General features: G+C 35.1%; 10 protein-coding genes across 17 annotated transcripts; 6 read left to right on the top strand and 4 right to left on the bottom strand.

Moving 5' to 3' along the window:
* Positions 1-49,110: 49,110 nt before the first annotated feature.
* Positions 49,111-50,897, bottom strand: LOC140875254 (transcription initiation factor TFIID subunit 9). Its single transcript, XM_073278907.1, has 3 exons — positions 50,679-50,897; positions 50,002-50,283; positions 49,111-49,653 (listed from the first exon to the last, which is right to left on the bottom strand). Exons 2-3 carry the CDS (start codon positions 50,260-50,262, stop codon positions 49,360-49,362), a joined length of 555 nt encoding a protein of 184 aa, XP_073135008.1. The 5' UTR covers positions 50,263-50,283; positions 50,679-50,897; the 3' UTR covers positions 49,111-49,359.
* A 6,708-nt stretch (positions 50,898-57,605) lies between these two features.
* Positions 57,606-60,352, bottom strand: LOC140876482 (two-component response regulator ORR26-like). The gene is made up of 6 exons (XM_073280457.1): positions 60,221-60,352; positions 59,641-59,790; positions 58,987-59,388; positions 58,734-58,810; positions 58,006-58,419; positions 57,606-57,870 (listed from the first exon to the last, which is right to left on the bottom strand). The coding sequence occupies exons 1-6, from the start codon at positions 60,258-60,260 to the stop codon at positions 57,754-57,756; spliced, it is 1,200 nt and encodes a 399-aa protein (XP_073136558.1). The 5' UTR covers positions 60,261-60,352; the 3' UTR covers positions 57,606-57,753.
* Positions 60,353-62,764: 2,412 nt separating this feature from the next.
* LOC140875629 (uncharacterized) lies at positions 62,765-65,139 on the top strand. The gene is made up of 5 exons (XM_073279360.1): positions 62,765-63,116; positions 63,205-63,621; positions 64,442-64,534; positions 64,694-64,761; positions 64,837-65,139. Exons 1-5 carry the CDS (start codon positions 62,820-62,822, stop codon positions 64,973-64,975), a joined length of 1,014 nt encoding a protein of 337 aa, XP_073135461.1. The 5' UTR covers positions 62,765-62,819; the 3' UTR covers positions 64,976-65,139.
* Positions 65,140-69,919: 4,780 nt separating this feature from the next.
* Positions 69,920-75,324, top strand: LOC140883896 (uncharacterized). Of its 3 annotated transcripts, none has more exons than XM_073290533.1 (9): positions 69,920-70,093; positions 70,255-70,402; positions 70,833-71,001; positions 71,949-72,040; positions 72,313-73,086; positions 73,342-73,467; positions 73,979-74,266; positions 74,378-74,434; positions 75,013-75,324. In XM_073290533.1, the coding sequence occupies exons 2-9, from the start codon at positions 70,289-70,291 to the stop codon at positions 75,163-75,165; spliced, it is 1,773 nt and encodes a 590-aa protein (XP_073146634.1). In that variant the 5' UTR covers positions 69,920-70,093; positions 70,255-70,288; the 3' UTR covers positions 75,166-75,324. The 3 variants fall into 3 exon arrangements, with proteins under 3 accessions (XP_073146634.1, XP_073146627.1, XP_073146619.1); XM_073290526.1 differs by having other exon boundaries at positions 73,333-73,467; positions 75,016-75,324; XM_073290518.1 differs by having other exon boundaries at positions 73,333-73,467.
* Positions 75,325-78,584: 3,260 nt separating this feature from the next.
* Positions 78,585-84,171, top strand: LOC140877317 (probable methyltransferase PMT26). 3 transcript variants are annotated; one of them, XR_012149268.1, is made up of 10 exons: positions 78,585-78,952; positions 79,897-80,929; positions 81,015-81,164; positions 81,615-81,885; positions 82,099-82,209; positions 82,278-82,452; positions 82,532-82,804; positions 83,012-83,206; positions 83,287-83,568; positions 83,951-84,171. XR_012149268.1 is itself a non-coding variant. In XM_073280860.1 (10 exons), the coding sequence occupies exons 2-9, from the start codon at positions 79,901-79,903 to the stop codon at positions 83,513-83,515; spliced, it is 2,433 nt and encodes an 810-aa protein (XP_073136961.1). In that variant the 5' UTR covers positions 78,585-78,952; positions 79,853-79,900; the 3' UTR covers positions 83,516-83,544; positions 83,951-84,171. The 3 variants fall into 3 exon arrangements, 1 of the variants encoding a protein (XP_073136961.1); XR_012149267.1 differs by having other exon boundaries at positions 79,853-80,929; XM_073280860.1 differs by having other exon boundaries at positions 79,853-80,929; positions 83,287-83,544.
* Positions 84,172-87,031: 2,860 nt separating this feature from the next.
* On the bottom strand, positions 87,032-88,592 carry LOC140875454 (protein BIG GRAIN 1-like B). The gene has a single exon (XM_073279139.1). The coding sequence runs from the start codon at positions 88,325-88,327 to the stop codon at positions 87,128-87,130; it is 1,200 nt and encodes a 399-aa protein (XP_073135240.1). The 5' UTR covers positions 88,328-88,592; the 3' UTR covers positions 87,032-87,127.
* A 14,674-nt stretch (positions 88,593-103,266) lies between these two features.
* LOC140869031 (uncharacterized) lies at positions 103,267-106,711 on the top strand. The gene is made up of 3 exons (XM_073272946.1): positions 103,267-105,791; positions 105,883-105,988; positions 106,079-106,711. The coding sequence occupies exons 1-3, from the start codon at positions 103,267-103,269 to the stop codon at positions 106,709-106,711; spliced, it is 3,264 nt and encodes a 1,087-aa protein (XP_073129047.1).
* Positions 106,712-106,971: 260 nt separating this feature from the next.
* LOC140869015 (uncharacterized) lies at positions 106,972-111,751 on the top strand. The gene is made up of 12 exons (XM_073272945.1): positions 106,972-107,325; positions 107,483-107,692; positions 107,767-107,859; positions 107,962-108,084; positions 108,170-108,583; positions 108,887-109,144; positions 109,248-109,510; positions 109,762-109,794; positions 109,896-110,003; positions 110,076-110,139; positions 110,233-110,331; positions 111,440-111,751. The coding sequence occupies exons 1-12, from the start codon at positions 106,972-106,974 to the stop codon at positions 111,536-111,538; spliced, it is 2,118 nt and encodes a 705-aa protein (XP_073129046.1). The 3' UTR covers positions 111,539-111,751.
* Positions 111,752-121,213: 9,462 nt separating this feature from the next.
* On the bottom strand, positions 121,214-124,979 carry LOC140887153 (protein Brevis radix-like 2). Its single transcript, XM_073294224.1, has 5 exons — positions 124,142-124,979; positions 123,645-124,021; positions 122,217-122,352; positions 121,687-122,081; positions 121,214-121,601 (listed from the first exon to the last, which is right to left on the bottom strand). The coding sequence occupies exons 1-5, from the start codon at positions 124,262-124,264 to the stop codon at positions 121,523-121,525; spliced, it is 1,110 nt and encodes a 369-aa protein (XP_073150325.1). The 5' UTR covers positions 124,265-124,979; the 3' UTR covers positions 121,214-121,522.
* A 12,157-nt stretch (positions 124,980-137,136) lies between these two features.
* LOC140878077 (polyadenylate-binding protein-interacting protein 4-like) lies at positions 137,137-143,630 on the top strand. 4 transcript variants are annotated; one of them, XM_073281690.1, is made up of 16 exons: positions 137,144-137,283; positions 137,824-137,871; positions 138,066-138,257; positions 138,326-138,469; positions 138,599-138,732; positions 138,952-139,142; positions 139,459-139,636; positions 139,732-139,962; positions 140,375-140,505; positions 140,638-140,692; positions 140,775-140,808; positions 141,291-141,610; positions 141,796-141,942; positions 142,256-142,348; positions 142,437-142,499; positions 142,856-143,630. In XM_073281690.1, exons 3-16 carry the CDS (start codon positions 138,122-138,124, stop codon positions 142,883-142,885), a joined length of 1,887 nt encoding a protein of 628 aa, XP_073137791.1. In that variant the 5' UTR covers positions 137,144-137,283; positions 137,824-137,871; positions 138,066-138,121; the 3' UTR covers positions 142,886-143,630. The 4 variants fall into 4 exon arrangements, with proteins under 4 accessions (XP_073137797.1, XP_073137782.1, XP_073137791.1 ...); XM_073281686.1 differs by having other exon boundaries at positions 137,824-137,906; XM_073281696.1 differs by lacking the exon at positions 137,824-137,871 and having other exon boundaries at positions 137,137-137,283; positions 140,375-140,502.
* Positions 143,631-144,179: the final 549 nt, after the last annotated feature.

Here is a 144,179-nt window from a genome sequence, read left to right as displayed (position 1 = left end):
AGAGTTCTGATCGTTTATTATCTGTCGGTTTTGAATTAGAGCGACGTTCGGATTTGTTATGATTTTTGGAAGCCATTTTTGAAAATGTGGATTTTTAGATTGATGGGTTTGCTTTGTTATTGTTGTTTTGGGCATTGATATGAGTTGATATCGGTATTGAACTGCTGTCTGCATTTCCGGTTTGTTCAGTTTATAGCCGTTATGCCGTCGGTTTGAGTTTTGGGTTTTCGAATCGTTTTTGTATTGATTGAAGTCTTGGCGTGTGAGTGATCGTGGTTGTTGATCAACTCTTGAATTCTTACAGATTCGTTGGAGTTTGTCGAGCCCTGTGTTAGCAGCATTGTTCGTCGAGAGTTGGACGAAGAACGGTATAAAGAGTTTTCCTTGAACCGTTGCCTTGTTGTTGTTAGATTGTGTAGTTGTTTATACAATCTCTTTTGTAGCTTATCCAGAGTTGGAGCTATTGCATTGAAAGGTAAAAGCAGTCATCGCAGCGGGATAGCATACTCGGGACTGTGGTTCTCGAGTTTTCCCTTTTGAAATCACGTACTTGCATCTACACTTGTTCTAGCATGAGGAACTTGTGTTTTGTTTGATTGTTTTGGCTTATGTTTTATGTTTTTGTTATGCATTCATCTTGAGCCAATCTTGTTTTCAGCGGGCAAAACCGCCCTTTTTGTTTAGACGTTTGGGAACTATGATTGAGTGGCCCAGGTCGTAGTCGTTTCGTCTGGTGCTAGCATACTCATTATAGTTGCTCAAAGTCTAGAGGAGTGAGATACGTGGCACCACCTCGATTGGGAGAGTCGGTGAGTTGTTACGTGATCTTACCCTCGGGATCCCAAAGGCACAGCTGCAATCCCTCGTTATCAGATTTAATATCCCTGTTTAAAGACATGCATTCATTACGATGTTATTGATTTTGTTATCGTATTGAAAGCATGTTTGTTACTTGTATTACTTGTTATGTTGCTTTTACTGGGAATGTCGTTCTCACCGGTTATCCGGCTGTTGCTTTATTTTGTATGTGTACTTGGCAACAGGTGGGGCAGGAACAAGTCAGAAGAGGCATGGTTAGCTTCGAGGGCAAGTAGTAGAAGTGAGACTCGGTTTAGAAGTCGAATTAGCATGTTTATCTAGTTTAAGATTGGAGCATGTTAGAACTCGAACTTGATATGTTTTGTATTCAAACTCGATTTGTATTTTGGATTTTGAAACTTAGAATTGATGCATGTTCTACTCTTTCTTGTAATTGAATACTTCGTTGTTGAAAAAGTGTTAGTTGGATCATGTCGGAGCCTTTCCGGGTGTTGGATTGCACTTTTGGAGCCTTATTTTGAGCTAAAACAGCAGGCCATGCGCGCCCGCGCCTGGTGAGGAGGGCCCGCGCGTTCTGCTCCCTTTCTCGGAGGCCCGGGCAGGGCTGTATGCGCGCCCGCGCGTTACCCTGTGTAAAAAAAAAAAAAAACTTTGCTTTTAATCTTAGATCTTGTATGCGTAATTATTGTTTATTCTGAGATTAGATGATTAGAATCGAGGCCTCACATTAAGTGGTATCAGAGCGTTAAGATTCTTGGTCGAACTAGAGTGAGCGGGGTAGATTGAGTCTGTGTGCAATGATTCCTCGCATGTGTTTGAATTATTTAATTGTGTACTTAATTCCATGCGAGCATGCTTTATTATTTGAGCATTATTTGAATTACATGGTTGTGTGATTTAAATTAATAAAGCATGATCTACTTGAGATATAACTGTTTCTGTTCTCGACTGGTATTCGGTATTCCAAGCGGTTGTAAGGGCACTGACGGTAGCAATTGAGATATCTCGTGTGCTAACCTTTGATTATCAGATGGGTCCTCGTCGAGTGATAAACAGAAACACACCACCAGTTATCCCTGCGACTGAGCAAGCTAGCACTGAGGTTGATCAGTTGGATGCTTCAGCGACTCCTATGGAAACCTTGCTGAAGAGGTTTCAGTCGTTCAATCCGCCATTGTTGATGGGTTCAGAAAATCCAGTTGACTGTGAGAGTTGGTTGGATGATATGGATCAGTTGTTTGATTCCATTGACTACACAGATGACCACCGAATCAGGTTAGTAATTCATCAGCTGCGTGGTGGTGCTAAGAGCTGGTGGATCATGACAAAGAAAGCAATTGAGAGTAGAGGTACAGAGGTTACTTGGACTCTTTTTAAATCTGAGTTTTATAGGCGGTTTTTCCTTATCTCATATCGTAAGGATAAGGGAGCAGAGTTTGCAAATCTGAGGCAAGGGAATCTGAACATTGAAGAGTACGTGGCTAAGTTCGATAGTCTGTTGCGTTTTGCACCGCTAATTGCCGAAGATGAAGAAGCTAAGGCAGATCAGTTCATCAACGGGTTGAACCCCGATGTCTTCACGTTGGTTAACACCAACAGGCCTAGCAACTTTGCGGATGCCATGAATTACGCAAAGGGAGCAGAAGCAGGCTTGTGGAGGCAAAGAGGTAATCAGGGGGCACCTCAGCAGCAGAGGCAGTATCAGAACCAACCATCTCAGTACCAGAATCAGCCACCTCAACATCAGAACCAGCAGCAGAGGTATGAAGGTGGAAACAGTGGGGGAAACAGAAAGGATCAGTACAAGGCAAGAGGTAAACAGTTCAAGAGACAGGGGAACAGTTCGTCCAGTTCCAGTGGTTCGAAGCAATTCGGTTCAGGACCGAGTTCTGGGTCATCATCCTTGTACTGCAGCAAGTGTGGAGGAAGACACTCACCGGATCAGTGTGTGGGAGTCTTCGGCAATTGTAACACATGTCAGCAACCGGGACACTTCTCTAAAGTGTGCCCTCAACGTAATAGAGATAGAGCTCAGAGTGGGAGTTCGTCTAGACCTGCAGCTCAGCCGGAGAGGCAGTCGTCTGCAGTGCACTCTTTCCAACCCCAGCAACAGCAGAACAGACAGGGAGGTAGCTCTAGTGCAAATCAGCCTCCGAGACAGCAAGCACGAGTCTTTGCATTGACAGAGGATCAGGCTCAGGCAGCACCTGACGATGTCATAGCAGGTAAATGTTTGATTTTCGGTCATTCTGCTCATGTCTTGATAGATACAGGTGCTTCCCATTCCTTTATCTCTGAGAAATATGTGTTATTGAATGCTTTGCCAACTGAATTGTTGCCTACTGTAGTAGCTGTTACTTCACCTTTGGGTGGAGGAATTGTTTCTGTCCGACTAGTCAGGAACTGTGAACTTTGTTTTGAGGGAAATTTGTTAGAATTCGACTGTATTGTACTTGGACTGTCAGATTTTAATTGTATTGTCGGGATAGATGCTTTAACCAAGTACAGGGCGACAATTGATTGTTTTCTGAAGGTTGTCAGGTTCAGACCTGAAATGGCAGACGAGTGGAAATTCTTTGGTAAGGGTTCTCGATCTAGAATTCCTTTGATTTCAGTGTTATCTATGACTCGTTTGTTACAGAGAGGTGCAGAAGGATTTTTGGTTTATGCGGTTGATGTACTGAAATCTAGCCCAGCTTTGGTTGACTTACCAGTGGTTAGAGATTTTGCTGATGTGTTTTCGGAAGATGTTCCTGGATTGCCACCCATTCGAGAAGTCGAATTCAGCATTGACTTAGTGCCAGGTACTCAACCTATTTCAAAAGCTCCTTATCGTATGGCACTTGTTGAATTGTGAGAGTTGAAGGAGCAGCTTGAGGATTTGATTGCCAAGGGATACATCAGACCTAGTGTATCGCCTTGGGGTGCTCCTGTTCTATTCGTTCGGAAGAAGGATGGTTCTATGCGGCTCTGTATCGACTACCGCCAATTGAATCAGGCTACAGTTAAGAACAGATATCCTTTACTCCGAATAGATGACTTGTTTGATCAACTGCAGGGTTCTTCTGTCTACTCTAAGATTGATCTGAGGTCAGGCTACCATCAGCTGAGAGTGCGAGAGGAAGATGTTCCTAAGACCGCATTCAGAACGAGGTATGGTCACTTTGAGTTTATAGTCATGCCGTTCGGTTTGACTAACGCTCCAGCTGTTTTTATGGGTTTGATGAACCGTATCTTTCAGCGTTATTTAGATGAGTTCGTCATTATTTTCATCGATGATATTCTTATCTACTCGAAGAACCGTACTGACCATGCAGAGCACTTGAGAATCGTCTTGCAGATTTTGCGAGTTGAGCAGTTGTTTGCCAAGCTATCGAAATGCGAATTCTGGTTAGATCGAGTTGTCTTTCTCGGTCATATTATTTCTGAAGATGGGATTTCTGTCGATCCCAGCAAAATCGAAGCGGTTATGAATTGGCCTAGACCGACATCAGTACCTGAGATCCGAAGCTTCATGGGTTTAGCTGGTTATTACCGTCGTTTCATCGAGGGTTTCTCGTCTATTGCCAAGCCTATTACCCAGCTGACTCAGAAGAATGCGCCTTTTGTCTGGACTCCAGATTGTGAGGCTAGCTTTGTTGATCTAAAGAGGAGACTGACCAGTGCTCCAATTCTTTCTATTCCGAAGGGTACTGGAGGGTTCACAGTCTATTGTGATGCTTCTAACCGAGGCTTGGGTTGTGTTCTTATGCAGCATAAGCATGTGGTGGCGTATGCATCAAGACAGCTGAAACCGCATGAGACTCGTTATCCGGTCCATGATCTTGAACTAGCTGCGATCGTCTTTGCTCTGAAGATCTGGCGTCACTATCTTTATGGTGAGTCTTTCGAGATCTTTTCTGACCATAAGAGTCTTAAGTACTTGTTTTCTCAAGCAGAGCTGAATATGAGATAGAGGAGATGGTTAGATCTATTGAAGGATTTCGACTGTGAAATCAAGTACTATCCGGGGAAGTGTAATGCAGTTGCAGATGCCTTGAGCCGAAAGCTTTGTTCTTTATCTCATTCTACTATGGGTGTTTCCCAGTTGATCGATGATTGTTGCACTTCTGGTTTAGAGTTTGAAACAGATAGGGAGACTATCAGAGTGCTTGCTATTCAAGCCGAGCCAGAGTTGTTTGTTGCAATCAGAGAAGCACAGAAGTATGAGCCGAGCATCCAGATTTCAGTAGAGAAAGTCAAATCGGGCCATCAGTCTGAATTCCAGGTTAGAGATGATGTTTTGTTCGTGAATAATCGTATTGTTGTGCCTGATATTTCGGAGTTGAGACAGCGTATTCTCCGAGAGGCTCATTGCAGTCGGTTTAGCATTCATCCTAGAGGTCGTAAGATGTACAACGATCTGAAGAGTCAGTTCTGGTGGAAGAGAATGAAGGACGATGTTGCGAGATTTGTATCTCGGTGTTTGAATTGTCAGCAAGTGAAAGCAGAGCGGAAGCGACCAGGTGGTCTTTTGCACAGCCTATCTGTTTCTGAATGGAAATGGGATCACATTTCTATGAATTTTATCACGAAGCTACCACGATCCGTTCGAGGATGCGATGCTATTTGGGTAGTGATCGACCGATTGACGAAGTCTGCGTGTTTTATTCCTTACAGGATGACGTATCGTCATGATCAGATGGTTGAGTTGTATGTTAGCAATGTTGTGAGATTGCATGGTGTGCCGAAGTCGATCGTTTCAGACAGAGATCCTAGATTCACTTCTCACTTCTGGCACAGTCTTCAGGGGGCACTTGGTACTCGATTGCATCTGAGTACAGCTTATCATCCTCAGACAGATGGACAGTCAGAGCGGACTATCCAGACGTTGGAGGATATGCTGCGAGCGGTAGTGCTAGACTTTGGCACTAGTTGGCAGGATTCTTTGCCTCTTGTCGAGTTTTCTTACAACAACAGCTTCCAAGCAAGTATCGGTATGGCGCCTTTTGAGGCTTTTTATGGTAGAAAGTGCCGATCTCCGTTGTTTTGGGATGAATTGTCCGAGTCACCAGATTTGGGACCGGAGATGCTTAGAGATATGGCAGAGCAGGTTAAGATCATTCAGACCAGAATGAAGTCAGCTCAAGATAGACAGGCGAAGTATGCGAATGTCAGACGTCGACCTCTGAGTTTTGAGCAGGGAGACCGTGTATTCCTTAAGATTTCTCCGTTCAGAGGCACCGTCAGATTCGGTAAGAGAGGAAAGTTATCTCCGAGATTCATCGGTCCGTACGAAATTCTCGAGAAAATAGGCGATCTTGCCTACAGACTTGCACTTCCTCCGTCTTTATCTGGTATTCACGACATTTTTCACGTCTCTATGCTGCGAAAGTATCAACCAGATATTTCTCATATCCTTCAGCCTGACGAAGCCGAGTTAGACGAGACCCTGAGCTATTTTGAGCGACCGATTCAGATCCTTGATCGGAAAGAAAAGCAACTCAGAACCAAGTTGATTCCATTGGTGAAAGTGCAGTGGAGCCGTCACGGTGTCGAGGAAGCGACTTGGGAGACAGAATCTGACATGAGACAGCGATTTCCGGAGTTATTCGGATGACGTGAGTTCTTCTTACTGTCTTTAGTTCTTTATTCTATCTTATGAGTTATGGTTCTTGTGGATTTGAGGACGAAATCTCTTCTTAGTGGGGGAGAATTGTAACGCCCCGTTTTTATCTTAATTGAATTTATTTGAGTTAATCAGAGATTACAGAGTTCTCGAGCCGGTTTGATTTTGATCAGGGTCTTTTTTGCAAAAATTGGATTTTTTAGGGACTAAAACGCAATTATCGGTTTTTATAGATATTTATAAGGCTTTTGGACCCATTCTCTTCTCCATCACCTTCCTCTTCACGCCTCCCTCCTCCATTGTTGAAGAAATCGATTCTTCAAGCTTCCAGATTTCATCCCGAGCTCGATCCGGCCGTTGGAATTTATTTCTGAAGGCAGATTATCGATCACTGCAGTGAGAGCTCTGTTATATTGTAAGTTCTTCTACGATCGGATACATTCTAGTTTTTGGATGTTGTTAGAATCATTCGAGATTCGAGTATGTTGTTCTAGACAGAGTTCTGATCGTTTATTATCTGTCGGTTTTGAATTAGAGCGACGTTTGGATTTGTTATGATTTTTGGAAGCCATTTTCGAAAATGTGGATTTTTAGATTGATGGGTTTGCTTTGTTATTGTTGTTTTGGGCATTGATATGAGTTGATATCGGTATTGAACTGCTGTCTGCATTTTCGGTTTGTTCAGTTTATAGCCGTTATGCCGTCGGTTTGAGTTTTGGGTTTTCGAATCGTTTTTGTATTGATTGAAGTCTTGGCGTGTGAGTGATCGTGGTTGTTGATCAACTCTTGAATTCTTACAGATTCGTTGGAGTTTGTCGAGCCCTGTGTTAGCAGCATTGTTCGTCGAGAGTTGGACGAAGAACGGTTTAAAGAGTTTTCCTTGAACCGTTGCCTTGTTGTTGTTAGATTGTGTAGTTGTTTATACAATCTCTTTTGTAGCTTATCCAGAGTTGGAGCTACTGCATTGAAAGGTAAAAGCAGTCATCGCAGCGGGATAGCATACTCGGGACTGTGGTTCTCGAGTTTTTCCTTTTGAAATCACGTACTTGCATCTACACTTGTTCTAGCATGAGGAACTTGTGTTTTGTTTGATTGTTTTGGCTTATGTTTTATGTTTCTGTTATGCATTCATTTTGAGCCAATCTTGTTTTCAGCGGGCAGAACCGCCCTTTTTGTTTAGACGTTTGTGAACTATGATTGAGTGGCCCAGGTCGTAGTCGTTTCGTCTGGTGCTAGCATACTCATTATAGTTGCTCAAAGTCTAGAGGAGTGAGATACGTGGCACCACCTCGATTGGGAGAGTCGGTGAGTTGTTACGTGATCTTACCCTCGGGATCCCAAAGGCACAGCTGCAATCCCTCGTTATCAGATTTAATATCCCTGTTTAAAGACATGCATTCATTACGTTGTTATTGATTTCGTTATCGTATTGAAAGCATGTTTGTTACTTGTATTACTTGTTATGTTGCTTTTACTGGGAATGTCGTTCTCACCGGTTATCCGGCTGTTGCTTTGTTTTGTATGTGTACTTGGCAACAGGTGGGGCAGGAACAAGTCAGAAGAGGCATGGTTAGCTTCGAGGGCAAGTAGTAGAAGTGAGACTCGGTTTAGAAGTCGAATTAGCATGTTTATCTAGTTTAAGATTGGAGCATGTTAGAACTCGAACTTGATATATTTTGTATTCGAACTCGATTTGTATTTTGGATTTTGAAACTTAGAATTGATGCATGTTCTACTCTTTCTTGTAATTGAATACTTCGTTGTTGAAAAAGTGTTAGTTGGATCATGTCGGAGCCTTTCCGGGTGTTGGATTGCACTTTTGGAGCCTTATTTTGATCTAAAACAGCAGGCCATGCGCGCTCGCGCCTGGTGAGGAGCGCCCGCGCGTTCTGCTCCCTTTCTTGGAGGCCCGGGCAGGGCTGTATGCGCGCCCGCGCCTCGGGTGGCGTGCCCGCGCGTTACCCTGTGTAAAAAAAAAAAAAACTTTGCTTTTAATCTTAGATCTTGTATGCGTAATTATTGTTTATTCTGAGATTAGATGATTAGAATCGAGGCCTCACAGTCATGGTTATTGATCAAGCTATGTAGGTTGGATGATCAGTGGTGGTCTGATCTGATAAGTGCGAGCTTAAGTAGATCGACAAATTCGATTGGTTGAGCCAATCAGGGTTGATCAGGATGTAGCAATTAATAAATACTTGGAATAGTATTTTGTCAAGTAATGCTTATGGGATGAGTACTGAATACCATCTCAGAGAAATCAAAGATTTGAGTTATTTAGTCTTAATGATCGCCAGAGATGAATCTTCTGGGATTGCTGTAATCGGGAACGATTGCAAGTGGACTTGTATGATCAAGTTAGGTGCTAACTTGACAGTGAAGACAAGCAAGGGAGTTGGTAGTTTCCAGAATAGTACATTCTTGTTAAGAAGGAAGCTGATATTGATTCAATCAATTGCTTAGTAATAGCAATAGGTCCGAAAAGGATCATGTTGTTGTTTCATGTGAGAGTTTTCCATTGAACAACAATAGTGAAGACTGTTGACCGGACATTTCGGTTAAGTGAGGGCATCTATGTGTACCGTGGTGGTTGAATCCAACGAGTAGTTGGAAATGCTAATGGACATTAGTAAGGAAACACCAGTTGTCTGATATATGTGACATTAGCTAGGGTCTGATCCTCGAGATCCAGCAGGTTGTGTCACTAATCTTACAGCGAGTGATGTGCGATATGTGACTGAGATAGTCAAGGATCGACTTAGTAGCCAACGAGGTTTGCCTTTGGGATCGAAGATTTCGCAAGATTGTGACGGATCGAAATTGTTCTTTCGAGTCAGTGAGTCACATCTATGCGGATTGTTTTTGCGCGTTAGCAATGACCGATATCTGGATGTTCGGGTCGCAAGTTATTTTGAGCACAAGTATTTCCCAGGATTGACTAGGGAATCGACGAATTAGATCGTTCAGTGCTGAGACAGATGCGTTCAGCAAGGAAGCGATTTGACTATTGAGAATCCGTTGGGATTTAGTTCCAGGATCAGTATGTTCAACCTTGGGAGGTTGGTATGAGCTGATGGTATTATCTGAGACTTTGAGTTGAGTTATACCAGGTGCAATGACTTTCGAGTTTCGAGACAGAATAGGAAGTGTTTCCATATGTCTGTGCACTGTGGAATGTCTTAGTCGAGCATATTGGTGGGAGCTTGCCTTAGTCTTGATGTGTGTACAGTGATTGCGAGTATGTATAACTAACCAGAGGATGTCTATCGATTGAAATTCATGAGGTGAATAACCTATGATCGAGATGATGTAGATCATCAGAGGTGTAATGACTTCTATTGCAAAGTCTGTGTGATTTCGCAGGCCAATGGCTAGGAGATGACGTAGCGTCATGAATTGCAAGTGATGATAGTTATCATCAGGGCACAGTGTTGAGGTTATACTAAGAAACGTGGACAACAGAATGTACTAGACATGATGGTTTAAGTTCCCAGTATTCCTTGGAAAGCCGGTTGTGCTTCAGGGAGAGTGGGGAGGGTAACCAGTCTAGGGAACATTGCGAACAGTTACTTTGAAGTATAGACTTGAGTCCACTGGATTATCTTAAAGTGAGATTCATGTTAGAATGTGTCAGCACAATGTTGGGATTAGTGTTTTCCTGACTAGAGGTGTTGAGCACCGAGAACTTTTGGAACCATTAGGTGGTTAATCTACTTAGTGATTCGACGAATGTCATAAGCCAGTCAAGTTATGACTTGGTCTTCGTTAGTCTAAAATTACTTTGGGACGATGATATTGATCAAGCGGGTATTGTATCCTTCGTGGTCAGGAAGATCGTGGTCCGAGTGAAAGGTGTATCAGTGTTACGATACGCTAGCGTTAAGGAAGTTCGATTGTCGACCAGTAGCGCAGAAATTTTCAGCTGGGAAAATGTTAATGCGGTTCAGCATTAATGAAGCTTGCAGAGAATTCGACGGGAGTCTGAGTGTGTCGAAGGATATTTCGACCAGACACTCGAGCAAGGGTTTCTTGTACATTCTCGAGGTTTTAACTTAAATTTCGAGGACGAAATCTTTTAAGGGGGGGAGAATGTAGTAACCCGTATCCAGAATTAGCAATTAATGAGTATATTAATCGTGTAATCATGTTTAGATTAAGTAAAACATGATTAAGGAAATTCCAAATAGGTTAACGGAGTCCAGAAATGGATTCAGGACACTCGAAAATAGCCGGGAAGGGCCCGAGGATCCGGAGGGTTCGGAAGCTCCGAACCAAGTCAGGAGGCTCCGAACTGGATCGGAGGATCCGAACTCAGGATCGGAGGCTCCGAAGTGGATCGGAAGCTCCGTCGGTAAGATCGGACGTTCCGATCGGGACCAGGGCACACGTCATCGCTTATGTCAGCAAGGTGACGTCATGGCTGACGTAATATTGGGGCGATCAGACGCTCCAAAGATGGGATCGGAGGATCCGATCATGTTCGGACGTTCCGAACCGGATTCGGAGGCTCCGAACTCCGTCTATAAATAGGGGGCCGAGATTTCATTTCAAAGTGCACCTTTCCCTCTCTTCTCTCTGATTCCTAGGCCTTCTAACTCAGATCTAGGGAGTTCTAGGCATCCTATTGGGAATCCGGAAGTGGCATAGCGATCCAGGCGTCGTAGCGGAGCTGTGGCCTAGTTTTGAGGCAATTGTCATCAGCGGGCTGACGATGGACGCAGGTATAGCTATGGTCTCCTTAAATTATTTAGGAGTATGCAATAGCTTAATTAAGGTTTTTAGAGCTTAATTATTGATGCATGGGTATTTGCATTGTAGAACTGATATAGGCTTGGAACCTAGAGCAGGACAGCTAGGAACTGCCTGTAGTAAGGTACGTAAGTACAGACTGAGATAGCCAGCGGGTTTTGCATGCTTATATGTTGCATTTGTGTGTCATATTATTATGCAGCATGTGCATATCATATTGTGTCTGTCCATCTTGTGAGATGAGCCATGTAGGGCCGCTCAGCCCTGTTAGGACGGTTGATGTCTAGGGCCTAGTGACTGACGGGTCATGGGTGATTAGCATCTGGGGACACAGTCCACGTCCTGTAGGAATGAGCAGTGTACGCAGGGTTTGCTCCCCGGGTTGTACCACTCATGTCCTAGGCGCCATTACTGAGCAGTTATATACAGTTATCCCAGATATGGATACCCTATCATTTGCATGCATCATATTTGTATGTTTTACCCAGTGCTTTCGTATTGAGCTTAGAGCTCACGTCCAGTCTTTTCTGTGTATCTGGACACCCCATTCAACGGGCAGGTGTAGGTGCAGGACTGAGCACCAGGAGCTTGGAGTAGCCAGTGACCAGTAAAGACAACAGGATTAGCTGTAGGTTTTGCCTTTAGGCTATTTATTCGATTTGGTTGTATAAATCGAATTGGTTTAACCGGTTGTATTCTGCCGGTCTGTTTTTATTTAAGTCTTCCGCAGCGATTTATTTAATGCATGTTTAATTATGCTCTTAACTCTGATTAGCTAGCAGATCCGGGTAGGGTCGCTACACATACAATGCCTTTTTCAACTTATACACATAGTCAAGATGATTTGGATCCTCAAAACCCTTAGGTTGTTTCACAAAGACTTCTTCATTTCGGATCCCATTCAAAAAGGCACTTTTTACATCCATTTGATAAAGCTTCATTCCCATGTTACATGAAATAGCAAGCAAAAGTCGGACTGACTCAATGCGGGCTACAGGAGCGAAGGTTTCATTAAAATCCACCCCTTCAACCTGTGTATACCCTTGAGCTACCAACCTAGCTTTATTTCTAATGATGTTTCCCGACTCATCAGTTTTATTTTTAAAAATCCATTTAGTTCCTATGACATTACCATGAGCAGGACACAGTACCAAGTACCAAACATCATTCCTAACAAATTGTTCTAACTCTTCATGCATAGCATTGACCCAAAACTCATCTTTTAAAGCCTTTTCAACCTTTTTGGGTTCAATGTTTGACACGAAACAAGAGAATCTTACTTGAGAATATGTAGAACTCATGCACAACAAACCTGCCATCTTTCGATAATCCACTTTCTCTTTCCTCAGAGTTTGCAAGTCTCCATGCACATCTCCAATGACCTGTGAGGTTGGGTGATTCTTCTGAATTTTTCTTGGAACATTTTTTCCAGCTTCATTTACCTCACTGTTCTCATCAATGTTCTCATCAGTAGGTTTTTCAACTTTTGATTCTGGATTTTCTGTAGGAGGTGTTGTCGAAGGTGTTGGCAACACTCCTTTGACAACATCTAAATTTCCAGAATTATCCAGCAGATCATTAACTTCATCCTCAACTGTTTTCTTCTTTAGATCTGCAAAGTCATCAAAAACAACATTAATTGACTCAAAAATAGTCCTTGTTCTCAAGTTATACATCCTATAGGCTCGGCTATTTGATGAATATCCCAAGAACATACACTTATCACTTTTTGCATCAAATTTAGCAAGATGATCCCTATCATTCAAAACGTGATATACACATCCAAAAACATGAAAATATTTAAGGTTTGGCCTCTTTCCCATGAGAATTTCGTAGGATTTCATAGTAGTACCATTCCTCAAATAAACTCTATTTGAAATATGACATGCAGTATTCAAGGCTTCAGCCCAAAAATGTTTTGATATATTTTTCGAACTCAACATTACTCTTGCCATTTCTTGCAAAGTCCTATTTTTCCTTTCAGCAATTCCATTTTGTTGTGAAGTTTTAGGAGCAGAAAATTCATGAGAAATATCTTTCTTATCACACAAACTAGCAAAAGAAGAGTTTTCGAACTCCTTATCATGATCAGTGCGAATACGGATTGCCTTCAGATTATGTAGATTCGTAATCTTAGTGAGCAGTTTCTTGAAAGCATCAAATGTGTCCGATTTTTCTCTCAGAAAATTTACCCAAGTATATCGTGAGAAATCATCCACACAAACAAAAGAATATTTCTTACCTCCAAATCTTTCAACATCCATTGGACCCATCAAGTCCATATGTAAAAGCTCAAGGCAGCGTGTTATCACAGATGTTGGCAACACCTCGTGTGACACCCTAGTCTGCTTCCCTTTCTGACACGCTTCACACACAAATGGAATACCAGATTTTAAGTTAGGCATACCTCTGACAGCATCTAACTTACTTAAGTTCTTTAAAGTCTTGAAGTTCGCATGACCCAATTTTTTATGACATAGATCAAACTCATTCAATTTTGTGTGCCTACAAGCCATCTCTTCTCCGAGTTGATAGCAGTTATCCGATGACCTTGTACCTGTCATGACACACAAATTTGAATCATCAAAAACTTTGCATAATTTCTTATCAAATTTCACATGCAAATTATCATCACAAAGTTGGCTTATGCTTATTAGATTTGCGGTTAATCCTTCAACATGAAGCACATTGCGAAGCTTGGGCAGACCAGAAACATCCAGAGTTCCTTTTCCAACAATGTTTCCCTTTGAACCTCCACCATAGGTTACTTTTCCACTTTTCTGTTCAACATAGTCAGTGAGAAACTTTTTGGAACATGTCATGTGACGAGAGCTACCGCTATCAAAGTACCATGCACCTGAAACATTAGTTCTCAAAGCAGTATAAATCATATGACATTGAATATCAGCTTTTGGTACCCAAATCTTTCTTACATAAGATCTGTTTCTAGGGATGTTGTGGGGAGGTGTTGGAAACACCTTAGGCAACACCTTCGATGCAGATCTATACCTGTAGTCTTCCTGCAGCTTAAAACAGTATGGTTTGATATGACCTGGTCTATGACAGTAATGACAGATGTACTTACGTTTCCTTCTAGATTTTGAAGGGGCAGAAGGTTGTGGCTTTGGTTTTGGAGGATCACTTGGTGAGGCCTTTTTGCTTGAGCTTTTTGCACTGATACTTTCCTTCACAAACACAGGGTCTTTCGAACTTTCACCAACCTCAAATATGCTGTTTTCAAAACCTAAACCAGCCGTACCATATCTTCCCATCATGAGTAACGAGTCAAGCTTGGAAGTGCTTGAATTAAACTTTGCCAATGTAGCATTTGCTTTTCCGAGTTCTTTCTTCACTTGGCTTAGTTCCATGTCTTTCTTACTCAGCATGACTTCCAGTCTTGACACATCAGCCTTTAGATCAGAATTTTCCTTCGAAAGAATAGTATTCATTTTATTACTTTCAACCCAATCAGTATGAAGTTCTTCAAACATCATCCGAGCTTCTTCCATGGACATTGTCTCTTCACCTGTATCATTATCACACATGTTATCAATAATGGAGGAATTCAAACAAACTGACCTTTGGAAGATGTTGCGGCCAGGTGTGGCAACACCTGCGGCAACACCTAAAGGATTGACTTGAAACTTTTTCTTGCTCTTCAGTAGGGCAGATAAGGCAGTATGGCTTTCTTCATCTTCCTATTCTTCTTCTTCAGACTCTCCATCACTCAAGGACGTGTTCATATCTTTCCTAAGCGTGTTGGCACACTCATTTGCATAGTGTCCAAAACCTTGACAAGCATGACATTGAACAGTGTCCAACTTCTTTGAGACAAACTTCTTCTTCCCTTCCAACATCAGTCGAGGCTTAGGAGTATCAACAGGTTTCCTTGGTGGTTGTTCTGGTCCAGTAATCCTTAAAGGCTTGTTAGAGAACATTGGAGCCTTGAGTTTTTGATCCATCTTTCTTGACTCTTTCATCTTCTTCAGATAATCATTGAATTTCTTAGTCATAAGAGAGATCGAATCATCTTCCAAGTCAGATTGATGAACTTCTTGATGAAATTGAACATACTCCTCGTATGAGGGTTTTGAGGCTTGAAGGGCTATTGATTTTCCTTTATCCTTCTCTTGTTCTGAATTGTTCATCTCAAAAACTTGAAGGATGCTAATCAGTTCAGTCATCTTCATCTTTGAAGTGTCCTTAATTTCTTCAAGCGCCCAAATCTTCCCATTAAATCTTTTAGGAAAGGATCGAAGAACCTTGTTCATCATAGTTTCACTAGCAATAGGTCCTCCAAGAGCATGCGCCTCTGTAGCTATCTCCCTAAGTTTCTTATCATAATCAGCAATAGTTTCATTCTCATCCATCCTGATATTCTCAAATCTTGCGTTTAACAATCTCAATCTTGTTCTTCTCACGCTATCAGTTCCTTCACAGTGTTCTTGAAGAGCATCCCATGCATCCTTAGCAATAGTGCAGTCGGCTATGATTCCATACATCCTCATATCCACAGTTTCAAAAATTGCATTGAGTGCTTTAGCATTGTAGCTTGAACTTTGTGTTTCCTCGGCAGTCCAAGTTTCTTCTTGCTTGATGATGTAGTCTCCATCTTCATCTAGCGTCTTTGGAGGAGTCCAACCAGTCAGAATACTTTGCCAAGCACGCACATCTATAGCCTTAATAGTATATCGCATACTATTCTTCCATAGTGCGTAATTCGTGCCATCAAGGACCGGAGGTTTCAGGAACGAGTTCGCAACAGACGATGAGTCCATCTTATTCCCTGTAATAAAATAAAAAAACCAAGATCAGTTCTTAGTGTATCAAGAATATGGCTCTGATGCCACTTGTAAGGGAATGAGGGTTGCACAAAAACAGTTTGAGGTGTTGTCACAAGGTGTTGACAACACCTACTATAACACCTTGAGTAATTTGCAGCGGAATATAATTAAAGCGTAAATAAAATAAACAAGCAACCAATTAAATAGACTCAAATGATTTAAGCAAGAGTATAAAATACTCTTGCAGCGCTTCAGGGCAAAACTTTACTAGAAAAACTTTCAAAGAGTTTTACAAACTCTAAAACTAGTGATTATTGTAAAAATCAATTTCTCAATACAAGTGAGAAATAAAGAATAAAAGTTCTCCTAAAAATTCTATATGGAATAGAATAAAGAAAACATAGTAAGGAGAAAAACTTGAAGCCAAAAACACGTGAGATGTAAACACTCTTCGATCAACAATCTTTGAGTGTTCTTCACGGCTTCAAGCAACCACGATCGTGAAAAGCTTCAGAAGTTCTTCAGTTCTCACGTACGTATGTGAAGCTCTCTATTCAATCTCCTTTTGTCGATCTCTAATCTCATATATATGCAAAGAATCATTATTCAATATGTTTCCTTGTAGGCGTATGATTCCTTTTATTTGATCATATCAAATCTACATAAAATAAGGAAAGATAAGTATTAGATATGATATGATAAATATTCTAATCAGCTTATCAATATGAAATAAAACACTTAAATAAAGATTACTTCATGTCCAAGAAAGGCAAAAAATATTAAATAAAATCTTTTTATATTAGGGTGTTTTTAAGGAATAAAATATTCTTTTCACACGTAGTTTCATGTAAAACTCATAGATATCAACTCATTGTTTCATGATTTTCTCTAGTCGATGGCTATGAGATAATTTAAGCTTCACCTTTTGCACTAGCTAGATACGCCTTCAGTTGTATGCTCATCTGACAAGAAGTCTTATGTGAAACAAGGTAATGTGCAACGATAACAGGAGAGGGAAACAAGAGCTAGTGGAGCATTTGATAGAAAATAAAGCAGAATGCAATGTTCGATCCTTAACACAAGTAAGTTTATAATATATCACCCTTACAAATATAAGTGATTCTTATATAGACTATTCCAAAGCAATTTCTGCTGTATCATGTATTATTCTATCTAGGAATTGTCGTCTATATTATTAATTAATTCTCTTGTTGTTAAAGATAATGCCCATTCTCGATTGGATCAGTCTCAACTCCTAATCTTGGACTGAGGCCCATGGATCAATATATTAATCATCGGGCTTATATTGGGCTGGACTTATGGTAATTAGAGGCCTAACAACCACAACCGTTTGACTGGAAGAGTTGGTTGCAAGAGTTCAAGAATATGAGCGTATCACCGGCTGATGGATGAAGGGATGATTGGAAGATATATATAACGAGAACTGTTTCTAGTCGAGGTAGAAAAAAAAGAGATAATCAGAGCAATAATCGTTGAGAGTTACACAAGAGGAAAAACAGAAGAGTTTATTTCAAGATTCGTGAAGTTGAGAGTGTGATTTCTCAATTGTAAAATCTTGAGAGAAAATTCATTGTATTTTGAGTGCTTTTGTAATTCTGAATTGCTGATTATCTTCACGGTAAAGTGGAATAAAGAGATTGATGATTCCTCACGTGGATGTAGGCTAGATAATAGCTGAACCACGTATTTTTTCTTGTTCTTTGATGTTTGATCTGCTTACTAAATATATTGGTTAATGTCAGTGATCTTGAGTCTGTGTTTGTGTTAATTTCTGAGAGAATATAACTGGTGTTGTGATTGTCAAACTTAGTTATTGTCTTACAACTGGCGCCGTCTGTGGGAATCAATTCGAAGATGGGAACAATGAAGTTTGATATAGAAAAATTCACAGGCAAGAACGACTTCTCTCTGTGGAGGATTAAAATGAGAGTTATCTTGATTCAACAGGGATTAATGGATGCTCTCAAGAATAAGGAGGAATTGTCTTCTGATGCAAAGGATAAAACTGATATCTTTGAAAAGGCACACAGTGCTATTATCTTGTGTCTTGGTGATAAGCCCCTCCGTGAAGTTGCAAGAGAAACATCTGCTGCAGGTGTTTGGTCCAAACTCGAAAGCTTATACATGACAAAATCGCTAGCCAACAGACTGTATATGAAGCAAAGATTATATTCATTCGTGATAAAGGATGAAAAAACTCTTGAAGATCAAATTGAAGAATACACTAAGATTCTTGATGATTTAGAGAATATAGAGATCAAACTTGAGGAAGAAGACAAGACGCTGATTCTTTTGAATGCACTACCAAGGAAGTATGAGAACTTTAGAGATGCTCTTTTATATGGCAGAGAACAAACCATTACCTTGGAGGAGGTAATGTCAGCCATACAGTCAAAAGAGCTTCAAAGAAAAACAAATACAAGTTTTGAATCACAAGGTGAAAGCCTTATGGCTCGTGGTAGGCCTGAGAAAAGGAATCATACAGGGAGAAAGTTCAAGTCTCGATCTAGGAGTCAAGGAAAGTTTCCAAGAAAGTATACAGGCAGTTTCAGATGCTATACGTGTCATAAGGAAGGACATATCAGAAGGAATTGTCCAGAAAGAACTGGAAAAGGAACTGATACACCAAAGGAAGAAGTATCTGCTTCTATTGCATCTGATGGATATGATTTAGCTGAGGTACTTGTAATATCGAATCAGGAAACTACAAATGAATGGATATTGGATTCTGGATGTTCATTTCATATGTGCCCTCAACAGACATGGTTTGAAAATCTGGAAGAAATAAGTCAGGGAATTGTGCTACTCGGGAACAATAAAGCTTGTGTTATTAAAGGGGTAGGCAATGTGAGAATAAGGATGTTTGATGGAGTTGATAGGCTGTTGACAAAAGTGAGATATGTGTCTGAGCTTAAAAGAAATTTAAGCTCACTTGGAAGTCTTGACTCAGATGGTTTCTCATTCAGATCAGACAAAGGACAACTAAGGGTGACTAAGGGTTCTCTTATAGTAATGAAGGCAACTAAATCAAATGCCCTTTATGTGCTACAAGGAGAAACAGTGGTTGGTGCTTCTGCCAATGTCCAAATACATCAGGATAAAACCAAGTTGTGGCACCTAAGGTTAGGACATGTCAGTGAACGAGGACTACAAGAGTTATCAAAGCAGGGTTTATTATGCGGAGATAAGATACAAGCCCTGGAACTCTGTGACAGCTGCATGCTAGGGAAGTCTAAGAGAGTGTCCTTTAGTCAAGGAAGACACACCTCTCAACATCCTCTAGCATATGTACACTCAGACCTTTGGGGTCCATCCAAGACTGATACACATGGAGGAGGAAAGTACTTCATGTCAATAATAGATGACTATTCCAGAAAACTATGGACTTTTGTATTAAAATAAAAGGATGAGGCATATGAAAGATTCAGAGACTGGTTATTGATGATTGAAAACAGAACTGAGAATAAAGTGAAACATCTCAGAACTGATAATGGTCTTGAATATCTATCAGATAGGTTCAATCAACTCTGTAAGAGTAAAGGGATCACAAGGCATAGAACTGTCCCAGGAACTCCCCAACAAAATGGTTTGGCAGAGAGGATGAATCGTACTCTATTAGAAAGAGTTAGATGCATGTTAATTAATGCATCATTGCCTAAGACATTTTGGGGAGAAGCTCTGGCTACAGCAACTTACTTGATTAACAGATGTCCATCAAGTGTCATCAACTTCAAAACTCCTATGGAACTATGGAATGGGAAACCTGCAAATTATTCCAACCTAAGGGTGTTTGGATGTCTGGCCTATGCACACCTCAGACAAGATAAACTAGAGGCTAGAGCAGTGAGATGTATTTTCATAGGCTATCCAGATGGAGTGAAAGGATACAAGGTATGGAACTTGGAATCTAAAGGTCCAAGATGCTTTAATTCCAGAGACATAAAGTTTGATGAGTCCAAGATGGGATATTCAATAAAAGATCATGGAAGGGTCGATAAACAAATAGAGTCAGAGAAACATCCTTTGGAGGTGGAACTTCAAAGTGAATCTTATAATTCAGAAACAAGTTCCTGGGAAGACAAGATTCCAGAGGAGCCTAAGGAAGATCTTAGCTCTTATATGTTAGCAAGCGACAGAAGTAGAAGAGACATAAGACCTCCTAAGAAATATGATGAAGCAGACCTTGCTTGGTATGCTTTGGCAGTGGCTGAGGAACTTAACACAGCAGAACCTAACTCATATGAAGAAGCCATGATCAGTAAACAGAGAAACAGGTGGAGTGAAGCCATGAAGGAAGAAATGAACTCCCTGATCAAGAACAAGACATGGGAATTGGTGAACAGGCCGCAAGGACAGAGAACTTTGGGTTATAAGTGGATATATAAGTTGAAGGAAGTGACACCAAATAAGGAAGGGCCGAGATACAAAGCAAGACTGGTAGCAAAAGGTTTTGCACAATTTGAAGGAGTGGACTTCAATGAAATTTATTCTCCTGTAGTGAGACACTGTTCCATTAGGGTGATAATTTCATTAGTCACTCAATATGATCTAGAACTTGAACAACTAGATTTTAAGACAGCCTTCCTTCATGGTGACCTTGAGGAAACAATTTATATGGATCAACCAAAGGGTTTCATTCAGCAAAACAGCAAGAACAAAGTCTGCTTACTCAAGAAATCTCTTTATGGACTTAAGCAAAGCCCACGACAATGGAATAAGAGATTTGACCAGTTCATTACAAGTGTTGGATATAAAAGAAGCAACTTTGACAGCTGTATATATGTGAAAAGCCAAAATGATCAGGTTCTTGTGTACCTATTAATCTATGTTGATGATATTTTGCTTGCTAGCAGGTGCAAGGAGGAAATCAGGATTGTTAAAGATCAACTAAAGTCTGAATTCGAAATGAAGGATTTAGGAGATGCCAGCAAGATTCTTGGGATGAAAATTAAAAGAGACAGTGATGCGATCATGGATGGCTCGCATGCTGATCGAGTGACTAAGGATCCATTGGAGATACCACGATGACCGGTTATGAGAAGCCGAGCTCAGAAGTTTAAGGAAGCACTTCAATCTTTGTTGTTGAAGACACAAGAGGGCGTTGGATTTCTTGATATTCAATTTGGAGGACGTTGTAATCTTATTGAGGTCAAAAGAGGTTAAGAAAGTGAAGACATTGAAGACCCTGCTCGAAGCCAAGGCGCGCCCGCGCCCCAGACTTGCGAGCCCGCACCATTATTTTGCAAAGAAGAAGCGCGCCCGCGCATCATGAACGCGCGCCCGCGCTTACGGATGCCAAATTGACGATGTTTTGAGAGCTCTCGGCGCGCCCGCGCTACCTTATCGACGCACGTGCCATTGTCTGCGCAACTTCGGTGCGCCCGCGCCATGTCCTTTTTGAAAGAGTTGATGCCCCGCTAGCCAACTTGTGGCTAAGGGCTTTGAGAGTCTCTTTTTGTAAACAATCTTTGTTTAATATAATATACGTTCTTTAAATGACGTTCACTTTATCTTATTATTATATAATGATATACTATTGTTATTTTGATAAAGACCTTGAATATACTAAAGTAAGATGAGATAGTGAATATAGAGATATCACTGTCATGAAACACATCTTATGTTCACTGTATATTCTAAACAGTTCCTAGTCAATTGAGCCATCCACAAATAAGGATAAGGATCGCTCGAGATTGAGACTAGCATTTGCGATGCCGAGTACCACGTTTCATTGGTATGGAACATAGAGATGTTCGAAGCATGCAAATGGATATTCATAAGATGAATGATCGAATTACCCTATTCGGACTTTCCAAGTGGTTATCACTTATCGAGTGGATATAGTTCGCGGTTTTGGTTGTACACCATTAGTCCTTATTACTTGAAATATCATTGAGACTCTATATGCTAGTACTGTGCTTTGACTCGTTTATCGACTCTATTAGGGTCATCAGGTGTCGGGATTGGGTACAGTTACGACATATATAGGAGTCGATGCTTTGTTGTCAAGGATTCACCGCACACTTGCGAGTGTGGATATCCTATGCAATCTGAGAAGATATTAGTGTGACGAATCTCTGGCCAGAGTACATGATGTGTTTTAGGTTAATTGGTTTCCTAGTAGCACATGCGATGTCACTATTTGATCTTCAAGATGCATTGCATAGTTATCGAATCTCAAACGACTCTTGATGTACCAATGGTTGTTGATTCGATCGGGATATATGGATGAAGGGACCGTACTGTACGCTAACCAAAATCTACTGGTTCTTGCAGGCACTATCAGTGATACCTAGGGAATCATGGGGCGATGTTGCTAGACGCTCTTACCATGATTTGATGGGCAAGTCGGAAATTGTTGTTCACAAGGAGTTGTGAGCCCACGGCTAGCTGTATCCCTGAACCATTGAGGGTCACACAAGTAATGGATTTCTAATCTCCGTTGAGATAATTAAATTTAAAGAGTTAAATTTAATGGATAAAGAAGTAGGACTTCTTATTTAAAAGTAGAGGGAGTAAGATTTCCTAAAATGACATATTGATGGACATTTTTGGAAACCACTGAATTTGGATTCAGAAAATTTGTGTTGACTTTAAAAGATGCAGAAATGGTTTCTGTGCACATTGGTGAAATTGGTTTATCAATCTGAGTCACGATGATTTTTATATTAATTTCTGAACATGCGGGCTTTGCTTGTCAGGCTTGAACTTATGACTAATGGGCCCTAAGCTGTTAGCAGTCCACATTATAAATAAGTTATTGCAGTATAAAAATTGACACAAGAAGGCAAAAAATTTTCGAAAACCCTAGGGTTCTCTCTCTAGGTGGCCGCCGCCCCTCTCCCTCTCTGTCATCGAAAATCCAGCCTGTAATTTTCGAAATTGCAGTCTGGTTTAACAGATCAAATCTGTTAATTTTTCTTCGTAGAAACTTCTGATAGACTTTCTAGTGCAGTCTATCAGAGGGATTAAATCTCCGTTCGTGGACCTGATTGAAGAAACGTTCGTTCATCAGTTCCTGGGATATACAACAAGAGCAGATTAATCTGTTGGTGTCCATAATCTCGCTTCGAGATTTTAAGGTAAAATTTACATTGTTTAAATTTTATGTTATCAATTTTAATCATAGGAATTTGATACCCATGATATGGAATTGTTCCATATAAAATTTTAAAACTTCCGCTGCAACGGGTATCATTTTTCGATCCGAAGAACGACCGTGTTCCAACAGTGGTATCAGAGCCAGGTTGCTCTCGGATCATACGATTAAAATTTTATCAAAATTGTACCATGCCTCAATTTTCAAAACTGAAGAAAAAAAAATTTGGGGGGGCGGGGGGCTGCCGGCTGCCCGAATGGGCAGCGGGCAGCCGCCGCCCGCCGTGCTGCGCGCCGCTGGGCTGCACTCGGCAGCCCAGCATGATGGGCTAGGGCAACCGTTGCCCTAGCCAATCACCCAGCTGGGCCGCGTAAGGCGGCCCAGTAGCCTGGCGGCTGGGCCAGGGCAAATGTTACCCTAGCCCAGCGCGCAACTGGGCTGCAGGTGGCGGCCCAGTGGCCCAGCAGCTGGGCTAGGGCAACTGTTGCCCTAGCCCAGCGCTCGGCTGGGCCGAAAGCTAGGCTGGGCTATGGCCCAGCCTAGCAGGGCAGGGCGGGCTGCCCGGGATTGTCCCGGGCAGCCCCAAAATTATATTTAAATTTTTTTTTATTTTATAATTTTAGAAATTATAATTTTTAGACCAATTGAAAATTGTTTGGATTAGTCCATGAGGCAATGGGTCAAAATTGTTTGAGCCCAAAATTTTAAGAAAATTAATTTTTGGATAAATTTTGAATTTTGAAAATTTATAAATTTAATCCAATAAATTAAATCTTTAGATTAATTATTTTGGTACAATTGATAATAAAATATGATTTTATATATGAAATAAGATTTTATATATAAAATATGATTTTATGAATAAATTAGATAAAATATGATTTTATATATAAAATAAGATTTTATGTATGAAATATGATTTTATCTATTTAAATTTATTGTCATTGCATGTTATCCAATGAATTAATTTTGAATTAAATATTGGATAAGGATGATCGATTGCCATGACCAATGTTATAAGTGTATGTTAGGTTGTTTACATTTGGCTTTATTATTGATTGTTGGGTTTTATTAATGGGTCTGGTTTATGGCCCAATTTGATTTTATCATTTGTAATAAAAGTGGGCCTGGTTTATGGCCCGTTCCCATCCCTATAATGTATCCCTTTATTTGTCATAGTAATTTATTGTAAATTCACTAGAAATAGTGGGAGATTTTGACGATGAAGGTGGGCCCAGCAAGCAATGATAAAAACTGAAGAAATGTAAATTGGAAACACAATGTAATAGGATTGCATTGCATACTTTCATATCACCTAGGATTGGACTTAGACTCGTGATTGGCAACCACGGGTCGACTAGTAATGGAATCGATCATCCTAAAATATAATATATGATATTATTGTTGTATGCATGTTTAGACTAAATTGTATGAATCCCGCAAGCATACAAAATTTTGAATGATGAGACAAACCTTTTCAAAATTAAAATCCCTCATTTTAAATTTTATTTAAAATTGATATCAAGATTAACAAAAGGGAATTTAAATATTGTTTAAATGTTCCTACCTTCCATCAATGATCAATGTATGAGATGCTACCCCCGGGCATGGTCCGGCTCATATTATTGGGGGGGCTCGTTCGTCGGAAAGCTGTACATTGGATCGACACATGTTGTAAGTTGGGTGGAAATCCCATGGGATTGGCTCATATTATTGGGGATCCACATGGCGACCGTCCATCACAACTTAATATTGATGGGTCATCTTGACATGTCACAATAAACGGCGTCATATTATTGGGCCCTTACTGGACATGAGGTAAATAACATGGGGATTGTTTTGGAAACAATTGGGCTCTACCTTTTGAAGAGAATGGTTGGCTGATATTATTCGGGACCATGTTTTGTCAATTGGGCTCCATGTTCCCACTAAAGAAAATAATTCTCTCGTTTTCACTAGAGGGTGGTGGAATCGTTAAAATAGTGGGAGTTTAATTCATAAAATTAAACTCGCCTTATTTTATGTCTTAGTAAATTAATTAAACAATCACTGATTATTGTCTGTTTCTTTTCAGTATTTCATTAAGATGAATTCGTGCAATCCACTATTCTCTATTTTTGAACAAAACAAACTGACTGGCGCAAACTATACGGAATGGTTCCGCAAGTTGAATATTGTCTTGACCTCGGAGAAGATGTTCTACGTGTTAGAAAAATCTCCTTCGAAGGAAGCACCAGCTGATATAAGTCCGGAAGAGTTGGCCAAACTTGATAAATGGTGGGACCATGATATCAAGGTCAAATGCTATATGCAAGCTTCGATGTCTGATGAACTCCAGAGGCGATTTGAGGATACCGTGAATGCTGCTGACATTTACGTACAACTCAAGGAACTTTTTGGGGCTCAATCGAGAGCTGAAAGGTTCGCTACTGTAAAAGAGTTAATGACGTGTCGCATGCGTGAAGGAACTTCGGTCCGTGATCATGAGGTACGCGTGATTTGGCTCATTCAGAAGTTGGTAACGCTTGAATTGGTATTGGAGCATGAACTCAATGTGGACTTATTACTTCTCTCTCTTCCTTCATCGTTTGACGGTTTTGTGGTGAATTTCAATATGAACAAGATAGAGGCCTCCCTTGAAGAGATGGTCAATATGCTTGTAACTTATGAAGCCACTTTAAAGAAGGATAAACCGGTTCTCTTGGTGGGCTCCTCTTCTTCTGCTAAGAAGGGGCCAAGTACAAAGGGTAAGAAACGTTCTGCCCCATCCAAGAAAATTGGACCCGAGAATAAGAACAAGACAAAGGCTTCAAACGTGGAAAAATCCAAGGATGTTTGCCATCACTGCAAGAAACCCGGTCATTGAAAACGTAACTGCAAGGAATATCTCGAGCAGTTGCGAACTGCGAAGGGTATGTTTTATATTTAAATAAATGTTTCACTTAATACTACTTCTTGGGTATTGGATACCGGATGTGGATCTCACATTTGCAATCATTTGCAGGTGATGACAAGAAGTCGCAAGCTTAGGATGGGTAAGACCCAGCTGAGGCTCGGAAATGGTTCTCGAGTTGAAGCAAAAGCTGTGGGAGACATTTGTTTAATTTTGCAGAATGATTTTAAGTTATTTTTGAGAGATGTTTTATATGTGCCAGATTTGGTTAAAAACATTATTTTTATTTCTATGCTTGATAGAGATAGTTTTTCTTGCAATTTTGTGAATGGAATTTGCAATATTTACAAGAATGAATGTTTAATTGGATGTGGACAACTTGAAAACGATCTATATAACTTAAAATTAAAAGACGTTCCAATTAATTATGTTGATAAACCGGCAACAAAAAATAAAAGGAAAATTGATAATCAAAACCCGGCAAACCTTTGGCATGCTAGGCTAGGTCATGTTTCCTCAAGGAGGATGAACAAGCTAGTGGGAGAGGGCATGTTTGATATGTCTGATATTAACTCTCTACCTACTTGCGAATCCTGCCTGAAATGAAAAATGACTAAATCTCCTTTCAAAGGAAAACCTGAGCGTAGTCAAAATCTATTGGATTTGATCCATACAGATGTTTGCGGACCATTTAGTATTGGTACAAAATTTGGTCACACCTACTTCATTAACTTTACTGATGATTATTCTAGGTATGGGTACTTATATTTGATGAAATATAAGTCTGAATCATTTGAAAAGTTCAAAGAATTCAAGGCTGAAGTAGAAAACAAACTAGGTAAGAGTATTAAAGCACTTCGATCAGATCGAGGTGGAGAATACTTAAGTACCAAGTTCTTGGATTATCTAAAAGAGAATGGGATTCTCTCTCAGTGGACTCCTCCTATGACACCTCAGCTGAATGGTGTTTCGGAGCGTCGCAATCGAACCTTGTTGGACATGGTTCGATCTATGATGAGCTTCACTGAGCTCCCACCTTCGTTTTGGGGCTATGCTCTTGAAACGGCGGTATTATTGTTGAACAACGTCCACACTAAAGCAGTGGACAAAACACCATATGAGTTATGGAATGGCAAAGCTCCTAAGTATTCGTACTTGAGGATTTGGGGATGTCCTGCTTACGTGAAGCAGACAGTGGGAGATAAGTTGGATAGTCAATCCACCTTATGTTATTTTGTAGAGTATCCAAAGAATTCAATCGGATATTATTTCTATCATCTTACTGAAACAAAAGTGTTTGTTTCAAAGAATGCCACCTTCTTGGAGAAGGAGTTCTTATTGGATAAGAAAGGCAAGATGATGGAACTCGAAGAAATTCGAGAAGAACCCGAGATACAAAATAACGATCCTATACCTCAAGAATCATCACAAGACACGCCTATTACTAGAAGATCCGAGAGGACTTCTAGGCCTCCTATTAGATATGGTCTTCTTATTGAAGGGGATCAAAGTGAACCCGACATTGGATGTGATGGTAAGGTACTGACCTACAAGGCACGATTGGTTGCAAAAGGTTACACTCAAAGACAAGGTGTTGACTATGATGAAACTTTTTCACCAGTCGCAATGTTCAAGTCCATAAGAATCCTTATTGCCATTGCTGCATGGTATGACTATGAGATATAGCAAATGGATGTGAAGACTGCATTCCTTAATGGAAACATTAAGGAAGAGATCTATATGATGCAGCCCGAGGGATTTACATCCATGGGAAGCGAGCATAAGGTATGTAAGCTTCAGAGATCGATCTATGGTCTCAAACAGGCATCAAGAAGTTGGAACCAGAAATTTGATGAAACAATAAAGGACTTTGATTTCATCAAGAACCCGGAGGAACCGTGCGTGTACAAGAAAGTAGTTAAGGATGTTGTGACATTCTTAGTACTTTATGTTGATGACATCTTACTCATTGGGAATGATGTAGGGATGTTGCATTCAACAAAGATATGGTTGTTAGGTAGATTCTCGATGAAGGATTTGGGTAAGGCGTCCTATATTCTAGGGATACAGATCTATAGAGATAGATCTAAGAGAATGATAGGACTTACTCAAGCTACCTACATCGACACTATATTGAAAAGGTTTTCAATGGATAAGTCCAAGAGAAGACATCTACCTATGTGTCATGGAGTCTCTCTATCCAAGTCTATGTGTCTCAAGACTGACGAAGAGATAGAGAAAATGACACACATACCATATGCGTCAGCCATAGGGAGTATCATGTATGGGATGATATCTACCAGACCGGATGTGGCATTTGCTCTGAGTGTCACGAGCAGATATCAAGCCAATCTCGGTCAAATGCATTGGAAAGCCGTGAAGGATATTCTTAAGTACTTGAGAAGAACTAAGAATGTATTCATGGTTTATGGAGGAAGAGATCTAAAATTGGAAGGCTATACCGACTCTAGCTTCCAAAGTGACGTGGATGACTCGAAGTCAACCTCTAGATTTGTGTTTATGCTCAATGGCGGTGCTGTCTCTTGGAAGAGTTCCAAGCAGGACACCACAGCGGATTCCACCACTGAGGCAGAATACATTGCGGCATCAGCTGCTGCTAAAGAGGCCGTTTGGATGAGGAATTTCGTCCAAGAGTTGGGCGTTATTCCTGAAGCTGTTGGTCCAGTCCCGGTGTACTGTGACAACACGGGTGTCGTTGCTCAGGCAAAGGAACCAAGGTCTCATCAAAGATCCAAACACGTACTGAGGAAATACCACATCATCCGGGAGATCGTGGAAAGAGGAGACATCACTGTCGATAGAGTGGCCTCTGCAGACAATATCGCTGATCCACTTACTAAGCCCTTGTCAGGACCATTATTTGACAAACATCGCGAAGCAATGGGACTACGTAGTATGACTAGTTGGCTTTAGGGCAAGTGAAAGATTGAAAGAGTTGATTCCCTGCTAGCCAACTTGTGGCTAAGGGCTTTGAAAGTCTCTTTTTGTAAACAATCTTTGTTTAATATAATATACGTTCTTTAAATGGCGTTCATTTTATCTTATTATTATATAATGATATACTATTGTTATTTTGATAAAGACCTTGAATATATTAAAGTAAGATGAGATAGTGAATATAGAGAGATCACTGTTATGAAACACATCTTATGTTCACTGTATATTCTAAACAGTTCCTAGTCAATTGAGCCGTCCACAAATAAGGATAAGGATCGCTCGAGATTGAGACTAGCATTTGCGATGCCGAGTATCACGTTTCATTGGTATGGAACATAGAGATGTTCGAAGCATGCAAATGGATATTCATATGATGAATGATCGAACTACCCTATTCAGACTTTCCAAGTGGTTATCACTTATCGAGTGGATATAGTCCGCGGTTTTGGTTGTACATCATTAGTCCTTATTACTTGAAACATCATTGAGACTCTATATGCTAGTACTGTGCTTTGACTCGTTTACCGACTCTATTAGGGTCATCAGATATCGGGATTGGGTACAGTTACGACACATATAGGAGTCGATGCTTTGTTGTCAAGGATTCACCGCACACTTGCGAGTGTGGATATCCTATGCAATCTGAGGAGATATTAGTGTGACGAATCTCTGGCCAGAGTACATGATGTGTTTTAGGTTAATTGGTTTCCTAGTAGCACATGCGATGTCACTATTTGATCTTCAAGATGCATTGCATAGTTATCGAATCTCGAATGACTCTCGATGTACCAATGGTTGTTGATTCGATCGGGATATATGGATGAAGGGACCGTACTGTATGCTAACCAAAATCTACTGGTTTTTGCAGGCACTATCTGAAAGAGTGGGTGCCCAGTGAGCCAACTTGTGGCTAAGGGCTTTGATGACTCTTTGTATAAACAATCTTTTGTTTAATATAATTTACAATTTTATTAATGGCAATGACTTTATCTTTCTTCATATTGTTATATTGTGATATACTATTGTTGTTTTGATAAAGACCTTGAATATACTATAGTGTATGTAAGATGTGGTAGAACATGGGGATGTCTATCATGAAACACATCTTATAGTCACTGTATATTCTAAATTGTTCCTAGTCGATTGAGCCGTCCGATAATAAGGATAAGGATCTCTCGAGTTTGAGACTAGCATTTGCGATGCAGAGTACCACGTTTCATTGGTAAGGAACATAGAGATGTTTGAAGCATGCAAATGGATATTCATACGATGAATGATCGAACTACCCTATCCGGACTTTCCAAGTGGTTATCACTTATCGAGTGGATATAGTCCGCGGTTTTGGTTGTACACCATTAGTCCTTACTACTTGAAACATCATTGAGACTCTATATGCTAGTACTGTGCTTTGACTCATTTACCGACTCTATTGGGGTCATCAGGTGTCGGGATTGGGTACAGTTACAACACATATAGGAGTCGATGCTTTGTTGTCAAGGATTCACCACATACTTGCGAGTGTGGATATCCTATGCGATCTGAGGAGATATTAGTGTGACGAATCTCTGGCCAGAGTACATGATGTGATTTAAGAAATGGTTTCTTAGTAGCACATGCGATGTCACTATTTGATCTTCAAGATGTATTGCATAGTTATCGAATCTCGAGCGACTCTCGATATACCAATGGTTGTTGATTCGATCGGGATATATGGATGAAGGGACCGTACTGTACGCTAACCAAAATCTACTGGTTCTTGTAGGCACTATCAGTGATACCTAGGGAATCATGGGGCGATGTTGCTAGGCGCTCATACCATGATTCGATGGGCAAGTCGGAAATTGTTGTTCCGAGTCACAAGGAGTTGTGAGCCCACGGCTAGCTGTATCCCTGAACCATTGAGGGTCACACAGTGTAATGGATTTTTAATCCCCGTTGAGATAGTTAAATTTAAAGAGTTAAATTTAATGAACGAAGAAGTTGGACTTCTTATTTAAGAGTAGAGGAGTAAGATTTCCTAAAATGACATAGGGATGGCCATTTTTGGAAATCACTGAATTCGGATTCAGAAAAATTTATCTTGACTTTAAAAGGTGCAGAAATGGTTTCTGTGCACATTGGTGAAATCGGTTTATCAATCGGAGTCACGATGAATTTTATATTAATTTCTGAACATGCGGGCTTTGCTTGTCGGCTTGAACTTATGACTAATGGGCCCTAAGTTGTTAGTGGCCTACATTATAAATAAGTTATTGCAGTACAGAAATTACACACAACAGGTCACAAGGATTTTTCGAAAACCCTAGTTAATTTTCAAAAGGTGGTCGTCCCCCCTCTCTCCCTCTACTCGAGAAAAATCCAGCCTGTGATTTTGAATTACATTCTGGTTTAACGGATCAAATTCGTTAATTCTCTTCGTAGAAACTTCTGATAGATTTTCTAGTGCAATCTATCAGAGGGATTAAATATCCGTTCGTGGACCTGATTGAAGAACAGTTCGTCCATCAGTTCCAGGGATATACAACAAGAGCAGAGAAATCTGTTGGTGTCCAAAATCTCGATTCGAGATTAAAGGTAAAAATTTTATAATTGTTATTTAATTTTTACACACACAATTTAATCGTAAGGTTGATACCTATTATGGAATCGTTCCATACAAAATTTTTAAACTTCCGCTGCACCGGGTATCAATCCTAATTGATCTGATCGCCGCGTTCTCCAACAGTGGTATCAAAGCCAGGTTGCTCAGATCAAGCGATTAAATTAATCGATTGTACAAAAAAAAATTTTAGGCCTCGGTTTTTGAAACAAAATAAATATTTTAAAAATAAAAATATTTTTCGGGCAAAAACCCGGGCAGCGATTGGATCGCTGCCCGGGGCAGCGCTCGGCGCTGCCCATGGGCAGCGATGTGATCGCTGCCCAGGGCAGCGATCGTCGCTGCCCTAGGGGTAGCCGGGCTGCCCGGCCCGAGCCCTACGGGGCGCGGGCAGCCCGGGAATGTCCCGGGCGGCCCGCGGAAAAATTAATTTTTAATTTTTAAATTAAATTTTAATATGTTAAAATTCTATTTTTGGTCCGATCGAAAATTGTTTTGATTGGTCCACGAGGCGTCGGATCGAATTGTTCGAGTCCGAAAATTTTAAAATTGATTTTTGGATAAATTTGAATTTTTGGAAAATTTTAATATTTTATCCTTAAATTGAATTTTGAAATTAATTATTTTTGGTACAATTGATGATAAGATATGATCTTATGGATATATTGATAAAATATGATTTTATGTATAAAATTGGATTTTATAGATAAAATATGATTTTATTTGATAAAAGATAAAATATGATTTTGTATGTAAAATAAGATTTTATGTATGAAATATGATTTTATCCTTTTAAATTTAAATTGCCATTGCATGTTATCCAATAAATTAATTTTGAATTAAATGTTATTGGATAAGGATGATCGATTGCCATGACCAATTTTGTAGGTGTATGTTAGGAATTTACATTTGTTTTTATTGTTGTTGGTTTTATTAATGGGCCTGGTTTATGGCCCAATATGAATGTCATATGTAATAAAAGTGGGCTTGGTTTATGGCCCGTTCCCACCCCTTAAAAATGTATCCCCTACTTGTCATTGTTATTTATTGTAAATACATTAGATTTAGTGGGAGATCAAGATTTGAAGATGGAGGTGGGCCCAGCAGACAATAAAGACAGAAGAAATGTAAATTGGAAGCAAATGTAATAGGATTGCATTGCATACTGCATATTACCTAGGATTGGACTAAGACTCGTGATTGGCAACCACGGCTCGATTAGAAATGGAATCGATCATCCTATATAATATGTGATATTATAGTTGTATGCATGTTTTATACAAAATTGTGTGAATCCGACAAGCATACAAAATTTTAAAAATGATGAGACAAATTTTTATAATTAAAATCCCTCATTTTAAATATGATTTAAAATTGATATCAAGATAAATAAAGGAAATTTAAATTTGTTTAAATGTTCCTACCTTCCATCAACGATCAATGTATGAGATGCTACCCGCGGATACGGTCCGGCTCATATTATTGGGGGGGCCCGTTCGTCGGAAAGCTGTACATTGGATCGACACATGTTGTAAGTTGGGTGGAACTCCCATGGGATCGGCTCATATTATTGGGGGATCCACATGGCGACCGTCCATCACAACTTAATATTGATGGGTCATCTTGACATGTCACAATAAACGGCGTCATATTATTGGGCCCTTATTGGACATGAGGTAAAAACGTGGAGGTTGCTTTGGAAGCAATTGGGCTCTACCTTTTGAAAATTATGGTTGGCTGATATTATTCGGGACCATAAGTTTGTCAATTGGACTCCATGTTCTCACTAAGGAAAACAGTTTCCCGTTTTCACTAGAGGGTAGTGAAATCGTTAAAATAGTGGGAGTGAGATTCATAAAATAAATTTCGCCTATTTTATGTCTTAGTAAATTGCTTAAACAATCACTGATATTTGTCTGTTTCTTTTCAGTATTTCATAAGATGAATTCGCGTAATCCACTTTTCTCGATCCTCGAACAAAATAAGTTGACTGGCGCAAACTATACGGAATGGTTCCGTAAGTTGAAGATTGTCTTGACTTCGGAGAAGATGCTCTACGTGTTAGAAAAATCTCCTCCGAAGGAAGCACCAGCTGACGTAAGTCCGGAGGAGTTAGCCAAGCTTGATACATGGTGGGACCATGATATCAAGACCAAATGCTATATGCAAGCCTCGATGTCTGATGAACTCCAGAGGCGATTTGAGGACACCGTGAATGCTGCTGACATTCACGTACAACTCAAGGAACTTTTTGGGGCTCAATCGAGGGCCGAAAGGTTCGCTACTGTAAAGGAGCTAATGACGTGTCGCATGCGTGAAGGGACTTCGGTCCGTGATCATGGGGTACGAGTGATTTGGCTCATACAGAAGTTGGTAACCCTTGATTTGGTGTTGGAGCATGAACTCAACGTGGACTTACTACTTCTGTCTCTTCCTTCTTCGTTTGACGGATTTGTAGTAAATTTCAATATGAACAAGATAGAGGCCTCCCTTGAAGAGATGGTCAATATGCTTGTGACATATGAATCCACATTAAAGAAGGATAAACCGGCTTTCTTGGTGGGCTCCTCTTCTTCTGCTAAGAAGGGGCCAAGTACAAAGGGTAAGAAACGTTCTGCCCCACCCAAGAAAATCGAACCCGAGAAGAAGTACAAGACAAAGGCTTCAAACATGGAAAAATCCAAGGATGTTTGCCATTACTGCAAGAAGCCCGGTCATTGGAAGCGTAACTGCAAGGAATATCTAGAGCAGTTGCGAACTGCGAAGGGTATGTTCTATATTGAAATAAATGTTTCACTTAATACTACTTCTTGGGTATTGGATACCGGATGTGGATCTCACATTTGCAATGATTTGCAGGTGATGACAAGAAGTCGCAGGCTTAGAATGGGTGAGACCCAGCTGAGGCTCGGAAATGGTTCCAGAGTTGAAGCTAAAGCCGTGGGAGATGTTTATTTAATTTTGCAGAACGGTTTTAAGTTACTTTTAAGAGATGTTTTATTTGTTCCGGATTTGATTAAAAACATTATTTCTGTTTCTATGCTTGATAGAGATGGTTATTCTTGCAATTTTGTGAATGGAATTTGCAATATTTACAAGAATGAATGTTTAATTGGAAATGGACAACTTGAAAACGATCTATACAACTTAAAACTAAAAGACGTTCCAATAAATTATGTTGATAAACCGGCAACAACAAACAAAAGGAAAATCGATAGCCAAAACCCGGCAAACCTTTGGCACGCTAGGCTAGGTCATATTTCCTCAAGGAGGATGAACAAGCTAGTGGGAGGGCATGTTTGATATGTCTGATATTAACTCTCTACCTACTTGTGAATCCTGCCTAAAAGGAAAAATGACTAAATCTCCTTTTAAGGGGAAACCTGAGCGTAGTCAAAATCTGTTGGATTTGATCCATACAGATGTTTGTGGTCCATTTAGAGTTGGGACTCAATATGGCCACACCTACTTCATTACCTTTACTGATGATTATTCAAGGTATGGGTATTTATATTTAATGAAATATAAGTCTGAAGCATTTGAAAAGTTCAAAGAATTCAAGGCTGAAGTAGAAAACAAGCTAGGTAAAAGTATTAAAGCACTTCGATCGGATCGAGGTGGAGAATACTTGAGTACCGAGTTTTTGGACTATCTAAAAGAGAATGGGATTCTCTCTCAGTGGACTCCTCCTATGACACCACAGCTTAATTGTGTATCGGAGCGTCGTAATCGAACTTTTTTGGACATGGTTCGGTCCATGATGAGCTTCACTGAGCTTCCACCTTCGTTTTGGGGCTATGCGCTTGAAACGGCGGTATTGTTGTTGAACAACGTCCACACTAAAGCAGTGGACAAAACACCATACGAGTTATGGAATGGCAAAGCTCCTAAGTATTCGTACTTGAGGATTTGGGGATGTCCTGCTTACGTGAAGCGGACAGTGGGAGATAAGTTGGATAGTCGATCCAGCTTATGTTATTTTGTAGGGTATCCGAAGAATTCAATCGGATATTATTTCTATTATCCTGCTGAAACAAAGGTGTTTGTTTCAAGGAATGCCACCTTCTTGGAGAAGGAGTTCTTATTGGATAAGAAAGGCGAGATGATGGAACTCGAAGAAATTCGAGAAGAACCCGAAATACAAAATAACGATCCTACACCTCAGGAACCATTGATAGACACGCCTGTACCAAGAAGATCCGAGAGGACTTCTAGACCTCCTATTCGATATGGTCTTCTTCTTGAAGGGGATCACGATGAACCCGATGTTGGATGTGATCCAAGAAACTTCAAGGAAGCAATTTCTGATGCGGATTCAAATTTATAGCTTGAAGCTATGCAGTCGGAAATAGATTCGATGCATACAAACCAAGTTTGGTCTTTAGTAGATCCTCCCGATGGAATTGTTCCAATAGGGTGTAAATGGATCTACAAGAGAAAGCTTGGGCCTGATGGTAAGGTATTGACCTACAAGGCGCGATTGGTGGCAAAAGGTTATACTCAAAGACAAGGAGTTGACTATGATGAAACCTTTTCACCAGTTGCAATGTTCAAGTCCATAAGAATCCTTATTGCCATAGCTGCATGGTATGACTATGAGATATGGCAAATGGATGTGAAGACTGCTTTTCTTAATGGAGACATTAAGGAAGAAATATATATGAAGCAGCCTGAGGGGTTCACATCCATGGGAAGCGAGCATAAGGTATGCAAGCTTCAGAGATCAATTTATGGTCTAAAACAAGCATCAAGAAGTTGGAACCAGAAATTTGATGAAACAATAAAAGATTTTGGTTTCATCAAGAACCCGGAGGAACCATGCGTGTACAAGAAAGTAGTTAAGGATGCTGTGACATTCTTAGTACTTTATGTTGATGACATCCTACTCATTGGGAATGATGTAGGGATGTTGCAGTCAACAAAGATATGGTTATCTGGTAGATTCTCGATGAAGGATTTGGGTGAGGCATCCTATATTCTAGGGATACAGATCTATAGAGATAGATCTAAGAGAATGATAGGACTCACTCAATCAACCTACATCGACACCATATTGAAACGGTTTTCAATGGATGGGTCCAAGAGAGGACATCTACCCATGTGTCATGGAGTTTCTTTATCCAAGTCTATGTGTCCCAAGACTGATGAAGAGATAGAGAAAATGACACATGTACCATATGCCTCAGCCATAGGTAGTATCATGTATGGGATGATATCTACCAGACCGGATGTAGCATTTGCTCTGAGTGTCACGAGTAGATATCAAGCTAATCCCGGTCAAATGCATTGGAAAGCCGTGAAGGACATTCTTAAGTACTTACAAAGGACTAAGAATATGTTCATGGTATATGGAGGAAGAGAACTAAAATTGGAAGGCTATACCGACTCTAGCTTCCAAAGTGACGTGGATGACTCGAAGTCAACCTCTGGATTTGTGTTCATGCTCAATGGCGGTGCTGTCTCTTGGAAGAGTTCCAAGCAGGACACCACAGCGGATTCCACCACTGAGGCTGAATACATTGCAGCATCAGCTGCTGCTAAAGAGGCCGTTTGGATGAGGAATTTCGTCCAAGAGTTGGGCGTCATTCCTGAAGTTGTTGGTCCAGTCCCGGTGTACTGTGACAACACGGGTGCCGTTGCTCAGGCAAAGGAACCAAGGTCTCATCAAAGATCCAAACACGTACTGAGGAAATACCACATCATCCGGGAGATTGTGGAAAGAGGAGACATCACTGTCGAAAGAGTGGCCTCTGCAGACAATATCGCTGATCCACTTACTAAGCCCTTGCAAGGACCATTATTTGACAAACATCGCGAAGCAATGGGTCTACGTAGTATGACTAGTTGGCTATAGGGCAAGTGGGAGATTGAAAGAGTGGGTGCCCGGTGAGCCAACTTGTGGCTAAGGGCTTTGATGACTCTTTGTATAAACAATCTTTTGTTTAATATAATTTACAATTTTATTAATGGCAATGACTTTATCTTTCTTCATATTGTTATATTGTGATATACTATTGTTGTTTTGATAAAGACCTTGAATATACTATAGTGTATGTAAGATGTGATAGAACATGGGGATGTCTATCATGAAACACATCTTATAGTCACTGTATATTCTAAACTGTTCCTAGTCGATTGAGCCGTCCGATAATAAGGATAAGGATCGCTCGAGTTTGAGACTAGCATTTGCGATGCAGAGTACCACGTTTCATTGTTAAGGAACATAGAGATGTTCGAAGCATGCAAATGGATATTCATACGATGAATGATCGAACTACCCTATCCGGACTTTCCAAGTGGTTATCACTTATCGAGTGGATATAGTCCGCGGTTTTGGTTGTACACCATTAGTCCTTACTACTTGAAACATCATTGAGACTCTATATGCTAGTACTGTGCTTTGACTCGTTTACCGACTCTATTGGGGTCATCAGATGTCGGGATTGGGTACAGTTACAACACATATAGGAGTCGATGCTTTGTTGTCAAGGATTCACCACATACTTGCGAGTGTGGATATCCTATGCGATCTGAGGAGATATTAGTGTGACGAATCTCTGGCCAGAGTACATGATGTGATTTAAGAAATGGTTTCTTAGTAGCACATGCGATGTCACTATTTGATCTTCAAGATGTATTGCATAGTTATCGAATCTCGAGCGACTCTCGATATACCAATGGTTGTTGATTCGATCGGGATATATGGATGAAGGGACCGTACTGTACGCTAACCAAAATCTACTGGTTCTTGTAGGCACTATCAGTGATACCTAGGGAATCATGGGGCGATGTTGCTAGGCGCTCATACCATGATTCGATGGGCAAGTCGGAAATTGTTGTTCCGAGTCACAAGGAGTTGTGAGCCCACGGCTAGCTGTATCCCTGAACCATTGAGGGTCACACAGTGTAATGGATTTTTAATCCCCGTTGAGATAGTTAAATTTAAAGAGTTAAATTTAATGAACGAAGAAGTTGGACTTATTTAAGAGTAGAGGAGTAAGATTTCCTAAAATGACATAGGGATGGCCATTTTTGGAAATCACTGAATTCGGATTTAGAAAAATTTATCTTGACTTTAAAAGGTGCAGAAATGGTTTCTGTGCACATTGGTGAAATCGGTTTATCAATCGGAGTCACGATGAATTTTATATTAATTTCTGAACATGCGGGCTTTGCTTGTCGAGCTTGAACTTATGACTAATGGGCCCTAAGCTGTTAGTGGCCTACATTATAAATAAGTTATTGCAGTACAAAAATTACACACAACAGGTCACAAGGATTTTTCGAAAACCCTAGTTAATTTTCAAAAGGTGGCCGTCCCCCCTCTCTCCCTCTACTCGAGAAAAATCCAGCCTGTGATTTTGAATTACATTCTGGTTTAACGGATCAAATTCGTTAATTCTCTTCGTAGAAACTTCTGATAGATTTTCTAATGCAATCTATCAGAGGGATTAAATATCCGTTCGTGGACCTGATTGAAGAACAGTTCGTCCATCAGTTCCAGGGATATACAACAAGAGCAGAGAAATCTGTTGGTGTCCAAAATCTCGATTCGAGATTAAAGGTAAAAATTTTATAATTGTTATTTAATTTTTACACACACAATTTAATCGTAAGGTTGATACCTATTATGGAATCGTTCCATACAAAATTTTTAAACTTCCGCTGCACCGGGTATCAATCCTAATTGATCTGATCGCCGCGTTCTCCAACACTATCAGTGATACCTAGAGAATCATGGGGCGATGTTGCTAGACGCTCTTACCATGATTCGATGGGCAAGTCGGAAATTGTTGTTCCGAGTCACAAGGAGTTGTGAGCCCACGGCTAGCTGTATCCCTGAACCATTGAGGGTCACACAAGTAATGGATTTCTAATCCCCGTTGAGATAATTAAATTTAAAGAGTTAAATTTAATGGATAAAGAAGTAGGACTTCTTATTTAAAAGTAGAGGGAGTAAGATTTCCTAAAATGACATATTGATGGACATTTTTGGAAACCACTGAATTCGGATTCAGAAAATTTTTCTTGACTTTAAAAGATGCAGAAATGATTTCTGTGCACATTGGTGAAATTGGTTTATCAATCTGAGTCACGATGATTTTTATATTAATTTCTGAACATGCGGGCTTTGCTTGTCAGGCTTGAACTTATGACTAATGGGCTCTAAGCTGTTAGCAGCCCACATTATAAATAAGTTATTACAGAACAGAAATTGACACAAGAAGGCAAAAAAATTTCGAAAACCCTAGGGTTCTCTCTCTAGGTGGTCGCCGCCCCTCTCCCTCTCTGTCATCGAAAATCCAGCCTGCAATTTTTGAAATTGCAGTCTGGTTTAACAGATCAAATCTGTTAATTTCTCTTCATAGAAACTTCTGATAGACTTTCTAGTGCAGTCTATCAAAGGGATTAAATTTCCGTTCATGGACCTGATTGAAGAAACGTTCGTTCATCAGTTCCTGGGATATACAACAAGAGCAGATTAATCTGTTAGTGTCCATAATCTCGCTTCGAAATTTTAAGGTAAAATTTACATTGTTTAAATTTTATGTTATCAATTTTAATCGTAGGAATTTGATACCCATGATTTGGAATTGTTCCATATAAAATTTTAAAACTTCCGCTGCAACGGGTATCATTTTTCGATCCGGAGAACGACCGTGTTCCAACACTTTTACATGCACCGAAGGTGTTTGTGTGTGTGTTCGGGATTTTTAATATTTTGGATTTACTTTGTTTATTTTAGGTCTTTTATTCCTACTAGGAAACTTTAGGAGATATCTTTGATATCTTTTTGATTTATTTTGCGTTATCTTTCAATATTTTGGGTTGTAATATAAATACTACAACATTTATTATTTTAATGATAACTAAGATTTTCAGATTATTGATTATTCAATACAAAATTCTCTTTAGAATTTTATCAAAGCTTTTGCTTTACCCAAAATCAAACTTATCAAAGTTTCATAGCTTTGTGGCGTTTGTCAATCGATTTTCAATTGGGTTGTCAAAGACAAGTTCCTTTGAAGGTCTAATTGAATTTTTGATTGTTTTCTATCGTGAATTCTCTGTTGCTAGTTACAGGTTCAACTAGAGGTGGAGATTCCAAAATCTGTTACTTGTTTCAAAGTTGGGACAACATTATTGAATTCTTTTGTTATCGAATTGAGGTGCGATTCGTTGAAATCGTGTTGCCTTTCATACATAAGATTCATATCATTTGGTATCAAAGCAAAGGTTTGAAACAAGTAAGTTTTCACATCTTTGTGACTATCTGTTCTTCGTGTTCTTCGCGTTCTTCGTCCTTCTTCAAGTTATCTCGAAAAATTCAAAAAAAAAAAAAAAATAATAATAATAATAATAATAATAGAAGAAGCAAGATAACTTGTGGACAATTTTCGCTCTTGTTCATCCTTGGATGCAAGTCAAAATTCGAGCATCCCTAAATTTCTTCTTCTTGTTTTTGTCAATCTTCGAGAGTCGATCTTCAAGCGTCTAAAAGTTGTGAACTTGAGAGTTTGATTCACTTTTACACAAAGCAAAAGCCTACATAAATTGAGTGGAAAGAAAAAGAGTGTTGGAGTGATTCGTTTGGAGTGATCTGTGAGAACTTGTGTGAGAAATTTTACTACTAACTTTTTTCTTGCAGGTACCATGAATCCTAATAAAGATGCTAGTGAAAGTGTGAACCAAGGAATTTCCAAGGTTCAAATGGATGCGTTGATGGGTCAATTTACTAGGGTGATGAGGTCGGAGTTGGAACCTCTTCATGAGCGGATGAGTAGATTGGAGGAGAGTAGTGGTAGTGGAAAAAAAATAAAGATAGGAAGGGAAATAATTTTGAAGGAGATGAGGAGAGTTTTGATGAGAATTGGGATGGAGGGAGAATAGTACATGAGGTTAGACATAGGCGAGAAGCAGTACGAAGAAAACATACGGAGTGCAGTAAGGAGGATGGAAATATTAGTAGTATTAAGATGAAAATTCCAGCGTTTCATGGGGAGTCTGACCCGGAGGCGTATTTGGAATGGGAGAAGCATGTGGAGTTTGTGTTTGATTGCCATCACTATTCTGACCTTAAGAAAGTAAGGTTGGCAGTGGTTGAGTTTGTAGACTATGCGTTAATCTGGTGGGATCAATTAGTGACCACTGGAAGAAGGTATGGAGAGCCGCCTATTGAGACGTGGGAGGAGATGAAGCGTGTCATGAAGAAGCGGTTTGTGCCTAACTATTATTATCGTGATATGTACAGGCGATTACAAACTCTGAAGCAAGGTCCAAGAAGCGTGGAGGATTACTACAAGGAGTTGGAAACCACGATGATCCGGGCCAATATTGAGGAGGATAATGAAGCTACAATGGCCAGATTTTTGTGCGGTTTGAATAGAGAAATCCAAGATCAAGTGGAGCTTTGCCACTATTTTGATTTGGATGAGATAGTGCAGACAGCCATGAAGGTGGAGCAGCAGCTCAAGAGGAGAGGAGCTGGTCGACTTCGTACCGGTGGAGGATCGTCAACTCCTTGGCGTCCAAGCGTTGCAAAACGGGAGGACAACAAGTCGGTGTCTAAGCCAAAATTTGACACCAAATTGGAGGCACCAAAACAAGTGGGTAAAGGTACACCTGAAACTACTAATACTCATTCTAGGGATATTAAATGTTTTAGATGACAAGGACTTGGTCATATTGTCAGTCAGTGTCCTAATAAAAAAATTATGATTATGAATGCTGATGGTGAGATTGAGTCGGAGAGTGAGGATGAGAAATATGATAGTATGCCTGCGTTGGAGGATCCTGATGAAGAGGGATATGATGCGGTGGTTGGAGAATTGCTAGTGACCAGGAGAGTGTTGAATGTACAACAAAAGGAGGAGGAAGAAACTCAAAGGGAGAATTTATTCAATACTAGATGCTTTGTGAATAACAAAGTATGTAGTGTTATTATTGATAGTGGGAGTTGCACTAATGTAGCGAGTTATGAGCTGGTGGAAAAGTTGAGTTTGCCTGTTATAAAGCATCCTCAACCTTATAAATTGCAGTGGTTTAATGATAGCTCGGAGGTGAGAGTGCATAAGCAGGTGGTAGTACCGTTTTCCATTGGTAAATATGTAGATGAAGTGTTGTGTGATGTGGTGCCTATGCAAGCTTGTCATATTTTGTTGGGTAGGCCGTGGCAATTTGATAGAAAGGTGATACATAACGGTTTTAAAAATCGTTATTCTTTTACCTTGAAAAAGGAGCCTATTGTATTGTTACCGATGAATCCAAAGCAAGTGTTGGAGGACCATTTGAAAAAGAAAAAGAAAGAAGAGGCCGAAAAAAAGAGTGAACAAAAAAGTGAGATGGCCTTAGGAAAAAATATTGAGAGAAAAAAAGATGAAAAAAAAATTGAGAGGAAAGAGGCAGATAAAAAAATATTTATGGCCCAAAAGAGTGAGTTGCGAGAGATTTTACATGAGCATACTCCACTTGTGTTGATTTTCTATAAGGAGTTTCTCCTTAACACAAGTGATATAGCCGGAAATCTTCCGAGCAATGTTGTTTCTCTTTTGCAGGAATTTGAAGATTTATTTCCGGAGAATTTGCCTCAAGGATTACCACCTTTGAGAGGGATTGAACATCAAATTGATTTTGTGCCCGGAAGTGCGTTGCCAAACCGTCCAGCGTATAGGAGCAACCCGGAGGAAACAAAAGAGATGCAAAGACAGGTAAGTGAACTTTTATATAAAGGCTTTGTGCGTGAGTCCATGTCACCGTGTGTTGTGCCTGTTTTGTTAGTTCCTAAGAAAGACGGTTCATGGAGAATGTGTGTGGATTGTAGAGCCATTAATAACATTACCATCAAGTATAGGCATCCTATTCCTAGACTAGATGATATGTTGGATGAGTTTCATGGTTCTAGCATCTTTAGTAAAATTAATTTAAAAAGTGGTTACCATCAAATTAGGATGAGAGAAGGTGATGAGTGAAAAACTGCTTTTAAAACCAAATACGGCTTGTATGAGTGGTTGGTTATGCCCTTTGGACTAACTAATGCACCTAGCACTTTTATGAGATTGATGAACCATGTGTTGCGTGCTTATATTGGAAAATTTGTTGTGGTATATTTTGATGATATCTTGGTATATAGCAAAAATTTGGATGAGCATGTCGAACATTTGAGAATTGTGCTAATCATACTAAAAGCTGAACAATTGTATGCTAACTTGAAGAAGTGTGTGTTTTGTACAAAAGAACTTGTGTTTCTTGGTTTTGTTGTGAGTTCCCAAGGTGTCAGAGTTGATGAGGACAAGGTAAGTGCAATTCGAGATTGGCCAACGCCTACTTCTATTGGTCAAGTTCGAAGTTTTCATGGTCTTGCAAGTTTCTATAGGAGATTTGTGAAAGATTTCAGTACTTTGGCGGCACCAGTGACTGCAGTGATCAAGAAGAACGTTCCATTCCATTGGGGCGAGGAGCAAGAGAAGTCTTTTAATATTATCAAGAATAAATTAATTAATGCTCCTTTACTTGTTTTACCTGATTTTACTAACACTTTTGAAATTGAATGTGATGCGTCAGGTGTAGAAATTGGATATGTTTTGATGCAAGGTGGGCGACCGATTGCTTACTTCAGTGAGAAGCTTAGTGGGGCGTCCTTGAATTATCCTACCTACGACAAGGAGTTTTATGCATTGGTCAGGGTACTTGAGACATGGCAACACTATTTGAGGCCAAAGGAATTTGTGATTCATACGGATCATGAATCATTGAAGCATCTCAAAGGACAACACAAGCTAAACAAGAGGCATGCTAAGTGGGTGGCGTTTGTGGAAACTTTTCCCTACGTTATCAAATACAAGCAAGGGAAGAAAAATGTGGTAGCGGATGCTCTATCACGAAGGTATGTACTTTTATCTACTCTAGATTCTAAATTCTTAGGATTTGAGTATGTGAAAGAGTTATATACTAGTGATCTTGATTTTGGTGAGATATATGCGTCATGTTTGCATGGTCCAAAAGATAAATTCTTCACGCATGATGGGTATTTGTTTAAGGAGGATAAGTTATGTATTCCTAAGTCATCTATTCGTGAATTAATTGTTAAGGAATCACATGGGGGTGGTTTAATGGGGCATTTTGGAGTGTCTAAAACTTATGAAACTTTGCATGAACATTTTTATTGGCCACATATGAAGCATGATGTTGAGAAAATTTGCGAAAGATGTGTGACTTGTAGGAAAGCAAAGTCTAGACAACAACCACATGGTTTGTATACTCCACTTCCCGTTCCTAGTGAACCGTGGGTAGATATTTCTATGGATTTTGTTTTAGGACTACCGAGGTCTAAGAAGAGGATGGATTCAATTTTTGTTGTGGTTGATAGATTTTCTAAGATGGCTCATTTTATTGCTTGTCATAAATCTGATGATGCTTCTCATGTTGCTGAATTGTTCTTTAATGAAGTTGTTAGATTGCATGGCATGCCTAGGAGTATTGTGTCTGATAGAGATACTCGTTTCTTGAGCTACTTTTGGAAAACATTATGGTGCAAACTTGGTACTAAACTACTGTTTTCGACTACATGTCATCCTCAAACGGATGGTCAAACTAAATTTGTTAATAGAACGTTAGGAACTTTGTTGCGTGCTATAATTAAAAAGAATTTGAAGAGTTGGGAAGAATGTTTGTCATTTGTTGAGTTTGCATATAATTGTAGTGTGCATTCTACTACAAATTTTTCACCATTTGAAATTGTGTATGGTTTTAATCCTTTAACCCCGTTGGATTTGATGTCTTTGCCTATGAGTGAAAGAGTTAACATGGATGGTAAGAAAAAGGCGGAATTTGTGAGAAATTTGCATGAAAAAATGAAGGCGAACATTGAGAAAAAGAATTTGCAGTATACAAAGCAAGCAAATAAGGGAAAGAAGAGAGTTGTGTTTGAACCAGGAGATTGGGTGTGGTTGCATTTGAGGAAAGAGCGGTTTCCTGAAAAACGGCGCTCAAAGCTTCTACCTAGAGGCGATGGACCGTTTCAAGTATTGGAGCGCATCAACGACAACGCTTACAAATTAGATTTGCCAGATGAGTATAATGTCAGTGCTACTTTTAATGTTTCTGATTTATCTCCATTTGATGTAGGTGATGATCAAGATTTGAGGACAAATCCTTTTCAAGAAGGGAAGGATGATGCGATCATGGATGGCTCGCATGCTGATCAAGTGACTAAAGATCCGTTGGAGATACCATGAGGACCGGTTACGAGAAGCCGAGCTCAGAAGTTTAAGGAAGCACTTCAATCTTTATTGTTGAAGACACAAGAGGGTGTTGGATTTCTTGATATTCAATTTGGAGGATGTTATAATCTTATTGAGGTCAAAAGAGGTCAAGAAAGTGAAGACATTGAAGACCCTGCTCGAAGCCAAGGCGCGCCCGCGCCCCAGACTTGCGCGCCCGCGCCATTATTTTGCGAAGAAGAAGCGTGCCCGCGCCTCATGATCGCACGCCCGCGCTTACGGATGCCAAATTGACAATGTTTTGCGAGCTCTCGGCGCGCCCGCGCTACCTTATCGCGCGCCCGCGCCATTGTCTGTGCAACTTCGGCACGCCCGCGCCTCTCTCTAGCGCGCCCGCGCCATGTCCTTTTACACGCACCAAAGGTGTTTGTGTGTGTGTTCGGGATTTTTAATATTTTGAATTTACTTTGTTTATTTTAGGTCTTTTATTCCTACTAGAAAACTTTAGGAGATATCTTTGATATCTTTTTGATTTATTTTGCGTTATCTTTCAATATTTTGGGTTGTAATATAAATACTACAACATTCATTATTTTAATGATAACTAATATTTTCAGATTATTGATTATTCAATTCAAAATTATCTTTAGAATTTTATCAAAGCTTTTTCTTTACCCAAAATCAAACTTATCAAAGTTTCATAGCTTTGTGGCGTTTGACAATCGATTTTCAATTGGGTTGTCAAAGACAGGTTCCTTTGAAGGTCTAATTGAATTTTTGATTGTTTTCTATCGTGAATTCTCTGTTGCTAGTTACAGGTTCAACTAGAGGTGGAGATTCCAAAATCTGTTACTTGTTTCAAAGTTGGGACAACATTATTGAATTCTTTTATTATCGAATTGAGGTGCGATTCGTTGAAATCGTGTTGCCTTTCATACATAAGATTCATATCAGACAGAGAAAAAGGACTCTTATGGCTTAACCAAGATTCTTACTTGAAGAAGGTAATCTTGAGATATAACATGAATGAAGCAAAGTCAGTTCTAACACCTTTAGGACAACATATAAAGGTGTCAGCAAGGCAGAGTCCAGAAACTGAAGAGGATAAGGAAAGGATGCAAAATATACCATTTGCTAGTGGAGTTGGCAGCCTAATGTATGGTATGGTTTGCTGTAGACCAGACTTAGCTTATTCAATGAGTGTAGTCTCAAGGTACATGGCCAATCCTGGGATTCCTCACTGGGAGGCTCTAAAATGGATCATGAGATATGTAAAAGGCACCACAGAACAAGGACTGAAATTTGAAAAGCAAAGCAAGGAATTGAATCATTTGATTGGCTATGTTGACTCCGATTATGCGGGGAACTTGGATACAAGAAAGTCATTGACTGGTTACATTTTTACTTTATTTGGTACATCTATATCCTGGAAATCAAGTCTTCAATCTGTGGTGGCATTATCAACCACAGAGGCTGAGTACATAGCTGCTACAGAAGCTATTAAGGAAGCTATGTGGTTGAAGGGGTTGATCAGTGAACTTGGAGTTAGACAAGATCAGCTAAGAGTATATTGTGATAATCAGAGTGCGCTTCATCTGTCAAAACATCAAGTATATCATGAGAGAACCAAACATATTGACGTGAAGTTGCATTTCATAAGAGACACAATAGCCAAAGGTGAAGTGGTGCTTGAGAAGATAGCCACTGAAGATAATCCCGCAGATGCAATGACTAAGCCTCTGCCCCTTGCTAAGTTCAGATTTTGTATGGATTTGGTAAGGGCTGGGACAGTCAACTAGTCTGTTCAAGACTAGGTGGAGGACATCAAATCTCAAATGGTCAAGGTGGAGATTGTTAAAGATAATGCCCATTCTCGATTGGATCAGTCTCAACTCCTAATCTTGGACTGAGGCCCATGGATCAATATATTAATCATCGGGCTTATATTGGGCTGGACTTATGGTAGTTAGAGGCCTAACAACCACAACCGTTTGACTGAAAGAGTTGGTTGCAAGAGTTCAAGAATATGAGCGTATCACCGGCTGATGGATGAAGGGATGATTGGAAGATATATATAACGAGAACTGTTTCCAGTCGAGATAGAAAAAAGAGAGATAATCAGAGCAATAATCGTTGAGAGTTACACAAGAGGAAAAACAGAAGAGTTTATTTCAAGATTCGTGAAGTTGAGAGTGTGATTTCTCAATTGTAAAATCTTGAGAGAAAATTCATTGTATTTTGAGTGCTTTTGTAATTCTGAATTGCTGATTATCTTCACGGTAAAGTGGAATAAAGAGATTGATGATTCCTTCCGTGGATGTAGGCTAGATAATAGCTGAACCACGTATTTCTTCTTGTTCTTTGATGTTTGATCTGCTTACTAAATATATTGGTTAATGTCAGTGATCTTGAGTCTGTGTTGCTCATATTATTTGGTGAATGATTCAAGAACAACAGAGAAGAGCTGAGTCTGTGTTTGTGTTAATTTCTGAGAAAATATAACTGGTGTTGTGATTGTCAAACTTAGTTCTTGTCTTACACTTGTTAACCGCCTATATAATTCGGGGTCGAAGGAAACATTGCTTGTTTGGGGTGACAAGGACAAAATTTTCCCGATAAGTTTTGCCCATGAGTTACAAAGGTAAATATTTTTCGCGGTTTTGTGCTTCATTTCAAGTTGATACGACATAATATGTATGTAATTGTTTTGAATGCAGAAACTTGGGTGGGTAATGCAAAGTTGGAAATAATCTCGGATTCAGGGCATGCAGTGAATTTCGATTCTCCTTATACTCTGAATGCTTTGATAAAAGGGTTTGTTTTGCCTTTCTCAAACAATGAAAATATTGTATCATAACTCATTAAAAAATGAAAAATGTGTGTAAAATAGCTTGTTTTCGTACGCATAGTGAGTCGTTCATGCACTTTGTTTACCGCAGTTTAGAGCACATCTCATCGAACTATCAATTGCCTCTCCTGTATATATACTGCTTTACAATTTGGGTCCGCTATAAAATCATAATTGAGTTTTAGTTTGTGTTTTTCTTTTTCTTTTCTTTTTTTTTGTCAATTTTGGCAATATGTTCTGAAATTCTCTTTATTTTTACAAGAAAGTACTCATATGCTGCATTTACTAAGTGAGATGAGATTACATGTGGATAAATCATACTAGAATTATTAAAATAATTTTGAAGGATGTAGAATAATGATGTATAAACAATTGTATAAGGGAAACTATCTGCAATGAAGAATAATGTCTTTAAGCATCCGCTTTTAATTTTAATCTCTTGTTTGTCACGTGCTGTCTTGTTTGATATTCCACAAATATGAAGAAAAGAAGCGCACCCATTAAGCAAACATATAGCACAAGATTTAAATTTTTAACTGAGAAGGTATCTGTTTCAAGGGGCAAGGATAAAGATCAAGGCATTGCCGTTTAGAATACATAAGGCAAGGATAAAGATCAAGGCATTGCCGTTTAGAATACATGATATAGGTACTGCACCGCACCTTGAGGATTGGCCTTGAATCCACTTCAGCGACATAGGAGAATTGGTTCATGTAATAAGGCTCCTGCTTAGATCTCAAAGCAGTGGCGGATACGAAAAAGTTATCTTGGATGTTTAGTTCCAAAAGGAAACGATACTCGTTGGGTCGTCCCTTGGGTCAAAGAACTGCGGTCTTGAGAAAGATTGGAAGCAGGCAAGGCGTTGGGATTAGGATCCATACCTTCTTCCTCTTCTTCTGTTTCTTCAACAGATTGACCACCCTGCATCTTTGGGATAGCAAATTGATAATTTGGGCTGATTAAAGTATCATGTTCTGGAGGGAGAGGGATGCCATACTGCGTGATTGACTTTGGCAACGGAATCTTGTTTCTGCTCCTGGCCAACTCCAGTAGCATCTGCCAACGAGTTTGTAGTCAGAAGGATCATGTTTGAACATTGGTAAATTCACATACCCGCAAATATTTGGCGAACACAGCATTCATAATCAAGTAAGAGGAAGAATTCGAAAAAGTACATATCCATCTGAATTCAGAAAATAATATTTTTCCAGAAGTCAACTAACTAAATCACATTTATGAATAAAGGAGTAAAAAGGATTGGAAGTCCAAGACGAACCAAAAGTATAAACCAAATGTTACTGGAGGTATGGAAGCAAAACATAAATATGTATGGCCATGTGACTTCACCCACGATTTCCAATCAATAGAACAATAAACACACGAGTACAATATAGTTCAGATTACCTGTCTTGGTGGAGGTTGTGAGAAACTAAAATTCACTTTCGACTGAATTGCAAGCTTTACATCATCAGAATCGATTGTAGACTTTCCAGAATGCTCTGAGTATACCTGTGCATCAGTCAGCACATCGACAACATACCGATACCACAGTTCTAAAAACTGATGCACAACTCGGGGCTCATAATCATCAACGTTCATAGACTTTAATAAAGTCTTAACTATCTTTGCATCCCTTGGTATGTCTTCTTCTCTCCCCTCTGCCATTTTTCACACTCAAGCTTCCCACTGACACAAATCAAAACATTACCAAGCATAATCTTTCACAAAATGACACAAAAATTTAATATTTACACAATAAAACGCATAAGTTCAATCCCAATCACTCATAGAAAAGATCAAAGTTCAGTTAAAAGATAACCAATTTTCAATTCTACTTCACACAAACTAACAAGCCCAGGAATTTTTCCTCACAGGGAAGCCTCCAAGGCTTGAAAAAAACTGGAAATCAAGCTCAATAATTCACCAAAAACTGAAGTAAAGTAATGGCGGTCGCACGGCGGCAGCTCAATGAAATCGCCGGAGAAGCTGCACTTTTTAACTCCTAAATTCGAAGCAGCTTCTTAAAAAGCTCACATTCTAACTCAAAAACCGAGAGGAAATCGGAATCGAAAGAAAATCACCTGAGAAGACAACCCGCAACCGAAATCGCGACTAGGGCTGCGGGCTTGGCTTAAAGTGGCGAAATATGCTTCAATGTTGGTATCAAAACGAATCTTGAATCACTAGGAACAAAACCCCATATCAATTCTGGATTCCGGCGGTTGAAGGCGGCGAAGATGGCGGTAGGTTTGGGAGAAGGGGAGAGAAAAATCGAAGAGAGAAGTCGCGCCGAAGAGAGATTTATATTAATAATAATAGTGTCAAAATATATGTGCATTCTCTTATTATTATTATTATTATTATTATTATTATTTTAAATTAAAATCGATTCCATCTTTAGTTTTCATATTTTATCATCAAAATCAAATATATATTTTAATTTTGTCCGAAATTTATTAATTTATATATATTTATAATATAATTATAATTATAATGTATAATTAACTCATTTGATTTAATGATTTTAATCTAATGTTTTAAAATAATATACCTTAGTTCTTATACATATGATATAGCTAAAAATTTATATTATCCGATTGGAGAAAATTTGGATAATACGTGGAGATTTGTTGGCCGGATTAGTATTCGAATAAGTCCAGAGAACAAACTGCGTGAGTTGTTACATGCATCACAAAGTAAAGTGAGTGACGTTGAGGTTGCCCGACGAAGAAATTCCGACATTCAAGTCATTATTTGTTCAATAAAAGTTTTAGAAAACTAGAACATTTGACTGTAGATGACGTACCTTAAAAATAAGAGAACTAGAGCTATTTGTAGATATTTGAAGAGTTTAATGGGCTTGCGCTTCTTATGAACTTTTAAAAATTTATGAGCCTTAATAAAATGTCAAAATAGATAGATAAATAAATAATATGAGACTCAAAATAGAAAGTCAAATGCCCATCAATATATCTATTTTATTTTACATATATAAATATGTGAGTTTATTTGTAAATTTACATGGTTATCCTTTTTCATTACTACCTAATTAATGTTTCTTTTTTTTCTCAATTATTTATTTATGTAACTCTTCAATTAACTAATTTATTTTAAAAATTATATCATGCACTCTTTCAAATAAAAATTTAAAATTTATTTTAAAATTAATGTGTTTTATTGTTTTCTCTTTTACTTATTTGATTTAATTTTTTTTATTCAAGTTTATTCTCAAAAAACTATTTTTATAAATTACAGATTAGATATTTCCTTCCGTATATACTTTTAGAAAATTTCATGGTTAAGTGTCAAAACTTTACAATATTAAGCAGTTTAGAATTATATTAAACGTGAAGAAATATTTGTATGTATTACTATAATTTTTTGGGGAAATTGCATATATCACCCTTGTGAAATTCCGAGTTTGCTAATAACACCCTATGAAATTTTTTAAGCTAATAACCCCCCGTGATTCAAAATTTGTAGCATACACACCCTTTTCAGTTAAAAATTGACAAAAATACCCTTACATAAATAAATAATTAAATTAATTTTATTTTATAATTCTATATTTAATTGAGTAAAATAATCAAATTTTATTTAAATAACTATGAAAATTATATATAATTATTTTATCATAATATTTGTCATACACGAAATATATTTTAATATTAAATTGTATTATAACATTAAGGGCATTTAGTCATTTTTTAGCCAAAAGGGGGTGTATGCTACAGATTTAGAATCATAAGGGGCTTCTAGCTCAAAAACTTTTCATAGGGGGTTATCAGCAAACACTCGATTTCATAGGGGTGATATATGCAATTTTCTCTAATTTTAATTATATCAAATCAAATCAATAAATATAATTTTAATTATATTTTAATTATAATTTTACTATAATTTTAATTATAATTTTACTACAAATTTCATTTGTAAAAAAAATTTATATCAAATCAATCAATAAAATAATTAATCTATTTATATTACATATATAAATATGTGAGTTTATTTGTGAATTTATATGGTTACCCTTTTCCATTACTACCTAATTAATGTTTTTTTCCCAATTATTTATTTATGTGACTCTTCAATTAAATAGTTTATTTTAAAAATTATATCATGCACTCTTTCAAATAAAAATTTAAAATTTATTTTAAAATTAATGTGTTTTATTGTTTTCTCTTTTTCTTATTTAATTTAATTTTTTTATTCAAGTTTATTCTCAAAAAACAATTTTTATAAATTACAGATTAGATATTGCCTTCCGTATATATTTTTAGAAAATTTCATGGTTAAGTGTCAAAACTTTACAAGATTAAGCAGTTTAGAATTATATTGAATGTGAAGAAATGTTTGTATGTTTTACTATAATTTTAATTATATCAAATCAATCAATAAAATACTTAACACATAAATATACAAAGAGGCGATAGCAACGTGATGCTTCTTGTCAGAAAAGCGATTTTTATAAATTACAAATTAGATATTGCATTCCATATATATTTTTATATAGTTTAATATTACTCCAAACTCACCCATGTGAAATATTGAAAGTATACATTTATTTCATGTGAAATTTTAATAAGCACCCTAGCCCTAAACTTTTTGTAATAGTTGCACGTTTAACACTTGTCACGATGAGTTATTGAGCACGCGTTGTTACCGAGTCTACTCAACCATTTTTTTTGATAATATTATGTCTATGATACAATATTAGGTATATAGTACGAAAATGTCAGAAATTCTATTTTTATAAATTACAAAAGATATTGCATTCCATATATATTTTTATAGAGTTTAATATTGCTCCAAACTCGCCTCTGTTAAATATTGAAAATACACATTTTCTCATGTGAAATTTTAATAGTCACCCTAGCCCTTAACATTTTCTGATAGTTTCACGTACGTTTAACACTTGTCACGACGATTTATTGAGCACGCGTTGTTACCGAGTCTACTCAACCATTTTTTTTATAATATTAGGTCTATGATACAATATTAGGTCTATAGTACGAAAATGTACTTGAATTTTTATGGTTACCCTTTTCCATTACTACCTAATTAATGTTTCTTTTTTTTCCAATTATTTATTTATGTGACTCTTCAATTAACTAATTTATTTTAAAAATTATATCATGCACTTTTTCAAATAAAAATTTAAAATTTATTTTAAAATTAAAATGTTTTATTGTTTTCTCTTTCTCTTATTTGATTTAATTTTTTTATTCAAGTTTATTCTCAAAAAAACTATTTTTATAAATTACAGATTAGATATTGACTTTCGTATATACTTTTAGAAAATTTCATGGTTAAGTGTCAAAACTTTACAAGATTAAGCAATTTATAATTATATTAAACGTGAATAAATATTTGTATGTTTTACTATAATTTTAATTATATCAAATCAATCAATAAAATAATTAATCTATTACATTACATATATAAATATGTGAGTTTATTTGTGAAATTTACATGGTTACCCTTTTTCATTACTAGCTACCTAATTAATGTTTCTTTTTTTTTTCCAATTATTTATTCACGTGACTCTTCAATTAACTAATTTATTTTAAAAATTACATCATGCACTCCTTCAAATAAAAATTTAAAATTTATTTTAAAATTAATGTGTTTTATTGTTTTCTATTTTTCTTATTTGATTTAATTTTTTTATTCAAGTTTATTCTCAAAAAAATTAATGTTTTTATAAATTACAGATTAGATATTGCCTTCCATATATACTTTTAGAAAATTTCATGGTTAAGTGTCAAAACTGGTTAGATTAAGCATTTTAGAATTATATTAAATGTGAAAAAATGTTTGTATGTTTTACTATAATTTTAATTATATCAAATCAATCAATAAAATAATTAACACATAAATATACAAAGAGGCGATAGCAACGCGATGCTTCTTGTCAGAAATGCTATTTTTATAAACTACAAATTAGATATTGCATTCCACATATATTTTTATATAGTTTAATATTGCTTCAAACTCGCCCATGTGAAATATTGAAAATACATATTTCTTCCATGTGAAATTTTAATAGGCACCCCAGCCCTCAACCTTTTGTAATATTTGCACGTTTAACACTTGTCACGGTGAGTTATTGAGCACGTGTTGTTACCGAGTCTACTCAACCATTTTTTTTATAATATTAGGTCTATGATACAATATTAGGTCTATAGTAAGAAAATGTCAGAAATGCTATTTTTATAAATTACAAATTAGATATTGCATTCCATATATATTTTTATAGAGTTTAATATTGCTCCAAACTCGTCCCGGTGAAATATTGAAAATACACATTTCTTCCATGTGAATTTTAATAGGAACTCTAGCCCTTAACTTTTTGTTATAGTTGCACATTTAACACTTGTCACAGCGAGTTATTGAGCGCACATTGTTACCGAGTCTACTCAACCATTTTTTTTATAATATTAGGTCTATGATACAATATTAGGTTTATAGTACGAAAATGTCATTTTATTGTAATATTTTCATATTTACTCAAATACATCACGTGTATTTTGTTAAAAAAAATTATGTATTCTGATGTGGATGATATATTTGAGTGGATATCAAAATTATTACATTAATTCTGGCGCAAAAAACAGCGTGTGTTTAACAAAATTGTCGTGACAAGAGTTAAACGTGCAACTATTACAAAAGGTTAAGAACTAGGATGCCTATTAAAATTTCACATGGTGAAGTGTGTATTTTCAATATTTTACATGGAGGTTTGGTGCAATAAATTCTATTTTTATACAAGATTTAAAAAACATGAAACATGACAAAGCTCATGATTAAATGTCAAAACTTCATGACTTTAAGCAATTTAGAGTGACATTAAACGTGAAAATATGTTTTTATGTTTTGCTATAATTTTAATTATATCAAATCAATCAAAATGTTAATTAACGCATAAATATACAAATTTAAGAATAAAAGCATAAATCTTACAAATTTCTGAATATGTGTTGTAATTTGTTTCAATGCTTTTAGTGTTTTTGGTTAAAATTTTTGAAAATAAATATTTTTGGTCGTGTGTTTTGACTCTTTGTGATTTTAGTCCTCTATATTGTTTAATTTTAGTCTTGGCGTGCTATTTTTGTGTGTTTGAAAATTTTATTCATTTTTTGGATATGACATCAATATGTTCTTGACATGTGTGTGTTGTCACATCAGCACTTGCAATGAAAATTATTAAAATTATAAAAAAAAAAAAAAAGATAGAAAATTAACACTAGTGGTATTGGTAACATAACTCAAAATCATAAAGAATCACATACACTGGACCAACAATGCATGCATTTTCCAAAAAAATTATATACGTTAAATATTTATTATTTAAAATTTAAAAGTTAAATAATATTAAAATAAAATAAAATTTAACTTAAAACTAAATAAAAAAATAAAAGTTAACTTGAAATTTAATCATAAACTCACAATTTTTCATATTTTTTACGCTTCTTCCCGAAATGAAATCAAAAACAAAAACCGCAAATGTCTTAAAACAGCATATATATTATATAAAAAAATAAGTAAGTTAAAGCTAATCTAAAGAGAAAAAAATAGGAAAAGAATGAATTTTTTCAAAGTTAATGACGTACGAGTGATTAATATGAATTAAAAATTATATACTTGTTATTTTTAATATTATTTGAATTATCTAATTTTGGTGCAAATAGAACTATGTCCACGTGTAACGAACGTGTCTTCTTCTATGATTGATCAATTTCACTGAAATTATATTTTATTCTACACGACTTTTTGTCAAACTCATTGAATATGAGTTTCATATTTATTAATTTAGCAAACTAACAAACATGTTACTAATCGAATAACCAAATATTCTTGAATTTTTTTATTAGTTTTAATTTTGATAATTTGTTTAATTTGATATTTAAATCACAAAACATTATTATTAGAATTTAAGGTAGAAAAAAAACATGCTCATAAGGACTCAATCACACTAACTCATACGAAAAAACAATTATCAACATATTATAATAAAAACTTTATCATTAATTAAGCACATATATTGAAAAATTTCTAATTTATTAGACAAAAAGTTGTTCACAATTAATTACCATACTTAGTCTTTTGTACTTACACTATTTGTTTATTAAGATTTTCATCACAATTCTTATCTTAATCTTTAGATCTTAATTATGATATATATATTAGTTTCAACATAATTCTTAAATAATGATTCTATACATTTACTTTGACACTTAAATATAAATATTTTGAAATATATTGATTTTTTTTATCTATATTGTATGCTTGCAACACATATAATCATGAGTATAAAAGTTCAAGAAAAACTTGGATGAAATAAAAAACTATTCTTTATAAACCATCAAGGAACTACGCGAGTTTCTATTCAATTTTTTTAAAAAAATTAGTTATAGAAAAAAATTGATATGTTGTCAATGGTGGCGAAAAATGTGGAAGGACCAAATAACTTTTAAAATAAGGAGGAAGTAAAAAAGAGGAAGACATGATGCTTGAACAACGATCATATAAACAAAAGAAGAAGACAACGTGAAAAAAAAAAACTCAAATAAAGTTAATAATCAATATTAAATTCAACAATGAGAAAGAAACCACGATGTATGATAAAAGCATGGTTGAATTTGATCGAAGGAAGAAGAAACAAACCAATGAAAAGAAATGAATCCGGTGAAAATCAAGCATAAAAACATTGAAAATCATGGTTATTTGTGGTCATAGATAAATTATGTAAAATATTGTTATTGAATGAGAAATGAAATAAATTATATGTATGTATTCATTTGCAATATAGCAAAAATTATTTCTTTTAAAAAATCACGGTTATTCTTATTCTACCACGTTCGTTAACTAAATCAAAGTCGGTGGAATTCACACAAAAAATAAGAAATTAGATCGAGCAAAAAATCAACAAAACCCGCCGGATAAATGGACAATTACAAAGCCAACCGACGAAATCCAGCTGAATACTTGGGAAGAATTAAATCGGCTTCTACTGAACTAAGAACAACATAAGCAGTAATCATGTATAATTCTAGCTGGCTACGTATTTGCACTCAACAAGATAATAACATCAAATCAAGCAAGCCAATACCAATTCAATTGTTTGTTTGTTTGTTTCTTAGCTCGCATATAAATTCATTCACTCTTTATATTCTTGTCTTTGGTCTCGGAGCGATCATCACTCTCCACGTTGGATGTCTCCGAACTCCACTGGCCCTTGCTACTGCTATCCACACTCGCCACTGCTGAATTCTGCATACAACAACAATATATACGTGGTTGAAAATTCAATTTCCCCTGTTCGATATGTTTTTCTAATATATATAATTTTCAAAAAATTTTATTTGGGTCTACAAATAACAAGTTTGTAAATGACATATAATTTACCTGCGGGATGAAGGTTTGCCTAGGAGCCCTGGATCCTTGTGGCACGGTACTGGAAAAGTTGCGGATGGGGCGGACCGGATCTTGAAAACGGAAGACAAAGTTGCGGATGGGGCGGACCGGATCTTGAAAACGGAAGAAATCATCCGATGAGTGAATGTTGCTCGGTCCGGGCTCAAATTGCACATGGGTCGTCATGGTTGATGGTGCGAAATGTCCTACGTTTTCGCGATTATTTTGGGTCTCGTTTTCGGGTTGTATCCCGGAGATTTGAGCCGATTGGGGAGATGTGTCGGTTCGACCTAATTGAGGCATTGACCCGAATTTCCTTGGCTTGTGCTGTGACTTATTGAGGTCACCAAGCACATGAGGCGATCTCCTTTCCTCTGGAGTTTGCCAATTATTGTTTCGACATTTCTGCTCAAAATGAAAATTTTACAAGAAGATGTCAAGTCATCTAATATATATTGGAGAAATATTAATATACGTGAGTAGTTCATGCGTGCGCATATAAACTACTATGATGCTAGATTCAAATATCCAAAATTGATTTAAACATGTGATGTCTATACATGATACTACCCTTATGCTAATATCTCATCAATCAATCAATCAGTGCATAGATTAATGTATGCCGTATATTAGTATTACAGAATGTAGACATATATGTACAAGTACTAGTATATACAAAGAATTTAGCCCCCAAATATCAACAAATTAAGAGCGAGCACCTGGAGATGGCTTGCCACTTGCATTCTTGTGAGACCCGGCACATCCATAAGCTCGAGAATCTCCTTTGGAAAACATCCTATACACATTAACATATCAATTGAAACGAAAAGTTTGATACAACAATAAAGTTACTCGAATTAAATCCGACTACAGTACTTTCCATGTAAAAACACATGAAAACTTCAAATCTCAGCCTATGAATTCTTTCTTTTTTTTTAAAGTAAAAACGAAGAACGTCCAAAAAAAACTTACTCCCTTCACCAAGTTGTGCCACTGCATCCACAAACTTGGCGTGAAGCTCTTCCGTCCAGTCCGTGCAAACTTTCCTCTTGACCCCTTTGTTGCTATCATCATCTACATTAACCAAGTTATAAGTACCCTTACGATATCGTTGATCTTCATCGCCCGTTTGTCCTTTGATTTTTTCTTTGGCTTGACCTTGGCATCCGGGGTTATTATCATCCATCCCCGACCTTTTGTTGCGCTTATTCGCTGCTATTTCTTGAAATCTCTCTTCGTTTCTCCGTTTTTCTCTGTAAACATGTTGCCACAAACAACGTAGGATTTCCATTGTCGCAGGTTTCTTGATGAACATGAATGCCCCGTTCTCGAGTGCCCTCGTGGCCAGGTATGTATCGTCAACGGCCGACATGACTTCATGATCATGCATGTATTCATATGAACGTATATATATAAGATAACATCTCGTGCAAAATGCTAATTCAGTGCAATTTCTGTGCTAAAATATCACAATTTTAGCACCGAGTATATACAATGGCTATATTCAACTCATCTCATTCATAAAAGGAATATTATTAAATTATTATTATATTATTATATACTAATGTTATATTATTAAGTAAAATGATCAGAGAAATTATATATATAATATAAGAACTCACGTACAGATGAGAGGTAAATCCATGTTGACAGCATGATAGAGAAGCTCAAATGCTCGGAGGTCAGGTGAGTTCACATCCGCCATCAAAATGTCGAACTTGGCCTTTCCACTCCACAGCGCCGATATAGCACCAAATGCCAATCCCACTGCCGTTACTGAAACCCCACAAAATTATATATATATAGAAATTATTAGGGATGCTTATCGATTATATTGGTTTTGGACTGATCAGTTAGTGTTTTGAATAGCTTCTAGGAATCAATTCTCGTCGTTAACAAAATTTTACAAAATTTCAAATTTTTGTTAAGAAAAAGTTCCAAAAACTCTCCCAAACACCACTAGTATTCAATCGGATTGGGTTGACTGAAAATGGATCCGCAATTATTTTAATTCGGTCCGATTGAATCGATCTGATATATAGAAAAATATTCTTATATATATATATATTATATTTTTTTTATGTATATATGATGGGTTGAAAAAATAAACATTTGTTTTGCACAAATCCAATGAAAAACCATGCACATTTTTCTATATTTAAAATTTATATAAATAATGTTCAAATTATAATAATTAATTATTTACCTCTGCAGGAACACATTTCTAGCATATTTGTTGTGTTCATTAAGGACTGGGTATCATGATCCACAAGCAACACATGAATCTCTTGGCATGAACTCGATGGGATATTGTTCTTATATGCATCTGTGAACTGACTCTCCATCCCCTCTCGTCCTTTTGATGATTAATTAATTCTATATACAAATAAGAAAATTAAATGTAACATTGAATATATATTTAGTCACCAGTCATTAAATATATGGCCGCAACCATGCACATAAAAAAGAACAACAAAAATTAATACAACGAAGAAGAAATGACAAAGTACCAAATAAATTCAGATGCGGAAGGCAACTTTGGAACAATTCGCCAAGGATACAGTGATTTTTAAAAAGAAGACGACTGAAGTAGTGAAGGATCGTATTTATATTATGTTTCACACCGTTGTATATATTTACTTTTAATTTTAAATGCTCTAAATTCAAATATTTATATATATATATATATATATATATATATATATATATATATATATATATATAGAGTTTTGCTATCCTGCCCACCCACCGTGCCCATCTAATGTGCCCACCATGAGGTGGCACTCAACTATTGGACGCACAATTCATCACATCCAATAGTTGAGTGCCACCTCATGGTGGACACATTAGGTGGGCACGGTGAGTGGGCAGGATAGCAAAATTGTATATATATATATATATATATATATATATATATATATATATATATATATGTGTGTGTGTGTGTGTGTGTGTGTGTGTTTGGACCATTTTTAACATTCTAAAAATTATTGCAAATTTTATTTTAGATTGGTGATTTATCATATATATATGGCGGATTAATTAATGTTTTGTCTAATATTTTGTTATGAGAAATGCCTCACAAATACAATTTTTATGCATGTCATGACATGGGACGGGAAATCGATATTTACTAGATCGGTGTGTTAGAAAATATTAGACAAAATATTATAACAATATAAAACAAATTATTATAATATTAACATGAAAATAGGATTGATATTATTTGAATATTTCCAAAATAAAAAGAAATAAAAGGAAATATTACAATACATAGGAAGTTCTTGATTGCATTTATATAATATGATTTTTGAGTTATTGTTATATGATTACGTCAATTATTACAAAATCTATGACATTTGTCTCTCCAGATGTGAAATCATTAGTCTACAGTCAAATATCACAAGAGATTAGATCTATCAGAAATGATTTTATATTAAATGGAGTTTGAATCATCCAATGACTCAAAAATATTAATTTTGGATTCGAAATTTATTGTCGACTAGATGTATTCAAACAAACAACTAGTGTATTCGTTTCAAATTCATTGGTCCAAATACAACATGTTTTCCGTCTCAATTATATAGATTAATTTTTTAATCCCAAATATATAGTCTAATTTTTATATATAATAGCATTTTTTCCTTATTGTTACTAATAATATATCCACATAAACTAAATATTGAAAAATGTTCCATCATTTTTTTTGTGAACGTTGTTTCCAATGATTTTCCAAGAAAAACAATCTAACATATATATTTGAGACACGAGTAGTGATTAAAAATACATGTCAAAGTATTTATATTTTCTAGGGAAAAAAACAAACAAACAAACATATATAATTTCTTGACTTGCAAATAAAAAAATCGGCACTCATCAAATAATTATAATACTTACCAATTTTTTTGGGTAATAAATTTGCATTTCCATGCTAGATATATTACGTACATGTTATTGTCATCCAAATTTGGTTATCTCGGTTTATATTGTGCTAAATATGCTACTGATGAGTGATGATGGCTTCACCATAAACATTTTACTTTGGTTTGATAATAATAACTAAAAAAAATCGATACTGATCTGCAATATTATTACATATTTATCACATTAATGTGCATGAATATTGTTAAAATACAATAGATTAAACACTAAATTTCATCGATATTATGGCAATGCTTCCATATGCTTACAAAATGATTACTGATTTTTATCGACAAAGTTTTTAGTATACATAAAAAAAAAAAAATAGTTCTTTATCAACACAAGATGAACTTGTAAATGCATGCTCGGAGAAAAGTGATTAATAATTGACTTTTCTTTAAACTATTTTTAAAAAAATTAAAAATACCTTGAAAACCTTTTTGATTTTTCAAGCATTGATATGCATGCATGTAACATTTTTTTGAAAAAAATAAAATAAAACATAAACAATATTCAACATAAAATAAGCATTTTAAAAACATTTATAATCGATATTATCACCCATGTGACGTTGATTGATAAATAAATAACTAAATAAGAAATCAATAAAAATATATATTTAAATTAAAAAATTATTATAATTAAATCTCGAACAAGCTCGACCCGTTTTCAAAATTTTTAATCATGAGTATGATTACCCACTTAGCTATAATAGTAGGCTTCTTGGACCCACGTGAAGCTAAAGAAATTGGAAATATATTCCAAAACCAAATGCATAAAACAATTTAATTTAGAAATATATTCCAAAACCAAATGCATAAAACAATTTAATCTACTACTCCATTCTTCTCCCCTGTTTCTTCCTCGAGCTTCCCACCTGAAAAATGGAAGCTCTCCGCCAATATCTCCGCCACCTCCTTTCCTTCCACGTCTCTCTCGCCGCCACGATTTCCAAACACATCCTTCCCAAGATTCCGCGCTTCCCATTTGTCATCCCTGTAGTGGAAGCTATCATGTCCCTATATTTCCGATTCTTCTGCAACCTGGAGCAGTGCACCATCGACCTAGACGATCGCACCACCATGCATTTCTGGGCACCGGCGCACCGTAAATTCAACAAGCCCAACCTTCTGATGATCCACGGATACGGAGGAAACTCCAAATTTCAATTCGCTTATCAGGTACCCCATGCATTATACTTCTTTTTTTTTGGTTCAGATAGCTAGCTAGTAGATTTAATTAATTTGTTGGGTTTTGGTTTTCTTAAAGGTGGGTTCGCTGGCGGAATCATTCAATCTCTACATTCCAGACCTTCTGTTCTTCGGGAGATCCCACACGAACCGCGCGAATCGTACGGAGATTTTCCAGGCGGAGTGCGTGTGGGAGGGGCTGAGAGGAATGGGGGTGAACAAGTGCTCCATATACGCCATAAGCTACGGCGGGTATGTGGGATATCGAGTGGCTGAGATTCATCCGGAGATGGTGGAGAAGATGGTGATTGTGAGCAGTGGGGTCGGGTGTAACGAGGATCGGAAGTGGGAACAGCTGAAGAGCATTGGGCGAGATGTGGTGGATATGCTCTTACCGGGTGACCCGGATGGGGTCCGGTTGTTGATGGATCTTTCTATTCACAAGTTCAATCATTGCAAGTGGGCCCCGGATTTCGTGCTGCAGGAGTTTGTTGATGTGGGTGAGATTACTGCTTTGCATATATATTTTTCATTTGAATTGTCAATTGCACGCATTTGTTGTGTGACCTAAAAAGGCTTGCTTTTAAGGCACCATTGCCTTCTTGCCCTAGCTACTTATTGTCTTGCTTGGTACTAAATGAATTAAGTTGTCCATACATACCAAGAAATGCGGGAATATATGGGAATGAGGTTGATATATATGGTTGGGAAAGTAGATGGATATTTTGTTCGGCATGGTGTCGAACACAGTGGATACGAGTTGGGTTCGGGGTGGATAAGAGGTGGAAACTAAAACACCACTGGGTTTTTAGTCAAGGGATCACACATTGACGAATATTGAAGTATGTATATGATTGAATCTTGATGCACAGAAAAAATTCTACAATTGCTAGTGTCTAGAGTTCATATTATCCGAATTAGCTGACCAAACAGACTATGGCAGTGTTTGAGAGAGCTTTTTAAAAGCACTTCTCAGCTTTTCTGTTAACAAAAATTTGAAATTTTGTGAAATTTTGTTAACGAAAAGCTGAGAAGTGCTTCCTAGAAGAGCTCCCAAACACTATCTATATATAGAAACTTGGTAGTGACCGCCCTCCGAGCAAGAGTTGCGTGTACAACTTACAGATATCAACTCTTTGTTTCATTTTCTCTAGTTGATGGCTATGAGATAATTTAAGCTTAATTCACCTTTTGCACGTGCTCATTAAGAATTCCTAGCTCTGGTTGTACGTACGAGTTTGCGGAGAAGAAATTAAACTAGATATCGCCTTCATTTGCATGCTCATCTGACAAGATCAAGTCTTATGTGAAACAAGGTAATGTGCAACGAAAACAGGAGAGGGAAACAAGAGCTGGTGGAGCATTTGATAGAAAATAAAGCAGAATGCAATGTTCGATCCTTAACACAAGTAAGTAATTTATATTTCACCCTTACAAATACAAGTGATCACTCTGATATATATAGACGATATATCCCAAGCAATTTCTGCCGTAACATGTAATCTATTTAGGCATCGCCGCCTATATAATTCTCTTCTTGCTAACCGCCTATATAATTCGGATCGAAGGAAACATTGCTTGTTTGGGGTGACAAGGACAAAATTTTCCCGATAAGTTTTGCCCATGAGTTACAAAGGTAAATATTTTTCGCGGTTTGTGCTTCATTTGAAGTTGATAGGACATAATATGTATGCAATTGTTTTGAATGCAGAAACTTGGGTCCAAATGCAAAGTTGGAAATAATCCCGGATACAGGACATGCAGTGAATATCGATTCTCCTTATACTCTGAATGCTTTGATAAAAGGGTTTGTTTTGCCTTCCTCAAACAACAGAAATATTGTATCATAACTCATCAAGAAATGGAAAATGTCGTGTAAAATAGCTTGTTTTTGTACTCACAGTGAGCCACCCATGCACGTTTGTTTGCCGCAGTTTAGTGCACATCTCATCAAACTATCAATTGCCTCTCATGTATATTCATTATTCATCTTTTTACAATTTTGGTCCGCTATAAAATCATAATTGAGTTTTACAGTATATTCAATCCAGAGTTTTAATGACTTTTTAAAATGATAAAACTTTTGTGGAGTTATGGATTTTTTAGTTTGTGTTTTTTCTTTTTTCTTTTTTCTTTTTTGCAATTTTGGCAATATGTTTTGAAATTTTACTTATTTTTACATGAAAGTACTCATACTTAACACATTAACACTCAGCGTCGGTGTTATGTAAAAAAACTAATAATTTTTTTTAAAAAAAAATCAAATATAAATAAATAAAATTTTAAATCCGATTATATAACATGAAGATAAAATTTCAAAATCAAAAAAAAAAAAAAAAAAACTTAAATGACCAAATTTGTAATTTTTCCAAAATGTTATCCACAAAACCAGAACATGGCCCACGTTGGGTTAGGGTGGGCTCGAGTCCCACCTATTTTTATTTTTTACTTTTTGAAACAAATTAAATAGCTTTGAGTTTTTGTTCACAACCTCACCTTATTATAATTTTCTAATTTAGCCCCAATGGCTTCGACACCCTTTACACTAGGAGTGGAATAGGGTTGGGATCCGTCCCGTAAACCCCCTACCCAACTTCCGTCCCGAAAAAAATTGGAAATTTTTTTTCTCCCGATCCCGTACCCGAAACATTTCGGGACCCGACTATTCGGGATCCCGTCGGATAGGAAGAAAAAATCTCGATTTTTTTTTTCATATTCAAGATTTCATTCAAAAAATTAAAAAAAATGTGATTATTTTATTAAATATACTATATTTAGAAACTTATATTTATAAATAAAAATAAATATTCAACTTAAAACATATATTATTAAAATATTCCGGATAATGTTTCAAGATTTTGTTAAGGAAAAAAATGTATCGGATAATTATTAATAAAATGTTCGGATACAATTATTAAATAAATTTTGTTAAACAGATTGTCAAATTAATCTATTGAGTCTGGTTCTACATATTTGTTCTAATGAGATTATTATAAATGTGAATTAATTAAATTATTAATTTAATTTTTTAAAAAAATACACAAAAATAAAATGGAATTTCGTGATTTTAAAATTTGATCATTCCAACAATAAAAATTATTCGAATTAAGTTCACAATTAACTGTTATATGAGTTGAAACCTAAAAATATTTAGCTTATTATATTAATAAAGTTATTAATAAAATATATTATTATTTTATTTCGGAACGGGTCGAAAATCCCGTCGGGATAAGGTTTTATTCCCGATCCATCTTTCGATATTAATCGGGATGGAAAAAATCCCAAAAGTTCGGGTCGGAAAAATTTTGAGTTGGGATTTTTTCGGGACTGGAATGGGATGGGATTTGGGAAGGATCGGGATTTCGGAAATTTTCGTCACCCCTACTCTACACCCTTATATTTCTTGATATTTCTCCATTATTCTTTTGGTAAAGTTCCGAAATTAATTATCCAATAATTTTATGTTATTTAGAATAATTATTGAATTATTAGAATGAAATATGTTGACATCAATTAGTCAACCGTAATTAATTTTTTATCCTTCACTATCCCGGAAAATTGTACCCCACCTGTACGTACATCATCTTAATAGTATATCTAAAAGTGTAAAATTTATCAATATACTTAAGATCTATTAAAAAACCAATACACTCTACATCTATTTTCTTGGAGCAATGTTTATACAAGTAGTATCTAATTTTCCTTTATTCACGTCTTTGGTGAACCTCAACTAATTTTGAATCTTTTTACGCCTGATTTACAGAGTACAACCATTTTCATTTAATTTATTTTAAAAATTTTGCAAGGCAACGGTAGTGTATGAAAAATATTATTAAACTCTTCCTTGGTAATTATGGGAGAAATTTGTAAAATGAACTCGATCAATTTTTATTTTAAAAAATGGTGATGTGAATCTGAAAAGCCTACGAATTGATCACATTGCTAAGGAAGCTAAAGATCCATTAGAGATGCTGCGAGGATCAATGATGAGAGGGCGGAGGCGGATCCACTATAGGACCCCCCCAAAAAATTAAAAAAAATTTAATACTATATAATTAATATTTTTGAAAACTAAGTACATATAACAACGGTCCCATTAATTTTAAGAAGAGTTTCACGTAGTTAATGGCAAAAAGCTCCATCATGTATTAGTCTGTCAGCATTCGATTCTACCGGCTCCCATTTCTAATTTTCTTTTGCTTTTTTCCCTCTTATTCTCTCTTATGTTTTCCGTTTTCCTCCTCTCTCACACAAACTCTTGTTTGAATTTTATTTTATTTTTTCCTTCTTATTCTATTTTTAATTTTCCATTTTTCTTCTCTCTCACTCATCCGTAATTTATTTTTCTATCATTTCCCTCTTCTTCTTTATCTAAATTATTATTATTTTTAAATTAATGATAAATTTTTTTTATTGAAATTTTTAAAATTTATTCTCTAAAATTATATAAAATAAAATGACATTATAATAACAAATAAAATGGAAGAAGATATCATATTAATCGAAAAAACAACTCCAAATATCTTAAATATTTGTATATTTATTGATATATTTAAAATTTATCCTCTAAAATTACACACTCTATTTGTTTCATATATAATCACTTTTTCATTTTTTTTTTCCAAAATATATAAACTTCTACAATAATTAATAATATTTTCTACTTTTTTTTATGAAATACACTCATATTTAATTGAGATTTTCATTAAATATATAGATTACTTTCAATATTTTTTTACACTATATAAATATTCATTAAATAAGAATAAACTTTAAAATTTATTTACCAATTTACATTTCCAAAATAATTGTTAATATGTGTGAAAAATAAGTAAGTATATATATATATATATATATATATATATATATATATATATATATATGTGTGTGTGTGTGTGTGTGTGTGTGTGTGTGAGAGAGAGAGAGAAAAATTGAGTATAAAATAAAATTATATATATATATATTTGAAGATAGACATATATATATATTTTGAAAGTAATACAATAACATATTTCAAATAAATTAAAGAGAATGAGAAACAATATAGATCTAGGATCTTGGTTTTAGAGAGTCATTCTCAGACATGTATATTAACAAATTAAACTAGGTTTCATAGCAAAATGAAGAACGATTTTCTCTTTGATGCTTTGATAATATGTATTGAAAGAAAAATTGCTAAAATTTTTTGTATTGATATTATAATCGAAAACTTTAAAAAATTCTAATGAACGTCGAATTTCTTTAACGTACAAATATTTTGTTTGAAACATGCAGTTGATGCTTAATTAGCTGAATATAACTGATACTGTAATTTTTATTTTATTTTTTATTCTTATGCCTAGCTTGTAGGTGGCCCCCCCAAAACCGAAATCCTAGATCCGCCCCTGTGAGAGGGCGTAGCAAGAAGTTCAAGGATGCACTTCAATTTTTGATGATAAATTATCAAGAAAATGTTGGAATGCTTGGAGATCAATTTGGAGGATGTTATAATATTATTGAAGTCCAAAAAAAAAAATCAAAAAAGTGAAGAAAACATCGAAGAAAATACAAAATTTGAAGCTCATGTGCAACGCACGGGCGCCCCCGCGCCTAAGGAGCAGCGCTCCCACGCTCAATTCCTAGCGCCCCCGCGTTGTCGCCGAGATTTCAACAATTGAGAATGCGAACTTCATGCGCCCCCGCGCTGCACTCTCTCTCACACAGTTCGCGCGTGTACAATGTGTGCGGGGATTTTTGAGTATTTTTATTTTTTTTCTATTTTTGAGTATTCTAAGTCTACTATGAAATTTTTATGTGATATTTTTTGCATTATTTTGCGTTATCTTTTATTATTCGGAGTTGTAATGTAAATACAACATATACATTCATTATTGAATAATAACAATTCATATTATTGATTGATTTTGATCAAATAAAATTCTATCTATAATTTTGTCAAAGTTTTGCTTTGTTTTCAAATCAAACTTATCAAAGTTTAACAACTTTATGGTGTTTGTCGATTGTTCTTCTTCGTGGATTCTCAGAAACAAGCTTTCTGAAGGTTCCTTTGAGATCAATTGTTTATCTCGTGATTATCTGTTGTTAGTTTCATTGTAAGCTAGAGGTGGATATCCAAACTTACTTCTATCAAAAGATTGAGAAAACACTTTTGATTCTTTATGTTATTGAATTGAGAACACGCTTAATCTATAATCGTGTTTGAGTTAAGAGTTTTTATTTTATTTTGTTTTTTGAAATTTATAATTTGTAATTTATAATTTACTAACGACTCGAAACACGCGTTGCGTGCTCGTACAATCATAATTTTATTTTTAATTTATTTTTGTTTTCTAAATATTTGTAATTAAATTATAAAATAAAAAATTGTAAAAAAAAGGTAAATAAAAATTTAGAAAACAAAAAATACTAATTAAGGGTATTATTGACATATTAAAAAAACCTCACCAAAAGTTAGTTACTATCAACCAATCTCCCTTAATTAATAGTATCTATACTATATATAAAGAAAGAGCACCTTAGTGGTATTGGTCTCTTGGTATGCTCACTTTTAATTAATTTATTTTTTTAAAAAAACCCCCCAAAATTATCAAATTGAAAAAAAAATTAAAATCAAATACTTAAAAAATATAAATTTATATTATATACACATATAACATAATATTTGTATATAACATTACATACATAATGCGTGTACGATACGGCTAGTAGATTACTATTCACTCGTCTCCCTTAATTAATAGTAAATATAATTCTTATTGTTTTAAATTTGACAAAATGAAAAATGTACAGTTAAATCGAGTTGATTCACGCCTCTTGGTTTCGGCTCAGGTTGCTCGAACCAAAATTGGAAACCCTAATCCCCCCTTTGATTTTGGTTCACTTTCCTAACGCTAGGCACTGGATTATTCCCTTGCGTATTATTCTTCGATGATTCTCAGTGCAGTTACCTGAATTCATTGGATAGAGTGGTGAGTTCAGTTACGGTTATTCCTTCTAGAATTATGATGTTTTCTGCACAGTCGCATCAATTTGTGAAGTATATCATGCATGAGCTGTATGATTCTGCGTCGCCCAGTTTTGAAGATTAAAATCGAGTTTCTTTGAGGAAATTTTGTGTTTTCTTCCATAGTTTGCTTGCGGAAGTGGCATGTGAGTAATTTTCAATGGAGACTGTGGTCGATGAGGAAGCTAAAGTTAAAGATAACTTCACCGAGATAAATGGAATCACTATATCGCCGCCAAAGACTGATGATCCTGTCGTTTACCACCTTGTCCGGGTATGTCAATTTGTGAAAAGACTATTGTTATTGATAATTTAACTAACCTAATAGAGGATCAAAATTGTGTTGCATCTTGGCGGTAAAATTAATCCTTCAAGGATGATTGTATAGCAAGGGAATTCCTTTTTTCAGAGTTTTTTGAGCTCTTTATCGACGATGCCATGATTTGCGTTCTTAGTTTGTTGGTTCCCGGTGAATATACCTGCCGAGTTCAGTCCAACTCTTGATTAATGTGATGTGTATAGTGAGTCGATTGGTAGTGTCATAAATGCAGTTTTTTTCTGTTAGAAGTCCACATGTTAGAAGTGCATCTTTGATCCACTTAATTTTCCGTTTTATCTTCCTTTTATTGTTCTCTCGAGGCAGAAATTTGTTGGAGAACTGTTTCGTTCGGATATTAAATTTTGATTAACAATTTCAAATTTAGGTTGTTGAAGATGGGACATTAGTTCCTGCAACAGATGACCAAGTTATGACAGTAAAGGACTTGCTTGATGATGACAAAATTGAAGGCGGAATAATTTCAGACTCTGCGCAAACTCTGAAATGTGCACACTTTGGATCTGATTTTAACAAACAGTTTAAAATATCAGAAGGTTCACGAATATAAATTTTGATTCATTTCCTCATTTTTGTGTTTTGGGCTTTCTAAGCGGCGCTATAACCATAATCACTGTTCCACAGGAGGTGCATGTCCCATGGATATAGTTCAGTTCAAAGACAAAATATATTAATCTTGCGCGCGAATGTTCTGTATCCCAGTTTACCTTCATAAATTTTTCCATTTCTGAGTTCATGTTCAGACAAGCAATATCCTTTTCCATACTTGTTTAAAATTTTAGTTGCTCTTAATATCATGGGTTTATTCCACTTTGTTTTGCTCTGTTGAGGGAGATTACTTCTAGAAATAGGTGCCTTGAAAGGTTTAAGCTTTTAGGGTTCGAGACTTGTGAGTCTTTTTTCGACAGCATGTAAACTGGCCACACTTCTTTACATGGACAAATTGGTGTTTACAAATTGAAGTGTCAGATCTGTGTTCAATTCTTGCATCTTTTCCTGAGCTGATCTCACGGGAATGGAGACAGGACATCGGTTGGAGAGTATGATATTTTACCTTACTGCTCGAAAAAGAGGCTTCCACGCACGCACTAAGGTGTTAAACTATGATATTACTAACAACTCTTAGATTCCCACAAGGTTTCGTGGCTATCACCCTTGTACCATCTGTCTAATCCCAGGCCCATGATCTTTCCCGTATGAAAGTTGCTTCGAGAACTACTCAAGCAATATAATTTGGTCTATGTCAATATTGCTTTAAAAGTTCTAGCGGCTAGAACTTTCTAGTTTTTTCAGCAATCACAAGTCGATTAGTGATCCTCTTAAACCCATGCAACCCATGTTAAGACGATAAAAAAATACGGAACTTTTTTTGACCGTTCTCTGCTCGTTTCTGTGAAAGAAGCTGGGGGTTCACATGTTACCCCCATCATATCTTATCTGACAGCTGCCTTCTTTGAGTTGCTGAACCTTGTTTATTTTTTAGGCTTGCTACAACATGAGAACCTAGAAGTTGATGCAGAAAAACTGCCCCCTGACCTTGAAGTGGATTCTGAGAAAATGGATATTCGAGATGAGGTATTAGAGATAGTGTTTCCTGACACGTTTTTATTACTGCTACTCCTACTTTGTTATTTGTGCAGTTAGTGGATATTAAAGATTTCGTGGTCAAATTGGGATATATTCGAGGCCCAAATATTTGTCTGTTTTCAGCTTTATGTGATCTTATTCTTTCTTCTATTACCATGAATTGTCATTGACATAATTATGATCTTCTTGAATTGTTTTTGGTTTCATGTCAAAGATGGCTACACTATGATGACGACTTCTTGTTTATTTTTATTCTACAGGAAAAAATCCATCGATTTACTAATGATGATGTTGTTGACCAGTCTAGACCTTCAGAGGGATGTTCAAAACTTTCTGGTTCGGCTGAAGATGGTACCTCAACTTCTGCTATTGGTATTAGTATGATGCCTAATTTCTCTCTCTTGAAGGGGGAGATACACCTGGACAATCTGACAATGAAAGAACTCCAGGAGACATTCAAAGCAACTTTTGGAAGGGAAACTTCTGTGAAGGACAAGCGATGGCTTAAAAGGAGAATCATCATGGGATTGACTAATTCTTGTGATTTCTCGGCTACCACTCTTGTTATCACAGACAATAGGGTGGTAAAAAAAGGGAAAGGAGTTGATTGTGTTGTTCAATCTTCACGGGAGGACTCTGAAAATTCAACTTGCTTTGATGACCACAAGGGAATTCACTCGAATAGTAACAGAACAAAAGTACAAAGTTTTACAACAGAAGAAAATTGTGGGAGTAAAGATGGTAGTGCAGAAGAAAGACCAACAAAAAGAGTTCGAAAGCCCACACGACGATATATTGAAGAGCTTTCGGAAGAAGAATCCCGGGATTCTGGTGCCAAAATAATTTCCTCCGGGAGCCAACCCTCTGCATGTTACGAACCATCAGCAAAGGTTCACGTAATACCTGTTCAGACTGTTGTACAAGATGGAAAATGTCTCATGAGACAGGATTCACTTGGTGGTTCTGGAGTTCAGGTCCCATATGTCTCTCGAGTTCGACGTAGTCGTCCAAGGGAAAGCTTCATGACCCTCATGGTAGTGAAACAATACCTCTTATTTCATATAGGTTATGAGTATGATTTTGTTGATGTCTATACTACTGAATTGTTGTCTAGTATTGTAATGGAGGATATTATGGTGTAATGTTTTGTTTTCACTTTCAAAAAATAAAATTTGTTATATTCTATCTGTTTAGTTTTTCAAAAATTGCATCCACTTGTACCAGCCAAATTTCTGTTCAACTTGTGAGATGGTACCATTTACGTGCTTTCTCCTGTGTAGAAACTACAGTTAAGTGACAAGGGGTTGCCGACCAGTCTGGTAAAGAACAATGTTTCATGCAGTGAAAAACTTCGGAGTGAAAGTTTGGACAAGGTTTTTGAAGCCAGCTTATCTCCCAGATTGATTGAAGTGCCTGTAAGATAATTTTCTTAGCTTTCTAAATGTGATGTTGGTCTACTTTCTTTTCACTGATATTAAAAAGCTGAAGAGGTGATATAGTTAACTTGATTGGGCCTTATCAACCATAGCCGTTTGCTCAAGTATTTAAATATTGATAACTGTGTTGCATGGTGCAAATTGTTAGTGGTGAACAAAATTAATGTGAACAGGTTTCAGGCAGTTCTGGTTGTAATTGGGTATATCAAAGGTTATCACTGTAATCTGGTATATTAAAGGTTATCAGTGTAATCTGGTATATCAAAGGTTATCATAGTAATGTGGTATATCTAAGGTTATCATTGCTTCTTCATATCGATTTTTTTGACCTCTTGTTGTTTTCTGTTTGTTCCATTGATAAAATGTTTGTGTACTGCGGGTCTATATTACACTGCAAAATACCGACTCTCCATGTGATATATATACCATGGAGAAATTTGTGCTGATGTTACATATATTTTAGTGCATCTTCTGTGAATGTTCCTGGCAGGTTTCTTTTCCAGAGGAAGGCATGCCACAATCTGAAAACGAGGCAGTTCCGCTGGAGAAGGAAGTGGTATCGCAAAATGTGAGACCACATAGCAATGCTTCAGATGACGAGGTGGTCACAGTTGCCAAAGAAAATGGAGGAACAAGGAGGAAACATCATCGACCTTGGACTCTAAGTGAGGTTGTTAAGCTGGTTGAAGGAGTTGCTAAATATGGTGCCGGTAGATGGTCTGAGATTAAGCGTTCTGCCTTTGTATCATGTTCTTACAGAACTTCGGTTGATCTCAAGGTTGGTATATAAAGGTTTAGTAAATGAACTGCAGCAGAATTTGGTATTCTTCTACAACATCGACTTTTTAGTTATTATTTTAAGTTTAAATGGTGGAATACTTTTTTGTAGGATAAGTGGCGCAATCTCCTCAGAGCTAGCCTTGCAGAGCCGCCAGCTCGAAATGGGGTGAGCACAGTGTGTTGCCACATCAGGCTAATCCACTTTTCCACGTTGACAGTTGAACTTTATTTAAGATGCACATTTATACCACCACTAAGTATGATTCTGAAGCGATTAATCGTGTTATCCATTTCAACATACGCTGCTATTTGTTTGTTCTCTACTTTTTTCTCCTCACTGTCAAATAAAGCCTATCTGTGTACGAAATTAAACATTTTATCCATGATAGAATTTTCAATAATCAGTTTGTGTGATTATGATGGTTTGGGTACCTCTTCAGTCTGAGTAGTGACTAGTCAGATGAGTCTATCCCCATATCCCAACCATCTTACAATGACTTTGTGAAGTGATATAAAGTATGCATGTCAGTTGTAGGAAACTAATTCTGCACATGCGAACATGTTCATTGTTTTTTGTAAACTATTGTCTAACATCTCTATTTTTATTTCGAATTTCAGCATGATGATCATTTTCTTTTGTGATAAATATGAATGGTATTCAAATATTAGCCGTGTCAAAACTACTAGTGACTCCCATCTATGTTATTTTCAACCATGCTTAGTTATCCTTGGTGAATAATGCAGCAGATGCACACTTCATCCCGTAAAAATGCTTCAGTTCCGATCCCTGCCCAAATTCTATCTAGAGTGAGAGAACTTGCTGACAACCCAGCACAGGTTCCCCCGAGCCTCAGCGATGATGGTATTCTACGTGAATGGGGTAAGGGTTGTTTTTAGCCTTTGAGATGTACATTTATATATTTTTTCAAGGAATGCTACAAGTGTGTTAGTTTGTATATGGGTCACAGTTTGCAAGTATAGTCAGTTTGACCAGGTTTGTGTTAAGGCTGTATATGATATGATACGACGTTGGCGATCATCGACCGGTTCCTTCATCACAGGTAAACCTATGTTACAAACTGTGTATTGCACCCCATATATAATAATAATAATCGTAATCATAACAACGTCCATTTTATATATGTTTGTATGATATCTATACATTTCATAGTACCATGTGACCGGATCCTTAACTTGGATTTTGTTACAAATCCAAAAGTTGTCTTGAAAAATCCACATGGTGATGTGTGTCAAACAATCACAGATGATAATGATGAATGTAGGCTATAAATTATAATCCATGATAGCGAGATCAGATGAACATTATATTAAAATACCATTTATGAAATTTGATTTGAATCGATCAAAACTAGACTAAAGTCGCAACCATACGTTCAAGAGATAACGTGAGTTTGAATTCATGCCTCTCTTAACATATGTTTTATTTTCTAACTCTTATATTTTGGGGAAAATTGTACGAAGTTCAAACGACTCTTGTCCTATTCTAATTTTGTGTAAACTTTTTTTGAGAAATGTCAGAAATATGAGCTTTTACAATTGCTTATATCAAATTGTTTGTCAACATAAATATATTTAACTAATTGATTTTTTTTTTGAGCAATTGTGAACTTAACTATGCTTGTTGTTTCTTATTTTGTTAGTTTTTTTTTTGAGTTATTTGCATCAACCACCCCTGTGAAATATTGAAAATGCACACTTCTTCTCTGTGAAATTTTAATAGGCATCTTCAACTCTAACCTTTTAAAAAATTAGCACACTCGCCCCTTCAGATGAGTGCTTGTTGCGCACGCGCCCCTCATGCGATTGGGCAAAGATTTTGATATTTTTTTTGCACCAAATACCCCTGTGAAATATTAAAAATGCATATTTGATCTCTGTGAAAATAATTTTTAAATCTATTCAACCCATAATACATAATTTTTATTAAAATCTAATTATAAAATATTTAGCAAACATTTTTCGTTTTATTAATTTATTTTTAATTTTAAATTTATTATGATTATATAATGTTTTTTAAAAAATATTATTTTTTTATCTTGTTATCATTATTTTATTAAACTTTTTTTTTGTTTCCAACTTCTCCATTAAAAATGCATTCATAAACGAGATTTAAATACCTAAAAGTACCAAAATATTAAATCAAAATGATAAGTGAATGATAAGTATCAAATATTTTTAATTTTATTTATTTTTATTTTTAATTTTTAATTTTAAATTAATTTATTTTTAAATAAAATTATTACTTTATCTCGTTATCATTATTTTATCAAATCACTTCGTTTTTTTAACTTTTTCATTAAATATGATTTATAAATAAATATTTAAATATCTAAAAATATCAAAATATGAAATCAAATGATAAGTTCATGAATGTTACTTTTTTGATGTAGAATTATATTAGCATGTTATTTTTTTTATTATTTATTACAAATTGTGCAATGTATATTCTCGAAAAATTTAAATTTTGGTTCAATAATATATAGTTCTAAATCAAAAAAACAATATGTTTGAACTTATCAGTTTAGTTCAATATTTTGGTACTTGAAATTATTTAAATATTTGTTTATGAATGCATGTTTAATGAAAAAATTGAAAATACGAAGTGAAGTTAATAAAATAATGATAACAAGATAAAGTAATAATATTTTTAGAAAATAATTAATTAATGATAATACATTTAAAATAAAAAATAATAAATAATAAAACAAAAAATGTTTTCTAAATATTTATAATTGTATTTTATTAAAAATTGTGTATTATGGGTTGAATAGATTTAAAAATTATTTTCACAGGGGTTAAATATGCATTTTTAATATTTCACAGGGGTATTTGGTGCAAAAAAAATATCAAAATATTTGCCTAGTCGCATGAGGGGCGCGTGCGCAACAAACACTCATGTGAAGGGGCGAGTGTACTGATTTATTAAAAGGTTAGGGTTGAAGATGCCTATTAAAATTTCACAGGAGAGAAGTGTGCATTTTCAATATTTTACAGGGGTGGTTGGTGCAAATAACTTGTTTTTTTTTTTACAAAAAGTTTTAGTAACAATTTGAAAATATAGTGGGCTTTTTTTAAAAAATATAGTGGGTTTTTATGCTATTGAATTTGTGGTAGAATTTTTTAGCTATATAATAAATAACATGTAGATTTTTAGCATTTAATTTTTATATACAGAATTTTTGTAATAAACTTATGACGTGTGATTTTTGCTAATTAAGTTTTCCAAGGAAGTTGAATAATAATTTTAAAATATATAAATATAAATAGTAATCAACGACCAAAATTTGGTGATCTTCTAAGTATATGTGTGCGCGTGTGTGTGCAACGACTGACTCTGTATTAGTATGTATATTATAAGACATTCGAAATTTTGGCACTGAAATTGTCAAAGTCCATCACATAAATGATTTTTTTTTTTTGGGTTAAATACCTATTGAAAGCTCTAGGAAAATGGTGTTTTTTGAAAAACAACGACATTATTATAATATATCATGATATAATATAAACAACCAATACCTAAAAATACTTTTTATTCAACACGTATATTTGTCATACGATTTATTATTTCCTCGAAGAATTATCAAAGGCGTCAGGCGTGTAGCCCCTTCTATAGGATCATAAATGTATAAACAGTAAAAAAATTTAAGTTACTTACACGATTATACCTTATATATATATAATATACATATTTTTTTAAAAAAACACCGCCTAAAACGAGAAATTAAGCAAACTTCTACCAGTATATAAATAAACAATTGCAACAAATAAATCCCACTAGGGAGGCAAAGCCAAAACCTCTTAAGAGAGAGAATGTCAAAAAAGCAGAAAGGCAGTAAAAGCTCATTGAGGGGAATAAAACACAAAAACCCCTTAATGAGTGAGTGAAAACACAACAAAATAAAATTCTTAAATTATAATAATGAATAGATTTTTTTATAAGTGCATTTGTGCTATTTTTAAAATTATCAAAGATAACATGCAATTGTGTGTGTTATTGAACATACAACACGACTTATATGAGTGACTCTCTTTTGAGACGATATCATTAAATTATATTTTTGATATGACTCAATCTATTTATATTCTCATAAAAATTAATATTTTTCATAAAAAAATAATATTTTTTATAATTAAAATCGGATAAAAGATTGATGCCCTCGAATTCACCCATAAAAGACGATATTGCAAGAGTTGTTGCGTGTAAATTAAGAATTGATTTGTTCCATCAAATTAATTAACTTACCTAATGCACAAATAATAATAATTAATTAAATACTAAATATATTCGTCTTTCTTTAAAATTTTGAAAAATCTCCACCGGTCCTTTCGTCTCTCTAAATGGACATCTGATTCTCCGGCAGTCCCAAGTTTCTGCATAGCTAACGCATCCCATAGCCGAATTTCAGTTCCGATTATTCGATCGTCGGCGGTATCTCCGCCGCCGCACCAGCTGTGGAGCTCACTTCCGCTCATGTTGGACGCCTATGCCGTCGGCTCTGCAATTGGCAGCCGTTAGAGGAAGACATACTTTATTTTGCGCTTTTAATCCAGCTCTTCTGTATCGTTGGAGTGGTTTCTTCTGATGCGAGGTCCGTCACCACCTTATAATTTTGGTTACCTCCGTGCTACCTCGTGGTCCTCGTCAGTTTCACCACAGAATTTGGTGAGCAATTTGGTTTTTAGTAATTTGGAAGGTGGAGTTGTATACATGTTTAATTCTGAATGTGATTTTTTTGCTGTTACGCATGCATTTTCTAAAATTTCTTTTTAGATGTGTGAAGTTGGCTGAGTTTTCCGGATAATGAGTTTGTCTGTGGATGCTTGCTGTTTGATGCTCTGTTAAGCTTAGATCGTGGATAGATTGAATAAAAATTGCTACTTTACTTTTTTATGCTTACTGAAGTTAGTGTGAAACCGTTGGGGTAGATTTCTTGCAAATTTCAAAAGGAAACAGCAAAATTAGTCACACTGGAGCGTCCAAGCAGAAACAGAACAAGGGAAAATGTGTTGCTTTCCCAGATTACCACATTACAAAAATATGATATAAAGTGATCAAATAAATTGACTTTTAGTTATAGAAAGTTCACCTTGCCTTTGGCAAATCATATGCATTTTCATAAGTACCTTCTTAGGCCTTTGTTTGCTGCCACCTCTTTATTTGAACCGTATTAAAAATAATAAAACACCATTTCTGAAAAGTCTCTGCCTTACTAAGGTAGTGTTTGGAGGAGCTTTTAGGAAGCAATTCTCAGTTTCTCGTTAACTAAATTTCAAAATTTTGTTAATGAAAAGCTGAGAAGGCTCTTCCAAACACTACCTATTCCAAACACTACCTAAGTCCCCTCCATCTTGTTTCTTTTTCTGCGATGAAGTTATCATTCATGATCTTGAAATTATTATTGAACCCGTTCCTTGTTTGTATATCATCTAAATTTCGGAAAAGAGTATCTAGTTGTGGACTTGTATTGCTGTTTAGATCGCGCTTCAAATATATTGTTTCATATTTGATGTAAAAAACATGTTTCTTTGCTTGTACCTTGCTCAACTTAAGTTGCTTGTATAGGTGTAAAAGTTGACTGCCGCCGGACTAATTGAAGTAGACAATAGAAATATGGCTTCAGGAAAATACTCTAGAGTTGATGGTCGGAGATCATCATGGAGATATTGCTCTACAGTCACAATAATGGTTTTTGTAGCCCTTTGTATAGTTGGTGTATGGATGATGACAACGTCTTCCATGCTCCGTTTTCAAAATACCGATGTCTCTGCGGAAAGCGAGAACAAACTGAAGATACATACCACTGATAGCAATAGTGAGAATAATGATGATGATGATAACCATGATAATAGTAGCAATGGTGTTGGTGGCAGTGATGAACTAACTGATGATGGAAAGTCAAATCAGTTTGAGGATAACCGAGGCAATTTGACTGAGAATGTGAGCAAAGGGGACACAGCCAGGAACTCAAATCAAGAGGAAAAGAATGAGATCTCTGAAGATAATGAAACAGACACTAAGGAGAAGAAGGAAGACAAATCCAAAGGCAGTTCTAAGGATGAAAATACAGAAGATGGATCAGAAAATGAGTCAGAAAATGGAGATGATGGCAAATCTCAGATGGCGAAAAAAGCCACTGAAACTATAGAGATGGAAAGCAATGCTGATGATCTTACGAAAGAATCTGAGAAGAACTCAAATGAGAAAAATGATGGGAAGAGAGAGAGTCAAATAGACGGAAGTGTGGTGATAAATAAAGATGAGGAGCTAGATCAAGATTCATTTGTGAAGGACAAGTCTGTTGAGTTGCTTCCTTCTGGATCTGAATCAGAAATTTTAGATGAATCTTCGACACAAAATGGATCCTTTTTGACTCAAGCAACAGAGTCCGCAAATGAGAATGAAGCCCAGAAATCGTCCCAATCGGAGAATCAAAATGTTTACAGTTGGAAGCTTTGCAACACCACCTCTGGGCCAGATTTTATTCCGTGCCTTGACAACTGGGCAGTAATTCGTAAACTTCCATCAACTAAGCACTACGAGCACAGGGAGAGGCACTGCCCAGACAATCCCCCCACCTGTCTTGTTCCAGTTCCTGAAGGATACCAGCCCCCGATTGAGTGGCCTACAAGCCGGGAAAAGGTAAAATACTTCCAAACCAGGGGTTTTAGCGTTATCTTTTTGGTTAATCCTTTCTCATGGCAGTTTCTGTTACTATATTTGACAGATTTGGTACCACAATGTTCCCCACACAAAACTTGTAGAAATTAAAGGACACCAGAATTGGGTTAAAGTTAGTGGTGAATACCTTATTTTCCCTGGTGGTGGCACCCAGTTTAAGCATGGAGCTCTTCATTATATTGACTTCATACAAGAGGTAATGTTGTATGTGCCTTGCTACACTGGACTTACATGTGCATGCATCTCTCCTTTGTCTTACTAAATCTAAAAGGAATTAACAAGTCGTCCTATGTTTGATGCTTCCTTCTCGCTCTTATGCAAATGCAAATTTTTGTAAATTCTGGTTTTAAACTTGGTCTGTAGCAATGAGTCTGGTATTGTTATTTTTCATTATGCTGTGTTCCTAAGTCAATTATGGTTAAGTCATGCATGTGAAAATAATTAAATGACATGATATTATAGTAGTTTTTCAGTTATGACGGTATCATCAAAATTGTGATATGCATATGAAACCCGACTCCTGTGTGTACCATCTCTTCTTTGTTCAAAGTTGTTGTGGCCAATATTTTTGACAGTTCATGAATGATGAGTAAATAATTAGCTGGAACTTGACTGTTTTGACTCATTACGATTGATTGTTATGTAGTCCGTGCCTGATATTGCATGGGGAAACCACTCTCGAGTTGTTTTGGATGTTGGATGTGGAGTTGCTAGCTTTGGGGGCTATCTCTTTGAAAAGGATGTGCTGACAATGTCATTAGCTCCGAAAGATGAGCATGAAGCTCAGGTTCAATTCGCACTTGAAAGAGGAATACCTGCTATATCTGCTGTTATGGGTACCAAGAGACTTCCGTACCCAGGGAGAGTTTTTGATGTTGTCCACTGTGCACGATGTAGGGTGCCTTGGCATATTGAAGGTAGTTGAATCCCTGTTTGCTTTTAATTGAAAATTATTATTGGATTAGCTCACAAGTATTTGAACCATAAAATCACATGGAGAAATATTTGGGCATTAACCAGCTCCCTTATTTATACGTACATTTGTTTCAGTTTCTGACTCGGACATAACCACATCTATGCTTTTTTCAACATGTGATAATTCACTTCATTGTATAACACGTGATATTTAGGTGGTAAACTTCTCTTGGAGCTAAACCGTTTACTGAGGCCTGGGGGTTTCTTTGTTTGGTCGGCAACTCCCATTTACCAGAAACTTCCTGATGATATTGGGATCTGGGAAGGTACATTTTATTCTGCTATCCCTTGAAGCCTATGCAGTTCTCTAGCTCTAATAAATTTGTGTTGACAGCGATGAAGAAACTCACTAAAGCAATGTGCTGGGAAGTTGTTTCAATTTCCAAGGATGAAGTAAATAGAGTAGGGCTTGCGGTATATCGTAAGCCTACTTCAAATGAGTGCTATGAACAGAGGTCACAAAATGATCCCCCGCTTTGCCAAAATTCTGATGATCCAAATGCGGCCTGGTATGCTCAGTGTCACTTGAGTTGCAATGCATTTTCTATTTGATTGAACTTGAATATTTTCTTATCTCTATCTGCTCAGGAACGTACCTTTAAAATCATGCATGCACAAAGTTCCTGTTGCTTTGTCAGATCGTGGTTCTCAATGGCCAGAACAGTGGCCTGCTAGAGCGGAAAAAACGCCTTATTGGTTGTTGACTTCCCAGGTTGGAGCCTATGGGAAGCCAGCTCCAGAAGATTTTGTTGATGATAATGAGCACTGGAAACGTGTAGTGAACAAGTCATATCTAAATGGACTGGGAATTAAATGGTCGAGTGTGAGAAATGTCATGGACATGCGTGCAATCTATGGAGGGTAAGTGAAAAAGAAATTGAAGAATTATCTTACTCCTGTTTTTTTCTCATGAAAACTAGCCATAATCAACAATCTTTTTTGCTTTTGAACATTCTTGTCTTGAATGCATATAGGCTACCTGCTGCCCCATGGTAGCATTATTGCGATCTATTCAATTTTCCAATCTAGTGCTATCTAGCTTGTTCTTATCAATGGCTTTATTTGCAGATTTGCTGCTGCTCTGAGAGAATTGAATTTGTGGGTTATGAATATTGTCTCTATCGATGCTCCTGATACACTACCGATTATTTATGAGAGAGGTCTATTTGGAATTTATCACGACTGGTGTGAATCATTTAGCACTTACCCAAGATCTTATGATCTTCTCCACGCCGATCATATTTTCTCAAAGATAAAAGCCAGGTGCGTGTGAGATCCAGTGTTTTGATTCAGACAACTCATATTTTTGGCTTGTTCTAAATTTTCCGATTTCTGGTCTTCAGGTGTAATATCATGGCTTTGGTTTCTGAAGTTAATCGGATTTTGAGACCTGAAGGAAATATAATAGTCCGGGACACTGTCAAAATAATTAGTGAACTCGAAAACATTTTCAAGTCCATGCGGTGGGATATCCGCATGACCTACTCAAAAAACGAGGAAGGAATGCTGTGTGCGCAAAAAACCATGTGGAGGCCTAAAGATGAGGAAACGGTCAAATATGCCATTGCATAAAGCATCACAATCAGAATATGAATCTTCAGGTGTACTTGTCAGCCACATATCAGGTCCATGTTGGTGCTTATTTGGTTGCTGTTTACTCCATCTTTCGTATCTAGTGCTAGCCAATTAGAGTAAATTTTCACTTTGTGAGGAGCGTTGATCCTGACAAGGCTTCCCTATCACACCTCTATTCTGATGACCTATAGCTATTATATTTAGTACGTGAGGTTTATATTTTGGAAGAGTTGCATACAAAAAGTTTTCTTTCATTCTGCGGTGTGTGAGGGGCTTAGATATGTATCTGCCCTTTAGTTTATAGAAATGGTTTGCAGCAGGCTTTTTCAGTCTGTGGCTGTTGTGAGAGCAACAATCCTATTGAGTTTGGTATCTCTTACCATGTGTTTGAACTCAAGTTTTTTAATCGTGAGATCACTTCTCTTAATGCAGGTTTAACAGGTGGTAGGTAACAAGGGGATATCGCGGATGGATTCATTTTCTGATTGGTCTATTTTGGACGCAGGTTGCGGGTGCAGCATGTGCACATGTAAGATTTCTTTTGTTTACCTGTGTTGTATGAACTGTGGAGGACTTTATAGGAAGTGGCGATGATTGACGATGACAGTATATTGTGTGTGTTCAAATATACATAGAATGTAGAGGTTTTTTCATTGTTTCAACCCTGCACAGTGAAGTGAATTCAATCATCTCCCAAAAACTTTGAACTTTCAGTGGCAATGAAACCTTTGCTTTTTCAAAATTTTGATGCCTATCACTTTGAGTTCGTAATTTCGCCGATGAGTTAACCTCAAGCATTTTTTTCACCAAAATCTACTCACGAGGCAGTCTCAAGCTTTAGCTTTTTCTTAATTTGACTCAGTCTTAGAAACTTGAGGTCAAATTTGTGTCATGTAGTCTAGAATTTTGATTTCAAATCCCTGGATTCCAACGTAGAAGTATATTGGCATACCAGCAACCAAAGCAGAAAGTCAACACCAATCAAGCCTGAAGCAAAGCTTAGAAAACTAAAAATACATGATGTAACAGAAGTGGTACTCCAGCTAAACTCTACTTGAACACACACACACACACACACACACACACCATCATATCCCATAACTATGCAACGCAATAAGTCTATTCCAAAAGTAGGACCCCAATCAAGCTAAGGTTTTGCCGCTAAAGATATAATAGAATTTTAAAATGGAAGGAAAAGAAGTGATCAATACAATCAAGTCTATCTTGCACACTGTTGTGTTGTGGTGGCCTAACAGAAAAAGGCAAAACTAGACAACCGAAAACAATATATTGGGTTGACCCCTTTTGCACCCCAAGCAAGGACAATTGATTGTTTGGAATCGTGGCCCTACGGAGCAATTTAGCCACAGAAATTGATTTCTATAGAGATTTGCCACTCCATCCTGCATGGTTGGTTTTTAGCAAGGTTTGCCCACAAAAACCATTCTTCTTGAATTCGTGGCATTTCATTAATTAATAGATGTCGTTTGGTAAGTGGATGATGAAGAACAGATGAGGATTCAAGGTCTTAGATAGTAGTATTCTAAGGAATAAAAAATGTGTTTATTTCATTTGATATGATGTTCGAATAAAAATCGACGAAAGAAAGAATGATCCTGAAGTAAATTTTAGAAAGAAATTTTAAAGTTTTTACTTTTATTTACGAACAGTAAGTGAAAAAAGAAATGTGATTTTTAAGGCGGGGGAGAGGAAGGAAGTAGTAACATGACTGAGGCGGTCTCGACTTAAGTAAGTTGAATTTAACGATGGCAGCACACTAATTATTGCAATTAAGTACACATGACATGGGGAATGAGTTTATTAATTAATTTATAAATCACCATGCGTCAAGCATTAAAACAAACTAACAAAGAGAGGACTGCGATCATTTTCATAATGACTATTGCTTTTCACAAAGTACAATGTTTTTAATCTTAATTACCCACTCCAAAAATCTTGAAATGGAACATTTTCGAGTATAATGTTGTCACTTTTTCTGTTATATCCATATAAGAGGACAAAATCCTCTGCTATACTTGGTGCTCCAAACCCTGCTACACTTTGCTCAATGAATGAGCAAAATACAATTAATCATTGATAAAACATTCAATTCACGTATTTTTTTCAATGAAAAAAATCATCAATATATTGTTTTAATCATTTATCGTGCTTGGACACAATTTATTGTCGATGTTTTAAAAAATCACAGGTGAATTGAATGTTTTATCAATGATTAACTATTTTTTGTTCATTCATGGTGTTTAGTACATTTATTTTTTAATAATTTGTGCAAACGGGGTTTTTTTGAGCAAAGTGTAGCACGATTTAAAACACCAAATATAGCAGAAGATTTCGTCATTAAAAGTTGTGGCGAGCAGGAAGGTTTAATGTGTCTAAACGGTAAATTAAATTTTTTTAATAAGAGAATAACTTTCTTGATCCATCCACTTATCATATATATGTTGGTGTTTTGGCCCACTAAATATTCAAAATTTGATATTTTCATGTGCACAAACTTTTAATATTCAAATATTTTTGTATGATTTCCAACATACAATTGAACAAGTCAACAATTTCCGAAATCATGTTAACATTTTATATATGGTCTCACATCAGTATTAATTAATCCAGCGAATTAAGACTAAAATTTAAAGAAAATCAAAGTTACGGCTCCAAACCAAAATTCAAATATGTTGTGGAATGTGGACCAAAACTCAAAATGTGACTAGTTATTAGGAAAATATATATATTTTTTCGTTGAGTTTATTTTTTTATTTTTATATATTAAAAAAAAAGAAAAAGAGGGGATGTCCACTCTCCTCTTGCGTACATATAGCATGATTAAACTTTCTATATTCATACATATTGTGCATGCGTCCACTTTCTTATCCAATGATTAAGTTTCAAGTGCAGTGTTAATTAATAATGAACAGAAATAAGCTTGTTCAGTGGTGTGTATATATTGTATATTTATTTATTATTCCAACTTCCAAGTAGGTTTGCATGCGTGAATTGAAGCTATTGCATTGGAACTGGACCTTAGAAAATAGGCATAGACATAGATATATATAGCCTTCTCTCTTTTTCATAAACTCAAAGTTTAATGAAATATTAATTTGAATTTGTGCGTGTATTAATTATCAATTGGGATAACTTAATGAAAAAACTTGTAAATCCTAGTCTCCCCAAAGAGTTTAATTAGCCGATGCATAGTGTTTGTCAAATGTATTTTACCGACTAGTGTGATTTACATATTATGATATCAGTTCGGTGTAAATGGAAAAACAACGACTGCAACTTCTATTGAGAAGAAAATTATGTTATTGCTTCGGTTTTAAACCTCATCGAGTTGGCTTCTTTGCGATCTTCATCTTCACTCAACAAGATAATATTTACTAACTTTAATTTCTTTGCATTTAAATTTCATTAAGAAAAAGGACCACACTTGTAGGTATGTAAATTTAATGAGAAAAGAAACCAAATTAAGGGCAAATGGATTAATAAAAATGTTAAGAGATCAATATTTCAAATTTTCCTTAGAATAATAATTTAATTTTTTTTTAAAAAAAAAAACACAGATAAAATTAAAAAAAAAATTACAGAACAACCCTAGACGACTCGTTTGGCGTCAGTGGTTTCGTACACTGGCAATTCTTTCCTATACCTCTCCACCACTCCAATGGTGGAAAGATTATCCAATTCAAACAGATCAGAGCTTGCACAGCTTTCCATATCCTCATCTTCTTCATCTTCTTCCTCCGATTCTTCATCGAATACTCGGTTCTTGAAATGGGTTTTTCTCAGGAAATCCATTGCTGCATCCTCCACTCTCCGGTTGTACTCCATCACATGCACCTTCAGCTCTTCATCAATGGAGGATTTGACATTTTTGTTCTTCAAGAGCTCGGAATATACAGTGGCATTCATCGGTTTGGTTTCTTGATGTAATGATAATGCTTTCCGCTCACACGGCTGGCAATCTTCGTCGCCGATCACGCTTCCGGGGAAGAATTTAACCGACCTCTTGGCAGAGATGGGAAATTTCCCGGAAGAAGAAGACGGCGGTTTGCTGAGACATGATCTGGAAAAGGACGAAGCGGAAGAACAAGTGGATGTGTTGGCGGATTTCGACGCCGCCGGCGGAGAGTGGTGACGATTGTTTGAGTCGGATTTGTGTTTCTTGGAATTTCCGGCGGCGGCGGTAAAGAGTGAGTTCAAGAACGTGGCGAGCTTGCGGCCGGGAGAAATCGGCTGCTTCACCTTCTTCAAGTCGGCGTATATCTTCAGGGCTTTGGATTTGGTCTTCAAGAATCCACCTTCATGCTTGGGCTTCGGCTCATCAGCTAAACCTCTAATTCTCTCCCGACGATTCGTCTCAAAATCCAGGCGATGATGATTCTCCCGAGTTTTCTCCTTGTGATGATGACCGGAACCGCCGGTTCGAATCGGCTTGGGCCGCCGTAGAGGAGCTCCGGGGAACGAAATCTCCTCCGGTTCCCCTCCGCCGGAACTGGAATCTGAAGAGCTGCTGAAACTGAAACCGAAACTTCCCCCCTGCTTGGTCGGCTCCGCCAACTTCCTCCGCGGAACAGTAACTTTATTATTCTTGTCCATCATTAATTTCTCGATCATGCAAACCCGCTGAAAGTTGGCGATTTCTTCGTCGCTGGGGATCCTGATCTTGTCGATGATGGGTTGCCTGTAAATCCCCATTCCCTCCTCTCCAAGATCGAAGGAGCGGTAGATTGAATCAAGAAGTGTAGAGGAAAAGGAAGGGTGATTAGAAGAACAGTAGTGCGAAACATACATAATGAATGAATATATATAAATGGTGACAGCAAGAGTATGGGATGGTATTGCTTTATTGTCTGGTTATGGAGAGTCAAAAGCTGCAGGAAAAGAAGTAAAGAAGAAGGGAAATTGAATGGAAAGGAGGCAAACAAACAAACATTGAGACCATTGTAATGATGAACCAAACAGCAAACGCTACTCCATTTACTTCTCAACCCCCCCTCTCCTTTTTAAAGGACTCTCTTGCATCCTTTTTCGATCGATGTATTATTCTGCTACTGTTTATTTAATTAAATTCTATCCCGCGGTCTTATCATTTATGTGAGCATCGGCTGATTTGGTATTCATCTATCGCAATGTAGAGGACGACTATGCGTCAGCACTGCTCACATATGTGTTCAAAATAGGTGTTCATTGTTGGGGGCGGTCCAAAGGAAAATGAGGTCCGGGGTGGCGAAGATTAAATTAATTGTTTCTTACATTAATTTTAATTTTTTTTTGATATTTACACTTTATTTTTTGTTATTTGCACTTTATTTGTAAATAAATTTGCACTTCATTCTACACATGAATTGGAGAGTATGTAACACAAAATAGAATGTAAATATCAATCTCATTTAGAAAATCAAATATAATCGAATTATACGAAATTATCTTCATATTTTGTGAATATAATTATGAAAGTATCCAAAAAAAATCACATTGAACCATCAAAACTCACAATTTAAGTGTTAATTTAATTTAGAAGCAGTTAATTTAGCCATTAAAGATAAATTAAATAAAAGTCCCAATTTTCAAAATTAAGTTTCAAAATTCGTACCTTCAATCCATAATTTTCAACCACGACATGAAATTAACTATAAATATTAAAATATAACATTAAATTAAAAATAAATTGAACGAGTCATAAGTCAAATTTTAATGCACAAAGAGTTCAATAGAAAATTGGTCGAACATCAAGCTATAAAAATCAATGCCAAAATGTTAAAAGTGATGGTCGACGACAAACGCCGCCAAATTGAGAGGTGATGAATGAAGCGAAAATTGAACATATTAATTTGGATGATAACTTTATTGTTGACGATTATTAAATATTCTTCAATTTTTTTAATAACTAATATAATATAATAATAATTAATTGAACTACATTAATACATAATATTTACAATATATATCTATAATAATTTTTTAAAAAAAATTTGGGGCTCCACCTGGGCATGGCCCTGCCCGCCCTGGGGAGGAGGGTCGCCCCTGTTCATCGTATCAAAACTATAAATACGTATTATAACAACAAAATTGATGGGATTGTCTCGTCTCGCGGATCTATTTTGTGATATTGATCTTTGACATGCGCACACTCATGAAAAATAATTTTCATAATGTCCAAGTCGATTTAGCTCATGTATATAATGTTATGAAACCGAATTTATATATATATATATATATATGTATATATATATATATGTATATATATATATGCATGTATTTATATAATTTTAATCTCATACACCCTAGTGTGGAAGAATTTTGTGAGTGATAGTGTTTTAGTACCGTTCACATACGCACGTACCCGAATAAACATGAATGCCACATTTAATATGTAATTATTCAAGAAATTAATAGCAATAAATAGCATTGGCTCTTTTTTTTTGAATCCAGGCCAATATAGCATTGGCATTTTTCTTTGACTGTAATTTTGTATAATTATGTTACATATATATATATATATTAATTATCGTTGGCTATAATTTTTTTATAAATACAAATTCCGGATTCCATACACATCGAAGTACTAATTTAGCACACCTTCGTGCATGTAAGTAAAACTACAATTGATCTTTGAAATTTTAAACAAAGAAAAACGGATGTATCAGTATGAGCAGCGCATTAATTAATTAAACTTGGTAAAATGCCTCTGTCGGCATATATTATATATGCTTTTTTTTGCTAATTAGTAAATAGAAATAGACTTGATGGATCGTGCCCAAAACGTTTACGTCCAAATCAATTAATGTTCTCTCATTTATTAGGTGTGGACTAATGTGCATACACGTGCAACAATTATAGCATTTTAGTCCAATTAGTTTTGAGATTACTCAATCAACATCCAATTTTTCACTATTTCATACCTCAAAAATACAGAAAAAGATGACCTCTACAACAGTATAAAGATCATAATCTGTATATTTATTTAGTTAACCTTATCTCCCTTTAACCTATCTGATAATTAACAATATTCTATATTCACTAAAAAAACGGGTTTAATTTAGTTTCTGCGTTCTTTCTTCCATGCAGGAAGTTCGTAAAATAAGTTAATAGATTTCGTCGAGAATGACAAAGTTAATAGGAAAAATTGTTTTTTTGACACTTTGCGATTTTGGTCCTCTATATTTTCAGATTTCAGTTTTAGTCTGTTGTCTTAATTCTTTTGGTAATTTTAGTCTTTTTTCTGATGTGGTGTTGATGTGGCATCAATGCAGTGCTGATATGAAGCTGACGTGTATAGTGTCACGTAAGTATTTTCGAATAAAAAGGACTCAAATCACCAAAAATTGAAATTTGCAGGACTAAAACTAAAATATAAAAACATGTTGGTCACAGGTGTGGCATTACGAGATAGAAATTATGGAAATTGAAGAATAATAGACACCAAGATTTACGTGGAAAACCCCTAAAAATTATTAGGGTAAAAACCACGGGCAAGACCAAAAGATTCCACTATAATATTTGGAGAATTACAACCTCTCTCTGTATTTCCAAAGAGACACGCACTCTTTTAATACAGGAGAAAACCTATCTCACAAATATATATATATAGAAACACACTCAAAAGTATTGAATGCTATTTAGAACGAGAGAAAAGAACTGAAGATGAGATGATACTTCATTCCAAGAGAATGCACCTATTTATAGGTGCAATCTCTCGGTTATAAATGAGAAGGAAAATTCTATTTCTTTTTTGTACGCACAAGTGTGCCTGAATCATCATTCCACTTTGACACTTGTACCGCTTGTCTTTTTCCTCTGCCACATGCCTTCAATTTTAAGCATACATTTAATGCCATTTGCCAACATATCTCCCACTTGGAGATTTGATTGAGAATCAAACGCATCTCCACACATCCTTTCAATCTTGTCATTCCCACTGCTTACGTTTCTGCTAGGCCACTTGAGGATCTGCACCACTCAAACTTCTCTGTACTCACTGGCTTGGTCAGAATATCAGCAATGTTATCCTTCGTATGGATCTTCTGCATATCCACATTTCCTTCCTCCACTACTTCTCATACAAAGTGAAATTGTACTCCAATGTGTTTAGTCCTGGAATGAAAGACTGGATTCCTTGCAATGTGCAAGGCACTTTGACTGTCACAAAACAGAGGAATCTTTTCTTGTTTGTGCCCAAGCTCCTCCAATAACCTTTTAATCCATATTGCCTCTTTGCAAGCTTGAGTAGCTGCCATGTATTCTACCTCCATTGTAGATAACGCTACAACTGTTTGCACTTTTGAAACCCAGCTGACTGCACCTCCTGCAATTGTAAACACATAACAAGTAGTAGATTTTCTCTTATCTGGATCACCTGCGTAATCTGAATCCACATAGCCCCTGAGTGTAAAATCTGATCCTCCAAAACATAATGCAGCATTCGAGGTACCCTTAATGTATCTAAGGATCCTCTTAACCGTGCTCCAATGCTCTTGTCCAGGATTCTCCATATACCGACTGACTGCTCCCACTGCTTGTGCAATGTCTGGTCTTGTACAAATCATGGCGAACATTAAAATTCCCACTGCTGATGCATACGGTACTCGAGACATCTCCATCTTCTCTGCTTCACTGCTAGGACACATCTCAGAAGATAACTTGAAGTTAATAGAAAGAGGGGTTGAAACTGGCTTACTATCTTACATGTTGAAGCGTTGCAAGACTTTCTTCAAATATTTTTTCTGAGAAAGCCAAATCTTCCTATTGCTTCTGTCTCGGTGAACTTGCATCCCTAGAATCTTGTTTGCTGGTCCCAAGTCCTTCATATCAAATTCTCTAGCCAACTGTGCCTTCAATTCTTGGACCCGATCTTTGTTGGGGCCTGCTACCAACATGTCGTCCACGTACAACAGCAAAATGATATAATCATCATCACCAAACCTCTTTAAATACGTACAAGGGTCTGCACTGAGTCTGTTGTACCCAAGGCTCATGATATAGGAATCAAATCTCTTGTACCAACACCTCGGCGCCTGTTTGAGACCGTACAGAGATTTGTTCAACCTGCAAACCAAGTTCTCTTTGCCTTTTTCTGAAAAACCTTCTGGCTGGAGCATATAGATTTCTTCTTCAAGATCGCCATGAAGAAATGTCGTTTTCACATCTAGCTGTTCTAGATGTAGGTCAAACACCGCACACAATGCCAATACTACTCTGACTGTTGAAAGTCGAACCACGGGAGAAAATATCTCATTAAAGTCAATTCCTTCTTTCTGAGCGTACCCTTTGACAACCAATCTCGCACGATACCGCTCCACTTGGTTATTGCCATCACGCTTGATCTTATAGACCCATCTGTTACCGATAGCTTTCCTTCCTCGTGGTAGTGTAACAAGATCCCAAGTTTTGTTCCTATCCAATGCTTCCAATTCTTCCTGCATCGTTGTCATCCACAGGGATACATCCGAGCTTTGAGTAGCCTCATGGAAACTCGACGGCTTACCATCCTCTGTTAATAGACTATATGCAATATTGTCTGAAAGCCAACCTGGTGGTCTTCTCTCTCGAGTTGACTGCCTTACTTTGGAAACCTCTGACTCAACTGGTTCTTGTTCCTCATGCTCTGGTACTGCTTCACAAGAAACTTGATCTTCGTCTGTCTTATTTTCCACCTGAATGATAGTAGTTTTTGAATTCAGTGTGCATTTGTCTCCCTTCACTTTATCTTCCTCGAAGATAACATCTCTGTTGATGATAAGCTTGTGGACAGTAGGATCCCACAAGCGAAACCCCTTTACTCCATCAGCATACCCCAAGAAGATACACTTTTTGGATTTAGAATCCAACTTTGATCTTTCTTGCTCATTGTACAAAACGTACACCAGACTTCCAAATGTATGTAACCGAGAATAATCAGCTGGCTTGCCAGTCCACACCTCCATCGGAGTCTTCAAATCAATCTCCACTGAAGGAGAACGATTGATGATATAAGAAGCGGTTTTGACTGCTTCTGCCCAAAATGACTTTGGTAGACCCACAGTACTCAACATGGCTCTTGTTCTGTCCAACAAAGTTCTGTTCATCCGCTCCACCACTCCATTCCGCTGAGGCGTGTAAGCCATCGTGAACTGTCTTTTGATGCCCTCATGCTGATAGAATGCATCAAATTCATCACTCGTATATTCTCTTCCATTGTCAGTCCTCAAACACTTGATTTTCTTGTCAGAATCAAGTTCAACCCGTGCTTTGAAAACTTTGAAGACTTCGAAAATATCTGACTTCTTCTTGATTGAATACACCCAACATCTCCTAGAGAAATCATCAATAAACGAGACAAAATATCTCGCTCCTCCTAGGGATACCACCGATGCTTGCCAAACATCAGAATGAATCAGCTCCAATATGCCTTTGCTTTTGGCAGTAGATGTGCCAAACTTCAATCTGTGTTGTTTATTGATAACACAATGCTCACAAAAGGGTAGAGTCACTTTTGTAAGCCCCGGCAACAGCTTCCGTTCTGAGAAAATCTTCATTCCTCGTTCTGACATATGCCCAAGCTTTCTATGCCACAACACTGTTGATTCTTTCCCCGAACCAATTGATGCAACAGCTAGTTCCGCCTCTTTGTGTGTTTCCCCCAACAATACATACAGATTTGCAGCAACCTTTTTCGCCTTCATAACCACAAGCGCGCCTTTCACAATCTTCATGATCCCTTTCTCGATACGGGTTTTGCACCCAATATCATCCAATTGCCCCAAAGACAAAAGATTTTTTGTCAGGCCCTTCACATGTCGTACCTCCTGTATGGTGCGAATAGTGCCATCAAACATTTTGATTTTGATGTTACCGACCCCAGCGATTTCCAAGGCATGATCATTTCCCATGAATACAGATCCTCCTGAAACTGGTTCATACTGATCGAACCATTCTCTCCTTGACTTCATGTGCCACATCGCTCCTGAATCCATAATCCATGCATCACAAAATTTGTGTCTGCCTTCCGCAACTGTTGCTGCTTCGCTGAATAGTATTTCACCACTTTCTGAAGTACTGGCCACATTTCCTTGAGATCCCTTCTCGATGCTCTTCGTACACTCTCTCTTGAAGTGCCCTTTACCGCGCACATTTAAAGCAGTAAATATTCTTCTTCTTACTTCTTGACTTGTATCTACCATATCTGTGGCTCCCACTGGAGTCACGATCCGTCAATCTTCCTCTCGTCATCGGTAAAGCCTCTGCTTGCTTCGACATTGCCAACCTATCTTCATTGTTCCTTCGACGATTCTCTTCTCCAAGAACCGCAGTTAAGACGTCGTCAAAATTTAAATTATCCGAAAGAACATTGTTGGTAACATTGATGATGAGCTGATCGTATGAATCCGGTAGACTCTGAAGTAGAAGCTCCGCACGTTCTTTTTCCTCTATTTTATGCCCCATAGACGTGAGTCGGGAAAATAGAGTATTCAATGTGTTGATATGGTCGGTCATCGATGAGGATTCCGCCATCCGAAGAGTATAAAGCTTTCTCTTTAGGAAAATCTTGTTGTGTAGTGACTTGACCTCGTACAATTTTGTCAGAGTATCCCAAATAACTTTTGCGCTTTTTATTTCAGAGATACTTGACAAAACTTCATCCGCTATAGCCAAGTGCAAATTGGCAACAACATTGTAATTCATCTCATTCCACTTTTGATCGTCCGTGACGTCCGCCGGTCTATCTTCAATAGCTGCCAAGCAACGCTCCTTTGTTAGAATTGTTTGCACCTTCAATTTCCACAGCAAAAAATTGCTTCCATTGAACTTTTCTATCTCGTATTTTGCCGTCATCTTGACTACAAGAATCCTACCTTATAAAATTTTCAAAAAATCTTTTCTGATGTGGAAGATCAGTCACAGCTGCATCCACAGAGCATACTCAGAATTTTAAGAAATTTTATGCCAAGGCTTTGATACCACTTGTTGGTCCCAGGTGCGGCATTACGATATAGAAACTATGGAAATTGAAGAATAATAGACACCAAGATTTACGTGGAAAATCTCTAAAAATTATTAGGGTAAAAACCACGGGCAAGACCAAAAGATTCCACTATAATATTTGGAGAATTACAACCTCTCTCTGTGTTTCCAAAGAGACACTCACTCTCTTAATACAAGAGAAAACCTATCTCATAAATATATATATAGAAACACACTCAAAAGTATTGAATGCTATTTAGAACGAGAGAAAAGAACTGAAGATGAGATGATACTTCATTCCAAGAGAATGCACCTATTTATAGGTGCAATCTCTCCGTTATAAATGAGAAGGAAAATTCTCCTTCTTTTTTGTACGCACAAGTGTGCCTGAATCATCATTCCACTTTGACACTTTTACCGCTTGACTTTTTTCTCTGCCACATGCCTTCAATTTTAAGCATACATTTAATGTCATTTGCCAACAAAACACAGAGAACCAAAATCTCAAAGTAACAAACATAAATGACCAAAATTACAGTTTTTCCAAGTTGATATGTTTTTGAGACCGGAAGTTTTTGCTTTAATGTGAAATAAAACTCGAAGATGATAGGAGTAGGTTGCACTCGTGGGTCTAAACCTTTTTTCTCGAATGGTTGGGAGTGTCTGCTATATATTTATTCAATATAATATAAAGAATTTGATCGACATTCAAGCTTACTAGATAATACAAATTATTAAACCTTATCTCTTTTTTTTTAACATTATCTGATTTAAAAAATCTTGGCTTGCTAAAGAAATAATAAAAACAATAGCTGATTCTATATCTTTTGTCCATATTTGATGCACAACAGAATTTTATTTCCAAGATTAAAAGCATTCAATATCTCCAAATAATAGTATTTCGAAAATATTTTAATTTAGAGGTGTGAGGATTGGATTGGGCTAAGCCTAAGTGGAGTGTGATTGCACTCGTGGGGTCTATTTTGTGTGTTTGAATGTGGAGATATATATAGTACTACATGTTCAATGGAAAGAATTTAGGGAAGATTTGATTCGGTTCATGTGTGGTGATGAATATGATATGCATAATAATTAACTTATTGACTTCACTTTAATTATAGAACCATTTATACTAAGACAATAATGTGTTGGTTACTCGAATTATTTTGTTTTTTTAAAAAAAATATTTTTGGTCATATATTTTTATATTTTATACGATTTTCATGTTTAATATTATTAAATTTCAGTTTTAATCATATATTACTTCATATAGAGTATTATTGATGTGACAATACATAAATTACATCTGCATTGATATCAAATTATCATCACTATGTCAAAAAAAACTAAAATTATCAAAAAAAAAATACAAATAACGGATTAATACTTAAATTTGACAATTGGAAATACAAGCACAAATAGATCAGACGACCGATGAAAATGGGGAAAATATAATAAATTCAAAAAACCGATCAATGAAGCAATTGGTCACGCGAAGAATTAAAGTGCATGCGGAATATATTTGATGTGATCGGTTATCGTGGTGGCATATTAAGAGTCAAAGGAATTAAATTCTCCATCAGTTTAAATTTATATATAATTAAGACCAACCTCCGTTTTTACTCTGATCCAACTAATTTATCATTAAAAGTAATATTGTCACAAAAAAATAATATTTTTTTGCAAATTGAGTAGGAAATTTGTATCACAAAGATGATCTGTGAAACTGTTTAATGAGAGTTTTGCAATTTAAATTATAATTAACACACAACTCATCTAAGTTCCATTTCTTTTGAAATACACACATTTTTAATACCCAAAAAAAGAGTGTATTATATTTATTTATTTGTTCACAAACAAAATATCATATTTTCAATATGCAAAATATCATAATCAGGTAGATTGATCGAATCCTTGATACAATTGCCAATGGACGGCTCGAGAGAAAATCAAATTTGAGAAGTATAGGTATACATTCCTTTCAAAATGATAGAAGCGTGGTGGGCTATAAAAGGCCAATTTGCCCAACTACATCTAATGCATTCATTCATATATATGGACATTTATATATCAACGTGTATATATATATACATGGAGTTAGGTACGTACAGATATCTCTCATATGAGAAACCAACATGAATGATGAAGGCATGAAGCGCCGATGTGCATTCGACATGGAAAAATCGCGACAAAATAGGAGGAGACTGTAACTATTTCTTCTTCTTAAAAATTTTTTCGTAAAAATTGTATGTATATCACTGATAAAGAATTATCGCGTGTATGGATCGATTATGAGAAGTTACAACTCATTAAATTTGACATAACCTTAGGAGTGTTGTACATAATGTTAAGATTTCAACTAATTTCTTTAGACTCCGACCATAATTTTGAAGGAAAAAGTTCTAAAACAACTATTGATTCACTCATGTTCATAATAGAGCGGCCACTAATATCTTCCACCAAACAAAACACTTAATGTTGGAGGCTATAGTTGATAGGATTTTTGAGTAAACATGGTAAACCACTATGGTAATTAATTTACTTCCAAATTGTCGATATATATCTTTGTTGTTGAAGAAAAGCAAAATGAACAAAAGGGCTAAAGCACATCAAAATTGACATTACATTAAAACTTTAGCATTCCATTTATCACTATGGTGGACCATTTCTACTGTAAGAACACAAGATCGGATTTAAATTTATCCAATGAAAAAAGTCTATATATGCGTTCTCCAAAATGCATCAAGCTGTATTTCTTTGACCGATGGAAAATTTTGGATAAAGATTTTAAATTATATTTCATCAAGTTTGGGGGAAAAAATTGAATTTTGACAAAATATAATTAAGGTAGAATTTCTAAAATATAGATACATCATCTTAGATACATGGATTAATCCATTAGTACTCATTGAATCGACTCATTCAAGCGGGATTAATCTATAATACACACAAACACGAACGGGAGACGAAGAAGGATTATTTGTGTTAAAATGAGATTTGGACCTAACTCACCTCAAAAAATAACTCAAGAGGTGAGGGTTGCCCTTGTCTATACAATATTTCAACACCCCCCACACGCAAGAATGAACATCTGGAGCGTGGAGACATGCCTAACTATAGGCAACCCAACACACACAAAGGGCCTTGTCTATACAATATTTCGACACACCCCCACACGCAGAAATGAACATCTACAATATTTCAACACACCCCCTAACAATAGGCAGCTTAATTATGGACAGTCCAACACACACGGAGGGCCTTGGGCTCTGATACCATGTTAAGAATTGAGACTTGAACCTAACTCACCTCAAAAACTAGCTCAAAAGGTGATCAGAGTTGCTCTTGTTTATATTAAAACTTTCAAAAATTCTATCCTACCGATGTGAAACAATATTTCAAACATTCGAGATGGCTAAGAAATGGAGAAGACATAAAAATGAAGAAACATTGACAGAATAGTGGCAGCTTTCGTCAATCCCAAGGTTGGATCATCCACAACTGCTGCAAGCATGTATATATGCATCTTAAAGTGCACACAATACAACTGCAACCAGGTTCCTTACCTTTATTTCTCAGACACATCAACATCATCACCCCAACAGAGAATAATCCCCTTTATGCATTTACAAAGAAATTACTCGCTGTAAAAAGCACCATGCATGAGTCCAAATCTGAAAGCGAATCCACCAAGATCCAAGGTTCAACCATACACTAGACTAGTTCGGGGGCAAAAAGAAGAGAGTTAAATTGTGCCTAATTAAGCTAATCTATATTTAATGAGATATCGCACTTAGTGCATTGTCAACAACGTATGTTTAATCGATCATCTAAATTCAAAATAAACAACACGAAGACGATCAGATGATCAGTTGAACGTGTTTATAATCAAAAAAGTGTTAAGACTCGACTATCTCTCGACCTTACGACTATGATCATGAGTGCAAGATAGTGACAAAAGGGGATAAAACCAATCACAAGCTAGGCATCTTATCTTCCATTTCCCGATTGCCTCGCCATTTGTAGAGAACAGAGAGAACAAAAGAGTAAACAACAAAATATAAAGGAGACAACTTTTGTTAATCCCGAGGTAGAGTAATTTAAAATGACCTCAAACAAATGGCAGGAATCACAAAGTCATGAACACAATGCAAAATAATGCTAGCTCCTTGATAAAGAAAAACATGAGGCACTCGACTTTTCTTTCCATGGGAAAAAGGGATCGATCGGAGAGCAAAATTAATTAACTTTCGTACGTAAAGCAGTACTGCTAACATGCATGAGAACGAAACACGAAACCCAGCCACTTGTAGATTTCTCAAGTTTTATATTATTGTTCCAAAGATTGATAAGTTTTTGTTTCAAGATATATCAATGAAATCATCATGATGCAGAGTTAATTCATTCGGTAAATTATTGATAGATATACGATCGACATTGTTCAGATTTTAATAATTTTATGGATGAAGATTATAATTTCTTATGGAAAACGATGATCATAAATAAACAAATAAGAATTTATGGGTATATATATATATAGTTGTTTCCCGAAATTTTGTGGAAAAGAATTGAATTGATTAGTGAAAAAAAATTAATATATGATTTAAATTGATCGCTACATATATATATATATATAGCTAGTAGTAACGACACATACGTGGTGTGTATAACGTAACAAGGATTTGATTTTTTTCATAGGAAAAAAAAACCCACAAAATGATATATAATAACGGTTTTTTAAATTGAAATGTTAGTTTTGCCATTGTATTTTGGTAGATTTAGCTATTAATTATAGGGGTATTTTTGTGTATCCAATAATAATATCAAATCAGTTTTTTAAGCTACTCATGCATTATTAAATAGTATGTATGTGTTAAAAAATTTTATAAGTTGATTGTTTAATTAATATCAATGTTCTAAAAAAGGATAAGTGGTAGACGGTCACCCACCTCCTAGCGCCTAGACGTTTAGGCGGCGCCTAGGAGGTTTTTTTTTAGCTTAAATATCTAATTATTTTAGTCCGATCTCTCTTAATATTTATCCAATAATTCTTTTTTTATCTAATTTACATGCCTAAGTGGTGTTTTTTCAAGTTTAAATATCTAACACTAGTAGAAAAATGGGCTTTTACTTCGTCAGTTTTTACTTCGTCAATTAGTAAGTACGAAGTAAAAGGTAACAATATACTTCGGTACTAACCAGGATGAAGTAAAAACACACCTTTTACTTCGGTAATTGAAAAACGCGGGCTTCACTAATTATTTTGGACAGTATTTTACTTCGGCACACTATAATTGCTGAAGTAATAAGTAAAAAAATTAATATTTTTATTATAATTGATGAAGTAAAAAATAAACGGATATTTTTACTCAACACTTGTGAAAATTAAACAACACACGATCCGATCCCCTTTCTTCTTCGTTGTGGGAAAGAAAACCTAGCTAGCTAGCTGCTCGATCCCTTTCTTCTTCAGCCGCCCCCCATCAACCACCGCCGGGAACCGACGCCAACACCCTATGTCGAAAGAAAAAGGTCTTAATCTCTCTATTTTTTTTTCAATTTATGTTTTACATGTTTTGGAAGATTTCAGTGCAGAAAGTATGTTTCCTTTTCTATCTCTGAACCTTTTTTGCCGAACAAAATCCTTCTCTATTGATTCATTCAACTTAAATATTAGCCATCATTAATTTCGTTTTGATTAAAATCCTTCTCACGGCCCAACTTCTTTTCCACCGTATGAGAAACGACCATTTAGTTAAATCTTTGAAGTGCAAGGTTAATCATCATACATATTTATTTTTTCTTGTCAAAGGACGAACCCTATATATCTCTGTGTTTAGGCCCGCGAGCAAATGTGTTCTTTAAGCTTTGTTCCCGTTAAAAAAAATTCTTTAGTAATTCAGGTTTTGATTTGATTCATCGTCTCTCTGTTCCATTTGTGTTAGATGTGTTATTGTGATACTCTATCTATATAGTTATGCTTGCGCATATAGAGGAGTGTTGTATGTGTGGTGTGTGTGTGTGTGTGTGTGTGTAAATATAGTTTATCTGTGGAGGAATTTGGTTTTTTAAACATTCTGTAGGCTAGATTTTGTTTTGGTTTGGGTTTTACTTTAAAATCCAGGTATTTTTTTTCTTGAGTGGTTTCCACAAATATGTACCTTGAACATTGAAAATTATAAAGCATATTGTGGTACTAGAGCTGCTTTAGGTGTTTTGAAAATAGAGAAATGTCAAATGTTAGCCTTTTTTCTTAAAGGAAATGACTTTGAGTTAGTCGCCACATCATAGTTTTCATAATTCTGCTATTTCTTAAAGCGCTTAGCTTCAGTTGTTCAGAATGCATGAGTTGTTGTGTCACACAGTAGCTTGGGAATGATGTCAAATAATTTGTGCGAGTTGCTATTTCAAGTAACAACATTTTTTACGTGAGTATATTCTATGCCATTGTGGTTAGAAGCAGCTTTGGTCTTTGGTTAGAGAGTTTTTCATGTAGGGGCTTGGGGACAAGTTAAGTAACATGTAAGGGTTTGATGCAAAATATAATGGGAAATTGATACTGAGTAGATGACAGTTTGAATGGAGGAAACACTGAAAAAAAGTTACCTATCAATTCGTTTGGTCTTTGGAGTGTTGGATCCAACACTGGACATGCCTGAATCATTCGACAATATAATGCTAGTAATTTATTTTATGTTGCTTTCTTTGCTAAACAATCTACTGTTCTGTTAGTTACCACTCCATCTGGTGTATTTTTTTTGGTTTTCCTGCACTATAGCTTCTGTTGCTTCAGCAACAATTTGACAAGTATTTATTATTTCCCCTCGCGTAAACATACAAACAGTACTTATTATATTTTGTTGATTCAAATTGTGTCGTACATTATTTAATTTCCTCCTATTAACTTACTTGATTTAAAAAAGATGCAATTTTCCCTTGTGAAACGTAGGTTTACTCAATATGGCATGTTATTCCTTTCAACATGTATCAATTTCAAAGAGGATTCGAGATGCACAAAGAAAATAATTGTGATATTGTGTTGGTTTATACTCTATACACCAGTAGGGCAATGATAAAGCATTTGGTAGTTTTCTTTCACTCACAATGAGCTAAAAACTATAGCATGTGTTATTGATTTTGCTGCAGCTACTTTTCAGACACAAGCTGAACTTGAAAGTAGCATCCTAGCTCTAGCCGCAACAAAAGCAGGTATTTTTTGAACTTTTTCTGCTTCAGTGGACGTTTAATGTGCTTTGAAATTAAACCTGGTCGCATATTTTCTCCATGTGCTTACAATATTTTGATTATATGATGATTCATTGTTCGCATTGGGAATTTCGTTTCTTATGCTTGTAATTGTGCTCGATAAGACTGCTAAATTAATTTCCTAGCCTTTGTGCTTGAAAAATTAAGTTATTTGTCATTTTTTGTTTAAATAAATTAATATTTTGCATATTATATTTTTTATTTCTGTTCACTAGTAAAATTAATTTCCCGTTTTTACTTTGAAACCAAAAGTATTCATTCTTGATTTTGAAAATAGTTTACTGTATTAGAGCTTGGCTCGGTCATATTTGAATTTAAAATTTTTTTCTGGAACTATTCCTAAAATTAGCATTGATTTTTGGAGTCACAATGATTTTTTAAAAAATTCCTTTGGTTTTTAAAAACCAAGTAACTAGTGCTTGAAGTGGAAATCATTCATGATTCTTGTATATTAATCTTTTAGTATTTGTTATTATATATAAATTTCATAAATTTAATTGTTTGTTGAAGATAAGTTGTGAATTATGGATAAATCTTGGATTCGCTCGGATAGAAGATCCAAACAGTATCAGGAGGGTGTTGAACAGTTCATCAGCAGTTGTTTGCAAAATCTCCACGTTGACCCCAATTTCATTCATTGTCCTTGTTGCAAATGTATAAATCTGAAAAAAGGACCGGTTACATCGATTCGAGAGCATCTTTTTTTTCATGGTTTTAGTCAAAATTATGTTAATTGGATTTGGCATGGCGAGTCTGCCGAAAATGATAGAGTAAATTGGAGTACCAACCAGGATCCAACTGATGATTATCACAAAGACTTTGAAACAACTAATATGTGTGAGGCAGCATACGAGAACTACACAGAAAATCCAGAAGAATTTGTGAAGTTTTTGGAGGACGCAGAGAAACCATTGTACAATGGATGTAAGCGTTACACAAAGTTGAGTGCACTAGTGAAACTGTACAATACCAAAGCCAGGCATGGGATGAGTGATGCTCTATTTTCAGATCTATTAACAGATTTTGGGGATATGCTACCAGATAATCACAATCTGCCATCTTCAACGTATGATGCAAAAAAGACATTGAGTTGTTTGTCGTTGAGCCATGAAAAGATCCATGCTTGTTCCAATGATTGCATCCTTTATAGAAAACAATATAAAGACTGTGTAAGTTGCCCTAAATGTGGCTTGTCGCGTTGGAAGCTAAACAAGAAGAACATTGAGAAGAAAGGTGTTCCTGCCAAGGTGATGTGGTATTTTCCCCCCATACCAAGATTCAAACGTATGTATAAATCTTTAGAGACCTCAAAAAATTTAACTTGGCATAAAGAAACCACAAGAGTTGCTGGTCAGTTACGTCATCCGTCTGATTCACCATGTTGGAGGTTGGTTGATCATATGTGGCCCGACTTTGAAAGTGAGCCAAGAAATCTTCGCTTAGCACTTGCAGCTGATGGCATTAATCCCCATAGCAACCTTAGTAGTCGGTACAGCTGCTGGCCAGTCATGTTGGCCACATATAATCTGCCTCCAAACATGTGCATGAAGAGGAAATTCATAATGTTAACTATGCTCATTTCTGGACCTAAACAGCCAGGTAACGATATAGATGTCTACCTTGATGTGCTAGTTGAAGATTTGCAACGATTGTGGGAAGGAGTTGATGGTGTCTATGATGCTTATCGAAAACAGTTTTTCACTCTTAAAGCAGTTTTATTATGGACCATCAATGACTTTCCAGCCTATGGTAACCTTAGTGGATGTACTACACATGGTTATTTTGCATGTCCAGTATGCGGAAAAAATACTTATGCAAAGCATTTGGAAAATGGGAGGAAAATGTCATTTTTTGGTCATAGAAGATTCTTACCAAGGTTTCATCCCTATCGGAGGCAGACTAAGGAGTTCAATGGCGTAGAAGAAGATGGAGATACACCTACACCATTATCTGGGGTTACCTTATATGACAAGCTTTCGAACATAAAGTGTGATTTTGGAAAGAAGATCAGTGTGAAAGGTAAAAAGAGAAAGAAGGAGAAGGAGAATAATGTGGAAGGCAGTACAGATGAAAAGGATTTAGGAGCAACAGATTTCAGAAAATGTTGGAAGAAAAAGTCAATTTTTTTCAATCTTCCTTATTGGAAACACCTGCATGTTAGACATTGTCTCGATGTGATGCATATCGAGAAGAATGTTTTTGAGTCCCTCATTAATACTTTGATGAATGTTAAAGGAAAAACTAAGGACAATGTGGCAGCTAGGTTGGACATGCTTCAAATGGGAGTTAGGCCTGAATTGAGACCTGAATTTGGAGATAAAAAAACATATCTTCCTCCTAGTGCATGCTCATTCACAAAAAAAGAGAAGTTAAAAGTGTGCCAGTCGTTAATGGATATAAAAGTTCCAGAAGGTTACTCATCGAACATGAAGAATCTTGTGTCCATGTCTGAGCTGAAGTTGTCTGGTTTGAAATCTCATGATTGTCATGTTCTAATGCAGCATTTCCTGCCAATACTCATACGTGATGCGCTGCCAAAACATGTTAGATACGCCATCATAAGATTTTGCTTCTTCTTCAAAGATATTTGTAGTAAGGTTATAGATGTAGCCAAGTTAGATAAGCTGCAATCTGACTTGGTTGTTACGCTGTGCTTATTGGAGCAGTATTTTCCCCCTTCTTTCTTTGATGTTATGGTGCACTTAACAGTCCATCTTGTTCGAGAAGTCCGATTATGTGGACCTGTTTGCTTCCGGTGGATGTATCCATTCGAAAGATGCATGAAAGTGTTTAAGAGTTATGTTGGCAGTCGAAAACATCCTGAAGGTTGCATTGTTCAGAGATATTCAGCAGAAGAAGCAATTGAGTTTTGTTCTGAATACCTCAATGAAGTTGATCCTGTTGGGATCCCTCAATCAATCCGAGACCCCAATTCAAACGTTCCTGGCTTCTTAGCATGTAACACACCAATGACAGTGCGACAAAGTGATATGCTACAAGCACATTTGACAGTGCTGGAAAATACTGGAGAAGTATTTCCCTACATAATGTAAGTTATGGCATTAATACTTAGTTCTGCACTTCTTTGATCTGTCAATATCTGCTGTCTTTTAAAAATTAATGGAAAAATATTTCCACAGTGAACACAAGACCTTTCTGAAATCGATATTTCCGAAAAAAGAGAAAGATGAAAGATGGATACAAGATGCCCACAATAAGAGGTTCATTGACTGGTTTCGTGCAAAGGTTGGGTGGATGAATAAATATTTTTTGAAGCATTTTGCGGTAATTTGCATCTACTATTTTAATCACTCTTTCAAATTAAATAAATTACAGGTGGCTGCTGAAATAGACAGCCGCAATGGTGGAACGACATCGACATTGACATGGTTGGCTCATGGACCACGCTCCCAAGTCATCAAGTATAGTAGTTATGTGGTAAATAACAATTTATACCAGACAAAGGCGCGAGATGATGAGAGAGTTTGCCAAAACAGTGGGGTTTCTCTAGTTGCAAACACCATGCTTGTTAGTAGTGCCAAAGATAAAAATCCTTTGATGGCCGATGTGTCTTTCTATGGTGTGATTGAAGAAATATGGGAGTTGGACTATCATCAATTTCAAGTTCCACTTTTCAAGTGCGCTTGGGTTGCAAATGACAAAGGAGTAATAAACAACGACGAATGTGGCTTCACCTTGGTCAATTTGAACAAAAGAGGGCACAAGAATGATGAATTTGTCCTTGCAAGTCAAGTCAATCAAGTTTTTTATATTGATGACCCAGCAAGAAAAGGATGGTCTATTGTGCTCCCAGTGCCAAATAGGTGTTACGAGGGGGAGGATGATTGTTCGACTAATATTCCCGAGACCCGACCAATTGACAATGTTGTTACTCATGAGATTCCCGTTCATGGAAGATACTTTAGAACAGAACATGAGGGTGTCTGGGAATCGAACAGAAAAAAATGATGTTTTGCACTTTTATATCATTTTTTGTTATGTATGAGTGAAGACACTCTTTGTACTTCTAAAATTTATGTTATGAACTTTTATTAGTTTTATTATTGTTATTATTTATTTTGATGTTATGAACTATCTTGTCCCTTCCTTACGTTTATGTATATGTTATTATGTTTTTGTTATTATTTATCATGCTTATTTTTATATTTATGTTATCATTATATGTTAATAGTGGTTTGAATATTCTTATGCAGTGAACAGCACATATAATGAGTAAGAGAAGGCAGAAAAATAAAGATGCAGTTGAGGAGATGCATGGATTAAGTGTTGGTAAGACTAGTGAAGATGCAGAGCCACATGCACTTACTCATGGAGAAGAACATGTAGATGTGCAAAAGAACAAGCGAGGTTGTACGATGATGGCTAAGCGAACTGCAGCTGCAAGATGGGGAAAAAAAGCAAAGATTGACTATGATGACTTGGGGCGGCCAACATACAACTCAAATGGGAGGGCACTTCAATCATACATTGGCTCCATTGCTAGATCAATGGTGCCAATCAATATAAAATCGTGGCCTGATGTTCCAGAAAACATAAAACAGAAGGTTTGGGAAGAGATATCGGTAAGTTTATCTTCCAAACATAATAAATATGAACATTAATTGGTTCAATGTTGTATTACTCTCTACATTGACAGCTTTCTTGTCTATACACAGAAATTTTCTTTATGGGATTGAATCCATTCGATTCAATAATTCAACTAACATATTCTGGTTTCAGAATGTCTTTGAAGTAGCGCCACAAAGCCAGTCAGCTGTGATGAGTTCAGCAGCTCAAAAATGGAGAGATTTCAAAAACAAATTGACTAGTCGATATGTCTGGCCCAACAGAAATAATCCAGAAACGTTGATTTCTCCACCAAGTCAATATCAGCTACCAGTAGCAGATTGGAAGGCTTTTGTGGATGCACGACTAGATCCATTGTGGGAGGTATTTTAAGTTTTTCCAAGTATATTTTAACAAATACTAATTTCCGTACTTAACTGAATTAAATTCTGATATAGATTACTCATGAAAAGCAAAAGGAACGGACCAAGCATTGTAAATATCACCATAGACTGTCTCGAAAAGGTTACATTGGATTGGAGGCTGAGCTGGTAAGCTTTTGATCATTCGTTTAACAATTTTTTCGTGTATAATACACTGTCTTCTTTTGTTGAATTCACGTACTTGTAAGATTCTAAATTTTTGAATTGCAGAAGGAGAAAAATATAATTGCCAGAGATGAAGAAGTTGACAGATCAATTCTTTGGCGCAAAGCTCGTGAGGACAAAGCTGGAAAAATTATAAACACAGAGACATCAGAAATCGCTGCAAAAATTGTAAATTTTTAATTTTATCGATTTCCATAATGCCTTCATATATATATATATTTCTTGGATTAATTTGTTATGCTTATAAATGTAGGATGACTTGTTGGAAAAGAAGGAGAGTGGAGAGTTCAAAGTTTCTGGAATGAATGATGTCCTAACCATTGCATTAGGCAGCCAGGAACATTATGGGAGGGTTCGAGGTGTCGGCGGATTTGTAACACCTCAAGTTTTCTTCAAAACTCCTAGAAAGAAAAGGGAATTAGTCCCTACAACTACGATGGAAATCTCCCAAAAACAGTTGGAAGAGACTAAACTTTTGAAGGAGGAGTTGGAGAAACTGAAGGCACAACTTGCTGCTGTTATGCCAATCATCACCGATCGAGCTTCTGAGATGGTAGCATCAAACAAGTCATCTGAAATTCAGGGCCCAAATGCATCCAAAAATCTGACCCCAAAGCTTTCTGATGATTTTGAAGGTTTTTATGAATGCGGCCCTCCAGACATGAAGGTTATTTATTACTCTAAGGCCTGCATAGCCAGCCTGTTTTATTTCCCTTGGCTAAAATAATTGAAGTCAGTTTTTATAATAAGTGCATGCCATATATATCACTATATAAGGCCTGCATAGCCAGCCTGCATCATCCCTAACTCCCTCAACCATAATCTGCATGTTGGCCATGGCTTACTTGGTAGCTGTTAGTGCAGTACCAGATTAATCAGTCGACCACTTGGTTGGCCAAAAGCGTGGGTGTACCAAGTTTTTCGGTTATTGAATTATATATGTATATATGATAATTTATTGTTCTTGAAGGGGAAAAAATGCCACCTTGTCTTGAAAACACGTGGAGATGTGGTGGCATATGGCACAATAATATCAAGTGGAGGTCCAAATGTTAAGATTCAAGATCTTCCACTTGGGGAAGAGAACTTCAAGGTGTTGATTGACGTTGTCCTAGATGAAGCAGCAGAGCTTCCAATCCCAATGAATTGTGGACCAATAGTCATGAAGGATTCACTTGGAGCCATCGTTGGTTGGCCAAAAGTGTTGGTAATTTTTCCAAGGACAAAGGTATTTTAAAAGCTTCAATTTTTTATATGTTTGTAATTGTCATATATGTTATTTGGATAATTTTTTACTTTATTCTAAATTGTACGAATATTCTAAATTGTAGAAAGAGAAACCTCAACCATTTGCAATTATGGATGTTTCTGGACAGCGTCAAAAGTTCATGGAAATTGAAAGAAACTTACCCATGGCTTGCAAGTATATCTACTCATATGTTGTTAGGTTGATGGGCGAAGATGACAGCATTCACATAGAGTTTGAGGAATTTATGTTTGGACGTTCTCAAAGCCTACGGTTGATTAGAGAAGATATCGTTCCATTTATGGAGATGAGGGAGATAGGTGCGAGACAGATTTTGGTTTACATGGGGTATGTTGTGTTGCACTTAATTTTTTTGTTTGCATATTTAATATTTTGTTTGGTTTGTGTCCATTCTATGATAAATTTTTCACCTATGTATGTAATATTGAGTGCAGTCACCTATACAAATATTTGAAGGAACAAGACCGAACAGATTGCATTTCATTTGTGGATCCTGGCCACTTACCTACATGCCCACTTGACAGCGATGGCAGCCACTTGTCATAACATATCGCTAACCAGTTGGAAGCGGTTTGTAGAGACAGCGTATGCCTCATCCCATACAACACTGGGTATGATTTTAGTTCTTTATAAATATATAATGGATACTAGTCAATTATTTTATGTTGTTTCTAAACTTGCAACTTATTCTTTCAACTTTACATTGTTTTAGGTACCATTGGATCTTGACCATCGTCAATGTAGCTGAAAATATGATATATTTGTTGGACTCTTCTACAAACAGATGCCGAGACGATGCATGGAAAAAGATAGTGATGAAGTATGTAGTATATTATATATGCAGTCACTTATACAAATGAAAAAAAAATAACTTGTTACTTTTTAAATGTAGTGGGGTCAAGCTGTACAATGCATCGAGGGGTATTCCTAAATGGCCAAGTTTTAAACAACTGACGGTATGTGGTGTGATTACATATGAATGACATTAATTGATAGGGAAATATTATTTGGATTGTGATTGATGCAATTGAGTTTCAATATTATTATAGGGAAATCTGAAACAAAGTGGTGGCGTTGAATGTGGATATTATGTGATGAGGTATATGAAGGAAATAGTTGAATGTGAAGTTCTACGGGTGGAAACGATGGTGAGTTTCAAATTTTAATTTATGCTCTGATTTATTTAAAAAGGAATCACATGTTCTTCTGTTAGTGCTTCTGTTAGTGATGGTTTTTCAGCACTAAAACTTCTGTTAGTGATGACTTTTATTACCATGGCAAAAGGAATCACATGTGCTTCTGTTAGTGATGGTTTTTCTCAGCACTATAACTTCTGTTAGTGATGGTTTCAGCACTATAGCTTCTGAATCACATGTGCTAAAGGATCGAGCAGTAGTTTGCTGTGTCTCAAGCCCTCCCTTGCCTGGTTTCTTGAGCCTAGGATTCAATGCACTTGCATGCTTTACTTGCTATGAGAATAAATTAGGTGGGTTTTAGCTAGTTTCTCATGAACTGAAGAATTAACTGCTACATGGTTTCAATGTTTGAGAATCCTTGGCTATGACGAGGTTCTTATTTTTCATTTTTTAGTTTATATATTGTATGTAAGTTTTGCATTTGAAATTTTTTGCAATTTAAATTGTCAGTTGATTTTAATGTAATAGACTCATATACCATGTCCATTACTGAACTTCTTATGTTATCTTAATGGACACCCCCCTGTTTGGTATTTGACAGCTAGAAACGCCTTGTTTATTGGTTTTCTTGATTGGGTTGAGATTTCACATAATGTAAGCACAGAGTACTTAGATATGCTGTTGGAGAGGATGTTATCAAAATGGAAAGCCAATTTTGTTGTTCAATGAACATATGAAGCTGTATAAATTCATTTTTTATACTTGGGATTGTTCATATAACTGAAGGGATGATATATGCGTGGTGGTTTGTGTACACTTTTGCTGCTTGTTTTGATATTGGAGTTTATGAGTACTTGTACACTTGCCATTGTTAATCTTGAGCATTTTAAATAACACAATCTGCTAAGAATCGATCTTGGCAGCAAATATATTTTAAATTGTCAGCATGCTAACACAATCTGCTATGAATTTGTTTATGTTTTGAAACCCATAACAATTAAGCTGATCATACATGTCAGCATGCATAGCAAATAGGTTGCTTATTCTTTTTTGGATTTCAGTTTGCAACTAGTTGCCTTGTTGGTTTACCGTCACATTCCTATCTTTTTTTGAATTTCAGTTTGCAGGATGCGTCAAGAATAAGACGTACAGTCAAGAACAATTTGATGAAGTTAGAAGTGAATGGAGTGAATTTGTCTACTCACATGTAGGTGGTTGAATATGTTATTTCAAATTGGGATAATACTTTGTTTTGAGCAAATACATGTGGATGTGTACATGTTTAGGTGGTTCAATATGTCATTTGAAATGGGATAATACTTCTTTTTGAGGAAATACGTGTGGATGTGTACACGTATAGTTTTGATAAAATATGTGTGGATATGTGCATATAATTTCGGGTTATTTCGTTGGATAGAGTACTTGTTGATTTATGTATGTGTCATTTTGGGATGAATTTATTAATTATTAGTGTATTTTTAAGTTGAATCTGTGTATTTATGGCATTATTGTATCTAAATATTAATTTATAAAATGTGTTCTATTGCTTCGGCAATTTTAGAATAAACGAAGTAAATAATTATCTACTACTTCGAATTTTAATAAAAATACTGAGGTAAAACATATTCTATTACTTCAGCAATTTCATTAATAGACGAAGTATAAGAAAGCATTTTACTACGGTAATATATGAAATTAACGAAGTAAAAGATATTATATCACTTCGTCTGATAACAAAATTGATGAAGTAAAAGCTTCAGTAATTCATTAATAAGTGACGTAAAAGATTGACTTTTACTTCGGTAATAAATGAAATTATAGAAGTAAAATATAATATTTAACTTCGTATAAAAACCAAAGTATAATAACAGTTTTTACTTCATTAAAATCATTAAATACCGAAGTATAAGAATAGTTTTTACTTCATTAAACTCATTAACTACCGAAGTATAATCATAGCTTTTACTTCATTAAACTCATTAAATACCGAAGTATAAGAATATTTTTGACTTCGTCAATTATGAAATGAGCGAAGTAAAATATATGTTTTTACTTCGGCATTGGTCCTATTTTGCCTCCAAAAAATTACCTAAGACTTCGGTAATTTCTCATATAAGACTTCGGCAATTCAACGAAGTAAAAACATACCCTATTACTTCACGTGACACTACTTCGGTAAATAAAGGTCCTACGACTTCGGTTATTAACCGAAGTCTTAAGCCATTTTTCTACTAGTGTAATTATTCTTGTTCATCTTAATATTTCTCCAATAATTTATCGTTATCGAATTCAACTCGAAATACATGACATATTTCTCGCTTTATAACAATACAAATTGAGGGACAAATATGTCAAATAATCTTTTTAAAAAAATTTAAATTATAAAAATTATAAAATATTATATGTTAATCTAAGCGGTCGCCTAGGTGGATTTTGAGGCGTCTAGGCGTCGATTAGGCGGCCTAGACGGCCAATTAATGTAATACCTCTCAAAAACATCAGTTGTCTAAAAATCGAGACGGTGGACAACCGCCTAAGCAGTCCTAGGCGCCGCCTTTTAGAACACTGGTTCATATCACTCTAGGTATCATATAACTAATAACTTTACCTTGTATTTGGATTGATACATTTAAAATTAAGGATTTCAAATTCATAATAATACATCTGTCGGTTGTTTGAAATTTTGAATAAATCCATTTGTTAATAAATGACAATTTTTAACTAGTTTTTTTTTTTGAGTTATTACAATGAATTTCAATATATCCCAATATAAAATCATGGACAACTTGTAGATAACTCCCTAAATCAAACATAACTTTCAATTTACTCCATATATTTGTCTTTCCGAAAATGCCCTTGTCGTTATTTTAATCATTATTATTTCTTGAATTATCAAATGTAGAATCGGATTCAAAATCTGATTCACTTGATTCCTCAAGATAATAAATATTTTCATCGTCGGATGAAAATTCAATTGTTTCTACGGGATAGAATCCAATAGTATATATTTCTTCAAGAAGTTTAATTTTATTTTTTTTCGTTTCGTTTTGGACATTCATTCGCATAATGTCCTTCTTCGTTGCACAACCAACATGTGCAATTCTTTCCTTTACCTTTTGGTCAAGGTGGTTTTTTGTTATCAAACTTTTTATAAAATTTTCTTTTATAAGGTTTTCTGAAGAAATTCTTTTTAAATTTCTTTTTCTTATAGAGAATAAATTTCTTATTAAAAGATTTATAAGGTTTATTAAATTTATTCTGTTTCTGTCGTTTTAAATATTTGTATGATATGTTTGTTTTGCAACCGTATTCTTTTACTGTGAATTTTATTTTATCACAACAAAATTTATTGTTTTGTTTGTAGGATTTAGAGATTCTTTTATTTAGTGTTACTTCATGACATTTCTTTGTTATTATGTCTTTGATGAATTTAATAGCTCCTCCTAAATTTTTAGCATAAGGACTAGTTAAGAATTCATCTTTACTGTGTATAGGTATATTAGGTATCTTATTAAAGATACTTAGTTTATAATGTTTCTTTTTATCAGCATCTATTAATTGATAATAATTTGTTTCATAATCACAAATAAATTTTTCTAAGTAACATAAATTGCATAATTTAATATTATCTAATATAAAGATTGCTCTATTTTGTTCTATATTCTTAGCTACCAAATTAGCATCATTATTAGAAACTCCTAAAAATTCTTGGTACAAGGCATCAACAAATAGTTCGAAATATCGATGTCCTGTCATTCCTTATGGTAGATTAGTAATTACTAGGTTTTCAGCCCAAGTTCTTACTGCTCCTACCAGTGTCATTTTTATCATCACATAAGTTAAAACTTGAATATTCTCACGTTTGTCTAATAATGGTGTTAATTGAATTTGTACTGATAGTTCATTTGCCCAATGATCTATCTTTAATTTTCTTTCTTTGGCTGTTGAACAACCTAAATCTAAGATATTTTGTTTCACAAATCTTGATGTTTTTGATTCTCTAAGAATATCTCTAACATCTTTATAAGATCCAGAGTATTGGTCTCTGTTATATTTAAATTCTTCATCATCTCTTCCACCACTACCTTCTATATTCGTTCGTAGATTTAGTCGTGGTCTAGAATCATCTTCAGATTCTGATTCTGAAATATCCATATCTCTGTATTGTTCTGAGTCCTGATGTGAATGATATAATTCTTCTGTATTTACTCCTATTTGTTCAAAATTAGATGAGTCGGTTTCACTAAACATCTCCATACTTATGTTTGCCATAACTAAGGGGATTTCTATACCATGATTCAATTTTGAATGGTGGTTCTTCTTCCATTTTTCTTTTTCCTTTATCTATTGGAAGAACTTCCTTAAGATAGTTTAATATTTCATTACTATGTCTTTCTTGTTCAATTATTAATCTAGTCGTTGCTAAATCAATATATTCTTTGAAATTCTTCTCTAATTCTTGTATTGATAGATTGATCTTATTAATATTATTTTCTAAATCTCCTAGATCTTTTTCTAATTTTATTAAGGACGTCATTGCAATGAGGTTGACTCATTAACAATAGCTTTTTTAATTTTAAGAATATTTTGATTCATAGTTCCAATCTTATCAAGAATATCTTCATCATTTCTAGCAAATGATAATGATCTTCTTGGTACAGACTGTTTTGTGATTTGGAGGTCATCTGAACTCCATCTTTTATAGGGATTTATTTCTTCAATAAATGCTTTTCGAGGGTGTTCAATTCTTGTAATATTTTCAAACATTATTTCAACAGAAATAGTTGGTTTTGTTGAAATTATTCCTGTTTGAGAATTATTACTTATTGCTAAACCGACAACATAGTTTATATTGATCGGATGGTTTCCTGTTAACATAAGATTATTTCTATAAAAGTAATAATCTAATGTTAAAACGTCATTTATGTTTTTATCAAAAAGAGATATATTGTATTATGGATAAATACAAAATTTCATCTTTTTGTAACATAAATTTCCTTCAATTTTTCCAAGGATAGAATCCTCGAAATTACGTATTCTTTTGTCACGAACTGTTATTTCAATTGGTGTATCTATTCCTTCTCGGTAGTGAGCTGATATTATTATTTCAATTCCTCCGATATGAACATATTTCAGTTCAGATCGTTCTTTTTCACTGGCTTTTGCCATGATGGTATTAATATCTTGAGTTGTTAATAACTTCAGAGTATTAGACCTTGATTCGTTATTTATTTTACAAGATCGTTCTTTTGTACGAATCGAATAATAAATTAAATTTTTTCTGGGATTAATAAAATTTGAAATCTTACTTAGTATTCCTGGTTGGTCTATTAGATTTGTTTTTGAATTAGAAAACTCTGTTTTCTGTATTTCAGCAAACTTACTTTGATTGAATATAATATTCAAATTATACTCTTGGTTTTCTTCAGATTCTTCAGATTCATCGTCCAGGTTGTTTTGATTTGGAATTGTTACTTCTGTCATTTTAACAGATGATAGAACTTCTTAATTTTCTTAAGGCTATTAAAAGTCTTTTTGTTGAATTTATCTGTTCTAATAAATTCTGAAAATCTTCGAAACTATCAATTGAAGATTGACAATTTTTAAGATGTTTCAAATTGTTTTCACAATTTTCTATATCAAAATTTATATTTTGAGAATATAAATTAAAGATATTCATTTTTGTATTTTCATACATTTTCCATTTAGTAAAAATTGTTACTTTTATTATTTTGTTTTTGTTGATCGGATTTCGATAACAAAGTTTGTTCTTATTCATAACATATTGTTATGTCTTCAATTTTATCGTTTTCAGAAATTTGAATTATCATTTTCCAGTTGCTTGAAAAATGTTCTTTTTTATGATTTTTGAAATAAAAGGTTTGGAGATCTTTTATTTTATTCCATAATTGATCTATTTGACGTAAATCTTTTAGTAAGATTATTTTATCAAATAAATTTTTAATCTCAATATCTAAAGTTAATCCAGGCATTAATAATCAATTTTAGGCTTTGATACCAGGTTGCGGAATTTTCTTCAAATTCTTATGAATTTTCTTATTCATGAATTTACAGATCTGATTCATGGATTTACAAATCTGATTCATTTATAACAGATAAATGTTTTCATATTAGTTTGGTTCCATTCATGGGTTATTAATACAAATTTTAGTTGATAAATTGATTCAAATATGGTTAAATCAGAAGTATTTAAACGATATTCACGAAATGTATCATATTCATGATCATCTTCTATTTCGAACCAGTTTTTTATTATTAATCTTCCATTTCTTATAAATGATGATGACATGATTAATGTGTTTTGACTATTTCTTTGAATTAAGGGCTGCAGGATGTTTAGGAAGGTTACCTTGTTTGAATGAATCTTGGTTTTGAGCAGAGGCCAAATCCTTGCTTTCCCTTAACGATCACTTGATCAACTGGTACTTGCTCTATGGATCTCCAGGTTTACTCTTAACCATGAATATTCAATGATTGGTTTCCAACCTTATCCTCCTTACGCCCTGCTTGTTTAGTTATTAGCCATAAGGCTTATTTTATTTCTGATTTTATGTTTCTTAGTTTCTGATAGTTTTCATACGTCTTGTATGAACCAGATTGTAAGAAACTTTAAGAAGAGAGAGATACTCAAACTTCACTTCCCCTTTCACAGCACAAAACATCTCCTTTTATAGGCGTGGAGAAACGCATACATAATTAAAAATAAAAGAAAAGAGGGAGACCACCCGACACTACATAATGAAAACAGCTCATTTTACATCTGAGTGGATGCCTTTAACATGTGGTATGGTCCACGATTTCATTTGTTTTTACATTGTGTCACTCTCTGAATCACTGGTGCATTCGGACCATTTCTTTATTGGTTTGTCTTCTTTGACAGCTGGTTTGTCTTCTTTGACGTCTGCTTCTTCTGTCTGAATGGGTTGGCAATGCCCACATTTGTGAGTGGAAATCATTGTTCTTAGTCTTTGACATAACATTTGTTGGGTTTCTTGGGTCATGTCAACTCTTGCTTCATAGATTGGAGCTTCGAATTAAGCTAACATGGCTTGTTCTTTCTTTTGGATTGTCTCCTTGTGTCCAGTGGTTAATAAAATTTTACTGGTTGCAAAATTTATTTTAACCTTTGAGTTTCCATCAATCTTTCCTGTCTTTGAGATCATATCAATCAATGTCTTTATTCTTATCTCAAGAAGTGTTGAGATATCCATTACTGGTTTTTCTTCATTTGATCCTTCGAATAAGAACTTGTCTTTTTGTTTTCGACATTGAATATATACCATTGGTTGATAGAATTTGTTATCATCCCAATCTGGAAGGGTTGAGTGAATACCCAATGTTAATATTGGATCGTCCTTAAAGACTGCTTTCTTGAACTGGATGATACTATTTCTCAACTGATATGGAAATAGTTCTATTTCTTGATTGTTGGGACTGACTTCCAATCAACTTAATAATCCATTTGAAAAGAATCTTGCGACTTCATGCGCTGGAGCACCTTGCAGTATTCTTGCTCTTGATATGCTCTGAGTGTCACAAGTTTGTAGCCAAGATTCTGCAGATGGTTTGGCTATTCTCAAATAGTTTAGTGTTTCAAAGAATTCAGTCTTGAGTTTTTCTGAAAATTTTGTTTTTTCAAAAATTGGTTTTTGTGGTCGCAGATTGACCATCTTTCTTTCTTTCTTTTCAAGGGCACTTTTAAACGTCCTTTCTTCTTTTTTATTTTTCTCGGTGCTGGCTGTGTCCATCGGTTTTTTTTTCTTTTCTTTTTCTTTGTCAGTGTTGGCTGTGACCACTGACTGTTTCTCTTTTATCTCCATTATTTTGTCAAATGGAGTTGCCATTTTGATTGGTGTTCTTGGTGAGGATGATGATGAAGAAGTTATCATCTTTTCTTCTGTCCTTTGAATTTTTCTACTCAAATTCCTTTCTTTTAGTTGAAGAATTTGAATTTCTTCCTGCAATTCAATCAATTGTTCCTTTAATTGACTTAGTTGCTCCATCTTGATTATACTCTGCACAAAAAAACATATTTATATATATAATGGTTAGTAAAATAACTCTTTTCGTGAGTAATTCGGATAGTTTTATTATGCGTATCATTGCATTTATAAATTTTTTTGCAAGAATTGAATCAATCTTAAATTGATTATTTTACTCAAAGAGTAATTTATGTTTCTGAATATAAATCTCATTTCATTAATTTATATTCCCCATGCTTTCTGAGGCATGTTCGGATGACTGAAAGTCATAAAATAATTCATGTTTCTGAATATAAATCTCATTTCATCAATTTATATTCCTCATGCTTTCTGAGGCATGTTCGGATGACTCACAGTCATTTTCTGGATCACTTAGGATCTCCTTTGTTATTCGGTTACTACGGATAGTATAGTTTGGATGAAGTTCTCTGGTTAATGCGTCGGGTAATGAATTATCCGTTCCTTTGACATGTTGGATCTCGAACTGATAATGGTTCAATTCCAATTTCCATCTAATTAGCCTTGCTGCATTTCTCCCTGCATTTCTTGATATTTTCCTTGTTTTAAAATATGTTAAATTCATATTATCTGTTCTTACTAAAAACGGTTTAGAAATAAGATAAATTTCATAAATTCTAATTGTGAATATTAAAGCTAATAATTCTTTTTCATTTGAATGATAATTTAATTGTGCACCTTGAAAAGTTCCTGATGTATAGTTGCATAATTCTTCATTATTTCTAGTAGCTGTTTTAGTAAGTTCTTCTAAATTTCTTTCTCCAGTATAAGCTTTTAAACATACTCCCCAGTATTCATCTGAAGCGTCTGTTTCAATTATTATTATATCTTTATTTGAAGGAAAATATAATTCAGGAAGATTACTAATTATTTTTTTTTAATAGTGTCTATGTAATTAGTATCTTCTTTCGACCATTTTCACTTATAGTCCTGTTTAAATTTTACTTGAAGAGGTTTTCTGATTTCTGCAAGTTTCTTAATGTAATTTCCAGAATAAGTTAATAATCCTAAAAATCTTCTTAATTGATCTTTATCCTTGATTTCACTAGGAAAATCATGAATTTTCTTAAGTATATGCGGTTGTAAATAATGTTTTCCATCTTCTATTTGTAATCCTAAATGATTTATTTTTGTTTTGAATAATTGTGCTTTCTTTTCAGAAAGTATAATCCATCTTTATAACAAATATCTAAAACTGTCATGAGATCTTTATAATGTTGATCTAGTGTTTTTGAATAAATTAATATGTCATCTATATAAACACAACAAAAATCTATATATGATTTAAAAGATTCATCCATATATCTTTGAAAGATACCTGGTGCTTGTTTAAGTCCGAAAGGTAATACAGTCCATTGATACTGTCCTTTTGGACAACTGAATGCTGTAAGTAATTGTGTTTGTGGTTCTAGTTGAATTTGCCAGAATCCTGATTTACAATCTAAACTGGAAAAATATTTCATTTCTCCTATATAAGATAGTAAATCATTCTTATTTGGGATATAATATTCATCCATAATTGTTGCTTTATTCATCTTTCGATAATCAATTACCATTCTTTTCTTATCAGTATCTTTCTTACTGACATAAAAGGCTGGTGAAGAGTGTGGACTTTTACTAGGTATGATTATCTTAAGTTTTAATAATTCTTGAACTTCTTTTTCAAATATTTTTACATCATCCATGTTACATCTTCTTGGTGTTTCACGGATTGTGATATTAGGGTCTTTGAGTTTTATTGAAGCAATGAATTGTTTTCTTTTCTTAATTTTGTCCTGAGGATTTTCAGAACATATATCATGAAATTTCCTCATGATTTCTTTTTCAGGATTAATAGTTAAAATATTTTCTATTTTTAGTTCTATTGGATTTGTATTTCGTTTATGAAAATTCTTTGTAAATCCTTCATTTCCTACGCGAAATGCTGTTCGTATTTTGGGAATGTAAATCATTGATGATCCTTTGTTTAAAGTTATGTGATCTTCAAATTGTGTAAAGGAAAGATATTCTTTTAAAAAGTTATTTCCTATTATAATGTCCATTCCTGATTCTATTTGATATATAATGGGTATTACAAATTTTTTTTCTTCTATTTCTATTTTTAATTTTTCTGCTACTGTATTAAGCATGATTATTGATCCATCTCCTATTCGAACTTTTAATCATTTATCATATTTCTTCCAATAATGATTTGGAAGTATATGCTTGCTTCCTAAACACATACTTGCTCCTGTATCAACATAAGCATGTATATGATATGGTTTATGTTCTTTGATTTTAATTTGAATTTTTATATATATACTATTTGGATTAGTTTTGTTTTTATTATCCATTCTCTCATTTTTTTTTAAGAGATAAGGGTAAAATTGGTATTTAGAAACAAAAATTTCTCTCTCCAGGAAGTTGAAAGTAAGTTTTATTTATGTAGGGATTTATAAATAAGTTATAAAGTGGTTTAGGGAGTGATTGACAATTAAGCCTAAAATCATTTCAAATCATCCTCTCAAACAAAGTCTCAAATCCAAATCTCCATATCCAAACAAAACTTTAAATTTCTGATAACTTGCATGTAGAATCACAAGAATTTAGAGACAATTAATATTGTCATTTTGGTTTTTGTGACAAATTAATCAAATAAATTTAGTATATTCCAATTTTTTTTTTAGAGTCAAGCCAATATATTCATTAGAAAATTAATCAAAATAAATTTAGTTTATTCCAATTTTTTCTTAGAGTGAAGCCAATATGTTCATTAGATGAATCATTTAAGCCACATGCATCAACAAAACCAAGATGGGTATTGGCCTTCCATGTTGGCCAATACAATACGAAAGGGTAGTCTAAAAATATACTACGATATCATATTAATTTGGTGTATTAGATGGATAATGTGCTCATATTTTACACATTATTCATGTAAATACATGGAGGGAAAAAAAAAAGATACAAACAGCATCTAGATACAGCCTACAAGTCCTACATTCCCATCGGATCAAACATCTCTGATTCCCCTACAGCTCCCTTAACACAACCAGATCAAGAAAACATGGCAAAAACGAATAGAGAAAAGAGGAAAACATAAAGAAATGGCGAAGAAAAAAGTATCTTTCAGAGCAAAGTGGAACATTCTAGAAGCCTGTCCTAAAGAGGATTCGAGACGATGATTGACTTGTCCCGCTCATTCACAAGTACTGCTGTTGAATCCTCGTTCTGTTCTCTTCCCACCACAACCTTGCTTGCATTTCTCCAAACCTTTCTCGGCTGCAATGTGTAAGGTCTTTAATAAAATGTCTAAGACACGAGATTAAAGCAACATAGATGTGTACACAAAGGTAGAGCGGCTTACCTAAACCGCACTCTTTTAAGCTCGCGAGTACCATCTGGCGAAGCCCGGATGGTAATATATACTCCAGGCTCGTCCTGCTCGACCCATTCCGTCTCTAAATCGCTGGCATTGCTCACTGAAAGCTCTCCAGAATGGTCCACCTCCCTCGAATTATAACTTGACCGTGCGGAAGCATCTACTGACGATGTCTCAGTTTTTACAGCACTGATGCTCGAGAGTTTAGGTGTTGAATTAAGCACGTTGGAATCATGGTCGTGTCCACATTGCATAGGGCATTCAAGTGAATCTGATGACGAGTAGCCCACCCCCGTCGGGCGATGGAAGTTGCGGGGTAGTCGCTCTTTGCTCAATGGAGGTGTAACTGGGCTATTCTCAGCAGATTCAGTTTTCGAGTTCTGATCAGAAAAAGTGGAATTTTAGTTCAATTTTCTTTGTCAAAGCCTACAGAAAGAAACTATTCTCACATTGCATGCTATAAGAACAAAATTTTGCGCAGGACTAAGCTTCGACTCACAGTCACACTCACTCACCTCGTCTTCAGATTGTGGTGGAGTTGGCACGGGTATCCCTTGACGATTGAACATCTGGACATTATATAGTTCCATAACTTTATCGTAGTTCTCCGCCCACCATTGTTGAGCTTGCCATTTATTAAAAATCTCTCGGCTATAAAAACGATAAAGAAGAAGTAAGATGGTGAAGTATTTGAGCAGAACTTGTAGATGGGATTTCCAACAAGGGAGCTCATACATGGTTCCTTTCAGGATAATAGGTCCTAAATCACACAACTACTGGATGTCAATTTCATGACAAATATGTATTTGGTCTAAGTTTTGACATGCCAATTTTAAGAGTGTACTCCAAACTCACGTTGTCACAAGTAATTTTGGATTGATATATAACTTTCAACAGATTCTCCCACCTAATAGGCTACTTTCTTGTTAGATTTTACTTATATTTAATTCAGGCAATGCGCCAACCATTCACTGAAACTATCAATATGCATGGACGGTTGTATTTTAACCTGATTTGTCGCTTGGTAATTCAATGAATTGCATGTGATTCAGCAACAGATATACACCAAAGAAATGTAGGAACAAGGTCCATCACAACTTTGATGACCACTCCAATTTTCTTTCCTAGATCAGAAGGATTTTTTTTTAAAAAAAAGTACTGCAACCTGGGGTGGGGGATTTTTTTGGCTCCTTAGTAGGTTCGAGCCCACACCTCTCAAAGTGAAGGGGTATATGTCACTTCATCCAAGCGAAGAAAAACAATCAATATTCCTTCATAGAAACTCGTTGGAGACTAAAGTCGATAATACATACATTAATGGTTCAAAGGGTCATGCCTCGTTGTTATAGCACAAGAATGGGGTCATCTAGGAACCTCATTCACAGTTAACAAATCCAATATGTGTATATCTAAAATATAAGATAGAGCCATAGAATAGCTCTTTTCTGCATCTAAAATATCTTCAGGAATTGAAGATTTTGTTTCATGTGGAGAGTGAGTGACTAAGATGACGCAAATTCTATAAGCCATTGAAGACCATAGCTCCAAAGACCCCACAACTTTACCGGGGGATTTAAATAATAAGCTTCCACATGCCCCATTCAATACGACCACACCACTGTAAAAAGACAAACCCCCAAAATAAACAAGACAATGGCCCATCAAAAATCAGCATCCTGAATCTTCACCACTCAGACAATTCAAAACTTTCAGCTTTCAGATCAAATGGACATTTACCCTTACCTGTGGCTCTGTTTGGTAGTACAAATACATTGGTTGGTCAAATCAAATATGTTAAATTTTATTTATAAAACCCATCAAACAAACTTATGGATGTACCAAAAACTTGAAGCAAGAGAGACGACAGAGTGAATCTTGCAAAATAAAAACATAATTTAAAAAAAAATGATGCATCAAATTTGAATAGGCATGTGTAAGTGTACCTGAATCGAATCCTTTTGAGATCATTTCCACCCTGAGGCAATGAAACAAAAGTAATTAACACCCCAGGCTCCACCTGTGCCACCCACTCTTTCGGTTCATCTTCCTCCATGAACACTACTGACTCGGTTCTCCCACTCACAGAAGCAGGGGTGCACGAGCCGCTGGAAAGGGCCTTCAATTTTGCTTCCATTTCCTTTCCCCAGGGCCTTGGCGTGGAGTTTGAGCTGCAAGCTCTTCTGTAAGAACCGTAATATCTCTCGGACATGGAGCCGGCCTCCGAGTCTACACGGCCTCGGCTCTGATTGTGCTTAAAAGAGCCCGAACATGGCTTGCAGCTCTTGTACGCACCTGATGCCTTCACGGCCATGTCCTTGATCTAGAACACAAAATACGAAGACAATGAAAATCACAATATTTTAAATTAATGAATATGACTTTTTGGCAACTATTACTTCATGATTACATCGACGAATTCAGAAGAGAAAATGGTGTTTACTTGGGCTGTAAGCACTTTGATGGCCTGTTTAGTGGAGGGGGTAGCAGCGCTTTCTTCCTCGTCCGGGCGCTCGTGTAGAGATCCAGTATTTAACTGTTTCGAGCAAGCTATACAAGTCAACATATTCCACTTCTTCCGATACCTCAATCTAAAATCAAAATGTCACCAAAAATCTGGAAGATGCGAAAAAATTACGACTAAAATCGAAACGGGTCACGCGTAAAATCAAAATTGATTGAAAGTTGGGAGAAGAAAATTACAACCCACGTGCAATAAATGAAAAAGTTTTAAGCCCAGATCAACAAAGAAAGAGACTTGACATTCCGAGGAGATAAAAAAACACAAAAAGGGAGTAATCCACGCATCTCCATTGCCGAGAAAAGAAAGATAAACACAGAACTGTTCGTCTACGAAATGAGATTTCAGATGAAGAACGGCGGCGTTAACGGCGAAAGAACATGGTATTCAGGGCAGTGTTTCTCGACGATTCAGAAAAGGGGTGACTTCAAATTTCAAATAAATCAAGAACATGGGACAATAAAGAGTAATAAAGTATTCCATTTCCTCTTCACAAGCTACAGCTCACAAGGGTGTGAAGAGTGAGAAACAAGCACAATCTCTCACAGATTCTCGCCTCTGCTACTCTCTCTCACGCACAACGCACACCACACACACTCAGTACACAACAACTACGAGTGGATTTTTGATGTTGGAGAAGAATAAAAAAAGGGTGGATCGAAGAGAAGCTGTTAAGATTTGTGGGGTTTCCCCAAGCAGAGGAAGAGGTGGCAGAACAGGGTGTAGAGGCCAGAGAGTGCTGCTTGCTTCAGCTTGTGCACCGTTGCTCCAATTACTCCTTCAATTAATAATTAACAAACACTTCCTAAAGTTTTTCTCAACTCATTAAAAAATTTGATCTTTATCGCCCGTCTCATAAAAAATCTACTCGAATATTAAATAACATAAGCTCCATAGTTTGAAACGTTTACATGAGACAAATGTGTATTCTTTAAAAGGAGACAACCGATAAAAATGAAAGGTGTTCGACTATTATATATAGTAATATATATGTGCCTTGTGTGTGTCAGCGTGTGTAAAATTTTTGAAATTTAATTTAGATTTTGCATGATTACCTCCAAACTTCAATACGAAATAAAGCTGTGGACAGAGGGAGATTAGGAAATTGTATTGGTTTTGGGTTATAGGGTGTATTTGGCCACCCTATATTGTCTCTAATGCCAACAACATAAGGCAAGCAGATGATGCTGCCATTAAGGAATGAGAGGCCAAAAAAAAGGTGGTTTCTTCTTATAATGCATTCTTTATCTACAAATTTAAAGCCACGTGAATGGTGCATGTTTTAGGGTCATTCTATCATATTTAATACAAAAACGGCTAATATGCTGTATTCTTGTTTTAGAATAATATCGAAATTTAATAAATAATAGTATTGTTGCTGATAAATATGTTAGATCACAAAACCAGTTGTGTTCGGATGTAATGATTTCAAATTAATAGATTTTAAATATATTCGGATATATTTTATTGTTTAGAAAGTAACATTATGCACTGCAAATAAAATCTTTTCATGTTTATATAGTCTTTAATGTTAATTTGAATTTTAAGTTCACTTAATAACGATGTTATTTGAAATTCATTCTATTTTATACTACTAATTATTAGTACGTATGGATTTAAAATTCGATCTATTATTTCTAGAGGTGTCAAAAATGAACTTACCCGCCAACACGACACGAGCCGATCTGATCCGAAAAATATCGGGTTAAGATTGAGAGTTTCCTAGTTTGGGTCGAATCGAATGGACGCCGAAATCTAACCCGAAAAAATTAATCGGGTTCGGGTTGACCCGAGGTGACCCGAATTTATTATTATTATTATTATTATTATTATTATTATTATTATTATTATTATTATTATTTAATATAAAATTAAGAATGATTTGCAATATTTTTACATGTTTGAAAACAAATATGGTATATTGATATAATATAATTTCGTCATTTAATGCTTATTTTGTATAATTTTGATTTTCTAAAATAATTATTTATTTTTTGTAGTAAGTGTAATATAAATTTTTTATAATTATACTTTCAAATTTAAATTATATCTAAATTTAGATTTTGTTATTATGTGTTTAAATTAAATATTAAATTATTATTATGTATTTGAATTTTTTTAATTATATCCGCCCCAAATAAATAAATAAAATCGGATTTGGTTCGAGTTAGTCGGTAATCCGGGTTCAAGTATGTCATTTTTCGGGTTGATTTGGGTTTGGGTCAATTTTGGATTGAGAATTTTAAATACTGTTTTAGCCAAATCAACCTGAATCCACCCGACCCACTTGAATTGTCACCGGCCCTAATTACTTCATTGAACCATAAAAATACAATTAAAATTCATGAATTTGAAATCTTACCCTCCAATGGCAAACTGAAAATGAAATCACCTTGTATATGTATGTCTGTCTATATATAAGGATGATGCCTAACTGGAACCCCCAATTAAAATTAAATTCTGACAAATCTGAAACTTTTCATTTATAAGGTGTGAATTGGGACAGACAGAATTTAAGTAATGAGAATTCATTCCATATTAATTGAATTGAATTCACCAGTAAAGTATGAATGCATGTATGGTAACATTTTTTAAAAAATAAAAAAAATAAAATATATTTATAGGAAAAAAAATGCTATGTGATGTTGGAGGAGTAAATTGATGGCCTGACGTTTTTTTTTTAAAAAAAAATAAATAAATAACAATCTATAATATCTGTAGTATCTACACCTATTTTCAAGCAAAAGAGTTCTAGAAAAATTGTATGGTCTCTTGGTATGCGGTATGTTAGCCTTAATTTTCATCTATTAGCTATGCCTTAATTTTCATCTATTTAGCTATATTGAAGTACCAAATTATTTGAAAATAAAAAGAATGAGAAATGACTATATCTTACTATATTATTAAATAAGAACACCACTTAGTAACCGAATTAAAATTAATTTGATGAAATCAAAAACGAAATATCTAAAATACCATTCAAAAAGCAAAAAAAAAAAAAAGGACAAAATATATGTATGTAATAAATAATATTCATATTGTAATCACACATGCAACGCGTGTGCAGACGCGACTAGTATTCTATTATATTTTAAGTTTTTAACTACTTCTTATTATTACTATTCTTAACCAAAAAAACCTTCATTTTTTACTACAATAAATTTATTATATGTTTTATTTAAATTAATTTTAATTCAAAAAATCAATTTTTCGTCACACTCCGATTTGTGCAAATACACTAGTTAACTAGTATATATAAAACATAAGGACTTTAGTGGTATCTTGGTATGCTCATACTTAATTAATTTTTTGTTTTAAAAAAAAAGCCCACAACATCATCAAATTACCAAAAAAATAAAACCACACTAAATCAAATACTTTAAAAATATAATTTATATTTTATACACATAAAATATAATATTTATGTATAACGTTACACACACAAAATATGCATCTATACTATTTTATAATAGTTGAGGCATCTCTAGACTCTAATAAGTGCTCATTTGAGGACACCATCTTTTATTTCAGTTTTACCCTTCCTTTATTTACCCTTAAATTAAGTTTTTTTTCCCTAAAAATTTTCATTTGTATTTAATGTTCATATTTGGCTTGCATTCTATTTTATTCACTTGCTATATAATGTAAACTGTATTATCGAGAAAGATCGAAACAATTATATTCTGATTATTTCGCAACTAGTTGAATTTTAAATTGATTTTTTTTTTTAAAAAAATCATACATTATTTTATTTTATTGTTGAGTAGATATCACACATAATATTTTTATAATAAAAACATGGTTTAATCATATTAAAATATATTAAAGTTTAACCATTTCACACACGCAACACGTATGCCCATTTCACTAATATATATATAAAGAATGAGAGTCTCAACGAGCAAATCAAACCGCCTGCTGGAATTCTTAAATGCATGTGTAGCATCATAATTATATTTGCACACACGATGTGTGTGACGATTTTTTTTTATTATATGTAATTTCAATTAAAAAATATAATCAATTTATAGTAGAAAAAATAACTTTTTTTGGGTCAAAAATGGTAACCAAAGCATGGTTACTTCTATTAGGTATCTTTCATTCCATTAGTTTTTTTAAATGATTTGGAATTTGAAAAAAGATAAATAAATATAAATTATTATTAATTTTTAAATAAAATGAATGTATTATATATTACATACAAAATTTGGAAGGAAAAATTGGAGAAATAACTAAATGAAAAAAAGAAAAGAATTTGAGATAGTGGAGAAAAGTGGTTTCTTGTGTGTGTGTTTTTTATATTTTTATTTGGCATACCAAGAGATCAACTAAGAGTCTCTTACATAATAGTAGTAATATATATAGGATATTAATGTGTTATGTTAAATGTTATATAATGTATTGTATACGCAACGCAAAGGTAGTTAATAATAATAATAATAATTATAATAATGGCGTACTGGATTCTGACACAAATTATAACAATAATAACTCAAATTGATTAATCTATACAATTGTGTTTTAGATTTGACTTTTCCTCACGCACTAGGAGCATGCCGGTTGGTTCGTGAGTAAATTCAAGAAGAAGAAAAAAAACAATTAAAACTTTTAATATCCAAATTAATTTCCAGATGTATATATTTCATTTTATAATTTATATCGAATTCCCTCGTAAATTAAAAACAAAAAAGCTGGATTTTGGAGGGAGGATCCTGTTTATTACTGGCGTGTATCTAACAGTAATATGTACCTTGTTGTACAATCATTAAATTATTGTGTCCTCGCAATGCCAAAATTTCAAAACTTAACATTAAATTAGAAAAAATAGTAGGTTAGTTAGGTTTTACTCTTTAAGTGACCAATATTTGAAGTCACAATTGGCGTGTTCCAATCACCTTATCGTCCACCACTAAAATTTGATCGAATTCGGGACGAAATCTCGGGTTTCAAACTCAATTGTAATTAATAAACTTGATTTTTGTTTCAAAAATTGTTTGAAATTGTTGTCTTGGATTTGATATTGATATTTGACAGAATTTTTATCATTTCGAAGTAAAATCCTTGTAATGGTTTAGTATTATCAAGGTTAATTTGATTAATTTTTTTAATTTTTATACACACATATTACAACATAATATAATTTCACCATGCACTCACATCACAATGTCACATGCTACCATGGTGGTGAAATAATTAAGTTAATGGGTGCATTTTAAATAAATTATTTTATTGTTGAAACCACATGGCCAGCCAGGAATTCCGCAACTATATGGTTTAATTTCGATATAGGACCAGCCACAACTTGACAATTTAATTATGTTAATTCTACTCATTTCAAACTAAAATGAAAAATCACCATGCATGAAAACTTTTAAGGATGTAGATGCATTTGAAATTCATGGATTTCGATTATATTAAACTATCAAATTGTTACAAATTACAAATGAAATAAGCGAAAGCGAGAGGATAACTCATCATTCGAAACCAAAAAGTTGAAAATTAATCACTCTTGTAAGCGCACGTGAAACATGATTTGTTGATATTTTAACAGAAACAAAATAACAATATTGTAAACATGCTACTAAATATAGTCCTCGACTATAAAACCCGGGCCAAAGAAATTAATATATGTGTCTCGTAAATCTTTAATAACCAAAAGGGCATCGAATTCAATAAGAACATTTGAAACATGTTGGATCACTGCTACCACCGCGCCATTAGAATTTGTTATCAATCCACACGTACATTAGTATTTATTTGCATATTATAAGTAACACAAATTAAGTAAAATGCATTTCAAATGAAATCATTATTTGATGCACTTGAAATTTATCATAATTAGCATGACATACTATATAAACATGTAAGAATATTGAATTTGAAAAGTATGTCTAAACAACAAAAACACATAAAATATATGGAGTGAAATCCATAGCTTCAAACACAAATGAAGCTAATCTAGCTAGTGAAATTTTTTTTTTAAAAAAAATCTTTCATGAAAAAAAAAACTATATATTTTTAAAAAAAGATGATTAAAAGAAGAGAATTAATCAAAAGCCTTTCAGAATTCCCTCTCATTTCACACGGATTCATAAAAGTCGTGAACCATCCATCATATTAATTAAATATTTTATATAGTGGATAATAATGCCAATAGACAAAAAAACATAATAAAGCATGGCAGATGACCATTTATAAAATTATTTTTTGTATGGAGTTCCATAAATTAGGAACCATGCCTTGGGGGAATAGCTTTTAATAATTGGCGCTACCATTTGGTTTTTGACCAAATGACAATCTCGAGAATTCAGGCTTGTTTTAGTATACAATGTTCTTGACATTTTTGCCAGATAAATTCCTATTGTCCCATCATTTTGATTTCATACATCTTTTCTTTGTAGTAGTATTAGATTATCGTCCATCGTAAATTATACGTTTTAATAGTTATTATATATGAGTTGAGTTCAAACTATCCTAAAATATAGTCGAAAGATTACGGGGGCAAAGCTGGTCGATTGCTCATTTAATTTACTCGACAGACTTATGCTCCCAGCCACATTCATGATCCAACATAACATTAAACATGAAGGGGATGGTTTAATTATTCATGAAATGTTAATGGAACTGCGATTGAGATTTAAAAAAATGTTGAACTGTAGAAGAGAAAATATCAAAAATAGTCGATGAGTGAAAAAGAAATACAACACGACGTCTTCGACGTAAAAAAGTTAAGCACATCTCTTCAAATTTAATTTATCAACAGCTAATTAAATTAATCGATGTCATCTATTTAATAAAATAAAATAATGGATATTCACATACACCATAAAAAATATATATCTGAAATTAGAGTGATGTTGTAGTTAACTTGAACTTTAGGTATTCTTCTTTATCATGGTCTAATTATGTGTGGGGTTTGTTTTAATTTGAAATCTTGATAAAATATTGTCGTAAATATCTAACAAGTAGTAACAACTACTTTAATTCAATGGAGTTCTATTAGCTAGGCAATCGCACAAGAAAATCACAATTCATTTTGTCCTTCAGTTCAAATTTCTTGGTTAAAATTCTTTTTGATGTTATTGGTTTGTCAAACGCTACATATATTGATGAATGATTGAGGTACAATTTAAAAAAATAAGACGTCATCAATTGTTATTGAGTGGTTTTGAAATTTACTGTAAAGATGCATTAGGCACCTTGACTTTATTGAAAATTAATTACATAAAAATTATTAATTAATGTTACTTTTGTAAATTAATCTCCCTCGCTCACATAATGATGTAAATTAAAGTGTTTGAAAAAAGTTGTCAATTACACACGCATAGGAGTTGTGGCTCGCGTGTTTATTGTAAATCGGTGGAGTAATTTAGTAAGCACACACATGTTTATTGTAAATCACTGATTGTAAACGCTAAACATGAGATTTAATATATATGCAACAACATGCATCATTAAATATACTGAAAATGTTGGAAATTATAAAGCCTCTGGAACAATTTTAGCTACATAAAAATTTAATTTTCAATCAAATTTAATCGATTGCATTGGAAGCAATTGCATAATTTCATAAATTATAGTGGAACACGTTAATATAATATAAATAAATAATTAGTTGAAATCCACAAAACAAAATATTTTACAAAAAACCGACATGAATTCTCAATGTGTATAAACACAGTCTTGTAGTTAATTTTTAAAATCTTATAAGAATACCATATTTCAAATTTGTATTTCTCATCTCATTCAAGCTTAGCCTTTAAATATTAAATAATACATGACACATATTCAAAATATATTGTATATGTTATTAATAATTAATATCCTTTTTGGATATTACATAATTAGTTCATAATTATAATATTGTAATTTAAATTTAATTAACATATCGTATCTAATTATATTTATCTTCGAGCCCTTGAAGTTATGAAAACAAATTTTCAACATCACGTTTCATTTCTAAATTGTTTTTCTAGCCTTTCATTAATTTGAAAAGCGTATTGGGAATCATGGATCTGTAACAAAAAAACTCCAAAAAATTAGATTTGTTTCTCTTTGATTAATTTATTCAACTTATTAATTGTATTATTATTCTATTAAAAATATGACATTGCACTATTATTCGTAATCCAACATCATAATTTACGAAAATAGCTAGCAGTCAATCGATATCATCATTACATATGATCATGATCCTTCATGAAAAATTCGTAAATGAAGCTATGAATTTTCTGTTTGTCACTCGAATTACTTCTTATACCCATTTGTCATTAATTCACTAGTAATTAAATAGTTCAATTTATAACAAAATTATAAATTAATTGGACTAGCACTTGGTCCCAGAATTAACAAATGAGGTCATCATCGTTCTGTTTCCCCTGCTCAAGCGACTCACTAGGTACTCAATTCTTGTATGTAGTAATATATATATATATAAAATAGAGAATATGGTCTAGATATGCACACACAACATCCATGTAATATATTTACGATGATATTTTAATTTCATTGTATGTATATATAATGACGTAATATTTTTAATCTTGTATCATTAATTGAATAAATTATGATCCTATAATGCTATAACTATGCTTCGACGATCAATGTTAGTTTCCATCAAGATCATGTTATTACATGTATATCATTATCAAACATTTGTAATCATATGTTCTAAACAAAAATATTACACGTCACAATAAGTTTTCAAAGTGTTGAAGCCCATATTAAAATAAAATTCAACCAAAGCCCCAAATCATTTATAAAATCCTTGATTGCAAATCTCTAGATTGTTTCGTATTTGAACATTTTTATCTTTTTAGTGTTACGGTGAGGCTATAATAATAGCCGTTATTAGGAGAACAATCAAATATTTACACTTTATCTACTAATTCTATAACAACGAACCAATCGAAAGTTGATTGACATGTATGTCTTGAAAAAGATGAGTGATCATCAATGCTAAAAGATAGCACTGATAGAGTGTTGCTCTTCACGAGACTTCTAGACAATATGCATTAATTTTTTCTGAAGCCCATGGAAAAACTTCAACGTAACTCGGAACAACTATGAGATGAGTGGCTATTTGAAAGCATTAATGTGTGTATATGTTGGAAAAACTTGTGTTGATATGTGAAGAAGTCGTCAACTCGAAGTATGCCTCTTGACCAATGCGGTGTAATCTGATGACAAAACCAAGACTCCAAGAGGACACGTATTTAATCCTACTAAACAGTGTGATGAAGATGATGATAATATTCTTAATAATGCATATGAAATAATAAAATATTTGTAATTAGGAATTTTATAAAAATAAGATTTGGGGTTAGGTTTAGAAGGTTTGTGGTGGTCTTAACATTTAAAAAAGCTATCGCGACATAATTATAGTATTGAACATTGATATTAATAATTCAATCACACGATTATGATGAAAATGACTAAATTTAATCGTTCGAAAATAAATATCAGGCTATGCTTGACTTTAATGAAAGGTATATGACTAAAGACATTGTGTCTCAATACATACTAGTGCACCTGTGTACGCATTGCGTGCTTGTACAATATTTGATATTTTGAAGAAAAAAAATTGTAGCTTAAATTATAAAAATTAATCCGAGACATTTTGACAATTTTTAGAATTTGCTATTAAAAAATAAATAGTAAAATGGAAAAAAAGGGGGGGAGGTGGGGGGAAGGAAAAAAAACCAAAGTCATACCATAAAAAAAGGAGGATAAAAAAAAGAAAAAAAGAAAGAGCAAAGCCATGCATACAACCGCAACTAATGTCGGTCTAGCATGCTCCCTCTTAATATATACTAGTGACGCAGCACACGCATTGCATATGCAATATAATATACATATATATAATTTTTTTTAAAGGTGGTTGAGTTTTTTTTTTAGTATGAAAGTTCTGTATAAATTTTCATCAGAGAAGGGAAAAATAAGAAAAAAAAATTTGGTGTGTTCATCCCACACCAAAAAATAGTTTTTCCAATGCTCTCAACATTTATATAATAATATAGATAATATAATATATATATATATATATAGGTACATATATGATTAAAATAGAAATTTTGTCTATATTTACATACTTTGTTAAAAAAAACTAATATGTATTTACATAACAACTTGATTTTTAAAACAACAGTTTAAATCATAAAATTATGAGTATATTTCATATGAGAGGGTTGACCAGATGCATACATATAAAAAATTATTAATTTTTATAAGTCGATTCGAGTCGAATCGAATATTTGTGTCTTAAAATTTGACTCGTAAAATGATCTCACAAAATTTTCTTTTACAAAATTATATAGCAAATTAATATCGTGATTCAATAATTGAAAGTTATTTAAAATAACGAAAAAAATGAAGGCCAATGCTTTTTTTTATGTGACAACTGGCACGGACTACTTCTTCGTTTTTGCTGCGATAATTGTATTTGGACTGGGTTTGACTGAATATATTTGTTAAGCACGTGATATATTTACGTAAAATTTATTGGATCGGAATTAGCCCAAAGTTGCAATTGGGCCTTGAGTCGGCGAATCGAGTGATGGTTAACACGGCCTGCCCCAGTCCTACGTGCAGAACCATTTAATTTTTAATATAATATATGATTTAAATACTTATTGATAGTACATTTTTTTTAATTTAACAGTTAATACCCATGAATTTTACATATATTTTATATACATTATTTATGATAAAATAAGTACATAACAAATATATATCCATGGAATCTGTTTTTCCAATTAAATACATTTCATAATCCTTATGGCATTATTTTAAAACATATTGTTAATTTGATTCGTGAAATGGATTGATGAAAGATATATGTGATGATACTAATAAATCAATATATATATATATATATAATGTAATTAATTATAATTTTAATAATTTTTTTTCAATTTTAAACAATCATTATAAAACAAAATTGTATAATCAACTAATACGCCATTTTTTCTATTATTAATTAATTAATTAATTTTCACAAAAACTAACCATGACACGTGCTTCCAATTCATTATCGTATATATTCTAGAAAATCGTTATTATATATTAATTGAGGTGTTATTATAAAATTATTGGTATCATTGGACCATTTATATCTATAATAAGCATCATATATAGAGCTCATGAGAAATTTATAACAATATCAACCCCTCCATAAACCAAATTGATTTCATGAACTAATCACTGATGCCTAAAAAATACAACGTCAACTAATTCTAAATAGAAATTTAAAATAAGGTCATGCTAGATTCAATGATGTGATAAAATGTTGTTATGTTTGATTTGATTTATTATGAAAATAATTACCTAGGGTGGTTTTTATATTTTGACCAAAATATCTTGGATTTTTTTAAGACAAAGGAAAATCGAAGAAGAGAATGATGGTTTTTTTGTTAGGGCAAAGGGTATTTTTAGCATTATCGTGGACAGAGACGGAGCCATAATTTTATATTCGTGTGGGCTGAACTTGATACAAATTATAAATTTTTAGTGGACATATAACATATTAAGATTAATATATATAATAAATTAAATATATCGTAACATATATATTTAAAAATTAAATGCTAAAAAATAAGTAAAAAAACAATTTTTAGTAGGTTGGTTTTTTAGGTATTTTTGTATGTTTTTAACAATCATATAATATATATATATATATATATATATATATATATATAGTTAGACAAATATTTAAGCCAACTTTTATTTTTTTGAAAAATCCTTGAGTTAATTTGGATCTATTAATATTGATATATTATTTTGAAAAATATTGCATAATTAAGTAATAAATCCAATATCATTTTATATTTTTTAAGTTCAACAACATATATTTACATTAATTCCAATATCTATATTCAAATTAAACCCAATCCAACACATATAAAAAATTAACTAATAGATTTTTTATCATTTTTTTTAAACTTCAAAGTTATATATATATATATATATCCACACATAGACCAAGAATTGGGGTGAGCTACAGCTCACCATAGCCTTGATCGTGGAGATGTGATACACTGTTTATTTGATTTAATTTGGTATAATTACGTCATTTAAACAACTGACATTAAATTATTTAAAAATATTCAAAACAAGAGTTTTTCTTAAAAATAAACCTACAACCATATTCAATCACTCGTACTAACACACAAACTAAGTATTTATATTTACACGATAATTTTTCAAATCGAATGAACGAGCTTTATTTGGTGTAAATATTAGTATCAAGTATCAATTAATATGTAGAGTACGAGTTGTGTATAAAATATAATTTTCTCATATAATAAAAATTACATGAAATTTTCCTGTAAAAAAAAAAAAAAATTTACATGAAATTGATATATTTAGAAATTTTATTTTTTTGTTTTTGATAAAGTTGGAATTTTAAAATAAAATTTTAAGTTTCATTTTATTGATTTTCCAGTTTTAAGATTTATTTTTTATAGTATTTAAAATGCTTTTTACAGATTGAGATACATATATGATTTTAAAATAATACCGACGAAACAATAAATGAAAAGACCATTACAAATTTCAATCTTTTCAAGCAAGCACTAATGCGCAGTTTTGGTATCAAAAGTCAAATCAGAGAAGCACTTTTATTTTTTTAAAAAAAATTGTTTTTTTAGTTTATAAGGTATTTATGGTCATTTAAGTATTAAAAAAAACATTTTTTAAGTTAATTTTAGAGTTTTTTCAAAAGCAAAAAATTATAATTTAAAAAAATATTTTAAAAAAAAATGTTTATGAAATCCAAACATGCTCTAGATAATTGTTGTATCTAATAAACGTTAGCTAATTTTTTTTATAAAAAAAAACAGAAAAGAAAAGAAAAGAAAAGAAAAGAGAATTGTAATTTAAAAGAAAAAATTTCAAACCAAATTCCTAATTTCATTACTCCGTGTGTTTATATTGTCTGACGTTGGGACAACTAAGCCTTACAAATTTCCTCAAAATTATTACAGATTCCGATTCATCACGCTCAATTCCGATTTCTACACCTTTCTTTGCTGCAGATCGGGCGGTTTCCTGTCTCCGCACTCGTCGTAAGCAGCTGTTTCAACCTCTATGCTTTGTTGTGCGCTTGATTTTTTGTGTTGGATCATAGGGTTTTCAATTGACGCGAGAGGGTTTTTCTGGGTTTCTAGTTAAGGATATGTTTAATTTATCTCCGGGTTATGTTTTTAATGCGAAACCGGTGACATCAGCGAATAAACATGAAGATAGAGGGAGAAAAATTAGGGTTTTGTCGCAATTTACTCCATTTGAAAATTGAAAAATTGCATTGTTTTCTTGTGTATGTCATTGTTTGTTTGCTTAGCTTAATTGTTTCTTGATACTATGTCTATAGGTGCTGGGAGATTGTATTATTCTGTTTTTTTTATAAAAAATATATATTTGGTGATTGTGAGTTTTTACTCTGTTGTTTAACAGTCAATTTTCAGGAGTAAATTGATTATGCATGCTAGAGGCTTTTTCTTGTGGGGGTTTTCTCCCCTTTCTCGTTGTCTTATTAGAAGGTTGAAGCTGTCCTAAAATTCATAAGAAGTTGACGTTTTACAATTAGCGTGATTGGATTTATGCAGTGTAATAAAAACTCCAGAAGTCACAAGTATAGGAAGGAATTTTGGAAGGTTTGCAATTTGTCTGCAACTATTATTGGGTTCAGGTTTGGTTGCTTAGAGTTAATTAGATAAACTGTAACATAGACTTCAACAAATCTTGGTTAACATCATCCCTTTATTTTGTTGCATTATCTCTGTGATTCAGCTGTATCGATTTGATGCCTTGCGTAAAAAACCATATTATTATTTGTTGCCTTTTGCAGTTTGTTATCTGAACCTGGGCTTAGTTATCTGCACATACTTGAGTTTGTCTGTGAAGATGAATATGCAGCAAGTTATGCAGACCGGATCTGCCTCTAATGGATACAGCCGCCGTAGAGCTGATAAGGGCGCTGCCACTAGGTTCGATAGTAAGTTCAATGCTGGAACAACAAATTCTGGAAGGATAGATTTTGGTAAGAGGCCGTGGATTGTCGGTTTTTGTTAATGCAATATTTCTCTTCCCTAACACTATTAATGTCAGGTAAAGGAGGTGGGTTTGAAATGCCGTCACGTGATCGACTAATATATTTAACGACGTGCCTCATTGGACATCAAGTGGAAGTCCAGGTGCAGGATGGATCTGTATTTTCGGGAATATTTCATGCAACAAATGCTGAGGATCTAGGTATGTAAAAAGTAGATTCACAAAGTTTACAACTATATCACTTTAGGGTGCTGATCCTTGACTTGAGACCATGCTTTTGCAAATAGAATTTAGTTTTTCTTTGAAGAGTGGCCTTTGTTTGTTGTGCAGGAATTGTTCTCAAAATGCCTCACTTATTCAATGATGGTTCTTCTGGGCAGAAAAATATTTCTGGTTCTCCAAGCACGCCCCTTTCTAGGACTTTGATCATACAGGCCAAGGATTTTGTGCAATTAACAGCAAAGGTTTGTTATCTGATGGTTCTCTTATACACTACTAAGATTTGCGCAAATGCAATTATGTATTGAAAGACTTGTGCATTTTCAGTTTTCCAGGAGGTGTTTTGTTAGCAATATTACTGCTGAAGTTGTTGAGATTATGAAGCAAACTGTTTCTGCTTAAATGATCATTTTGTAATTTGAAATTTATGCTGATAAAACGATTTTGTTATTGAACTGAAACAGGGCGTGCCTGTTACCAGGGATGGTTTAACCAAAGAGATGCAGCATGAAAAGAAGCGAGAACTTATGACAGATTCCTCCATCTCACAATCCCGGCATGTGGACATGGGAAGAGAGTTGCAGCCATGGGTCCCAGATGACAGTGATCCTAGTTTTCCTGAACTTGAAAGCACATTTGATGACCATTGGAATAGGTTAGGACTCTCATTTTATCTATGTTGAAAGAAGAACATAACGGTTCCTTCTTTCTTCTTTTACATGTATGATTGGTCATTGAAGTACTTGAAATATCTATTTCTCTGACTGTAAAGATTGTTCGACATGAACGTGTCAATGATTGTTTAAGATATGACCATATATTACGTGAAGCAATAAACCTTCTATAAGTTTGTGATTGCCATTTAATTTGTATAAAAATCAATGCTAATGTCAGGCCGAAGTTTCACTGGGAGGTATCATTTAACTTATTGTTTGAAGTTGTTTTGACGGAGTATATTATCTGAATATCAGGGGCTGGGATCAGTTTGAAGCAAATGAAAGTCTATTTGGAGTAAAGAGCACCTTCAACGAGGAACTTTACACAACAAAGCTTGAGAAAGGTCCTCAGATGAGAGAACGGGAAAGAGAAGCTATACGAATAGCTAGGGAAATTGAGGGTGAGGATACCCTTGATCTTCATGTGGCAGAGGTTAGACTAAAAATTGGCTTGTTTTTTCCTTTATACTTTTTTACACCTTCTTGTCTGTTACTTTACAATTGAATAACATCATGTAGTATCTCTAGGAAAGGGGTGTTCAACTTGATGGAAATCTTGAAATCGATGAAGAAACCAGATTCTCATCAGTCCATAGGGGAGTTGACGATTGTGGATATGATGAGGCTGAGGACGTATTATTGGATTCAAAAAATGATGAAACCTTTGGGCATGTCTCCGATTCTGCCGCTGAAGGCCCTCTCATGGATGTGAGTAGTGGGAAAAGCAGTTATGGAGCTCAAGTATTATCTTCATCAATGGTATTTCATGTGTCCTATAATATTTCTGTTTCTTCATTCTAGTATTTTGCCTTATTTAATAGAAGTTCCAGATTCTTTTCCCGCTTCAGCTGGTTCAGAGCTGGTCCACTGATTTGTAGTAGTTTCAGTTTCTTTTTTCTTCTTTCGGCACCCGTGCCTTTAAAATTGAGCATAGTTTTTTTTATTTTGATGAGAATTATTGAGCATAGTTTTGGTTACTAATTCATCAATGAAAAATGAAGCGAAAGCCATAAATTATTTATATTAAGAGTTTGACTTGAATAAAATTTCACTGTGTTATCCCAGTTTTTTGTGTTCTCTCTGCCATTGTCTATCAATCTTGTTTGTTTTATTTATTGGCCTTGTAATAAACCTAGATGTTTCTGTTACATTCTCCTTTTTCCTGGTATAGGGAGAAGTCCAAATCCAATCTTCTCTGAGATCTAGCAGTAGAGACGTTTATAACTCTAATTCTGATGATCGTTCACTGCCACTGCTATCTGAACAGCTTCCCAAAGATTCCTCCATCACGGACGGCAGGTTGTTCTACAATTGTTTGATATCTAATGTTTGTTGTTTCTTTCAGTTGCTGTGATTTTAATGGAAAGAGCATCACAAACATTACAATATCTGTCAATAGCACTACTATATCTAATTGGAAATTTTTTCATGTAGACTTCATGATGACCAAGATATTGGATGGGTTGGGGAAAATAAAGAAAAGATAAAGGTAAGTGCACTCTGACTGCTATTAAGTTGACTTATGCCTTCAAACTTTTACTGTCTGACAATCTTCTTTTTTCTCTCTGCAGGTGGTGGATCAAAGTCAAGTATCAAAAGTTGAGGGTGAGTAAGCATTTTCTTTGCTGATAGCATTTGACAGTGTACCATAACGATGCAGGATGACATGTTTTTTTCTTTTTTCAAATATGTTTTGTGGGTGAGGAAAGGTATTAGAATGGGGCAATAACTTTGTTTAAAAACCTTTGGTGAGTTCTTTGTAGAATGAATGTTTGGCTGTTGTCTTTCCTTCTCTAAGTTGATTGGTGAGAGCTGTGAAATGACACCATAATCTTGTGCTATCTTATTGGTTTTGTTGCAAAATGCCAAGATCCCTATAGAGCCCCCTGGGATTGATGCACTGGGATTGTTTATAAGCAGATGGTTTCTGGAATTTGTCGAAGTACATACATAGATTTCTATTTTCTCATTCTGTTGGGCCTTGTCAGCTCTTTTACTTGAGCAATTTGTCATTTTTTTACTTTGTTGAGCTTATTTTTTGGTTTATTGTTGCATTTATTTGACATAAAGCTGTATCTTGTCCACAGATTCACATTTACTTTTAAGACCAAAGACAGAAAACTCTGACAAGGTTGGATTGTCACCAAATGCTACTGCATATGATCCATCACATGCAGCAACCAAGGTTCAGGAAAAGGCAAGCTCTTCTAGTATGCCACTGGAAGGTACCATACCTTCCAAAACACAAGGGGTCACGACTTCTCTTGCCAGGCCTAGTAGTTCTGCATCATCCACTTCTGATCGTGGCGGAGGTGCCCCTTCAACTTCTGCTGGCCGAGGGTTGTCACCAAGTTCATCTGTTGGTTCATTGTCTTCAGAGAAGTCAACATTGAATCCACATGCTAAGGTGGGAATTGTGGCTTGATAAAGCAATTTTTTTTAATATGCAGTTGTAATTTAGTCACTTATCCTTACTGTTAATGACTCCGATAATGGATGAAATGCACAAAAGGACGAGTATGCTAAATATTTCCGCTCTCTCATCATTTTTCTGCTGCACCTAATATATCCAACTCTTTGATTATTTTGCAGGAATTTAAATTAAATCCAAATGCAAAGAGTTTCATTCCATCTGTAACAACTCTAAGATCACCTTCTCCAGTTGCTGATAGTTCCTTCTATTATCCAGCTAACATGACTGCAGTTCCACACATGCCTGGGATGCCTGTAGGTGTCGGGGTATGAATGTAACTGTTGCTGCTAAGTTTTGGTTTCAGTTATATTACCAAGTTTTTAACTTCTCTTATATGACCAAGTTCATCTGAAAGCTTAATCATAGACGAGTAACTTAATTAACACTAGTAGCATTTTGAATGCTACATTTATTTGTCTAACAAGACTTCAGACCTCTTTAGTATATTGCAAGCGTCCATCCACTAAGAACTAGCTATTGATGTACTGATAAAATACAACAAAGATGAAATACCAAGGGCACAGTTATACTTGCTTATATTCTTTTTCTTTTTGGGAGGGTAATTATTTTATTTTGCAGATTGGACCTTCTTTTGCACCGTCACAGCCTGTAATTTTTAATCCACAGGCTGCACCTATGCCACAACCCTACTACCATCCAAATGGACCCCAGGTTTTTTCCCCATGCTGATGGCCCTGCTCATGAATGTTTTCACATTTTTCCATGTACATGGAAGTTAAACTGAATTCTTCGTATGCAGTATGGGCAGCAGATGATATTTGGACAGCCCCGGCCAGTAATGTACATGCCAACGTATCCAACAGTAAGATAATTGTTTTTCTCATCTCCTGTACTGTTGTTCTATGTTTCAGTACGTACATCTATTTTTGAAAATATTATCGTTCTAATGGTCAGAAAGAGCTATTGGAGCTTATTGGTGTGTTTAAATTGTTTTATTGCTGTACTTTGTGTTATTGGCTGGCTGTTTATGGTGGAAGTAGAAAACAAAAGGTTGATTGTCTCTTGTGCCAAAACAGTTTAATGAAACTGAGATTGAAAGAACTGTTTGTATTGTTCTTATTGACTCACTTATTTGTCCATCACTTTTGAGGTTTGAACTACCTCTGTCAAGGCGACTTCCCTTTCTTACATTTTCATTTGATGCATCTTTCCCCCCAGGATTTGCCTTACAGAGGAAGGGAATTTTAGCCTACGTTGGTTTTGCTGACTTTGTGACAATAAAAGGGGGTGGATTAACAATTTCTGACGATGGACTGCTTGGAAATAGTTTTTTGCAAGATCCAAGCAGCTGACAAAAATTTCATAGATGCGTAGACATCATGTGCCGATATGAGATTTGGTTCTTCTGGAAAATTCTGCAAGCCAATGCATCTTCATTCTTAAATGTCTCTTCAATCTGTTCCAACATGGATTAGTACTTCAAATTCCATCCTTTTTCTTGATATTTTGAGGAATGGAATCATGGTGGTAGAACATTTTAGATTTGGTTTGTAATTTAAGTGCTACCGGTCGTCATTTGTTGTCACCTCCTTACTCCCAACGCTGGAGTTACTGCTTCTTGTGTGTCTTAAATCTGAGGAGTTCGATAGATCTTGGTTTTCAAGGAAAGATGGCGGTTGTGTTGAACAGAATATGGTGGATATCTTGGAAAATGACCATATTCTAGACAGGGCTCCGGTGGATGAGCCTAGTTGGCCGTGCAGTTTTTCGTTCTGCTGTTGAAATTGTTGTTATAAATTTAAGTCGAAGTTAGATGCATCACCGTGGAGGTAATAGACTGATAGGTTTTTTCTTTGTGTTTTCGAAGTTTTCATCTTTCGTAAGTCTTCTTGTGTTTTAGTTGAAAAAAAATAAAAATAAAAGGTCTTGTGTTTTATTTGGGATTATTTTTGTTGGGTTTGATTCAGTGAATACAATAAATACATTATATTTATTCAGGAAAAAACGGATACATGATCAATATAGTATCTGCTCTACGGTTCTTTAATTTTAATTTTTAAAAATGGTAATAATATCAAAGTGGATGGAGCTTCGATATAACTTTAAAAAATCAATTGGAAGCATGAGTGTTTATCCTTTATGTTTCATTTTTTGTATTAAAAAAATATGATATTGAAATAAATCTAAAAAGTAACTAGGTAAGTTAATTCTTTTGACATCTGTTGTTTGATGCTGCTACAGTGTTAAGTATAGCATCTATTCACATGGGTAAGGATATATTATTTCGTAACCCTTCTATAAAAATATTTTAAATCTATTTATGTTGGTACACCATATATAATAAATAAATAATTATATTTTAAATCTATTTATGTTGGTACACCATATATAATAAATAAATAATTAAAATGGTATTTGAATCCCTCGTTATAAACCCTGTAAAATTTTATTTTACAGTTTATTTGTTAATCAAATGCAAAAAGCATTCCCACAATATATCACTAGTTAATTATTTTTGGATTCTCACAAAAAATTTGAAAAA

The sequence above is a fragment of the Henckelia pumila genome, chromosome 1 (assembly GCF_033568475.1).
Source record: "Henckelia pumila isolate YLH828 chromosome 1, ASM3356847v2, whole genome shotgun sequence".
Classification (NCBI taxonomy): domain Eukaryota; kingdom Viridiplantae; phylum Streptophyta; class Magnoliopsida; order Lamiales; family Gesneriaceae; genus Henckelia; species Henckelia pumila.
Note: the sequence above shows the minus strand (reverse complement) of the source record. Positions and strands in the feature narration are given on the sequence as shown.

What these genes read in the sequence shown, in the direction of transcription:
- LOC140875254 (XM_073278907.1), bottom strand. Translation starts at nt 50,262, where the DNA reads ATGGCAGAGGGGAGAGAAGAAGACATACCAAGGGATGCAAAGATAGTT. An exon ending in CACAACCTCCACCAAGACAG is followed by an intron (nt 49,654 to 50,001) that starts GTAATCTGAACT and finishes ACTCGTTGGCAG; the next exon opens with ATGCTACTGGAGTTGGCCAG.
- LOC140876482 (XM_073280457.1), bottom strand. Translation starts at nt 60,260, where the DNA reads ATGAACACAACAAATATGCTAGAAATGTGTTCCTGCAGAG. An exon ending in CATGGATTTACCTCTCATCT is followed by an intron (nt 59,389 to 59,640) that starts GTACGTGAGTTC and finishes ATGATCATGAAG; the next exon opens with TCATGTCGGCCGTTGACGAT. An exon ending in GGCACAACTTGGTGAAGGGA is followed by an intron (nt 58,811 to 58,986) that starts GTAAGTTTTTTT and finishes TAATGTGTATAG; the next exon opens with GATGTTTTCCAAAGGAGATT.
- LOC140875629 (XM_073279360.1), top strand. Translation starts at nt 62,820, where the DNA reads ATGGAAGCTCTCCGCCAATATCTCCGCCACCTCCTTTCCTTCCACGTC. An exon ending in TGCTGCAGGAGTTTGTTGAT is followed by an intron (nt 63,622 to 64,441) that starts GTGGGTGAGATT and finishes ATGTGAAACAAG; the next exon opens with GTAATGTGCAACGAAAACAG. An exon ending in ATGTTCGATCCTTAACACAA is followed by an intron (nt 64,535 to 64,693) that starts GTAAGTAATTTA and finishes TTCGGATCGAAG; the next exon opens with GAAACATTGCTTGTTTGGGG.
- LOC140883896 (XM_073290518.1), top strand. Translation starts at nt 70,289, where the DNA reads ATGGAGACTGTGGTCGATGAGGAAGCTAAAGTTAAAGATAACTTCACC. An exon ending in ACAGTTTAAAATATCAGAAG is followed by an intron (nt 71,002 to 71,948) that starts GTTCACGAATAT and finishes TTTATTTTTTAG; the next exon opens with GCTTGCTACAACATGAGAAC. An exon ending in AAAGCTTCATGACCCTCATG is followed by an intron (nt 73,087 to 73,332) that starts GTAGTGAAACAA and finishes TCTCCTGTGTAG; the next exon opens with AAACTACAGTTAAGTGACAA.
- LOC140877317 (XM_073280860.1), top strand. Translation starts at nt 79,901, where the DNA reads ATGGCTTCAGGAAAATACTCTAGAGTTGATGGTCGGAGATCATCATGG. An exon ending in ATGCGTGCAATCTATGGAGG is followed by an intron (nt 82,805 to 83,011) that starts GTAAGTGAAAAA and finishes CTTTATTTGCAG; the next exon opens with ATTTGCTGCTGCTCTGAGAG. An exon ending in TTCTCAAAGATAAAAGCCAG is followed by an intron (nt 83,207 to 83,286) that starts GTGCGTGTGAGA and finishes TCTGGTCTTCAG; the next exon opens with GTGTAATATCATGGCTTTGG.
- LOC140875454 (XM_073279139.1), bottom strand. Translation starts at nt 88,327, where the DNA reads ATGTATGTTTCGCACTACTGTTCTTCTAATCACCCTTCCTTTTCCTCT.
- LOC140869031 (XM_073272946.1), top strand. Translation starts at nt 103,267, where the DNA reads ATGGATAAATCTTGGATTCGCTCGGATAGAAGATCCAAACAGTATCAG. An exon ending in GAAGTATTTCCCTACATAAT is followed by an intron (nt 105,792 to 105,882) that starts GTAAGTTATGGC and finishes ATATTTCCACAG; the next exon opens with TGAACACAAGACCTTTCTGA. An exon ending in TTGACTGGTTTCGTGCAAAG is followed by an intron (nt 105,989 to 106,078) that starts GTTGGGTGGATG and finishes AATAAATTACAG; the next exon opens with GTGGCTGCTGAAATAGACAG.
- LOC140869015 (XM_073272945.1), top strand. Translation starts at nt 106,972, where the DNA reads ATGAGTAAGAGAAGGCAGAAAAATAAAGATGCAGTTGAGGAGATGCAT. An exon ending in AGGTTTGGGAAGAGATATCG is followed by an intron (nt 107,326 to 107,482) that starts GTAAGTTTATCT and finishes TTCTGGTTTCAG; the next exon opens with AATGTCTTTGAAGTAGCGCC. An exon ending in CAAGTTTTAAACAACTGACG is followed by an intron (nt 110,140 to 110,232) that starts GTATGTGGTGTG and finishes ATATTATTATAG; the next exon opens with GGAAATCTGAAACAAAGTGG.
- LOC140887153 (XM_073294224.1), bottom strand. Translation starts at nt 124,264, where the DNA reads ATGTTGACTTGTATAGCTTGCTCGAAACAGTTAAATACTGGATCTCTA. An exon ending in CTCAAAAGGATTCGATTCAG is followed by an intron (nt 122,353 to 123,644) that starts GTACACTTACAC and finishes TCGTTTTTATAG; the next exon opens with CCGAGAGATTTTTAATAAAT. An exon ending in CACCACAATCTGAAGACGAG is followed by an intron (nt 122,082 to 122,216) that starts GTGAGTGAGTGT and finishes TTTTCTGATCAG; the next exon opens with AACTCGAAAACTGAATCTGC.
- LOC140878077 (XM_073281681.1), top strand. Translation starts at nt 138,122, where the DNA reads ATGAATATGCAGCAAGTTATGCAGACCGGATCTGCCTCTAATGGATAC. An exon ending in TTCTGGAAGGATAGATTTTG is followed by an intron (nt 138,258 to 138,325) that starts GTAAGAGGCCGT and finishes TATTAATGTCAG; the next exon opens with GTAAAGGAGGTGGGTTTGAA. An exon ending in AAAATAAAGAAAAGATAAAG is followed by an intron (nt 140,693 to 140,774) that starts GTAAGTGCACTC and finishes TTCTCTCTGCAG; the next exon opens with GTGGTGGATCAAAGTCAAGT.